This window comes from Caretta caretta, chromosome 1 (assembly GCF_965140235.1).
Source record: "Caretta caretta isolate rCarCar2 chromosome 1, rCarCar1.hap1, whole genome shotgun sequence".
Classification (NCBI taxonomy): Eukaryota; Metazoa; Chordata; order Testudines; family Cheloniidae; genus Caretta; species Caretta caretta.
The window spans coordinates 349,305,307-349,449,485 of record NC_134206.1 but is presented as its reverse complement, the minus strand read 5'-3'; the positions used below and the strand labels follow the sequence as shown (position 1 = coordinate 349,449,485).

The 144,179-nt window shown below is 46.2% G+C and overlaps 1 protein-coding gene across 2 annotated transcripts; it reads right to left on the bottom strand.

The window, feature by feature from the left end:
* Positions 1 to 64,683: 64,683 nt before the first annotated feature.
* On the bottom strand, positions 64,684 to 136,880 carry UBE2H (ubiquitin conjugating enzyme E2 H). Of its 2 annotated transcripts, XR_007354709.2 has the most exons (8): positions 136,735 to 136,880; positions 103,298 to 103,374; positions 102,366 to 102,440; positions 84,352 to 84,391; positions 82,425 to 82,477; positions 77,225 to 77,353; positions 67,543 to 68,884; positions 64,684 to 66,692 (listed from the first exon to the last, which is right to left on the bottom strand). XR_007354709.2 is itself a non-coding variant. In XM_048836772.2 (7 exons), the coding sequence occupies exons 1-7, from the start codon at positions 136,785 to 136,787 to the stop codon at positions 68,760 to 68,762; spliced, it is 552 nt and encodes a 183-aa protein (XP_048692729.1). In that variant the 5' UTR covers positions 136,788 to 136,880; the 3' UTR covers positions 64,684 to 68,759. The 2 variants fall into 2 exon arrangements, 1 of the variants encoding a protein (XP_048692729.1); XM_048836772.2 differs by having other exon boundaries at positions 64,684 to 68,884.
* Between the last annotated feature and the right edge of the window lie 7,299 nt (positions 136,881 to 144,179).

Sequence of the window (144,179 nt, the reverse complement as noted above, 5' to 3'; positions counted from 1 at the left end):
CATTTCCTAACTTATGATGGACTTTGCAACCTTAAGGGTTTATTGTGCACGTGATACAATTATTTACGTTGCAGTAGCGCCTAGGGGCTCCCTGGCAGGACTGGGCTCCACCACCATGCGAATAGCACAGTGGAAGACAGGATTATATTCAATCCACTTTTTGTAATTTTGTTTTACTATTGATCTCCACTAGCCTTGGCTACGGGAGTTGTGATTGGTCAGCTCAGTCCCATAGTATTGTTTCCATTTCCTAATTGGGCAAGAGTTGAAAGCAATTCCAACATTCTTGCTCCAGGGACATTTGCACTTCAACATTGGCCTTCAATGAACACTTGTGCCAGGAAGAGTTGCACAGACGTTCACGGAAAGCGAATGCAAAAGGGGAACGAGTTGGTGGGGGGAGGTCACCAGTTTGTGAAAAGATCTGAGCCTACGCTGGAGGAAAATTTCCTGTGTGAAAATCACCCGCCTCTAAGGGCATGTCTACATGGGAGTTTTCCCCCCCGTTATCACAGAATAGCTAAGCTGCTATAGCTATCATAATGCCCCTTGTGAACACTTATTTCGATAGTAGAGTAGCTATTTTGCGGGCTTAGCTTAAACCACTTCCAAAGCTGGATAAACTAATCTGGACACAGGGTTGCTGATTACACTGGAATAAGAGCGTCCACATGGGAAGCTTTGTTTCAATTCACTTCCTACTGGATACAGATATAATTTCTCCTTGTGGTTAAGCCCTAAGTGACTTTGATTTAGTGCTGGGCAAATTGGCAGCTATCCTTGAAATTTCGTTAGCCTCCCACATTGAGGATCTGTTACATTTCCCAGGGATAGTTTGGACAACAGTGCTTTCTGTTTTCCCTTCATTTTTGTCAAACAAAATTTCTCAGGGTGTTTTTTTTCCAAAACCTGCCATTTTTTTTGGTTGACAAAAATGGAGAGGATCAGGTGCTAGGTAATAAGAATTCCACCTTCTCCTTGGAAACCCACATTATAACACAGGGATTTCATTTCCCTAGCGCGAGAAGAAAATGAGAATTGTCTCAGCCACCAAGTGTCCTTGGGTAAAAGGTATGAATGAAATCCCCCCCCCCCGGGGGGGGGGGTGGCGGGGAAGACGGGGTAGGGGAGGGATGGTACTTTTTGGACCTCATTTGAATAAAATAATTTATAATAATCAGCCTCTCTCTGCTGTCTTTCCCCCTTCACAACACCTCTGTGAGCTAGGTCAGTATTATGCCCTCTTAATGACAGAGTAGGAAACTGAGGCATGGACACATGAAGTGACTGGCCCAAGGTCACACAGGGAATCTGTGTCACAGCCAGGAATAGACCCTGATCTCCCAACACCCAGCCCCATCCCTTAACCTCATGTTGACAGGATAAGCCCTGTGCAACATAAATAATCAGATCGCGAATTTAGGGTCTGTTATTGCCTTAGCAGTTAGGACTGAACTGCTCCTGGACTACATGGAGCAGAAGGTTGGGTACTTTGTGGTTAGGGAGGTGATTCCCCTTGGACTGGCAGCAAGGTCTCGGATTTGATGTGTGCTCCCCATGTCACATGGCATTGAGGCTCTGTACTGGTAAATATACAAGCACCTTTGTTTGGTAAAGGTTTTTTGGGGGGGTGATAGATTTACTAGAAAGTTTCAGGATAAACTCTGTTAGGGCCTGATTGGCTACTTCATTACCCCACTTCTACGCCAAAATCAAGAGTTACACTGGCATGAAACTGGTGTAACGGGGCAGCAGGTCAGGCCCTTAACCTTTATCCTGAGCACGTCTGATTCATGGAACAGGACTCCCTGAGGTATCACCGCTCTCATTCTTTGCCCCCCTTTCTGACTCTGCACAGTCAGTGGATGAGCGCACAGGAATGAGCGCTGCTGGACCAGCATGGAGGGAGAACTTCCAGAGCTGAGCACCCTCCAAGAGCGCCCTCTCTGAAACAAAGCGTCCTCTGAGAGCTACAGGGCATCCCAGCTGATCTCACCTGCTGTGTTACTCCATAGGGAGAGAGGCAGGCAGGGCTCTAGAGATGAATATCAGCACCTCAGATTGCACCCGCATGGGGCCTGGGAGCTGTACAGACTTCAGAGAAGGGCTGTCATGGGCTCTCCAGGCTAGAGCTAGTAAGTCAGGGGGCATGCACATTTTGCTCTAGCTGGCGTTCCTGACTGGCCACCTGCAATAGAGATTAGGGTATTGGAGAGAAGAGGCTGCAGCCTCCTGGCCGCGTGCAGATGCGGAAACCTGCTTCTAGCAGTACCGGCACCTCAGAATCCAGGAGCTAGCCTGGACTGACACACACATTGACAAATGGGCACACTCCCACACTAACAGAGCCTGATAATCCTCTACCCCATCTCCCTGAGGTCTCCCTGAACCCAGCAGCATCTCTTCTGACCCATCTGGCCAGAGCTTCACCAACTTGCTCAGCTCCGAGACCTTCCCTCAGCCGAGCACCGAGAGAGAAGACACAACTCGGTGCCATTTTCCCTTGGAGCTGGCTGGTGGAGAGGATTGCCAGCTTGTAGAAGGCGCTGCTGCCTGGACCACCTCCCTCTCTCCTCCTGTGGCATCTCCAGGCACCTCAAACAAGAGAGGCGAAAGATTGAGTGGCACCAGGGAGCTGTCTGTCAGAGGGACGTCTGCCAACTTGCACCTGGTCATGAATTATTTAGGCTGGAAGGAAACAACCTCTAGTCAACTGCCTTTTGCCCTGGCAGGAGTGACGCTGTGTGTGAAATCATTGGCTATCCTGTCTATCCTATTATCCTTAAGCCATCCCTGTCCATTGGTAACCTTGAGTGCCTTAGGAACATAGGAATCACCAGAGCGGGCCAGACCAGTGGTCCATCTAGCCCAGTATCCTGCCTCCAGCCATGACTGGTACCTGCTGCTTCAGAGGAAGGTGCAAGGAACCCTGCACTAGGAAGTTATGGGATAACCCTCCCACAGGATGGTTTCTTCTTAACCCTCAATAGTCCAGGGTTGGCATAAGCCCTGAAGCATGGAGCAGGAGTCTTCAGCAATGAGATTCCACCACCCCTCCATCACCTGTAGGCTATTTGGGTTAATTGCCCAACCAAGGAGTTCATTGCTGCCTTGGGACAGAGATAAGCCTTTGGCAGAGTGTTGCCCTGAGAAGAGAGAGAAGAGCCTTCAGGCCTATTCTCTTTTCTGCACCCATTGCCCAGAAGTTAGTGGGAGCCATTTGCACATATCAAAAACCACTGGACTGGGGCCAGTTTAGCCTATAATTTTATAGACAGTGGGGCTGGTAAGCAAGCCAACTACCCACCCTATTGTTATCAGCAAGTCCTAAGGCAAAGTCCTTGTGCTAGACACAACTTGCTCTACTTTGGTTCATTCTTATTGTCTTCTTACTCTCTGCCTTTGCAGGCCCATAAATTGACAGACATCTAAGTGTTCATGTGATACACCAGAGGACTCTTGTTCTGGGTGTATCCCTTTGACAGGCATCTTCCTATTTACAGACGGGAAAGGGTGAACCAGTGGCCTCGTCATGGAATGCTGCATTTTAACAAATCCATAAGACTTCAGTGGCCCCTGTGCTGCACAGCGTGGGTGCTTAGAAATTCACAGCAACAGCTCAGATCTTCCTGACCCAAAGGCGAAAGCCTTTATCTCATGTAGTTCTTAGCAGTGTAGGCCTATGACACACAGATACACACAGTTGAACAGTTCTAGTTCTATCCAGCAGAGGGCAGTAGTACACATACTCTAGCAGGTTTCAGAGTAGCAGCCCTGTTAGTCTGTGTCTGCAAAAAGAACAGGAGGACTTGCGGCACCTTAGAGACTAACCAATTTATTTGAGCATAAGCTTTCGTGAGCTACAGCTCACTTCATCGGATGCATTCAGTGGAAAATACAGTGGGGAGATTTTATATACACAGGGAACATGAAACAATGGGTGTTACCATACACACTAACGAGAGTGATCAGGTAAGGTGAGCTATTACCAGCAGGAGAGAAAAAAAACAAAACCTTTTGTAGTGATAATCAAGGTGGGCCATTTCCAGCGGTTGACAAGAACGTGTGAGGAACAGTAGAGGGTGGGGGGGGGGAATAAACATGGGGAAAATAGTTTCTTTGTGTAATGACCCATCCACTCCCAGTCTTTATTCAAGCCTAAGTTAATTGTGTCCAGTTTGCAAATCAAATCCAGTTCAGCAGTCTCTCAGAGTCTGTTTCTGAAGTTTTTTTTGTTGTAATATTGCAACTTTTAGGTCTGTAATCGAGTGACCAAAGAGATTGAAGTGTTCTCTGACTGGTTTTTGAATGCTACAATTCTTGACATCTGATTTGTGTCCATTTAGTCTTTTACGTAGAGACTGTCCGGTTTGGCCAATGTAAATGGCAGAGGGGCATTGCTGGCACTTGATGGCATGTATCACATTGGTGGATGTGCAGGTGAACGAGCCTCTGATAGCGTGGCTGATGTTATTAGGCCCTGTGATGGTGTCCCCTGAATAGATATGTGGGCACAGTTGGCAACGGGCTTTGTTGCAAGGATAGGCTCCTGGGTTAGTGGTTCTGTTGGGTGGTGTGTGGTTGCTGGTGAGTATTTGCTTCAGGTTGGGGGGCTGCCTGTAGGCAAGGACTGGCCTGTCTCCCAAGATCTGTGAGAGCGATGGGTCGTCCTTCAGACTGATGCACGGCCTGCATCCGATGAAGTGAGCCGTAGCTCACGAAAGCTTCTGCTCAAATAAATTTGCGAGTCTCTAAGGTGCCACACGTCCTCCTGTTCTTTACACTCTAGCCAGTACATTACAGTACCTCAGCACTGCCATCCGGCCGCTTGCGTTCTGGGAAAGACATCAGCCCGTTTCCGCCTGGCTCCCAGAACGGGGTCCCGCTCTGAACCACTGCCCCTAGCACGAGCGCTGCTGGGGGAGGAGGCAGAAGGACGCGCTGCGGCGAAATTAAAAAGAGGCCAAGAATGTCGGCGCATTTCCCCGCGGACAGGGACCCCTTCGCGGGAGACAGGCCGTCAGTTACAGGGACGATTCCGTGGGCTGGGATGCAGAGGACCCAGGACCCAGCTCCTCAGATTCCTGGCCCGCGGGTGCCTGGCCCGGGTTTTAAGCCCCCCCGCAGGGCGCTGTTGCTTCCGCCCCCTCCCATATTGGCACCGCACATAATTGCTCAAAGACCACGGACGCAAAAGCAAAAATGTGCTAGTGCCAAAGTGGGCGAAGCCGAGACGCCCCCCCCGCCCCCCCCCACGCCAGGCGGTCACGGGATCCCCTCCCCCCCCCAGCTCCCTCCGGAGCAGCCCCCGAGAGGAGAAATCTCAGGCCAAACTGACGGCTGGGGTGTCGCTCGTGGACTTCCCGCCCCCCCCCCCGTGAGCCCGCCCTTCCGCGCCCTGGCGGGTTTCCCCCGTGAAGCCCCCTTGGTCGCGGGGACTGGGGCTGGAGGGCGCCCCCCACAGACGGGCAAGGAGGGTTGTGGGTCTTGTGGATCTTTCTCTGCTCTGTTTATGGCCCTATGGTAATTCACTGATAGCGTGTTTTCACAGTGAATTCTACCAGTGCCATACACAGAACAGGAGTAACGCTCGGCCCAGCCAAATCTGCCCCTGGAAAAAACGGGGGAGGGGAAGAGAGAGAAAAAAAAAGAGAGGGCTTTAATTAGCCTATTTTTCCTTATTAAACCAGCAAGACAACGCGCAGTACACCACCACCACAAGGCAGACGCTCCTGGGGACGCGCAGCCCAAGCACCCTCCAGGCCCACGGAAGGCAGTGGCGGGCTCCCCCTTTGACTTTCCTGGGACCTATGTTTACAGGCACGCCAGTCACGCAGCCTTGTATGCTTTCGTGTCCCTCAGCCGGATCTTCTTTACCCCACTGCATCCCCTGCGGGGCAGAGACCTGTTGTTGGTTTAAGCCCAGTTCACCTCCCCTGCAGCACTCTAGACGCTGACTGCACTGCGGTCGTAAGAAGTCACAGTGAGAACACAAGCCAACCAGCACACACGTGGCTTAGCACGCCTTGACCTGACCATATGTCTCATTCCCAGAAGGCAAGTATCCATTATAGCAACTCCCCACTCCTCCCTCCCACCCCTCCATTTTCCATGGGCCTGCAGGCTTTTTGCCTGATGAAAACTTAAAAGTAGGCTTGGAAGGATTAGATTTTAATTAGTAAGTGGTGGCACTTGTCAGTTTCTTCCCCCCCCCCCCCAACCCAAACAGATTGTGGGGTGGGGGGGATGGAAATGGATCATTAATTGAAATGTACAAGAAAGCCATTACATTTTTTCAAAATATCACTTGAGGGTTAATGGGGAGGAGGGTAGGTTCCGGCCAACTGTTTAATATTTCATTTTTAAGCCTCCTGGAACAGTAAGGATTGTAATCCAGTATTAAGATTCTATTGATTAACCAAGTCTTCTAGAGTCATTACATTTTGACTAAATAACCAGCATCTGAGTTTATTTCCTGCCAGCACCAAAGCTTAAAATTAACAGAAGTGGAGGAAATGGATACTATCCATCAAAATTATTTTAAAGTCTCCCCAAAAACACTGCAAAAACTAAACCATGACCCTTGATAACAGTCTGATCTGGATCCAAAATCTGAGATTCAGGACACTTCACTGAGAAACATTACTTAAAAAACAAAATTAAATTTAGTTCTCCCAAACCCACTTAAATGACAGTCTTGAAAGGTCAGATTCTGCTGACAGTTACACTGGTGTAAATCTGGAGTCACTCCACTGAAGATTTATACCTCTATAACAGAGCAGAATTTGCCCCTAAATCTCCAGATGAAAATGCCATCAACTGAGACAGAAGTTGCATGATCTTAATCTCACATTAAGCAATGAACAAATATTGGACGACATAAAAAACAGCTCCAAGAATGAATTGAGCCGCCTATTAGAAAAAGGAAAAAGAAATTGTGTGGATTGTGCAGGATGTCTGGCAAGCACATGCAACACAGCCAGGTAACAGGCAGGTCAGTTCAGCATTGCATTGAGCAGCTGATTACCAGAAGTTTGAAAGCATCTTTGTTGCCATTTTCCATCCAGAATATCTGATCCTTTTACAAAGTTTCAATCAGCTCTCATGCTTCAGGGTCTGAGGTAGTGATCACATAAGGGTCAGGAAGGAATTCTCCACTTTTCATCCGATAGCTGAATTTTGGGGGAGCATAAGCAGCTCTTTTCTAGAATGGCCCAGTGCTACTAGCAAAATGCCTGATTAGATGCAATAATAGACTCCTCAGTCTAGCAGCTCCTAGAGTAAATCCAATTGTACCTCAGTGCTAGACAGCATGGGGCCAGCCACTCCTGCCAGACTGGCATTTTGACACAGAAAAACTGTGCCAAGCAGACATTAAAGTCCAGAGCTTTGCACACACCTTTTCCCTCCTCACAAAGCCTCCATTGTGTTCGGAGAAGGCTGAGACACCGGCAAGTCTGGGCTGGGCTGATTGGAGCAGAGACCTTTGCAAAACTCAAAATCAGAAGAGATGTCAAAGGAAGGGCACAGTACAGCAAATGAAGGAGAGCAAAGGAGGGGTGAATGTGAAACTGACCATTAGCTTCTGATGAGCCAAGAAATAGAACAGGAGCAAAGCAAAGATGTCAAAGTTCCTTTCCAACAGAAATTAATGGAGAGGCCGGGAAATATCAACCCATGTCACAGATGGGGGAAATGACTTGACCAAGGTCACACAGGGCATTGGTGGCGGAGCTGGTAATAGCCCTGAGAACCAAACTTCCATTTCTAGTAATCTAACTATTGCACCCTACTCCCTCTACTGTTAGCAAAGCAAGACCAGAAAGGGGAAGATTGAACTGGAGGAGATGGTGAGATCGGATTCCTCCGACAAATGGGCTAGGGTGCCAGAAAGAGGCAACTAATACAGTTGCCAGAAAGGTACGTTCAGTGGAAGACCCTCTACGCTTTAACCCTCTAATAAGCAAAGCTTTCTAATGAAGGAGAGGGTCTCATTCAAGATTAGTTTATAAGCACCTAGACGTATGGAGATTTCTGCTGCTTTCTCCCATTGACAGGGGATGGGATCAGCTTGTCTCCTGGTATTAATGGACACTGCCCTGCACTTACAGGGGCACAACAGGGCACTTTGTGAAGACAGCTAAGTCTGATCCCCACTTACAGATGGGTAAACTGAGGCAGTGAACGGGCCTGACCACATCACAGAGCAAATTAGTGGTGGAGTCAGGCCTGGTGTCCTAGTCGCTTGATTCCCAGTAGTGTGCTCTAATCCCTTGTCCACACCTTCCGCCCACGTATTCTCTTTGGTGCTTCTGGCTCAGAAGGGTTGAAAATGAAAACGTTTCTGGACAGGATGGGTAGTCGAATAAAACTTTCACCCAGCCTCAGTAGTTCTCAGCACCCATCAGAGAAAGCTACTGGATTTAGGCCCCGAGCCTGGGGTCCCTTTGCAGGCAAACCACCCATGGGCAGGATGGCTTGCAGCTTTGGCTAGGAGACCCTCTGCCAGTTTACACTTCACGTATCTATAACATCTCCCATATGAGAATCTCAAAGCATTTTACAAACAAAGCAATTCACACGACTATGTCAGAGGCGAATTATTGCCCCCAGTTTACAGCTGGGAAAACTTGAGGCACGAGAAGGTTAAATGACTGGTACATGGCTTGCTCGGTAAGTCTATGATAGATCCAGGAATAGAACCCAGGAGTCCTGATCTCCTTAGCCATTAGGCTAAGCATCCTTTCTAATAAGAATTAATAATAGAGTTTGATTCCAATTAGATTTTTATTTGCCAGCCTTACATAAATGACAGCCTCAGACTGGGGTTCTTTAAGTCTATTTAAATGGCCCAGGGAAATGAGAGTGGGTTTGATTAGCTCATAGAAATCCACTGTTTTTAAATTCCTTCCCCAAGGGACAGCGAACACGCCCCAAAGCACCTGGTATCCCGTTAAAGACAATGGGCTCCCCACTCTGGCTCTGTGGAATTTTGAGAAGAGCTACAAACTGGGGCGCGCACTATATCGTCAGATGCAAAACCAAAAGCCAGTGGCTTCTGGTGACCCTGCCGCAGTGCCTTGGGCAGCCTGTTTTGGACCACTCTGCTCTCTTCTGTCACTCACCCACACCTAACTCTGCAGCCCAGGAGAGCTGGCATCACCCCACTCCCTGCCCCTCCATGGAAACCAGGGACATGTGTCTGGAGAGCGTGGTCATCTACTAAACAGACAACTGGATAAAGCTTATTCCTTCTCCTCTGAGCCTCAATCCCCAGAACCCCTCTGGATACGCAGGGCTAAATGGATGGCGAAATAGGCTCAGGGGGGATCCTCCCCTTCCCAGACAAATGAACCTGCAGCCCTGATCTGATGGCCCATAATACCGAGGGCTGGATTTAGGGGCAGGTGACCGCATGGGGTGCCGGGCTTGGGGTGCTGTTTTTGTTGTTAGCATCGTATATGACAGGGATCAACCATGCATATAAATCGTGCACCAAAGTCGTAAAATAGGCTACAAATGCAACAAAAAAATAAGGTTTTCAAAAGTTGAACAAACCGAGGAGGGGGCCCACCAACGACACTCCTCGCCTGGGGCACCATTTGGTCTAGGGCCGGCCCTGGCTGGACCCGCCCAATGGCCCATATCCCATCTCTGATAACGGCAACACCAGAAGCTTCAGTGGAAGGAGCGGACACGGTGCAGTAATGCAACAACCTGCCCACAAGAGAAGTTTCTCACTAGCCCCCGGCACTCTGTCAGCGTATGCCGTGGCACACAAGGGTAGAGAGCTTTATAGATTGTATTCCACCGGCCCAGGTAACCACACTGTGCTCCTCAGCATAGCAGCTGAGAGGCCTTTTCAGCAGGATACTTATTGCCTGCTAGTAGGCTCGTTAACTTCAATTAAGGCACATGTTTAATCAGGGCACAAGTTTAAAGTCTTGTTGAATTAGGGCCTTAGGGCCAGATTTTTAAAGGCATCTAATTCCCAGTCCCACTGGGCACCTATCTGCATTTTTAGTGGCCCCATTACCTCAAGCCCCCAGTGTGTCACAAATTCTAATGTTCTATTATACGAAAGAGAATTGGTTTCTCTCCCTCCCTGACCCAGTCATTAGGCCTCACTGACAATGTTCTTGTTATTCACAGAAATGGTAAAGCCTGTTAACATCTTGGCAGCCATCATTTCTTGTGGCAGTGAGTTTCACATGCTAATTATGCTTTTTGTGAATATTTCCTTTGATCAGTTTTAAAAGTCAAGACATTTAAATTAACAGGTTGTCTCCATTTCCAGCTGGGAGAGGAGTTCCTGGCTGACCACCTCTGTTATTTTATACACCTCCCTCATGTCCCTCCTCTTTCCTCTACTTGCTAAATCAAATAACCCTCAGCTCTTTCATGGCTAATATTCATGCCACTCTTCTGCCTCTGCTATATTCTCCTTGAGATGGGGTGGCCAGAATTGAACAGTGTTGAAGGCAAAGATTACATTACATTTTTTTTAAGTTAATGGCAATTCCAGGAATGATCAGAGACATAAAGAGGCCTATGTAGTGTTAGATATTTAGTTAGATTCCCAGTCAGTTGTTCTTGACAGGACACAAATCAGCTGTTGCTCCCAAACCAGAGCTGAGCCAGACTCCTCCTCACTAATCAGCATCAAGTTGAACAGGGTATTTGCTTGATCACCTTTTCACATTTGCAGCTGGATTTCAACTCAAGGGATGGCCTTTTCCCAGCATTCCTATTTACCCTACGCACCCTACAAAATGCAGGTATTCGATACAGGCAAATCACACACACACAATCTACCCCCAAACCTTCGCTCACTATCAGAACTCAACCTCAAGTGAACCTTTTGATCCCAATTCCCCTTTCTACAGCCCTTGCCATTTGAGGACCTCAACACACTTTGCAGAGAATAACGAACGCAACCTCCCGCCGCCCTGGTGATTTAGGTATCATCCAATGGGAACAATAGATAGGGAAACAGAGGCAGGGAGGTGCAGGCCAATATTTTCCAAAGTGGCCACAGATCCAGCGATCCCCCTTGGATCAGATTTTCAGCTGTGCTGGCTACTTGGCAGCTTCCCCTGACTTCAGCACTTCCAGGGGGAAAAGAAAGGCAAACCAGCGGTGCCTCAAGCCAGTGAGCACATTTGAAACTCTGAGCCTGTTTGCTTGCTCCAGGAACCACAAGCAATCTGTGGTGGAGCTGGGAGTCGGAACTGCGTGTCTCCTCTCCCACCCTTGTGCTTTTACAACAAGCCCATCCTTCCTAGGAGACTCGGACATGGACACCGGGTTCCCCTCACACCTGTTTTCTTTGCATGACCAGACTCCCCTGAAATTTCCAGCCCAGGTATTGCCAGTTCAAAAGGCTTGAGAGCGCACAGGAGTTTTGGATACTTAGCAGAACCAAATCTAGTTAGGTTTCACCCACTGCTAGTCAATAGCCTAGCTCAGCAGCTGCTGCTAATGGCCTGGGGACACCAGACTACACAGCACTGGAAACATGAAAACAGGGAAAGGGATGGGATTACTGAGGCAGCTCCTAACGTGAGACGGAGCCTTTCACCTTCAGTTCCAATCCCACTCATCCCCTTAGCAATCACACAAGCACCTCGTTACCCTCTCCTAGCCATTCAGTGGCCTGCGTGAAATGAGCTGCCGGCCTCATTATCTGGTGGGACATCACAAAAAACATCGCCACTCGACAGAGAAGCTATGGACGGACTGAATGGGTGCTTTCATCCCTGGAGGTGGCAAGGCCTGGCGGTCAGTACTGAAGCATGTTGTGGATGGGGGCCACAACCTGGGCTTTGCTTGGTCTCTGGATAAGAGGATTTTGGTCTCCAGGGCTGGCAGCCTCGCTCCTTTCACCCCCACTGCAAGCACACTTGGACATTTTCCCCTTTACTCTCCACCAGGTTGTCTGCTCTGTGCAGCCATGGATACGCCCCTCAAAGCTAATCACTGAGCATGATGGTTTGGTGCCTTCCCAGAACTATGCATGCACCAGGCAGAAGTACATGCTTCCCCAGTGTCAGAGCTAGACCATAATACAGAGATCACAGCACTGGCCTGCTCTTACAGTGCAGGTTTCATCCCTGGATCTCAAAGCCCTCTAACAAAGGAAGCTCCGTGCTGTCGTCCCCGTTCTGCAGATGGGCAAACTGAATTACAGAACAGGGACAGACTTGTCCAGGGTCACGGGCAGAGACGGGAATAGAACCCAGCGCTCCTGACCCGATTCCACTGTGCCAGGCTGCTCCTTTACATCCCTCATCTTCAGTATACAACATGCAGTATATTCAGTGTTCAGCCATATTTCCAGCTGCCTGTTGTCTGGGGAGAAGGCTACTGCTTGGAGGCCATGGCTCGGGAATGAGTGCCCAGTACCATGAACCCTAATTGAATCATCACCTAACTAACCCCCAAATCATCAGAAATTAACCCAGATCTGTTATGACCCTGGTGACATTAGATACCCCGGTCATGGGCGCCCCGTAAGAGCTTGCACAGATGAGACATCTGGTAACAACAGCTTGTGCTTGGCTACTAGAAAGACCTGAATAATCTAGGTGTGGGGGGAGGGGGGGAAATGGGAAGATTTCTTATATCTAAGATTCCCTTTCCCTCCGCCTGCATTCTGTGGCAAAGCTCAGGCTCTGACCCCCCCCTTTACAAACCATTCCACGGCAACCCCAGAGATGTTCCCATCATAAATGTCACCCCTGACATGGGACAGCTGGGACCTTGTGGACTCTGGGGGATTTGAGCTTCAAAAGCCCTTGTGCAGACATGATGGAGACTGGCAAGACGTGCAATGGTGCAGCTCGCCCAGCTTTGACCCACTGGGGCAGCTCCACCGGCCCCTGGCCCAGACATGGCCCAAGGAACATGGGCACTAGGACCAAGCCGAACAGCTGCTCGGAACTGCCTCTCCTGGGAGAGCCTGGGGATTGGGAGCAGCTGTGTTGGGGGAGCAGCAAAACACCATAACCAGACCCTAGTGCCGGGCCCATTTCTTCACCCGTGGGCTTAGCGCAGAGGCCAAGTTTCCCCAGCAGAGCTGGGCAGTGGCAGGAGCCTGCTCAGAGAAGCGGCCAGTTCAGCAGGTCTGGGATGAGTGAAATCCTTGACCTGCCCTTGGAAGTGACAGCTTCCGATTAATCCCCGTGTTTAACCAGGTACTTTAGAGGGCAGTGGCCCCAGTGGGGCTGGCTGCCAAGTTCTCTCCTCCGCACTCGGGCTCCTGCCTCAGTGGGGGAATATTTGGAGAGAGACGACTTGCAGCTCGTGGGGGCGATGGAGCAAGCAGGCCGGGGCACTAGTTCTCCTCTCACTGGCACCTGCCGTGAAGCCAGAGTCGCCCACTTGGCTGCCCAGAGCAGCATCCGGCCCCACACCTGCCGCAGAGCGCCCTGGAGCACTGGCTCCACCATGACGCTGCAGTGCTGGGGAGCTGCTTCTCGGTGCGGTGGCCGGGGGCTCCTCGAAACAGGAGGAGTTTGTGGCCACAGCTGCCAGGGGCCATTTTCCATGCCGGCCGGGAAGCCCAGAGCCGCCTTTCCCCTCCAGCTCTGTCGTGGTCCTGTCGGGCTGTGCGGACAGCCCTGGGGTTGGGAGGCAGGCGGTTCACCCTCACTTTCCAAAGGGGCGAGTTCTCCAGATCAGAGAGGATCAGGGAGTAGAGAGGCCTGTGCATATGGCTCCTGGGTGGCTTCTGCCCTGGCCGGGCCTGTGACTCTGCAGACCTACTGGCCAGACTCATGCCTAGCAATCCACAGCAGCTCCCTGCAATGCAGAGGAGCTGGGGGGCTGCTCTTCTCTCTGGAGGCCGAGAGGGTGGGAACTCTCCATGCTGACTCCTGTGTGCACAGCCCAGTTCCGTGCTCTGAGCCGCTGCAGGCAACAGAGCGCTTCCCCCTGCCTGCGGCGAGCTTTGGACAAGGGCTGCTGCGCTCAGGGACCGGGGCTTGGCTTTCAGGTGAAAGCGAGGGTAATGCTGCCCTCCAGCAGCGCCCTCCTGTAGGAACACCACTGCCCTTCATCCGTCCTCCACGGATCACACAGCCCCACACAACCACTGACTGCCGGAGCCCCACAAGTATTTCCCGCCCGCCCCCTCCACCGTGGAGGGTGATCGGCGCCATTTTAAGGAGCAATAAGTGGAGGCGCAGGGGCTGTGGCTGGCCCAAGGTCACAGGAGGAGATGGAACCCAGGAGTCCCGGCTCGCAGGCTCTCTGCTCTGAGCACTAGAGCGACAAGCGAGGCCCTCTCATCTCTTCCTTAGGAAGCCGGAGCCGGAAGAGGCCCTGGCCCACCTTTTTAAAGGTATGTAGCATTGCAATGCCCGACTGATTTAGGTGCCTAAATCTCACTGAGGTCGTGACTCCTGAGTGCCTAAACCCCTTTTGAAAAGGAGATTTAGGCTCCTAAATCGATGCTAAGCGCAATACCCAGATGCCTAGAATAGCCAGGCTCTACAGAGACCCAGCACATTGATGAGGAAGGGGCTGCATGGCAGGGAAATGGTCAGAGCAGCAGCTGGTTTATAAACTACAGGGCCTAATCCCTGTGTTCCTTGCGCACCCAGGACTCCCACAGATGTCTCTCTGTTCTCCATTCAGCATCTCAGACCCCAGTTTTAAGATTCCAGAAAGGCTCCCTAATGAGGGCCCGTAAACCAGCCTGGAAAGTGGCATTGCCCCAGTGATGCAGTCTGCTGGGATTAACACCCCTTCCCAAGAGGAGGGAGGGAAATGGGCACAGCAATTGAATTCACCCTCCATCTCGTCTCATGACACACTAGCAATCCCCAAAAGCCCCAGAAACGCCAGGCCGTGTTCTAGGAACGATGTCATTCCCAGCACAAACTCTACATGCTTGTAAATATAAACCCTTGAGGTCCAGAATTTGTAGCATGGAAGAGAACGAAAAGGGGTTTTGTACCAGTCTCTCTGGCTATTGTGCCCATCACCATGGCTGGTCAGGGTGGGAGACTGTCCATCACTACAAGTCTTTAAAAGAAGTCTCTAACAGATATGGTCTAGCTCAGCCAAAAGTGAACGTACTCATTGCAGCAATCATGGGGTGAGGGTCTCTGGCCTGTGCCATGCAGGATGGAGGACAGTGGTCCCATCTGGCCTTAAAACCTATAAGTTAAAAAAAAAATGGGGGAGGGAGAGATTTTTCTCTGCCCTGCAGGGTGATAGATAGTGCCTAACTTGGGAAATATTTCCCCTTGGGGAGCAAATCCTATCCCTTCTGCTCCCAGCACGGTCACATTCATAGAATCATAGGAGAGCAGGGTTGGAAGGGACCTCAGGTCATCTAGCCCAACCCCCTGCTCAAAGCAGGGCCAATCCCCAATTTTTGCCCCCATCCCTAAATGGCCCCCTCAAGGATTGAACTCACAACCCTGGGTTTAGCAGGCCAATGCTCAAACCACTGAGCTATGCATCTTACCGTGCAAACCACCCCACTTGTAAAATCTCATGACTGCTCCCGGAAAATCACCTAGAAATCCAGAGAAAGAGAAGGGAAGAGAGGGTCCCTCCAGTCCTCTCCCTGAGCAGGTCGCTCCCACCAGCTGGGACCATATGGGCATCTACAGAAATCCTGCCATATTGTGAGAGATTGAACGGTCCCTGCCCCAGGACATGTTCCTTTGGGTCCCCCTCACTCTCAGCAGAGCAGGATTGGTTTAAAGCCCATGAACTGATACTCAGGTGGATCTTACATGCCCCACACTGAAGCACCCATCTCTTAGAGAAATCAATCTCTTTAAAAAAAAAAAAGAGAGAAAGTAGCCAGAGTCAGAAGGAGGAGGGAAGAAAACCTCTCCAGCCACCCCCCCCCACTTCACAAAGCTGCAGTCCTTTCCCCCTCACCACACCCCCTCACTCTCCTTTCTTCTATGGTTGTCCTCCGGGCACGAAGGGGATCAATTAATAAGATAGTAAAATATTAATCATCTCTAAGCAGTCTGAGCGGGCTAGCTCCCCGGCTGGGACTAGCGATTTCAAAGCACTTACATTGATTCCCAAGCAAAGAGCTAATGGGCTTCCTACAGAGAGACAAATGCCCGCTTGTCTGTCCCTGGCGTGTCAATATCCTGCTGGGGGGGCTGATCGCACCCACCCACCCCGCCTGCCTTGTAGCCAAGCTGCTGATCGTCACAAGTTCAACATATACCCCCACCGCCCAGTCCCACCATGGACGGGGTTGTTTTTAAGTCTTATTTACCATTTAACCCAAATTGGTTTCAATGGAAGTGGGGCAAAAAATCCCGTGCAATTGACAAGCCCCGTTTGTTTGTGGGAGATCCTATGTCTTGATGACCTGGGGGGAGGGGGGGGTTAAAAAAAATCACTGGGAAATTTAGAATTCGTTTGTGTTTAGCGTCATCCTCCGCCGTGGGCTAGTTAATCAGTCAGAACGAAGGTCCGATGGGGTTCAGGGTGGCCAGAGCTGCCGTGGGTCTGATGCCACAAGACAAGGAGACATTGCGCTCCATTAACGCTGGGTGTAAAATGCTGTTCGGGGCTTGTTTCAGCAGCCCTTAAATGGCCACGGTTCAACCCCAGGCAGCGCGCCGGATCCTCAGCAGCTTCAGTGCTTTCTTTCCTTAAGAAAGGCTTCCCTACTCGAAGTGCGGGTACAAGCCTCTTAAAGGGTGAAAAGAGCAGGAGGACTTGTGGCACCTTAGAGACTAACCCATTTATTTGAGCATAAGCTTTGGTGAGCTACAGTCCACTTCATCGGATGCATTCCATCACAATGCATCCGATGAAGTGAGCTCTAGCTCACGAAAGCTTATGCTCAAATAAATGAGTTAGTCTCTAAGGTGTCACAAGTCCTCCTGTTCTTTTTGCGGGTACAGACTAACACGGCTGCTACTATGACACCAGACCCATTTGCTTTCGATTTCCTTTAATTAACACCTATTCAAGATGCCGATTGGACCCGCTCTCTAAAGAAATATTTTCACCTGCCAGTTTCGCTATTCCTATTGCAGCGTATGTACAGGTCCCCTGTACGTCTACACAGATTTGTTTCTTTTCTGATTTACAGTTAATGCTCTTCAGGTCCAAAGGAAGACGCGAGGAGTAAGACGCTGAGTTTGGTGGGCTTGTACATACAGAAAGGATACTTGACAACTGGTGATCCCAGCACATCCTGGGCTCGGGCTCAGACACATACCAACTCCCCCCTATACAATTAATACAGAATAAAACAAGAAGAAGAAGAAAGGAGAATGGGTCGGATCTGTCTTATTCCCCCCCCCCCCGAAATCCCCATTGATATCCGTGGGGATGTCCCTCTGAGAACGGAGGGCAGGACAGGGTCCAAGAATAAATACATTAATAATAATTATTAACGCACCTGAAGAAGAATTAAATACACAGGGCACGCGATAGACAATATTTTCGATGACTAAATGCTGACCCCGAAAGGGATGTCTGTGTTTGCTCGCTGAGCCTATCCGAGTTAACAGGAGGATCGGGGAGTAGGTTGTATACCGCAACATTGTCCTAAAAAAAAAAACGTTAATTTTTTTTGGGGGAGGCTAGTATTTAAATGGGGGGGTCCTCAATGGTTGTCACTACTCATTTGGAAGGAATGGCTCGGAGAGGGAAATGTTCTCCCGTCTCATGCCATGAAACGTGCTAACAGCGACCCCGGCATTTGCTGCTCAGCAACAACCCTGCTCAGAAGCCAGAACTGCGGAGATTTATTTTTTAAAGTCGTTTCTCAGACCGGGGTTACAAAAAGCCACTTTAACCTCAAAGATGGGAGAGGGTAAAAGACCCAAAACGCTTCCAGCCAACGAGACATTTACTTTGAACAAATGCAGAATTCTTGCTGGACCGCTGAAATGTACCAGGCAGCTCGATCATGACACAAACCCAACACCCCCCCCCCCGAGCCCCCTTCCGAAATACAAGCTCTGCAGAGAATGCTCTGCCTGGCAGGCAAAGGGTTAACCCCCGCTCACCTGTCCCTGTGCTCAGTGACAGCGGATCTGTGATTACAGAACGCCCCCCCCCCCAGGCCGGCCAGAAAAGTGGGGGGGGGGGGGGTCCGAGGGAGATTTGGGCAAAGGGGAAAAACAAGCCCCGCCCGGCTGGAATGACAGCAAAGGTCGCTGCAGGCTCCCGCTCCCCTGCCCCGAGGGGAGGATCGAGTTCCCCACCTCGAGAGACGCAGCATCCTCGGCCAAGGGGGCTGAGCCCCGAAGAGAGCTGGGATCGATCCAGCCTCGCTCCACAAAGCACGTTCCACAAAGCAGCGGGGCTCAGTCCCAGGGAATGCAGGGTCTGGCTTTGATTTGATCCGGGGAGGGAGAAAGTGACCTGGCTTTGCAGGGGGGAGCTCACAGCCCGCGTCCGGGAAACCCCAAGCCAACTCTGGCCAGTCTAGTGGCCGGGAATTCCCCTGGCCACCCGTGCCAAGAAGATGCAGGTCAAGCCGGAGGGAATATTCTTTCCCTCGGTCTCCGAGGCACCTGGATTGTCCAGGAGTCTGGAAAGGCTGCCCCGACTGGCCAGGCTGCAGAGTGATCAGCTAGCTCTTCGTCTCCGAAAGCCGATCTTTGGGAGAGGCAGTTTGCATTACAAGCCGTTTATTTCCGTGTTTCCTTCTGTCTTCAGAAGCAAACCCCAAAACCCGGGGGCGGGGGAGATTGTAACGGAATTAGTTCTGGGGGTAGCCTGAGCCCCCATGGAAGCTCACCCTCCGGATTGGGAGAAAAGGAACAAACAATTGTAAAGCTTCCCTGAGCTGCAAGAAAGAGCTTAATAGGTCTCCGAGTGCCCCCGCTTAATAAAATATCAAATCATATGGATCCCGCCAATCCTTCGCTAGGTGATTTTGCAAGTTCAAAAGCCGGGCCTTGAGGGTCCCGATATACACCGGACCCAACGAAGGAAACATCCCCCCACCCCCATAGCAATCCGAATTTTAGACAAGGAAATATTTGCTCTCCGATTTGATTTTCTTAGCGTTGGCAACACAATCCCGGCATTCAGAGGAGTCTAGGGGGAAAAAAACAAACCCATTCTAAAGGTTTCTTGGAGCAAATTCAAGATGCCATCAAAAGATCAAGGTGAGCGTGAAAAGAATTTCACCTCAGAAGGGCAGGCAGGACTCATCCGCATCATTCATTATTTTTAATTCCCCCTCCCTCCCGTTGCTATAGGAAGCCAGACTCAGAAAGAAGCCTGACCCCGGAGTGAACGAATATTTGCTGTATCTGCCCAATCTGGTTCCTGAACCGGTTTATTTGGAAGAATCGGTCTCTCTGACTCACGCTCCTGTTTAAAACAACCCGAAAGCACGCCAGACAGTGTTGGTTTCACCTCCTTTCCCTTGTCTAAAGTGCCTGAAATGTTGGCGGCTCGCAAGGTCGACGAAAAACAACCAACAACACCCCGCAAAAAACAACACACCCCACGACCCTACGGCAAACCAAACTCCAGCCTGGCTGCTTTCACTGGTCAGTCACCCCACAGTCTTATTATTGCCGGGGTCTCGCTTTTTCTGCACTACCTAACTGCAATCCTGTTGCGCCCCAATACAGTAAATTAGTGGCGGCGGCGGGGGGGGGGGGGGGGGTTCAGCCAGCCCCCTTCTAACTCCAGATTTCCCCAGGCTACGCTGCCCTCGATATCAAAGTAGGGTTGATTGCGCCCTCTCCCTTGAGCTAGGACGCCGGCTCTTGCACCGGCGAGGATTTACCTGGACGGGATTTTAGGAGCATTTTTACAACCCCCCTCCCCCAACACACACAAACACCCCAGGTGTGCATGCGTTAACTGCATCCGACTTACCTTTGATCACAGCTCGGAGGGGGGGAGGAAGTCCCTACTCCCCTTTTTAAAATCTCTCTCTCTCATTTGTTTCAAATCAAAGGAGAAGAGGAGATTTAGCGAGGTGCTTCTACAAACGCAATGCCCTTAAGCCAGTAGCCCCGACCCACATCAAAGGGAGGCGGGGAGGACCGGGAAGCGAAGGGGAGCAGGAGACGGGAAAGAAAAACCTGCCCCCCAGAGCTGGGGCTCAGATCTGCCGGCTTGGGCCAGCTGGAGGAAGAGAGGCAGGTAGCCCGTGACACGCGAGCCCGGAGGCAGGGCGGACTTGGCCATCCATCCCCCCGCCTCGTCCTCTTCCCCCCGCCTCGTCCTCTTCCCCCTCCCCACCCAGAGAGTCTGGCCCCACTGAGCCGATCAGAGGCAGACAGGGGAGGGGGGGAGGGGAACAAAGACTGGGGCGTGGAGGGGGGGAAAGAGAAGAAAAGCCACCCTGGTTAAAGTAACTTCCTGGGTATCGGATGACAGGGTTCGCCTGGGGCTGCGCTTCCCGTCGGTACCTGCCGGGCGAGGGGGGGGAAGCGGAGGGGAAGGGGGTGGGGAGGGCTTTGCTAGCGGGCCGCTTCTGTGTCTTCCCGGCAACGATGGGGACAAAAGTAGCCGCCGCCGCCTCCTGGGTCCTGCTCCGCGGCCAAGCGCTGGATGCCGCCGACTGGGAAGCTCATTAGCGGGCAATTATCTTACCTCGGCGAGCGAGCCCAGAGTCCAATCGCCGGGCTCCCTCTGGCTCGCCGTTTGCAATTGGCTCAGGTGCCTTTTAAGGTGGAGCCGCCCGGGGGGAGGGGAAGCAGCAGCCGCAGCTAGGGGAGTGACCGACCGACGGACGGACCCACCGACGGACGGACGGACGGGCTCACCTTGAGCGCCCCGGCTGCAGGCGAGGGGTCCTGCCCGGGGCTGCTCCCCGCAGATCCGGGGCGGGGGGCCTCGCGCTAAGCCGCGGAGCCGCAGCCCAGCCCAGCCCTTCTTGTCTGGTCTGATTCCCAAAGCTCCTTTGAGGAGCCCCTGTGGCCGGTTTGCTCTGGCGTCCCCTCCCCTCTGACCCAGCGCGTCTTTCGGCCCAGCCTCGCTCGCTGCCGGTCCCTCTCCAAGTCCATTCCTCCAGCCAGGGGCCAGAGAAAAGGCAGACGCCCCTACAGACGCCGTGCCACGGATCAGCGGGATTCAAAGCCGGCACAAAGGCTGCATGCAACCCCCCCCCCCCCACACACACACACAGAGTTGCAACCATGTTTCAATTTTTGCAGTTCGACTCTAGGCAACATACAAGCAGCCCTCGGTTTGCTGCGGCCCCCGATGAAACGGACAGCCCTCCCCCTCCCCCGCGATCGCTCGGTTCGGACTCAAAGCGAAGTCACACCGGAAGCAAGCGAAGGCGGCTCGAACCGCCTGCCGAAGGGAGGTCCCTCCGCACTGGGCCAGAGCCCCGCTCGAGAAGCAGGCCGGGCTCCTCCAGGTGTTCCGCCGCGGCGCACAAAAGGCAGCTTGTCCGCCCCGGGCTGCTCTCGCTCCCGACTTCCAGCCCTGCGCGGGCGCGCCCACAAATTGCCCAACTTTCTCTCCAGCCAGAGGCATCCGAACTTGTCCCGTCGCCCCCCCCCCCCCCCCCGCCAGGTCCCAGCCCTCCCCTACGCTGTAGCCTTAGTAACGGAGACCCACCTCCTGTTGTGAACCCGGCACACACCCCGCCACCGTCGCGTCTTTTGTGTTGCGCTTGCTGGAGTTGTCTAATGGTTGAAAGTTGTATTTGGCAACCTGCGCCCCCCCCCCCACGGCCCAGCTGGTTTCCTTTGGGTGGGGGGGGGGGAGTGAGCGGGCAGAGATAAAGACGATCAATAATAAGAACAATAATTTCAGATCTAAAACCAGACAGCAGCGCTCTGCCTCTACCCAGAAGCCACGATTTACTTTGGGGGCAACGGGGGGGGGGGGGGGGGGGGAGTGGGGAGGGATGATCAGCAGCCCGCATTCCGCAGGATTTGAGAAGCCTTCGCACAAAAATCCAAGCGCCATAAACCCACTGGTTTGAACTGACCGAAACCCTTCTCACCTTTGCAGAACCAGGGTGTAGCTACCCTCATGTCTCTCCCTTGTGATGTTGACAGAGGGTGGGTTTCTCCCCCTCCGCCCCCCGTCCCAACCTAATGAATCCTTCCATCGTTCCTCCCACCAGCCCGAGTTTGGTTTTAAATCGCTCATATTTTGGGGTTTCTTCCCCCCCCCCATCCCGTCACCCTTTTTATTCCGCTCCACCGACGCTGGCCCCTTCCAGCGGCTGATTAACTTCTGCTCAATCCACTTCTGCCCAGCACGGGGTGTGTTTCCCTCTCTCCCTTTGCCTGGAAAGGCCTCGACACCCAGCCCGTAAAGAAATCTCCTTTCTAGGCGGTGGCGAAAGAAACAGGCCTTTGCGAGCAAAGAAAGCGATCAGACAGACACCTGCAACTGACCAGAGAATCCGCATAGCCAGCGGGGACCCGAAGCGCGTCCTGTCTCGGGCGAGGGTGTTCGGATCGGCAGATTTTCCTACTGGGGGGGGGGGGGGAAACGTGGTGGGAAATCGTTTCATAAAGAACTTCCCCCCCCCCCTTGCTGAAAATATACACAGTACTGCTAATAGCCTGGCAAGGCGTGGAGCTGGGAGTCTCTCACCCAAGGAAGAGGAAATGCCAGCTGTCATTCGGGGAGGAATGAGGCGTGCCTGCTTCTGGGTATTAATTATTACTTTTATTATTCGGGGGGGGGGGTCTCAGAGGCAACTGTCTCTTTAAAAAGAACAGGAGGACTTGTGGCACCTTAGAGACTAACCAATTTATTTGAGCATGAGCTTTCCTGAGCTACAGCTCACTTCATCGGATGCATAGTTTCCACAGTATGCATCCGATGAAGTGAGCTGTAGCTCAGGAAAGCTTATGCTCAAATAAATTGGTTAGTCTCTAAGGTGCCACAAGTCCTCCTGTTCTTTTTGCGGATACAGCCTAACACGGCTGTTCCTCTGAAACCTGTCTCTTTAAGAGGCGCTTCCTCGCCTCAGCCATTTAGGAGGATCAGGTGACTGTCCATCCAGATGGTGGGCAGGAGACAGTCCCGCGCTGGGGAGCTCTCGGCCCCCAGACCGGTCGCAGCTTTAGCCCGGCTCAGGTTGTCTCCCGAGGAGCCTGCGGATCCCACTTGAATGGGGTGTTTGTAACGATCCTTAAAAACCACCTCCCCGCCCCTCGCAGTTCAAAGCAGCGTCCCGAGAAGTGCCCAGACTCTGATGGAAAGAAAGGGGAAGGATCCAGGGGAGCGGAATGGCCCTGGGATACACAACCCCTTCGGCTTTGAACACAGCCCCCCGACTCCTAGCAGCAACCACAATTCACAACACAGCTGCTTCAGGCGTTTTCCCCCTTTTTCGGTGACTGGGGGGTGGGGGTGAGACACAAATCGCAGCACATGGAATAAAATCAGGGACACACACACACACACACCATTGTTATGGTTACAAATGTTATTAATGGGTTAGTTTAAAGACATTTGGATTTTTTCCCTCATCAAGACACGGCGGGGGAGAGGGCCGGGAAAAAACAACCCCCTTGAACTTCTTGTATTCGTTCATTGAAGGTGTAAAAAAATCACCTCTCACGGATTTGCACTTTCCCGCTTTGAAGTTAAATTAAAATAAGCACCCCATGTGTGATCAAGAACGTGAAAATCCAACTCTCCAAACCCCTTCTTTGGGAAATCAGTTAATAAAATAATAACAATAAGAATTCATTCTCTTATTATCTGGCTAGACCCCTAATGAGAACACACTAAGCTCTCCCCAGACCCCCCCTCTTGCCCGTCGCCAGAAAGCCAATTCCTTTGTGCCGGGGGAGGAATGGGGGTAACGCTTTGGACTAGAGTTTGCCCGGCCCCCGGAGCCGGATTCTGCGGTCTTTACTCCGGCGCAATCTCTTAGCTTCCCCGGGCCTGTCGCCGGTGAATTGACTGTCAGGATCCGGATTTCTGATGAAATCGGAGCGGAGGTTGAGCTGGAGCGGCGGTGGTTGGGGAAAGGGCGGGGGCGGGGAGCTTATATTACCTGGCAGGTCTAGAGGATGTACACGAATGTCTCCCCTCTTTGCAACCCCCTCCTCCCCAACACACAATGCATTCACCTTGTCAGAGGGGATGCTGCTTCCCACAGTCCCTCTGTCGCTCGGTCGGGTTGTTGATCATTCCGCCTGCTCCGGACAGACCCGGGGGTTTCCAGTCCAGCATCTCCGCCGCGCGGAAGCACCAGTGAGCCTCACCCAGCCAGCCCAGAGGATTAGCTGGAGGGGCGGAGGTTGGGGAAGGAGGAGGGGGGGATCTTATATTACCTGGCAGGTCTGGAGGATGCACACAAACGTGTCCCCTCGCTGTACCCCAAACCACCGTGCCTCTGTTTCCCAGCAGAAAACAAAGGTCCATACGCTACCTGGCAGACAAGCAGGGTCCGTCGCGGCAGGTGCCAACCGCTCCGAGTGAAATGCACCATCAGCTCCTTGCAGTGCAGTTACCAGAGACAGGAGGGGAGAGAGAGCCAGGGAGAGAGGGAGGAGGCGTGTGTCCTACCCAGCGCTCAGAGGAAGGTTACCTGGGTCTGATCCCTTAGGGTCCTTCCAGAGGTAATTTATACATGTACCAAACTACCCTCCCCCTCGCTCTCCTTTATGTCTATTTACCTGCTGTCGATAATTAGACACCCCTTGGAGGAAAATAAAGCCCAGCTTGTCACATCTGATCCCGGGGCTGGGCTGGGCGAGGAGGGATCCAGTTTCCACGTTTTAAAAGGAGGGTTTGAAAGGAGATCTGCCCGCGCCCCCTTTGTTCCTCGGGGGTCGTTTAAAAATTTAAGCCGGGGGGGGGGGCGATCGGAGACGGCCCCCCTCTGGCCCCTGGCTCTCCCGCTGCCAGCTGATGGGCTCGGGGCAAGGAGCTGAAACCTTAGCCGAGCCGGGAAAGGAGGCATGAATTCAAGCGCCGCATGAATATTTCAGCGGGGCCCATCGCCGCCCGCCCGGGTGCAGGTGACGGGCGTGTAGTCTGGCCGGAGGGGAGCAGCGCGCACAAGGGGACCGTCTCCAGGGCGTGGGGGGGAAGGGGGGGCTGGGGCCCTGGGCACAGCAGCTGGCTCGTCGCGGGGTGCGCGGGAGACTTACGGACCAGGCACCGCAGGGCCCCAAAGCCGGGCTGTAGTCCCCCAGACACGCCCTAGGTCAGAGAGCTGGCCCCTCGCCCCATTACAGAGAGAAGATTTCTATCTACCGCGCCGGAGAATGGTGACCGGCAGGGTCTCGGCCCATACCATGATATGGATCGAGTTCTCCGTGCGTGCAACCTGCAGAATTCTCTACGGATGGATAGATCTTGCTGTCCATAATTTATAGAAAGAGATCATTTGTACCTATATTGTAATCCAGATTGATAGCGTATCCATCTATCTATCTAGATTACAATATAGGTACAAATGATCTCTCTCTACAAATTATGGATAGCGAGATCTATCTATATGTTATCTAGAAAGATCATATCTATCTAAATTATAATCTATATAGATAGATCTCGCTGTCCTTAATTTATGGAGAGAGATCATTTGTATCTATATTGTTATCTAGATAGATAGTGTATATATATATATCTATAATTTATAGAGAGAGATCATTTATATCTGTATTATAATCAAGATAGATAGATAGATTAGATGATTTTCCATCCATCTATCTATCCTGATTATAGTGTAGATATAGATTATCTTTATATAAATTATAGAGCGATAGATAGATAGATTAGATGATATTCCATTCATCTATCGATCTATAATTGATACAGAGCTCTTCTATATCTGTATTATCATTTACTAGGTATTTGTATAGCCTCATTTAAACATAAAAAAGAAAAATTATACCGTGCATATCGTTATATATACATATCTATACATAATTATATATTTATATAACTATACGTAGATGGATATATAGAAAAATATATCTGGGTATCTACAGACACCTACACTATATTTAATTGAGATGTACACAAATTATATGCATGTATTATAAATGTCAAGTTTTTAGACTTACACTTATCAGGTATAGACAAGTATATTTGTGTAGACAAATATTGTATCTATACATTTCCTCGTACAAAAGTAACACAAAGATAGTATAGACACACACAATGCAAATCTATCTGCTCTTCCCTCCGGATTGCCTACTTGAATTGATAGGTCGCAAAAGATAAAACAAAAACGAAAACAAAATAAACTATTGATCAGCGAAAAATCCCATGTCACCATGGACTGGCCCCGAACACACTCCCAGAGACATCGCTGCTGTTTCCAGCCTAATTTGAGGTTGTAAATTCACCCGGGCAAGGACCTTGGTTTGTTTCTCAGTCCAGCCCCGTGCGCGCTTAGGGCTCAATATCACAACGCCATCACCGAGGAGGGCCCCCCCTGATCTAACGAGTAACCACTCTCCCGAGTCCCCCAAACGCGAGAGCCCGGGGCACTAACCACACGCCGTTTATGGCCGGCTCCCATCAATGTCTATCCCTTCCAACCCCATGGGTGCCGCCGATCCCTGCCCTGCTCAGCTGGGTGTGACTGCGCGAAAGGGAAACTCTCCGGCATCGCAGCGGCACCGGGCTTAGCCGCTACCCGCGGGCTCACGACTGGCGCAGAGCCGCTGAGCCCGGAGGCGGACCCGCCGCCTTTGGAGCCAGGCAGCGGAGAAAGCCCGAGGGCGATGCTGCTGGAAAGCGGCACAGACAGACAGACCCCCCTGCCGTGGCGAGAGCTCCCGGCTCCCGGAGATTTTAGAAATGTCCCGAGGGCGAGAGCTCGCGTTCCTGGAAAGTCGCTGCGGGCACAGAGAGCAGGGGAGCGACACAGGAGAAGGGCTATTTGTCCTGTCTCGGCACAGAGGAGAATCTATTTCCCCAGTCGGCCCCCGCTGTGTGGCCGCTCAGAGGCTTCCAGAGGCTCCGACGAGGAGGAAACCTTGCAAATCCTCGCTGGCTTTCCTTGGTGGAAGGAGGCGCGGGCGCCTTCCCATGCGGGTGATTTTTATAAAGGGAATAAAAACGTGCCAATAGATTTCTCCACAGGGCTTGTGTGCATTTGCCCCAGATGTGCCAGGAACCTTCTCCGCACAAACGATTTTAAGAGGCCGAGAAACCGTCGGTACAACACGTCGATCGGCGGAGAGACGGAGAGATCCCGCTGGTCGATGCAGATTATGCACACGCAGCTAGACATATTACATATGTGTCTGCATATAGCACATACATTAATATCTAGCGACATACAGATCGATATTGTGTGTCTGCAATATATAAAACACACACACGCATCGTATACACACACGCATCCAGGTTTATATGGGCACGTATGTACCTGTATACATCCACACTATATAGAGTTATATAGTGTACTTGGCTGCTGTATACATCCACAACCGTATATATCTACATAGAATGTGTCCGCATGGACTATTATTTGTCGTTGTGTAAATACACACACACACACATTTGTTAATCCAATCCCTTTGTTTTGTCTTTGGTTGAAATTGACCGGAGATCTCCTTCAAAGGAACCTGTTTTTACCTTGGGGTCAATACGTGGAGCGTCTAAAAACCCCCGTGGAAAACCTCCTCCCCATTTCCGTTGCTTCCGTATTTATTTTTTTAGCGGATGCAAAAAATAAATGAATACAGTTTGTGTTTAACATGGTATCCGAGTTAAACTGTTAAAATAAAACTGGGATGGGGAAACGGGCAGCAAACTCTCCCGTTCGGCGTGTACTTTATTTTGCATGATTTTGAAAGGCACTTTTAAAAACCGCATTTTTAAGAATTCCCCCCCCCCCCTCCCACACACACACGGCTTCTGTGTTGCTCGAGAGAATGGAAAGCCGCCTTTTCTGCAATGGACATTACAGACAAATAGAAAGACGTGTCTTTAAATTCCTAGAGGAAAAAAAAACTAGTTTAATTCCGTCCATGCAATTGAATGCTCCTTGTACGTGTGTGAACCAGATTTCTGGAGATGGGGTGTGTGTGTTTGTGTGTATCAGATTTCTGGGGCTGGTGTGTGTGTGTGTACCAGATTTCTGGAGATGGTGTGTGTGTGTGTGTTTGTGTGTATCAGATTTCTGGGGCTGGTGTGTGTGTGTGTACCAGATTTCTGGGGCTGCTGTTCAGAACACATGGCGGGGAAAGCCCCAACACTGCATAGCTTGAGGAGAACAGAGTACGTCTCTATGGAAATGTGTCCAGAAGGGAATCGGGCACGTAGGAGAAGCAAACCAGTCTGACCAGTCTGTGGCAAAGGGCTGCCAGCGATGGGATCAGATTGCTAAAAGCCTGCAGTTTAGGATTAGCGAGGAAAGCTGCAGATCATGGGGGAGGAAGAATTTCCTAATACGGTGTTGGAAGAGACATTCAAAAAACCAGCTCCCAGCCTTTGGAGTGTGTCCGTGTTACAGTTTATACATCGCAGTTAAAGAAGATAATCCAGGGGAGTAGGGAGAGAAGGGACACACGCGCGGGAAGGAGATCAGGTCTCTAGACAACAGCGCGCCAGATTCTGGCCAGCTACAGCAGTATAAATCCGGAGTGACGTCAGTGGAGTTGCTCCAGATTTACCCCAGTGTAAACGAGAGGCGGATCGGGGCTATTGCTCACAGGGCCCTGGAGAGACTTGTGTTCATTGCAAGCGATGGGTTCTCGGTCGTTTCTATAGAACACGTTCGGTTCAAGCAACTGAGCCGCTGCCCTTTGCAGGTCCATTAGCCACGTGTGAACTGACACCGGTTCCACCCCGGCCAGCGTTAGAACAAAGGACCGTGCAAAAGAAAACGCAGCGAAAATTCGTTGGGAAAAGGCGCAGAAGCATGAACTAAATTCCCCCTATGCGGGTATTAACGCCACGTGCTCCAAACGCGCACTGCCGGGCCCGGGAGGGAAATGACAAGGAATGTGCCCCCCCCCCTTTAAAATTAATTAATTAACTAACAATCAGTCTCGACTGTATTGAAAAATCAATTTTTGTATGAAATTCGTTTTTAAGGAGGAGCAAATGCTCCGGTGGATTATCCGACACCTCGATATCTGTATGGCTCCTGGACGCTTCTTATCTCTTCCTGCCGTGTGTAGTTGGTTATAATCCACAGGTTATTCTTCTTGCAACTGAGGCAGAGAAACATGCCCAAGGTCACACAGAGAGCCTGTGGCAGACCAGGAAAGGGAACCCAAGACTAATGCACGGTCTGCACGCTTTCCCCCCGCTGTATCTGCAATCTCCGTTCCATTATCCATAGCTCTGGCTGACTGTATGATCTATATTCGGGGGTGGGCGGGGGGGTTAAGTAGATTTCTGTGTCTGTATCGAGGGACAGGATTGTTTTCAACCCACAGGAGATGCTGCTGGTTCTTCTCTCTGTGTTTCCCCCGTAAGGTTCTGCAAGTCCCCGGTTGCATTTGTTGGAGGCTGAAATATACCAGACTTTGCCCCGACGCTGGGGGGTGCGGGTGGGGGTGAATAAAGCCGGCATTCCGCGGGGTAACATCGCATCTCTCCTTTCCCATGGCCACATTTTCTGTTGACCACCAGCTCATTCATTAAATACAACAAATACATTAATAAACAGCCCTGTCAGGAAAATATACATCCCACCCAATCTGGATCGAGGGTGACCGATTTAAGGATTTTTAAAAGCTAAATCTAGTCTGGTCCCAGCACGTCAGATTATTCTTTCCCCTAGAGTCATTGTGGAGCAATATTCGGGGTTTTCCCCCCGGTCTACTTAATTTGACAGTGGAAAAGCACAGATCAGAACGGCAAGTGACAGGGGGGCTGGGGATCGGAGTCCTTCCGAGCTACTGAGGGTCTAACAGAGCCCTGGGTTTTAGCGCTTTTGGGGCGAAGCAGAGATGATTTAAGAAGGAATGGTTCATATTTGTTCCCTGGGCAGGTTCTTTGCAGTTCTGGATGGAAGCTGGGTCTTTCCGGGGTAACCCCTTAGCTCTGTCCTGGTGACTTCAGCCATCGAAGGGCAAGGCTAGGAGGAGATTCTCCCAGACAAACACACTGGACCCTTCCTATAGCAGGGCCACTGAGCTCTGCTGAGGTGCAGGAGAAGTGATCTCATGGCATCACGGATACTGCTCCGAGCAAGCAGCTTGGAAGAATTGAATGACAGGTGTTCTGCCCGCAGAAGGGGCACTGAAGTCCTGCGTTTACTTTTGTTTGCATTCATATGGAAAGCGAGAGAAAGAACCAGACAGACTCAGGGCCTGATCCTAAACCTACTGCTGTCCATGGAAAGCCTCCCGTTGATTTCCCTGGGCTTTGACTCAGGTCCGCAAGGAAAGAGACAGAGAGGTAGAAGGCGATTAAAATAAAAGAAAGAAAGAAAGAAAGAAAGAAAGAAAGAAAGAAAGAAAGAAAGAAAGAAAGAAAGAAAGAAAGAAAGAAAGAAAGGGGGGGGGGGACCCAAACACAGGCAATGACCTTAGAGGGGAGGTGTTAATGTTAATTCACTTCAAGAATAATATCTTGAGGTTGGAATGAAAAATAAAGTGGTCTGACTCCTCCTTGCAGTAGAAGAGGGAGGGGAGGTCTCAGCCCTTAAAGATAAGAGGCAGAGGTGAAGCAGGATTAAATGAATGGTGGGAGGTATAAAAGTGGTGTATATATTTACCTAGATAGAGTAGATTAGCTATGAGTACATAAAACATGTGTGTGTGTACAAAACACAGAATTGCTTAAATGCCTAATTCTGTATTTGGCTGGACTATTAGTGTTATTATTAAAGAGTACCTTAATCATTACTATTTCAGCTTACTCCAGCTCTGAGTTTTGGGATTTGGTGTCTTTAGGGCAGAAGGTGTTAAAGGGGGATGAGTATGTATTTGCTTCTCTTTGTGGTAAAAAGACTAGCTGCAAATTGGGATGGCACACATGGATTCTCCGCCAGCACAGACCAGAGAGGAAAGGAGGGTTTTTAAAACAAATATTTTATTTTTGGTTTGAGTAATGTTCTTCCTGGTAGAAATAAAATGCATTAAGCAACCTTCACTACAGACATTACTACCAGCTCTGCCTAGAATAAAAATAGATTTTTGACATTACTGTGAATAAATAAGTCTTTCCCATAGCCCCTGGAGAGATGCTTTCTTCTGCCCAGAATATGGTAAGACTATCTCTACATAGAGTAACTTCTTAGTAGCTGTTTCCCAGCATTGTTATCTGGCATTTATACAGGGCGTTAGAGAACATAGAGAAGACATGGACCAGGCCCTGAATAGTTTACAGTCTAATTCAGTGATTCTCATCCTTTTCCACACCAGAACCCCGTTCCCATCTAGCAGCACCCCCATTTCATTTAGTACCATGGGTAGGGCGGGGGGAACTGCCAGGTTGAGAACCCATGGTTTAATTCATACACACACCTACGCTAGGCACCCTGGTGGGAGTAAGAGGCTATATCTCACAATCCTTACTCACAGGAGCATTCCTTCCTCCAGCAAGTAGCCCCATACTCATTTGATTAAAGGTGGCAGAGTTGGATCTTGGATCTTCATAGATAGGGCCAGAGGCAAAGCCCATGATGGTTAATAGAAAGCCCCCTGTTCACTGGGCTTTGGATCACACCCTGGATGAATGAGAGTGGGACTATGTAACTCAGGAGAGTAAAACCAATTCCCTTCAGAGCTAATAGTCAGGATGAGAAAATGATCCTAGTCTCCACTGCTCCTTTGGGGGCGTCTCTTCTGCTGAGCTCTGTCTCCGTTAGCACCCGGCTGAAGAATTTTTGGACTTGTGATTTTGTTGCATGCTTGAGGGAGCGGCCGACAGCCAGAGGAGAGCCACAGAACTAGAGCTGACTCTGTACACGGAGAGCTGGGTAGGGAGGCAGCTAAAAGGGCACCGTCAAGGTTAACGGAACAAGGGGGTTTTTTTTGGAAGTGACTAGCCATCGGAGAGGCAGCTCTTTTTGGGTGCCCACCCAAGATGTGTTCAAGGGCCCAAATTTCAGAAAGTGCTGAGCACCTGTCCTCTAAAATATCAGGCCCCTTTAAAGCATCTCAAGCTCACCCTCCCCACCCCACACCCAAATCAAGGCATCCAAATCACTACTCTTGTAAAAGGAATGTAGGCCAATATTTTTGAGACATGCTTCTTTACCTAGGTCATGTCAACCCCTCAGATTAACAACCCTTTACCATACAGTAACATGCAATTTACTTTTCACCATTGATGCTGTTTGTTGACTTCTCAGCTGCACTCTGCTTGGGACAATGAAAACAGTCCGGTCAGTGTCACTTGCTGGCTGTTTTGTTATTTATTTTAACAGCACCCAAGACCCCAGTGAGGACCAGCCCTTCATTGTGCTTTGTACAAATATAGAGTAAAAGAAAGTTTCAATTTATTTAAAAAAAAAATCCTCTTGTTTTCAGTGAGTAAACATCAGAGTATGAAATCACGTCTGTTCATAATTAATTGTATTATCTGTATTGCCATAGCATGTACAGGCTCCAATCAGGGATCAGGGCCCTGTTGTTTTGTACAAACACAGAGCCAAAGGCAGTCTCTGATATGCTTGCAAGCCAGTGTGGTTTCGAATCTCCTCTTTCTTCCTGCCCCCCTTTTTCTAAACAAAAAAACCTAGCTACATTTTGGACTAAAGCTACTTGTCAGTGCCCCTGTGAAATTCATGCACACCTTCAGTGTTTCTACTCATTACACTGCACTCATCAGCCCTGCTGTACGTATCAGACATGGTTTATCAGTCTGCTAAGGATCAAATAGAGGGTCCGATCCTGCAGCCCTTACGCAGGTCAGCAGTGCCTGCAGAATTGAGCCTATAAACTGTGTGTACATTCACAGGGTAAATTGTCACCTAATCCCAAATGAAAAAACGCTCCTTCTGGTTGAACGCAGTTGAAGCCCTGGCACCAACATGACTGCAGTTTCACTTTGCACTTCTTTCATCAGGGGATGGAACTGAAGAGTGACCAACTCAGCACAGATAAAGCAGAAATATCTTTTCACACAATGCCTGGTTAGCCTGTGGAACCCACCACCACAAGATGTCATTGAGGCCAAGAGCTTAGCAGGATTAAAAAAATGGATTGGGCATTGGTATGAATGACAAGAATATTCAGATATATAATGGTAAATATTAAAAAAAACCCATGAGTTTTGGAAGGGTTATAAATCCTCCTATTTCAGGGCTTAAATCAACCTCTAGTGATTAGGAAGCATTTACCCTGCAGCAGGTTATTGCATAACTGCCTATTGCAGGATTTATTGTACCTTCCGCTACAGCATCTGGTAACACGGTTGAAGACACAAGACGGGACTGGGTGGAGCAACCTCTCTGAGGCTCTCACTGGGCCTTGCAAATCTTTTTATAACCCTCTCTTCCCCCATTAGGAAGGGCAGCGAAATGCACCCATTTCACAAAGGGGAAAACTGAGGGTCAGATGCTGCCCACCTTCTTCAGCCAAATCCCCGTTGACTCCCACTGAGTTCTGCCTGAGTAACCAGGAGCCAATATTTCCCTAACATTAGAATGTGCACCTCTCTTAGCACCTGTACATCACGCAAGGGCGGCACTGGTATTTTGGAAGCAGGAGGTTAAGACAGAGGAGAATGGTTCACTACGGTTTGTAACAATCCCAGCATGCATGGGTAAAGCAGAGCAAGTGGCCACATAGTGTTGAAATAGTCACTTGGTTTTGTTTTGTTTCAAAAATTTGGCTCTGGTGCGACTGCTGCTGAAATATGGCATCCAGTTCCGGTGCCCACAATTCAAGAAGGCTGTTGATAAATTGGAGAGGGTTCAGAGAAGAACCACGAGAATGACTAACTGATTAGGAAACATGCCTTATAGCAATAGACCCAAGGACCTCCGTCTGTTTAACAAAGAGAAGATAAAGGGGTGACTTGATTAGTCTATAAGTATCTACATGGGGAAGGAATATTTAATAGCAACCTCTTCTGTCTAGCAGAGAAAGATCTAACACAATCCAATGGCTGGAAGTTGAAGCTAGACAAATTCAGACTGGAAATAAGGTATAAATTTTTAACAGTGAGTAATTAACCATTGGGAAAAATTTACCAGGGTCGTGGTGGATTCTCCATCACTGACCATTTTAAAATGAAAATGGGATGTTTTTCTAAAAGCTCTGCTCTAGGGATTATTGTGGCGCAGTTCTCCGGCCTGTGTTATACAGGGGGTCAGACTAGAAGATCGCAATGATCCCGTCTGGCCTCGGAATTGATTAATCTATGAAAAGGTAAAAGGGAAAACGGTCCCACCCACAGATTGCTGTTCCGAATGCCCAGCTACGTGGAGAAAATGCAGCACGAAAATACTTTACAACAAGCCAACCTTTTTACATGCCTTTTGGGTCTCCGTGGAATCCTCTGACCAATTCCTGCTTCACTGAAAGAGGTCCCCAGAGTGACATTCCAGATGCCAGACGTGTCACTAGGGGAATACTGCAAGCTGTTGATTTAGTTTTCAAAAAGGCCCAGTTCAGGACAACACTTGACAGTATTCAAGGTGTGGGCTAATTTAGACCTGATCATCTTGTATTTATAGTTGGGCTTACGTTTTCTAATGTGCATTACTTTGCACATGTCAGCACTGAATTTCATTTGCCATTTTGTTGCCCAGTCACCCAGTTTAGTGAGGTCCCTTTGTAACTCTTTGTGGCCAGCTTTGGACTTAACGATCTTGAGTAATTTTGCAAGTCTGCAAACTTTGCCACCTCACTGTTTACCCCTTTTTCTAGATCGTTTATGAATGTGTTGAACAGTGCTGGTCCCAGTACAGATCCTTGGGGGACCCTGCTATTTACCTCTCTCCACTGTGAAAACTGACCATCTATTCTTACCCTTTGCTTCCTAGCTTTTAACCAGTGACTGATCCATGAGAGGACCTTCCCACTTATCCTATGACTGCTTACTTTGCATCAGAGCTTTTGTCAAAGGCTTTCTGAACATTCTCACCGTTGAGTTTCACTGACACAGAGGTTCATGCATTGAGTATGAGTGAAAACCGAATGTCAGAGTCACACGTGTGGGTATTCACGCTGGCATACTTTGTGTTCTTGTACAACAGAAACAATACTCTGTGATCACTAGTGCAGTCGAGGATGAGTGCCGGAAAAGGGAGATTACCCACTTTTCATTTGGGGGATACGGCATTTACTCACGCCGATTCTCCCATGATAAGCAAATCCTGGCTTCACAACCACCACTGCTGATGTGGGCATTATCTACCAGCTGGCCATGCTCAGCAACAGATCAGCAGTGGCAATTACGGCTTGTAAAAAGCTGCAACAAGCCATCCAGTGCTACTGCATGTGTGGATTGACTGAGTACCTTTGACAGGTTTCAGAGTAGCAGCCGTGTTAGTCTGTATCAGCAAAAAGAAAAGGAGGACTTGTGGCACCTTAGAGACTAACCAATTTATTTGAGCATGAGCTTTCGTGAGCTACAGCTCACTTCATCGAATGCATCCAGTGGCAAATACCTTTGCTGACCACTGAAAGCATCTGACATTAATTATTTTTAAACAACTTTTCATAACTGACTAGCCCCAAACCAATTTGTAATCAGGGTCTCTGCACCTTAGCACTGCCTGGCCTGGAACATCCAGAAGGTTAATTTACCCCTTCTTTTTTATAAAAAAAACCCTGTGTGGTTACCTGTGATTTCTCTGACCATTCACAACTCACCAGCACAACCCAACCTGCCAATACCCTCAGGGAGCGGCTGATAATTAATGCACAGAATTACAAAACAATGTGCTGAATAATTTCAAGTAATTAATTATGCTGAGGAAATGGCTGGATACAGGTGGGGGCCGGGAGTTCTCCATTTTCTCTTTTGCTTTGCAGTTCACCTCTAGCAGAGGCCCGGAATGACCTGTAATCATGCAGCTGGAAGTGGGGATCACAGTTTCAGAACCCTTGGTTATAGCAGGGTTTTGAAGAGTCTTTTGAAGAACCCCTCCTCCAGCCCTAACTACATAGAACCTAACTGGCTGACAAAGCCACCAAAACGCCGAGAATCCAAAATCAAACCCCACAACTTTAGGGTCCAGTTAATTCAGTAAACAGCCATGCAGCCAGAGGCTGCAGAGTCCAGGGATGAGAGTCCCTTTCCAAATCCATTGCAAGCCAGCTGTATAGGCGACTTGTACTGTTTGCAGCCTGCATGGGAGAGCTTTCAGGAGAGCTATTTATAGGGCTGCAAACAGGCTTGTCAGCAGGGGCTAATCTCTAGAGAATCAGGGCTACATTTTTAAAAAGGGTTCTCACCCTGACCTGGTCATCTCGGTGTGCACAATTGACTGCAAATACAAGGGATCTAGTCTATAAGCGTATAGCTGTCTGATTTGTCCGGGCAAAGGAGCATTTACAGCTCTCTGTGTCTCTAACTGTGACTGGAACTGACTCAAAGCACAGAGCTGAGAGTGCCAAGTTAAAAACTGCAAACCCACCCCCCTCTTTCTCACACAGAATCGGGCCCAGAACTTGCAGTGAGCAGGAGAAAATTATTGTGTGTATTACCATGACACTTTTCAAGACTCCAGCCAAGGGCCGACCTAGCTGCCGGAATACGGGGTCAGGCAGGATTGTACTCGGGGCACCTAGGCCGAGCTGCCACAGCTATTTTTAGGCGCTAGGTCAAGCAGCTACTCAGGGAGGGACTCACGCACCCTTCTCAGCTCAAACGTAGATGTATCGGGAGTGCTTTGCCCCTGGTGACCCAGGAAGTGTGTGGCAGAGCCAGGAGCTGAGGGCAGGTGCCCTGAGTCCTACTGCAAGGCTGTAAGCACAGAACCATCCTTCCTCCATGACTGGTGGTTGAGAAGGGAACCCAGTTCTGACAAAAAAAAAATCGTGTTTTTTAAGGAAAAAATCATAGAATCATAGAATATCAGGGTTGGAAGGGACCCCTGAAGGTCATCTAGTCCAACCCCCTGCTCAAAGCAGGACCAATTCCCAGTTAAATCATCCCAGCCAGGGCTTTGTCAAGCCTGACCTTAAAAACCTCTAAGGAAGGAGATTCTACCACCTCCCTAGGTAACGCATTCCATTTTCACCCTCTTAGTGAAAAAGTTTTTCCTAATATCCAATCTAACCCCCCCCCCCACTGCAACTTGAGACCATTACTCCTCGTTCTGTCATCTGCTACCATTGAGAACAGTCTAGAGCCATCCTCTTTGGAACCCCCTTTCAGGTAGTTGAAAGCAGCTATCAAATCCCCCCTCATTCTTCTCTTCTGCAGGCTAAACAATCCCAGCTCCCTCAGCCTCTCCTCATAAGTCATATGTTCTAGACCCCTAATCATTTTTGTTGCCCTTCGCTGGACTCTCTCCAATTTATCCACATCCTTCTTGTAGTGTGGGGCCCAAAACTGAACACACTACTCCAGATGAGGCCTCACCAATGTCGAATAGAGGGGAACGATCACGTCCCTCGATCTGCTCGCTATGCCCCTACTTATACATCCCAAAATGCCATTGGCCTTCTTGGCAACAAGGGCACACTGCTGACTCATATCCAGCTTCTCGTCCACTGTCACCCCTAGGTCCTTTTCCGCAGAACTGCTGCCTAGCCATTCGGTCCCTAGTCTGTAGCGGTGCATTGGATTCTTCCATCCTAAGTGCAGGACCCTGCACTTATCCTTATTGAACCTCATCAGATTTCTTTTGGCCCAATCCTCCAATTTGTCTAGGTCCTTCTGTATCCTATCCCTCCCCTCCAGCGTATCTACCACTCCTCCCAGTTTAGTATCATCCGCAAATTTGCTGAGAGTGCAATCCACACCATCCTCCAGATCATTTATGAAGATATTGAACAAAACCGGCCCCAGGACCGACCCTTGGGGCACTCCACTTGATACCGGCTGCCAACTAGACATGGAGCCATTGATCACTACCCGTTGAGCCCGACAATCTAGCCAGCTTTCTACCCACCTTATAGTGCATTCATCCAGCCCATACTTCCTTAACTTGCTGACAAATATGCTGAAAATGTTCTTACCTGCATTGCACCCGAGGCCCTGTCTGCACTACAGGGGTGCCCCGTTGCCTTTTCTGCCAGCGTGACTGCAGTGGACTCCCCAGAGCTTCGCCTTATCTGGAGCAAAGGACCAATGGTGCTGTCAACAGTTGTGCACTGTTGCACATGCTTTTGTGCGTGTGGCCACGAGGTGTGTTAGACACGTCACGGCATGAAAGGCCCCTGGGATAAATGGAATCATAAGCCATTCGGAACAGCGGCTGGGCTCGTTGTTATATGTTTGTACAGCACCTGCCACAATGAGGTCTTACCATAATCCAAATAATAAGAATGTGTCCCTAGCCTCTGTTTGCCAGAAGCTGGGAATGGGCGTGAGGGGATCGCTTGCTGATTCCCTGTTCTGTTCATTCCCTCTGGGGCACCTGGCACTGGCCACTGTCGGAAGACAGGACACTGGGCTTGATGGACCATTCGTCTGACCCAGTATGGCCGCTTTGATGTCTTATGTTCTCAGGGCCGGCTTTAGGGAGTGCGGGGCCCGACTGGAACACCCGCTTGTACTCACCCGGTGGCGCTCCGGGTCTTGGGCGGCAGGTCCGTCACTCGCTCCGGGTCTTCGGCGGCACTGAAGGACCTGCTGCCAAGGTGCTGCCAAAGACCCGGAGTGCCGCCAGGTGAGTAAAACTTAAAAAGCTGCCAGTGCGGGGCCCTCTTAGGCGCTGGGCCCGATTCAGGGGAATCGGGGGAATCGGCCTAAAGCCAGCCCTGTATGTTCTTAATGACCTAGACAAGCCTAAAGTTGATGGCAAAACTCCCATTACTTTCCCAGAGAGCAGGGTAAAGCCCTGCAGGAGAAGAACATGTAAAGTTGATTTAATAGCTTTCAGCCAGTACCTTCCTTGTGTGCTTAAAGTTGTGTCTGCAGGATCGGGGCCGTGCATGTTCCCACTGAGTTCAATGGAACGTCTCTCATGCATAAAGTGACTCACGTGAGCGAGCGTTTGGGGGCTCAGAGATTAATCCTTACGAGCCTGATTCTGATCTCTTTTAGCGAGATGCAATCCGGAGTAACTGCACTGGCGTAACTAGTGGTGTAAACACAATCTGGATCTGGCCCTGCCAAGAACTGGAGGAAATAGCTGGGTCTCCCAAATAACATCCCTGTATTACCGGGAAGGAAGCAGGACTTCTCCAATATATTTTGTCCATTTTTTGCCAGTGATTCTTTTCGCTGGGCAATAATATCACTTTGCAGCAGCAGTGGCCATCTGACTAGGTTTGCTACGGCGTGGGCCCAGCAGCTGGCAGATGCTGCTATGGAGAAGATGAGTTAAAAAAAACCAGGCCCGGTCTCCTTCTGCGAGAGGATTAAGCTGCAGCTCCAGTCTGGATGCTGGGCCCCGATGGGATGAGGAGGGGGATGGTGTAATATTGATGCAAAAGGCTTAGGAAGCTCTGCTGAAGCTCTGCATTAGCCAGGGAGCTCAGGCTCGCGCTGGCCCATTTCATCTCAGCTGCCCTCTCCACTGCTGAGAGAAAGCTCCCTGTTGAGATTGTTACCGGACTTTACCTCCCCACGTAGCTTCTCTATCGATCGGCTTCATTTCTGAACGCTCCAGCCCTGCCCCTGGCTTACCCTGAGCTTCCATTAGCAGGGATTATATGAAGTCACCTATATATATATGTATACACACATACACATATATATATAGGGCCAAGGTGCACTAGGATTCTGATTTGAGATCCAGACAGCATGCAAGGGTCAGAGATGTAACACATGGCCCTGCTGTTCATCCCACCATCCCACACCCCACCCGTCCCAAGGATTGGGCACTGCCCAATGCCACCACAGCAGGAGCATGGCAAAATGGCTGCTTTCAGGATTGCCCAGGGACAAAATGGCTGCTTCTCTGCCCACCTCAGTGGCATATTAGGATGTTCACTTCCTGATTCCCTGAATTGACTGAACATATGGGTAAGGTTGCCACCTGGGTAGGGTTTCTCAGGATTGTCCCTTTCTTTGGGGTAGCTGTCCTGGGGAAACGGTTTGGCTGTCCTGGTTTTTTGTGCCTCTGAAGTGGCAACCCTATGTATGGGGCACAGAGGGTTCTGTGTGGGGCCTTCTCCCTATAAGAGGCGTCACAGCTGTGCCCTCCTTCCTGTACCCCTTGGTAGCGAGGGCTTGTAACTAATGCACTGAGATGAGATGCACAATGACTGTTCCGCTATCCTGGGCGGGTTCAACCGGACTCTCACCCCATAGCAGAGAATAGGATTTTTCAATAATCCCTTTAAAAGGCGACAAACAAACCCAGTTTGCTGATTTCAACACCATTCTCCTGTCCTGTATTGTCAGGTGGAACTTAATGGGTAGTGTGTTGGTTTTAGGAGAGCGCGTGGGAGAAAGTAAGGAAGCTGCAGGCTGGAGAGAGAAATAAAAATCAAAGGGAAAACATTAGGCTGGAAAAGCCACAAGGGAACAAGAAGAGTGAAAACCAAACAGGCTGCAGGAGAAGAGCAGAGAAGAGAAAATCCAGCGGAAAAATATAAGGTGGAAAATGGGGCAGGGAGTGGGTACGAAAAATCAAACGCGGAGAGAATTAAAAAATAGGCAAGAAATTCAGCAGCAAAACAAACACTCGTTGCAGACTGAATGGAATAAAGGGGACCCTCTTGACTTACACTGGGGGTCACTCCAGACGCACCAGAGCAGAGTTTGAATCGTGAGCTTCAGCATCACGGCGCAGGGCTCTACGACTTGAGCTACTGGAGTAATTGCGTTCCCTGATAGCAGTAGTAGGTTGTTATCCTGTAGCAGACTAACCACACAAGGGGAACGTGAGGCTTACTGTGCCAGCATGTTGTTACACCTGCTGAGCTTCTGAAGAATGGTTCTTCTCATGCTAATATTGGTATTAGTAATAACGTACAGCACAGGCTTCCCTTAGCTAAACAACGCAGGGAAGGTTGAATGCAAAAGTGAATCAGCTTTGAGGCGGGATGGGGGGGCGGGACGACCCCAAACAGGTTTAAGTTACAGGAAAGTGGGTTTGTGAACCCAGAAGAAAGAGGTTGCCAACCGTCCAAAGTCCATGAGATTCGCTCAGCCTATTCCACAACACAGCTGGCTCCAAACAGAGATAAAACAATCAGCACATATGTGAGGCGATGCTCAACGGAAACCTAAGAATTCCCATCAGAAGATCAGGCGACTGTGCATTAGACTGACAGCCTAGCAGGCTCCTGCGGTGGGCGGCTCTCTGCTGTTACTGCTGGGCATGGATTTCAAAGGCCACAGTGCTTGAAAAGCATTTTATGGTGCCTCAGCGAGACGGGGCCCAGCGAATGCTCTGTAGCTGGGCTTTTAGCCTTTGGATTTTACTTCCCAGCTCTGAAACTAGCTGCTTCGCCTGCCAAATTAGATGGGATTACACAAGACTGGCTAGGGGATCGACTGGGTGCAATCAGCACTCAGCTCCAGGCTGACTGGGTGTGGGGGAGACAGAGCCAGTTCATCTTCACTTCCTGTCCTAAACTGTTCTAGCCAGGGGTGGGATTCTCTTTGTGCATCAGAGGGCTGTGAATATTTTGCTCCTCTCCTTAATGAAACACCAGCCATGTAACCCTTAAACTACTGAAACATGGTGATGATCTGATACTTATGTTGCTTCTGTTATCCCAAAGCTGCAGCATTCAGATCCCACAGTGATGGGCAGGGATTCCCGGGCATGGGATAGGAAAATTGATAGCTCCCTGTGGAGGACAAGTAGAGAGAAACTGAACTACACACTGTCCTCAGGGTCACTTCCCATGTCACTGGAATGTAGCCGCTCCTGACGTGCCACGTGGCAGCTGCTTATTGGCACAGAGCAGCTCAATACCTTAATTTAGGACAGGAAGTGGATATGGCTACCAATTGGAGCGGCCGGATGGGTTTGGGGGAGACAGAATGTAAATCACCCAGACTGGAATTTTTCCAGGACACCAGATCAAACTGCCCTATGCTTGCAAGACAAGTCACTGGATCTTTAATGACCACAGGTGGTCCAGACCAGCGCTTTAAGAAGTCTCAGAATGAGGCCACTTCCTGAAGCACAGCGCCCCCTAGCTCAGGCTGCGGGACTGGCCCAGTATTGAATCAGAGGGAAGAGTCTCATATCAAGTGCTGATTTTTTTTTTTTAAATGAACTATGGTTTGGGTTTTTTTTGTCACAATTGAAATTTCGGTGGGAAACGTCCCAGTTTTCAGCAACCAAAACCAGAAAAATTTCAGCCCAAAAACCGCAACATTTTGGGGTTTTGAACGATGTCTTCTACAGAACCAAAACCGTTTTTGTTTCACCAGCATTTTTCATGGGAAACAAAACCCATTTCCCAGCTGGCTCTAATCCTAGCTGCCTGCGGCCTGCCTGCTAGGCTCCCTGGAGCACATGGGTGATGGGCTTGCTGAACTGTGTTTCTTAGGAAAGGGGCTATGGCACGGACAGCGGGGAGGGACGCGTGATGCACTGTGGTCTTCATTCAACAGGAAGGGCCGTCGCCTTTGGCCAATATTTCTAACTACGGATGCCATGTGGATCAGCTGAGTCTGGCAGGCCCAGAGATGGCGAACCACCTTGCTCAAGGGGGGTGGGCGCCTTTGGTCCAGGGAGATGTGATGAATTTAGATTCACTGTTTTCTCTTTCCTGCCAGCATCTGCTCTGTCTGGCTAGGGTTTTGATGATCCTCATCCAGGTCTCTGTGAGCTGTGTTGTGCTACAGGGGGCATGGGAGGGGAGGGGAAAGGGTATGTTGGGGGCGGTAGGTCAGTGGTCATGGACTGCAGGCAGCTGTAGGGTTCCACAAGGTCATAAGCAGCTTGGTCCCTTGGCTGGGTTCTATCCTCTCTGAGAAGGGAGAGCCGTGAGGGGTCCACTAGCACGGTTGGGCCATATTCCCTACAGCAAGGCAGTAGTTGTTTGACCAGAGTGGAGAGCGATTCCCAGGCCCCCAACACCAAGATCAAACATAGGGTGTGGCCGGCCTTGTAGGCAAGCTCTTCTGGTTGAATCCCATGGTAGGAGGGGTAGACGTGAGGTCTGGGAACAGTGTGCCTGAGTTACCAATGTGAGCACTGAAGTCTCTCAGTAACAATGAACCATGGAGACCCACCATCAACTGGAAGCAGCTCTTGGCCTTGCACAGAGAGTCACCACACTGATAGGGTGGCTTGTCAATGGGAAGAACCTTCCCCCTCCCCCCAATCAAAAGGTCCGGCGGAGCTTCTCCCCGCTGCAGGCCCCAGGGGAAGGGATCAATATCCTTTCCCATACACCCTTTATTCTCATCCCTTTGTCTGTAGGAAAAGACCCCAGCTCCAGCATACACTAGGAAATCTACAGGGAGGGCTAGGTACCTAGACACCCGATCCAAAGCCTATTGAAATCAGAGGAAACACTTCAAAGGGCTTTGGATCGGGCCTTTATGTACTTAGCTCGCTAGCAGGATTCCTCGCCCTGGACACTGTTGTGAGTGGCAGTGTGCCTGGCCTTTGGCAGTAACACTTTTCGCAAGGGTAAAAGCATTTGCTGAAGGCTTACTTCCTTAGTGTTTGCCCAGAGCTTTGAGATCCCCAGCCCGCAGGCTCTCTAGGACCAAGGTAGTGTTATTACCAGTGAAGGGAGATCTGGACTGGGAGTGACTCCGAAGCGTACAGGAAGCAGATGGGGGGCTCGCCCACGGGGGGCCTCTTGTGAGAACTGGGCCTACCCATTTGCCCTCATTGCGAGTTTGACTGTGAAAAGTGAGTGTAAGTTCACAGGGTGTCCCAATAACCTGTACCAACAAACGCTGATGGGAAAAGGTAGGAAAGCGAGCCAGACTGAGACACCTAAGGGACACTTGCTATTCCACCCTATCCCCGTGCACTTGGCTAATACTCTAGTAACAGTGGAACGGAGTGGGCTGCCATTCCATGAGTAACAACTCATCCTCGCTGCATTTCAAAAGCCAGACCGTTTGAGCTCTTTATTTCACAAACACAGAGACAAGCAGCCAAGGGTGATGCCCGGACGTTGCCCACAGCTGTGCCAATCCCATGCAGCTGTAACCATCCCTTGGTCCCCGCAGCCTAAGACCAATACCAAAAAGTCACAGGGAGATTTTTCTGCTCTGCCACTCCCCCCGCAAGGTGACTTCATTCCTTCTCTGTGTCTGAGCCCTCATAAATATTTCAGTATCATGTATCCCTCGCTGTAACACAGCCGGCACGAGAGATGGCCTCCGATAATGACAAACAGAGGCGGTCATGCTAGACAAGTCCCCTAATTAATAATCCCAACAACAGCAGCATCAGCAGGGCTCAAAATCCCATAATCGTCTCCTCATGCATAGGTGCTAGAACTATATACACTATATTCCATTATATACAGGGTTTGCAGCTCAGTTCATTGGCTCTCAGCACCCCCACTTTACAAATTGTTCCCGCGCCCCTGCTCTCAGGCTCAGGACCTTACTCCTACCCTGGCGGGAAGAGGGTGGGAGCTGGGGGTGGGCAGGCATCAAAGCGTCCTACGTCTGTAGCCTTCAGGAAAGAACATTGTTACAACCCCCCCCAAGGAAGACCGCTCTGCTGGGCTACAGTCTGGGAACTGGCTCTGCAGTGCTGAAGGTGTTAATTACTGGAAGACAGAGGACTAGCGGGAATACTGGAGACCAGGGTAAGGATTGGCAGTCTCCATACCTCGACAGAGGGGTGGATGCTGTAAGCCAGGGGCTAGGACGATGGCTGGGAGACTTGCCCTGCTGGACTGTGGGTTCAAATCAAGCAGTGGACAGCAGCAAGGGGAAGCCTTTCCCATCCACGCAGATGCACTGTCTCCTTGTCTTAGTTTCTCCATCCTTGTTCCACGCACAATTCCAGCTTCTGCCCTCGCCACTGCTCTTGTTAAGGTGAGGCTTCTCTGTTCCATCCTGCACCATTTCCCCCATTCTCTCTAATATTGCCCACCCTTGGCTCTCACAGCACGGCCCTCTCCTAGTTCACCTCCTGCCCCTAGCCGTGCTTTCAGCATCTCTTTCGCTGGGTCCTCCTCCCCTCTCTCACTTTCCCACGGGGCTCTTGTCCTTGGCACCCTCCCTTTCTCGCTCCAAACTCTCTCTCCGGAGATCTAATCAGTTCAATCAGTAGGCCCACCTCTTGAATACTGCGTGCAGATGTGGTCGCCCCATCTCAAAAAAGATATACGGGAATAGGAAAAGATTCAGAAAAGGGCAACAAAAATTATTAGGGGCATCGAACAGCTTCCGTATCAGGAGAGATTAATAAGACTGGGACTTCTCAGTTTGGAAGAGAAGACTAAGGGGGGATATGATAGAGGTCTATAAAATCATGACTGCTGTGGAGAAAGTAAATAAGGAAGTGTTACTTACTCCTTCTCATAACACAAGAACTAGGGATCACCTAATGAAATTAATAGGCAACAGGTTTAAAATAAACAAAAGGAAGTATTTCTTCACACAATGCACAGTCAACCTGTGGAACTCCTTGCCAGAGGATGTTGTGAAGACCAACACTATAAAAGGGTTCAAAAAAGAACTAGATAAATTCATGGAGGATAGGTCCATCAATGGCTATTAGCCAGGATGGGCAGGGATGGTGTCTCTAGCCTCTGTTTGTCAGAAGCTGGGAATGGGCGACAGGGGATAGATCAGTTGATGATTACCTGTTCTGTTCATTCCCTCTGGGGCACCAGGCACTGGCCACTGTCGGAAGACAGGATACTGGGCTAGATGGACCTTTGGTCTGACCCAGTATGGCCGTTCTTACGTTCAATGCCATCTTCACATCAATGATTCCCTGCTCCAGTCTCCCATCCCAGTGTATTTCTCTGATGTCTCACTACTGGGTCCTCCTCCTCCACCATATCAAGTGCAAGCTTCTTCTTCTCGTTAATCTGCCCCTCCTCATCCCTTGGCCTTCATTTCTTAGCACATTGCCATTCTCCTCTTTGCCAACACAGCCAGTCTGGGCGCCCCATTTGACTGCTTCTCCCACCGCCATGCCGCATGGTAAGATAATGAACAAATGTGTTTTAAAAAAAGATCAGTATCTGGGGGCAGATGATTGTGAACTGAAAAACCAGGCTAAATTCAATGAAAAAGTTGCTGGCTATGAACATGCAACCAATGATTCTCCCCCATCTATACGTGACCTACACAGGATACAAGTTAGCAATGATTCCTGTCTTGATTCATGGACTCACAGTCCCTCTTAAAGAGGAGACATTTAATGAACAACTAAATATTACAGACACAAATTAACAGCCTTCCACACTGCTCCCATTCCAGCTTGCTCTAGCTTGTTTACCAGGAACAACACCCTGCTGGAACTCTATACAGCATAGAGACATCTAGTGGCTGAGTGATAGAACTGCAAGTAAACATCTCTGCTAAAACTGGTTGGAAATTTTTTGTTTAAACTTTTTTTTTTTTTGGTCAAAAATGCCAATTTGTCAAAATCTGAACTGTTCCAGGGGAATGGGTCAGTTTCAACAAATTTCCCAACTCAAAAAAGTGTTGCTTTTTTTCCCCAAAAATGATCACACGTGCCATCTGACATTCACAAAATGAAAGGTTTTGGTTTTTCATTTTTAAACAATTTTTTGTTTTGAAATTTAACTTAATTTGCACTAAAAAAAGGTCAAAATCAGAACAAGATATTTTAAAATCTACCTGAACCAAAAAAACCCAACAAAAAACGTTTGGCTTGCCAGTTTGCAGAAACGTTCAAGATTGAGGTTCCATCCTGTTTCAAGACAGGAACATTTTTCAGAACCTTGACAATTGTAGCAGGATGAGAAACCCATTTCCTGTCCAGCACTACTCACTGCAGCTCTCCGCTACGGGACTCAGATCTTTAGCTCAAACCCAAGGGGCTCCTGATTTAGTCTCGGAGATTCCCAGATTCAATCCCCAGTGACAACTAACATCATGGTCATTACAAGTGGTTTGCCCGGCTGTAGCCAAATCTGATCAGCTTGTCCTCAAGGGAAGGAAACCCCCCATGAGTTGACTCGTTTTGGCTACAAGAGAAACATGATTTTGGTAATTAAATATTCATGGTAAATAGGCCTAATGGCCTGTGATGGGATGTTAGATGGGGTGGGATCTGAGTTACCCAGGAAAGAATTTTCTGTAGTATCTGGCAGGTGAATCTTGCTCATATGCTCAGGGTTTAGCTGATCACCATATTTGGGGTCAGGAAGGAAGTTTTTCGCCTTCCTCTGTAGCATGGGGCACGGGTCACTTGTTGGAGGATTCTCTGCTCCTTGAAGTCTTTAAACCATGATTTGAGGACTTCAATAGCTCAGACATAGGGGAGAAGTTTTTCACAGGAGTGGGTGGGTGAAATTCTGTGGCCTGCATTGTGCAGGAGGTCAGACTAGATGATCATAATGGTCCCTTCTTACCTTAGTATCTATGAATCTATGAAACAGTTGCCAGCATCATATTTTCTTGCTGGGAAAGCAAATTGCAGATGCAGGTTGTGGTGAGAAAGGTCAGCTTTGAAGACTGGCTCCAGGCTTCCTCCTCCTGGAGCTGGCTACTGAGGCACACCAGGGACAGCTAACTTGCCGAGCAAGTCTATCTACCCTGCTTCCACCACTGAGGGGATGGGTGGGAATAGCCGCTTTCTGTGGGAGTGGGAGATAGACTTCTATTGCCCCCAGCACCAGAGAGAGCAGAGAACCAGAGAAGCCCATTTGGGGAAGGTGTGTGAAGCAGCCATTAGCTGATCTGAAGAGAAGTGGAAGCACATTGCAACTCCGGGAGAGGCCCATATGCTGCAGGATGGAATGGGAAAAGCGCAGAGGTGAAAGTAAACCGGTATGGTCTGGTACGGCCTACCAGCAAGAGCTGGTACACAGCTGACCTTACCAACATGGGGCAGCTTCCCCAGGCCCCGGGCCCTTTAAATTGCAGCCAGAGACCCACTGCCAGAGCCCCAGAGCCCCAGCGGTGATTTAAAGGGTCCAGGACTCCTGGCCGCAGCTACCACAGCAGAGCCCCTGGCCCTTTAAATCACTATTTAAAGGGCCTGGGGGTTTAAAGGGCCTGCCTCTTCTGGTTGAGGCCCCTCCCCTTCCAGTCGAGGCCCCACCCCCCTGCGTACTGCTAAGTCCTTTAGGTTACTTTCAGCCCTGGAAAAGCTGGGGGAGGGCTCTCAGTCTGCACCTGGGTGCTGTAAAATGGTTACTCCTACAAGCATCCACCGGCACACTGGGAGCTTCACACAACCACGCAGAGACACAGGCCCTGCCCCAAAAGGAATATAGACAGGAGACAAGTGATGGCCATAAAGTAACAAAACAGGTGGGGAAGAGGCAGGTGGGACAAGGGCTGCAAGAACAATTTATTTCCCAACCTGCTCTGCAATCCCATCCCAGACTCACCCCTCTCCTGGAGTCTGGATTTATCAACTAAGAAATCAACGACGAGATAAGTGACAAGAAAGTTGAGCTCTAACCTTCTCCCCTGACTTGGCTTTTCCTGCAGTTCCTCCTGGCACATTGTTTCAGCCCACACTCTAGATACTCTCCTGCTAGAAAGCCACACCTACCTCCCTTATGTCCAGGTGGGACAGAGTCACTCATGCCAGTGACTCAGCAGAACCTACTCAATCCTTTCCCAGCGGACTGACCACCTGCGAACGGGACAGGGTGCTTCAAGCTAGCCCGTGACATACAATTGCTAGGTAAGGGACAGGCACAGCTCCAGGGCTCTGCAAGATACTTGAATTAACTCCCTTCTCATCGAGGGGAAGGCAGGAAGGCGTCTTAGGGAAGGGGAATTTCAGGCGATGGAGGCAGCTCGGTGCACAGATGGCAGGAGGGTGTCTAAAGCACAGCGTGGAGCGTGGAATACGCCAGGAGTGGGAGAAAGAACTTCAAGAACAAGGGAGGATGGGGAAGAGGGAGGCCATGAAGCAGACAGGGTCAGAGGCATGGGTATGGGAGGAGCGAGGTTGGCCTGTGAAGGCCAGGCCAAAGAGCGTGAACAATGGGGAACCGGCGGGGGGCACTTGAGGAGAGGGAATGATGTGGTCACAACGGGCCTGTAAGGTGATTTTGGTGGTAGATTGCCAGATGCATGGGCAGGAGGAGGTTGTCGCAGCAGCACGAATGACCTTGACTTGAGAGGGAATGTGAGCTGCAGCCGCGCGCCGGACCGTGGATGCTGTCTGGGAGAGCGCCCAGCTCTGGGTACCACGTCCTGCCCAGTTCATGCTGCGTCTCACACAGGCCATGAGCTGAAGCCACTGCTTCACGAGGCACACATTGTGGCAATGTCGCCGAGTGGTTACAGCTGGGCACTGGACGTAGACGTTCCCGCTTGGGCTGGAGATCAAGCTCTGAGAGCCAGGCCCTGCCCACTGCTGGGCTTCAGAGCCCAAGCGGTAGGGTGACCAGATGTCCTGATTTTATAGGGACAGTCCTGATCTTTAGAGGCGCCTATTACCCCCCACCCCCTGTCCCAGTTGTTCACACTTGCTGTCTGGTCACCCTCCCATGTGGGAACGTTGACACAGGCATTTTTAGCCCCGCAGCAGAAGCCCGGGTCAGCTGACCGGGCTCTAAGGCTTGTGGCTGTGTAGACATAACCTCAGGGGCTTTGAACTCCTTGGGCAAGAGGGAGGGTCGGTGGCAGTGCGAAAGGTGAGTATTTAACAAATGGGATCACAGTGCCGCAGAGACCCTGGCCTGCATTCACGGAGCTGCCACGGGGCAGAGAGAGGCAGCCCTTTATGCCCAAGCAATGCTGCTCCGTGCCATTGCTCTGGCTCGCCGGAAAGCAGCCTGGCCCCAGGTCTCAACACGCAGGCTGAGTTCCTTTCTCCATCAGCTCATCATGCATTAGTAATGGCCACCAATCTGCCTGGAGCTGACGGCCCTTTTTCCAGCTCCGGTGGGGGAGCTGCAGGAAGTAACCAGAGCCTGCAGCGCTGGGCTGAGTAGAGCAGGCTCAGGTATCATCCGTGTTCTCGATTTCCCGTGCACAGGAAGGGTCAGCGAGCCAGGCACACCTACAGCCACGCCACCCAGGGCTGGCCTGAGGCGGCCTCGATCCACCAGCAGGGCCTTCTCCTAAAGCCTCGTGCAGCGTCTCCAGCCAGGGGTCAAAGGCATCGAGCTGAACCACCCTGCTGGGACGCAGGCTGTGTGGGGAGCTCTCAGCTCTGGCTCAAGTCTCAGGACATCGGGCAGCACCAGAGGAAGGCTGAATGGAGGAGTCCTCAGCAAGCAGCAGCTCCTGATGCTGCTGGTTGGGTTACATCATAATCATAGACTATCAGGGCTGGAAGGGACCTCAGGAGGTCATCTAGTCCAACCCCCAGGTCCCTAAACGGCCCCCTCAAGGATTGAACTCACAACCCTGGGTTTAGCAGGCCAATGCTCAAACCACTGAGCTATCCCTTTCCCCTGTAATGCTGGGGATTTATGATTTGTATTATGGAAGTCCCAGTTGAGACCAGGGCCACACAGAGAGACAGCCCTGCCCTGAAGAGCTGAGAGTCTAACAGACAAGACAGGTGAAGGATGGAGGGGAGCCAGAGGCACAGAGCAGGGAGACAACATGCCCATGCTCGCAGAGCAGGGAAAAGCAGTAGAAGCCAGGCCAGCTATAACCCGGGGAGAAGCCAGGATCTCCCAGTCCAAAAACCCCAGCCTTCTCTTGCTTGCCCCAAGGCGAGCGGCTCTGGGTTTGTTAGCTGCAGGGGCAGGAGCTTAATCGAGGGCTTTCAAAATAAAACCAGTGGCCTCTTAAAGGCAGTGGCTCCGTACAGCCAGACGCCTCCACACAGCTGCTGGTTGGGTCCCAATGGGCTCTTTGCTCCCCGGTGCCGGGGTTTTCCCCGGAGTGGGAACATTCCCCCAGCAACAGGTGCCTGGGCCTGACCCAGTCGGGCAGACCTCACTTCACCGCGTTAAGCAGCTGGGTGTCAGATCTGGACAAAGGACCTGCCGTAAGCCTGCTGTGTGTGTCCTTTTCAGCCAGGCCTGACGCAAGCCGGGGAGGAGCCGCCCCTGGAGACGCAGCCTGCTCTGCCAGAATGACCCTCTGCTGGGGAGGGCGCTGGGCAGTGGGCGCAGCAAAGACGGAGGCTGCAGCTATGGGGGATTACACTCGTGTTGCTCACGGGGAACCATGCTTCTCTCCCACTAGTCTCCTCCACACCCACACACGCCACCCCCTGGCACAAACACAACACTGGACCTTGCAGGGACCTCAGCCTGGCCCCGAGCTCAGGGCAGCTATGAAATAAACCTGGGGGAACAGGAAATGCTGCAGCCCCAGCGTGGGGGTCAGGCTTTGGCCAGCACAGCATGGAGCGCGAGGCCAGACAGGACCAGATCATCTCATCTGATCTCCTAGGAATAAACAGAGCCTTGCACAGCATCTTTGTAAAGGCCTTTCCAGGTGGGGTGTGTGGGATGGGGCAGGTGATCGGAGACACGCCGTGCAGCCGTTCTCCAGCGCGTTACTGGGTCAGGTCTGGCCTGGCTGGCTGCGGGGAAAGCTATACCCTGCGGCTGGCTGCGTGGGGGCCCTTATCTGAAATGAGCTGGGTCAGGGGAGCTGCGGCCCGTTTGCAGCGAACAGGGGCCAGTCACGTTCCGTGGCCAGAGGCCGACCCAGAGGCCAAGGACTGAACAGGCCATTGAGAGCGAGCCCCGGCTGCTCACTGGAGCAGATACCTCCGGGTTGGGGCTGGGGGTGCAATAGCCACAGGCTGGGATGAGGGACCCTTCCGCTGCCCTGGCCTCAGGGCTTATATGCCAACGGCAGCTCCGGGGCTGCCTTCCACCTACAGCAGAGAGAAGTGGGGCTTTTAGATGAGGGTCCAGGCCGATTTCAGCATCACGCAGGAGAGATGCCCTGGGGAGGGGAGGGCCCCCCACTGGGGCCAGGGCGACCCAGGCCAGCTAGGCCCTCAGTCACGATCACCAAGGGGCATCTGCAGCTGCCTGGTGTCAAAGCTGGGCGGGGGGCTGGGAAATGAGCCCCTTGGTACAGCGGAGCGAGCCGGGAGGTGCTGCAGCACGTTCCTTCGGGGGGTGGGGGGTCACATGACCCGGTATCTTGGCTCAGGCCTGTCAAGCCTAGATGACATCATCCCGGCTGGAGCCCGGTGCCTGGCCCGCGCCCCCAGCACCGCAGAGCCGCAGAGCCTGAATTATTTAGTACGAGCTGGAGTTACTGCTTCGACCTCATCCGCGGCGCTGCAGCAGCTCCTCCCCCCGCATGGCCCCCCCCTTCCCTGGGCCCTGCTTCGCCAAGTCCCAGGGGCTGAAGTTGCTCGGGAACCCCTGCGCCTGAGCTTCCTCCGGCCCCGTCCCTCAGCTCCGCTGCGTGGCATCAGCAGGGCCCGGACTGCACTGCGGACCCAGCCAGCTGCATCTTCCTGCCCCGGCCCAGCAATGGGGGGACGTCACCCCGTGGATAAGCTCCAGGAGTCAGGCACGCTCACTCCGGGTCCAGCCTGCGGTTTTGGGGGTGCCATGGTCGCCTTTGGCGTTTGATCCCATGCCCTCTGGAGCAACCCCCCACGTCTCAACGGCTTGAGCTCCAAAGCCAGGCTCTGCAACAGCTTCCCACGATCTGCGGGTCAGGGAGAGACAGGCAGACAGTTACAACTGCATTTCTCTGCCCTTTGATCCCAGCTGGCTTTAACCCCACTGCAGTGCCAGGCGTGACACACCGCTGCGGGTCTCTCGCAGGCTGGCAGGTCCTTTGCAACCGACAGATAAGGTCATGGGGACAGCAGTGGAAGGGTAACTTCCCCCCGCCTCCCTGCCGCTACAGGGGAGCCAGAGATGAAGGCAACTCATTGCCAACTTCCCTCCAGGCCTGGGAAGTTCCATCCTGGCCCTCTGGGTTGTGGTCATCTTAGTGGGAGCAGGAGAAAGGGCTGCCCCACCTCTGCCTGTCTGTGCCTCTGGGGCCAAACAGAGGGGAGGGGGGCCGGACCGCACCCTAGAGACCCTGACTGAGTGCTACTTTAGGATGCCCAGAGAGCAGCCACGGCCAAGTGTGATTTCATGTTTGGTCTGGAGGTTACCTTGCGGCGGCGGAGGGTCCATGGTTATCAGGGCTTTTGCTAGCCCTAGGCTAGATCACAGCCCCAAGCACTCCATGGAGTTGCACCTAAAAGTCCCAGGGACCCTTCAGCTAACAGAGAACCTGATGCATGGGCCAGCGTGCCACCAATCCCTGCCCTCCCTAGCTTGCTGTGCTAGCTTCCCCCTGGGGCTAGGATCCACCCCGAGACCCCGCTGCTAGGCTCCAGAGCGCTCTGGAAACAGGGACTTTGTTCTCTTCAGCCCAGACAGCGTGCACAGGGGAGGAGAGAAAGGTGTGCCCTCCTCCCCCGGGCTAGGCTTCCCCTCAAAGGAAGGGGTGCCATTCCCACGGCACTACTGGAAAGTGGCAGGTCTGGAGGAACAGCACTGAGCCCAGTAGGATTTAAGACCACACAATACCATGCCAAGCAGAGAGCAGACAAGCTGGATTGGTGCAGGAGGTCAGATTCTGCCCGGACTTCCTCCTTCCTATGCGCCTGCTGTCTAGCTAGTACAGGACTTAAAGATAAGGGACATTAGAAGGCACCCGAGCACATGCAGGAGCTACTTCCAGAGGGTTTTCCCCAAAAGGAGGAAGGACAGTCACATGCTTAAAGCAAGAGCGAGGTCGCAAAGACTCCCTCCATATGGCCCTGCTGCCCTGAGTGAGTCACTGCACTGATCTACACCTCCATTTCCACCCTATCTAAACCTGGGATCCCGGCGCTCACCTAGCTCCCGGTGAGGATCATCACATGGGAAGTGCTTCGAGAAACTCCGCTGGGAGGAGCTCCCGGGAAATGAGGCCCCATGCCTTGTTTGACCGATGTCGGGGGTTAGCGTAACCACGGGCGTCTAGTCTCTCTCGCTCCTGAGTTTTGCAGCCCTCTGGGCCGATCCCAACTCAGTCACTTTTGCTAGAAGTACGAAGAACCAGAGCTCACCCCCCCCCGCCCCCCGACATTCCTACAGAGGCTGGTCATCACCTTACACACACCCTGCAGCTGCAGACTGAGACCAGGGTGCAAGCTTCACGCAGACGGGCTGAGGCCGAAGACTGGAGGATTTTAGTGCCAGCACTAATGGTTTTAAACAAAACAAAAAAAACCCCCTCCTTTTGTAAAGCAACATGGCCTTAATATACGCAATAGCGTTTCTAAGGGGCCCAGGGGGGGAGGGGAACTTCAGGCAACAGCTGCTGGAGCCCAATCTTCAGGCCTTCATCAGCCCCTCCCAGGGAGCAGCTCCCCACTTCTCCTTTGGGGGGGGGGAATCGAGGGAGGAGAGAGCTATTGCAGACTAAGCAAGCACTGGGGAAGCTTTTTAATATATACACTGCCCAGGGTAGGACCTGCCCTCATTTCCCCAGCGGGGCAGTCCTCCGAGAAGCTACCAGACACCCAGCATGGCTGCCACCCTGCCTTTAACAGACTCAGGAACTGGGAGGCAGGTGCAATCCCACTCTGTATTAAAAGGTTGCACGCCCTTCCCCAGCACTCATTGCAAGAGCTTGCACAGCACTGGGGTATGTAAAAGTCACAGCTAATGATATCCTAGGGGGATGGCTCAGCGCTGTTGGACAGGAAGCTGCTGCCCCAGTGTGCCAGCTGGCAGCATGCAAAGATCCTCTCTCTGCTATGAGCCAGGGTTGGCGACACTGTTCTGCTCGGTCTGCAAGGTGGTGTGATAGACTGGCTCAGTGCAGGTAATTATCACCCCCTGCAGAAGGTGGCACTTGCTACAGTTAGCGTCCGTTACGGCAATGAAGGCGAGCTCCTGTTGTGCAAGGAAGCAGAGGACGCTGTCCTCGCTGCACAGCCGTGAAGGCCCTGGAGATCAGCTGGTCGCAGGTGGAGGAAAGTTTATGGAAATAGTGCAATCCGGGCCCCTGGCTGCAGCGTTCTGAGCACGTTGCCCAGCCCAAGAGCATCCACCACCGGCCCACACAAGCCTGCACCATGCGCATTCCTTCCTGATTTAGGCCCCAAGAGCTAAGAACTGATCCTACCATCACTAATCAGTGCAGCTAGCTGTTGCCAACTGTAACCATCAATGGGGAAACCATCACCGTGCCGGGTGTGTTTCTAGGGGGGGTCCTGTGGGGAGCAGTTTTAACATTTTCATCAATGACCTGGAAGATGACAATCATTACTGAACATTTGCAGCTGATACCAAGACTGGGGGCAGAGGTGATGCAGGGGGCAGGTATTTGGGTCCTGTGTGCGCGCCCCCCCCCCCCCCAGCTCGCAGGGCAGCTGAGCAGGCAGAGGCAGGAGGAAGAGTTAGGAGCTGCAGGGAGGGGCCGCTGCTTTCTAGGAGAGGGTATGTAACTTGAGCTGTTCCAGGGTTGTGCCCCCTCCCCCTATCAGCAGGCACAGGTCCTCTCTGACCAGGGGAGTAGTACTGAAGAGGACAGGTCTCTGAGACAGAGTTAGCTGCATCACTTGGTAAGCTAGGCACAAGCAAACAATATGCAGCCCCATGTTAAGTGTATATCTTTAGGAACAAAGAACGCAGGCTATGCTTACAGGATTGGGGGGGGAGGGGCTCGATCCTGGGAAGCAGTGACTCTGAAAAGACCCGTGGATGACGGTGGATAATCAGGTGAACATGAGCTCCCTGTGAAAGCGTGTGGCCGAAAGGGCTAACGGGATCCTTGGATGCATCAACAGGGGGAATCTTGAGTAGGAGGGGGGAGGTGATTTTACCTCTGTGTTTGGCACTTGTGCAATCACTGCTGGGAGCCTGTGTCCAGCTCTGATGTCCACACTTCAAGAAGGATGTTAATCAATTGGAGAGGGTTCAGAGAAGAGCCACAAGAACGATTAAAAGATGAGAAAACAGGCCTGATAGTAAGACGCAGAGGAGCTCGATGTGCTTAGCTTAGCAATGAGACGGTTAAAAGGGGATGAGATCCTGGGCTCTTCTATGAAGCAGACAAAGGTATTAACAAGACCCAATGAAGCTAAACAAATTCAGACAGGAAACAAAAAGGTGCACATTTTTAACAGGGAGTAATTAGCCATGGCAACAACTGCCCCAGGGCTGTGGCGGATCCTCCCCCACTGGCAACTTGTAAATCAAAGATTGGATGTTTTTCTAAGAGAAACTCTCTAGCTCTAGTGCAAACAGGAAGTAACTCAAGGCAGTCCTATGGCCTGTGGCATACAGGAGGTCAGACTTGATCGCAGTGGCCCCCTTCCGGCCTTAATCTATGATCTGCATCTGCTTAGGGTCTCCCATCGCTATTCAGCTCAGAGGTGAAGTTACATGAAAGGGGAGCAAGCTGCACATCTCCCACTAATGGTTTAGAAGGGGTGCCCCCACCCCTTGGGGGAGGATAGATCCAGTTGTACAGGGATAGATCAGAGGTAGATCACAGGTTGGCTCTGAGTGTATGGGCCACTAAATAGAGCATTTGTTAACAATAAGGGCTGTTCCTTTGGCCTCTGAGACGCAGGAAATGCAGGGCTGGCCCTAGAGTAAATGGCGCCCATTCCCCCATTTGTTAAACTTTTGGGCACCTTATGTTGTATTGCATTTGTAGCCCATTTCACGACTTTGATGCACGAGTGATTTATCCCTGGCATACAAGAGGATGCATTTGCATGCTAGGATTTGTAAATCTGCAAGCCTGGCGCCTCTCCCTTCCCCAAACCCGGCACCCCTGCAGTTGCCTACCCCTATATCCAACCCTGAGGAAATGTATTGCTCCCTCACCATGTCCTCTCCAAAGCATTGGTTGGGAAGATAGGCTGGCAACTACCAGCTTTAACAGGTGAGCAGTTAATTACCCCGAAGCACTAAGGTCAGCCCATGAAGCTGAGCTATGGACATCAGCTAAAAGTAAATCACAAGAATTGAGACCAATCAGAGTGAGTGGGTGTGTGTACGTGTACGTATATATATGCGCATCGGTCAGGCACAGAATGTTGGAAGAGGATCAACAGCCTCTGGACGTCTATTTTCAACTCTGCCATTGACCTGCTGTGCGACTTTGGATAAGTCACTTTGTTTCCCCATCCATCATGTCTTATTTAGATTGTAAGCACATTGGGGCAGGGACACACTCACTCTGTCGGTACAGCACCTCGGTCACATACTAACAAATATGTACGCTTTAATAATTTATGGAGCTATAACCAGGTAAGAACTTTCATACAAGCATAAAGAGCACGTCCCTTCAGTTGTAATTATGTGGGCCTAATCACCTCCAAGCGCTTGACAATTATTTAAAAGCACAGCCAAAGACCAGAAATTACCCAGCAGCAGGTTCCACCCCACAGAACAGTAACTAAATGGACCTTTAATTAAACAAAAGGAAAAGATGACCCATTAATCTCCCTCACCCCAAAACCTACCTTAAGATGAGCTTTGCCACATACCCTCCATGTCAGTTAGTTTCAGAGCAAGGAGCGGTCAGGGGTAGACCAGTGCCTTGTTAGAGTCAGATGAATTTTCATGCAGTAGTTTGGGGCATGATGTTTTCAAAAAGTGGAATTGTAGAGAAACAATAAAAGGTAAAGTTTCTATAGGGATAACACGGATTCAGGGCAAGAAGCCTTTTGTCCGTTTCTCAAGATGCTGTTCTGGAATCTGAAGACAGCTGCTGCAGTTTGGAGCCAAGATAACCACACAACTGAGACACAACTACCCCACCCAGTGAATATTTGACTCTAGAACTACTTTAGTTCTTTCATAACACCCCTCTTCCGCCCCCTTAAGGTACGGGAGGATTTGGGGGCGGGATGGGTGAGGGTTTCACAGTAAAGCAGCTCAGGTTCATGCAATTAAACCAGCTGGAAAATTCACCATGCAAGGCCAGGTGAGAACAAGCTGTGTTCAGAAAAAACAACGAGAGTCCGGTGGCACCTTAAAGACTAACAGATTTATTTGGGCATAAGCTTTCATGGGTAAAAACCCCACTTCTTCAGAAAGTGAAGCACAAGGGCCACCTACTGGACTAACAAAGAATGGCTGGCACTTCTATCAGGTGCCAAGGGACACGAGTGTCTCCGCGAAGATGGTTAAGTGTCCCTGTGCAAGTAGCACAGGATCGTGGCCAGCCATGCTGCACAGTTCTGCTGGGTGACCTGGGCAAGTCACTTCTCTTTGCACCAGTTTCCCCTTGCGTAAAATGGGGATAGACCACCGACTTCCTTTACAAAGCGCTTTGACGGATACCAATGAAAAGTGCTATATAAAGAGCTAAATATTGGTATGGTAGGTCTTGTTCTAGGGGAGACAGCTGGAAAGTAGAGGTTCTTAAAGCCTCAGGTTAACTCCTGGCATTGGTCAGCAGTACTCACGAAGGTATCAGGACTAATATAGACAGAGGCGTTGATCAGTTCAGGGCACCAGCGTGCTAGGCTCTGTACAAAGACAGACAGCCCCTTCCCCAAAAGCCCTTACAATTTGTAAGGTCACTCTCTCACCCAGACCTATAGCATCACAGGAAGCAGGGACAGAGTATTGTCTTTCCAGAGATTGTTCTTCACGCTGTTGGTGTCTCCACCCCAGTGATGGGCACATAAAAATCTGTGCAGCCCAGTTTGAGACAGACCCATTATCCGTTTTCCTCAAGTGGAGAGATGCATCAGCTTCCCTGGCCGGGGGAGAAAGACATCAGATAAACTCAGCCCCCAGCCTTCCTCTCCTGTGATCTATTGTGAACGCGTAAAATGGCAACAAACTCCAAGCTCGCCCTTTCCGTACCTTCCCATATGCGGTGGACCCAGTGCTAGTTGGAGGTTTTACGAATTTCTGCCATTCCAGCTGTGTCCCATAAAATGACCCAGCATAGCTGGCAACAGCCCTGCAGACACTGCACAAATGCACTTGGTCTCAGTGAAAGTAGTTAGTCATTGTTGGGCCTTAAACCCTTGACATCTGGTGGAAACATGGCCTATGTCTTGTTTGGCCAGTAGATGGCCCTTGTGCTACACTCGCACAGAGACTGGAGGGGACGTGCTGAGGCTTTTGCTGTCAGAGGTCTGCCTCCAAACAAACCTGCAAGCTCCTGGCCTGGAGGGTGCTGTCCCCCTCGCTAATCACAAGCAACACGGGATGTTTCCCCAGATACTAGGCCAGGTCCAAACTATCGATATTGAGGATCTTCAAGTGCACAAGACATTGCAGGCATGCATCCGATGAAGTGAGCTGTAGCTCACGAAAGCTTATGCTCAAATAAATTGGTTAGTCTCTAAGGTGCCACAAGTACTCCTTTTCTTTTTGCAGGTTAGGGCAGTCACCCAACCCTCAGCCCACTTCCCACATTTCAAACAGCTCTTTGCCCACATGGGACTACGGCACCATGAGATGTTACCAGCATGGGGGGTACGTTCTTAATACCCCAGCTTCCAAGGTATTGGAACTGCAGGTCAAAAAAGGCCCAGAACTGGCTGGAGCCAGAGCCACTGTACTAAACGGCAGACTGGTGGGGGAATGATGATGGTGGAAGGAAGAGCAAGGAGGATTGAGTAGCCGTCCATAGCATGATGTGGTCTTGTGCTCCAATACGTTTGAGCTAGGAGTGAGTGAGAGCGTGAACACACTGCAGTCATCTGATCTAGAATAGATTGGACAGGTCCTGTCAGATCTGCAGAGAACTTCCGCTAGAGGAAGTCTGCGAGTGCTGGAGCTGGTGTTTGCAGACACAGAAGGGATGGCCTTACCAATCCTTTCAATTAACAGGGTTATGAACAGATCTTCCAGGAGAGCTAGCTGCTTTGACCTCTTCTGCCCATGGAGACATGTGCAGGATGCTAGGAATTGCTCAAAGTCCTTGACTGATGTCACTAGGTGAACTCCTTTCATCTCTTTCCTAGCATGGCCAATTTAGCTGCTGGAGAGAGGAGGGGGGTGGGTCAGTCACCAGGGGCCATCAATAGCAACTGTTTAGAGGTTGTTAGTACCAAGACTGTAGGGCTCTCTGAAAGCAGCCACCTGACTGGCGCCGAATGTACCATGTCAAAAGCTATGGGATAGGGTTAGCATCATGTCTGAGCTGCACCCTGGGACTGGGAACTTGAAGCAGTCTATGGACCAGGAAAGTTGGCCACCTTGAGCACTATGGTAAAGGGAGGCGGTGGCACAGAGGTGGAAGCTACTCACTAAGTCACATACCCCGCATTCAGGCTGCCAAGAAGAGTGACATCGATTGCCATGTTCGAGCGTATCCAGAAGGTAGGCAGGTGTCAAGGGTGTGCTAAGACCCAGGGAGTGGCAAGCGATGCCCAAATGACACAGGCCTCTAGCCTATCTCCAAATGCAGCTCAAGGGGTGAAGCAGAGTCAAGCATCAATGGAGGCATGTCCAGTTCTGCCATTGCCTCAACTCCACCATACAGGAGCTGGTTAAATGCTTTCAAGACACTAGAGCAGCACTCAGGGAGCTCAGCAAGTCATGCCTAGCAACTGATGCAAAACACTGACTCCCAGCTGGGACATTTTGCTGTTACCTTCAACTACATGCAAAGAAGCTAAAACACCTTTCAGGGGATTTCACAAGAAACCACCCTGTTCTCCCCAAAGCCTCAAGCAGACCACAGCCACGAGTCCCTCTGACCAGTCTCAAGCTTGCATTTGGGACACTTTGGAAAACTCACTGGCTGGTTCCCTGATCTTCTGCAAAGAAGGAAACTCCTGAAGGACAGAAACACCCACAAAAGGGACCACCACCACAGATCTGAAAACCCCAATGCCAGCCATGGAGACATTGAAACTCTGTGGGCCTCAAACCCAGTGTTCTATTTTTTAAAGGCACAAAGAGAACAGATGAGGCACTTGCAGAAGGCAAACCTTGCTCTAGGAGAGAATGCAGATAGCTCTGTCAAGTGGTAACAGTCAAGAGGAACCAGTGGACAAGCAAACCACCATTCATACAATTCAGGGATAGCAAGCATCTATTAGTTGAAGTAATCCATCCACCTGGCCAGCGTAGGAGCGTTCACCACAGTACGTGCATTATCCAGTCTTCAGAAAAAGACGTGAGCCATGGGAGGCCAACAGGTCTCATCGCTAGGAAACGCTTCCTGATATTCAGACCATATTTCCTTTATTCCTAGTTGTAACCCCCTTTGCATCATCCCACATTCCTCTCAAATCACTGGTGTTCACTCACCCAGTAATTATAGATGCTTATAATCAAATGAACCCAGGGTGCATTTATAGAGGGAGTACCACTGCAACCCCAGGGCATATGGGTGAGGATGGTGGCTTTATAATCCTAGTTTGGAGTCCACAGGATTCTTGTCAGCAGAGGTATTGCAGGCCTGCACTGCCAGGACAGAGTGAAGATTGGAGGTGCATCCCCACTCCAGGCAGATTTCACACTACCCGGGATCTGAAATCTGAGCTCTATGTATATCTTTCATTACAAAAACTAATCACTCCAGCCCCATAAAATTTGTTGGGTTTCTTAACTTTTTTTTTTTTTTTTTTAAGTGTATCTGGCACTTCCTGCAACTGAGATTCCCAGAATGAAGTGCAGTAATTCCAGCTACATCCCCTTCAGATATATGTAGATCTTCTTGCTGCTTCCTGCTTCTGCATCTAAATGTAATGATGTAAGGTTTTTGCAATGCAACACACTTCCCTTCCCACATTGGAGAGGCAGGAGGAGAACTGCATGGCAAATTTGATTCTCATTTTGTCTCCCTGACACCATTCCTAACTTCTCCAGGAAATCATTTTAGGTCTTTAAACTCACTGGCCTAGCCACTTCACCCACAGGTGGCACTCTATTTGATCAGTTATAACGAGTTTACAATGAGCTCTACCTTCCTTTGGCATCATCCAAGCGATGGTACACTCAATGCAATTTAATTCATTTCGATTCAGGAATTCCACAAGTCACGTGACGGAAATGTGAATTCAGGACTTGGAAGTGGTTACTAATCTCACCCTACTCCATTCAAACCCTCATACTGCAGTAGTGTCCAGAGGTCTCAATCAGAAACCAGTTTAGTTCCAGCTCAGAACGAGAGCTCAGTTTTTCTACAGACATTACCAAAAATTCCACTTTTGGGTCATGAACAAGCAAATTTAATGTCAAAAAAATTCAACACCTTTATGATCAACCAGAGACAATTAAATTACAATGAAATGACCAACTCAATGAGAACTATAGGCCCAAGACACTAATTGTTGCAGCAGCTGTGATAGACATCCAAAGTATTATCTGTGATAGCTTGCCTTGCTGTAAAATAAGCATCTTCCCTCTAAAACAAGCCAGACCCGAGAGGTTTGGAAAAGGGAAAACTTAATTCATGAATAAAAGTGCTAGTTCACCATAACAATTACACTGCAGCTAGGACGATAAATAAAATAGCCATCAACGTTTTATCTCTTTATACTGTATTGTGTCCCGTGATTTCAGAAATACAAACAAAAGCCTTTAAAAAGTATGTCATAATAGCAGTTATTTTTCTTCTCATTTTCAAGCTACATCTTGTGTCTCTTACCCATTTACCAGCTGAAGAAACCGCAATGAATTAACTTTCAAATTATTTTTAGTAAATATTTGTCATCACATTTGTGTTATCAGATCATGCAAGAAATATATGGTGGTAGGGGGGAGAAAAGGACTGAACAGGATAATAGAAGAGTACACTGCATTGTAGACGAGATACGGATTTTAATTTTTTCTTGGTACATATATCTATAGTGTAATCCTGAGAGGTGCACCACAGTTTAAGAAATGGACTCAGCCATTGGTGGTTTGGGAGACCACATGTGCCTATCACATTAACATTGGTCCTTCCTCCCCCATTACAAACACTTGATGTATCTTGTTTTGACTAAGCTCTTTAGTGGAGGGACTGTCCTAGCATGTCTGTATAACCCCTAGTACAATGGGGCCCTGCTCTTGGTCAGACAACTTGGCCCAACAATAATACAAATATGGAGTGCAACAAGGCAGCTACTAAACCATGCATTTCAACTGTGATGGCTGCTTAGAATAGGGCAGAAATAGCTTTTCCCATTTAAAAAAGGGGGGGGGGGGGGAATTCAGGTAGACCTGTAAGTGGAATAAACCCAGCACACACATACCATATCAAAACACTAGAAAAATGAAGACAACCACAACTATTGGAAAATGTAAATGATTTTCTTCAGAATTCAACCACAGGCATATTCCTCTGGAGAGCTAAAAGCAGTTCCATTGGCTTTTTTAGAATAAGCAAGTCCCCTGGTAGATGTAAATCAAGATTAGCAAATTTAGCTAATGAAACCAGAAGAAGCAGATCTGCAAGGGAAAGGCTATCGAAAAATCTTTGCAAATATTGTGTCTAGAGCATTGTACAGTGCCATATGCACTAGATATATGTCCCTGCCCCAACGAGCTTACAGTCTAGTTCAGACACGACACAACAAAGGGTAACAGACGAGATGAAGGGGGTCCATTAACAGATTGTGATGAACAGGCATGAGCCCAAGCCAGGTGGAAATGTTTAATACACATTTGACATAGGGCTCTCCTTCCCTGTACAAAGTCCAGATTACATTGGCACATCCAACATAACTACTGTGAGGCATGTTTAATAGGGCACTGGCTTCATAAAAACTCAAACTCCAAGGACAAGTATGTATTTTGAAGCTAAAAACTGTGTTTCACCTGCTGACCAAGCAATTGTAATCCCTTACTTGTTACTCAGTACTTGTTACTGAATGGCTGTGCTAGCTTCTGAATTCAGACCATTTCCCTTGATGTTTAATACATTTCAGATTCAGTTTTCAAGAAACATGTACAGATCTCTTAATTGCTTCTTACATTTAGAGGAACTTATTGAAAGAGCATTGGTTATGTCCTTTAGGAGTACAATAAGAATGACTGACACAGTGTGTACAATACTTTTATACCCACCCTTCAAATCCACTTTCCCCAAACCCTCCTGCATAGATGATCCCACTGTTGAGGTCTCAGCCTTCCAACTTTGGCACCGTTGTCTCCACATGGTCCTTGGCCAATTTAAATTGCAAACAACTTGGAACCACCCCCTTATTCCCTGCAATTCACCTTTTATAAAGTACTTGGCATGATTTATGTAAATATAATGCACTAGGTATTTTCCTAGCAGAGCTCACTTAACATCCATTCCAATAAGATGAAGAAGCCTGCTCATTTGCTTGCTCACATTACCAACACATTTAGGGCATAATCTGAATTTACAGCATAATTTGAATTTACAGCAGTTTTGGTTGAAACACGCTTTACTAAAACCTGCCATAGCACTTTGTGGAACATGTGGCAAACAGTGCCATCTAGTGTTGGCCAGAGGCAAGTTTCACAAACCATATCTGCAAATGGGCCTACAACCAAAGAAACCAATTTATACTGCTCTAATTCGGTTCTTTTACTGCACCTGGTATAGTACAGCTATGTTCAACAAACTGATTTATAATAACCTAGTTACATCAGACACTGCAGTCAGACACTCTGCATGTGCAATGGGATACATTTCCACCAAAGCATCTCCTACAGAAAAAACCTGGACTGGTTTTGACGGCAAAATAACGGGCAGTCTGGTTAACAGCTGCTGTTGAACCTCAAGGGCTGGAGGTTTATCAGACAGGAGGCACTGGAGATGCTGCCTATGAGAGTGAGACCTTACTGATCAAGTACCAGTCGAGTGTCAAGGTATATACATCTTTTATTTAAAAAAGTTTACAGTTCTTTAATTATACACAACTATTTGAGAGGTTATATTCTTAGAGAAGAGGCATTTGTCATGGTGACAGGCATGCCCACTACATCATCACAATGCAAGAAAAAAGGGAAAAAAGAAAATAAAAGAAAAAAGCTTAGACTCAAATGAAGGGAAAACACCCTTTATCTCTTCAAGTATCACACAACAGGTATCAAATACAGTCAGTAAAATAATGGCCATTTCTCATGCTGCACACGCTCCTGCTAAAGTGCCGGCGGAATTCAGATGAGCAGAAAGAAGCAAAACAAACCAACAGCCCTGCACTCTCCTCAATGCTCCCCGCATGGTGTGATATAAATCTGACACTAAAGGTCCGGGGGGGTCCTTGCATACCTGAGAGCTGCCACTTACAGAGTGCCCTGTGACTAGTCTTGCTAGGAGCAAACAAAGCCAGGGCAACCCAGCTGCAGCACAGGTGACAGCATTCTTCATCCCTTACGAGGGAGAAAGGGACTCCCTCTCCCTGGTTTGTGTGCACTGAAGGCAGATAATGTGTGTGTGTGTGTGGGGGGATCAAACATGGATATGGGAGATTACAGAAGTGACTATGTAGTTAGTATTCCCATAAACCTAGTTGGCCAATTTGAACTTCAGAGGTAACAAACAGCATTTAACTTCCATTTTTTCCTCTCAGACCAAGGGTTTACACATTACCAGTTAATTTACAAAGCATTATTCCACTCAGTTCACATCAAGATGCCACTACCTTAAGATCAGCTATCACCAGGACTCCCCTCCTTAATTATTTTTTAAGTCTAAAATTGTCATGATGGAAAGTCAAATGAACCAAGAAAATACACTTGGAAACCTCAAGGAGAGTCGAAAATACGTCTGATGAAATTCAAGATTAACCTAGTTGGCAATGTATGTAGCTTCTTGAGACGCTTCTGCAGATCTGGGGCAGCTTTGATATTTCTCAATTTGTGTAAGACACACAAAGCTCAAGAATAAGGTAACAAGCTATCAGATGTGAAGCCGAAGAGCCTACTTCCATAACAACCATAATAGGTTACTAACAAGCTTTCATATTCAGGAATTCATTGAGAGCACGAATCTACATACAGTGGATCAAACGTAGTCATGTTGGAGTAGGCTTGTTAATTTCCACCTGGCTGATGCTTTGAGATTCAGTCATCTGAACAGGGAAGAGAATGGCAGTGGTTCTTTCAGAAAAAGAACATTAGCATTTCAAAAGAAACTGGAACTGAAAAAAAACCCAACACTGGGCATCCTGCTTCAAAACGATTCCACTTTTCTCTTCCAGACTAGGGGTGTGTAGTTTATTTACAGACTGTTCTTGTTTGAGATGGGGAGGGAGGTGAAAGATGGGAGAAGGAGTAGAATGAGGCAATAAGCAGCTGTTCCAGTCTAGAAAGAAGGAAAATCCATTTGAAGTTATTCCCTACAAGAGTTTTACACTAGGCCATATTCCTTTGAACTGCAGGTATTTTGACAATTTACTGTAGGCTTCCTTTCCTGCTCCTGCTGCTACAGGGGAGAATGATCAAACATGAAACGTACCAAGAAGATGATCTTTTCAACATGCTGCAGGCAAGGCTATAGATTTCATGTGTAAAACGCCATTAATATCCAAGGAAACATCTTGCTGGAGAAGTTCGAGATCTAGACCCACAAATACCTTGCTTCGGCTGCCTGTATGCACAAAGTAACGTGCAGAGGAATCAGAGCAACCTGGACAACTAATAGAAGCCAAGCTGCATCTTCACACCTAGAAATCACTGCGGAAAAACGTGTGCTTACTTTTCCAGGAGTCTACCTTAGACTTGCAGCTCTAATTGGAATTCTTTTGGAAGCTTACGACAGGAAACCTTTTTATTAGAAAACTGGCTTCTTCAAATGAAAGAGATGCATGAAAGTGTTCCCTGTGTTAAACCTGGTCATTGAATAGACTGGGGGAAGAGTAATACAGTTACCTGGAAAAAAAATTAGAGGTAATTAGAACACTATTTTTTATACAATATTGAAAAAATACAAATTTTTATTGTTTTGTTGTTTTTAAACTGATATCACCACCCAGCACTTAAGACTACCCCTAATTAGCACCTACAGTTAAAGGTTATAGCACAACCAAACTCCTAGTTCAGCAGGTAAGCAAGTTAAACAGTGCCAACACAGTTCTGCCCCCCCTCCCCAAAGTAATGAGAAAACAGCGTGCTAGATAAGAGTTAAAGTACACCATTACATGTTAAATAGTTAATACTACCCTTCCAACAAGCCACAAATGCTAGATAGAGAACTTCAGCACAGTAACTAACCACAGTCCTACATTACTGCTTTTAGAGAAAAACCTTTTGCTTCATGCCCGTAATTAACATAAAATAAGTAAACCCTTTGTATGTTATTTTTATTAAGGAAAATAATCATGCTAAAGCAAAATTGTACTTTATAGTTAAAAAAAGGAAACTGATTGTGCTTTATGGATTAAAAAAGGATTGTATCTTTCAACCCCATCAACTCAAACCCAGGTGGCATTCCTAAAAGAAAAACATTTGTGGGACAATGAAAAAAAGAGTTTACTCAATCCAGTCTGTCATTCAAAATTCTCTGTTCAAGAGTGGGTTGAATTCCACATACTGTCCTGCAGGTTCCACCAAAAAAATATTAAAGTATCTGTCTATCCAAACCCTTCAGAAAACCCTAAGAATACAGCAAGTAACATTCAGATTTAAAATCCATCTTAGTTAGGATTTCAAATGCACAATTATCCAAATTCAAGTATCACTGGCAACCCAGGTAGGCGTTTACTGTATTAGGTTCTCTTACCATTAAATACAAAATAAAAAAAACTTAGTATGTTGAAATACACCAGAAGAAATCAAATTTTTCATTCAGAAGAACTCTTGAAAATATTATTTGCTTGTTTTCCAAATTTATGGTTTTTATTTTTATTAATCTCAAATATTTCTAGAGCATTTTTCTTTGTTAAACTTTAGTTTGGTCTGTTGTACACACACGCAGATGGCTACCAAGCTGCTGCAGAAGGGAAAACAGAAAAACAAAAATGGGAGAAAGAACGTGCCAACGGATTCATGGACTATGGCCAATGGGCCAATCTTCATGGGTCTGAAGCTCTCAGCAAGGCTAGTCCATCTGGTCAGAAAACCCTCTTTTAGGAGATGGAGAGAGAGTTTGCAAGGTGTTTGATCATACTTCAAGCAAGAAAGAAAGCTTGAAGCTATTACAGGGTAGCAGTTTCAAAACCATGACAAAGTTTGCCTTTGTACGTGCTCCAGGTAAATTAAAGCACTGTTCATATAGCATTGTGTTTTTTCCCCTGAAAAAAGGGAACAGAGCATAATCCAGACCAAGAAAATGAGTAAAGTCCAGATGAAGGCTTTCCAAAGTCCCAAAAGCAAACAGATGAGTGGTTGTAGGTCCCTATAGTTCAGAGGGTGGGCAGAAGTCCAATATAAAAGTGTACTTAAAATCCAAGTCATTTTTTTTAAGCTTCGATGCTCTGAATAACTCCGTGCACTTTTTAAATGCAACTCCACATAAACTAGGATAGCGAGTTTGACCTGAAGGAGAACTTTTTATTTCACTGTCTGATCTAAAAATGTTCTCACATTATCCCCTAGACTTTTTACTTTGAGAAAGCGCTGTTCCATCTTATCATCCAAGGTGGTAGCTGTGGAACCACTGATAAAAAGGAAATCTTTAAGTCCCTACCTATCAGAGCAGCTGTTTGAGCTGACAGTTCAGTAGCACACAAGTTGACTTGGCCAAATGGAATTATGAATGCATGCATTCGGGCTGCATATTGCTACCAAAATGGAATGTGGGAATATGCTATATACCTTGGGTTTGAGAAATGACCAAGAAATCAAGATCTAAAGGGTGATATATATATATCAATGCTATTATTCATAAAAACCTTGTTTAGTAATAAAAAAAATTGCTTTGTTTAAATATGAATATTATAGTCTGCTTCTCATGGTTAGGAAATAATAGTCTCTCTGAAAAGCAGGTTGCTTCTTCTACTACAATTCCATATCCTGCGCCTCATCTTCCGAGAAGTCAGACATGGAGCTCTCTGATGAGCTGTCCCCGGTACCTTCTTCCTGTTCTTTTAGTGCTTCTTCTGTTGCATATTTCTGAATGTATTCTGTATGTGAGGAGAGAAAAGGGTATAATCAGCATATGTTCGATGCCCATAGCCATTTATAAAAATGGGTTTGTACTGAACATGGCTGAATAGGAAATTAACAACAGCCTGAGGGATAGTGCCATATATGGACAAGAAAACAATAATTATATAAATTAACATATGTTTCAGAGTAACAGCCGTGTTAGTCTGTATTCGCAAAAAGAAAAGAAGGACTTGTGGCACCTTAGAGACTAACCAATTTATCTGAGCATGAGCTTTCGTGAGCTACAGCTCACTTCATCGGATGCATACTGTGGAAACTGCAGAAGACATTATATACACAGAGACCATGAAACAATACCTCCTCCCACCCCACTCTCCTGCTGGTAATAGCTTATCTAAAGTGATCACTCTCCTTACAATGTGTATGATAATCAAGTTGGGCCATTTCCAGCACAAATCCAGGTTCTCACCCTCCGCCCCCCCCCACACAAACTCACTCTCCTGCTGGTAATAGCCCATCCAAAGTGACCACTCTCTTTACAATGTGTATGATAATCAAATGGCCCACCTTGATTTATCATACACATTGTAAGGAGAGTGATCACTTTAGATAAGCTATTACCAGCAGGAGAGTGGGGTGGGAGGAGGTATTGTTTCATGGTCTCTGTGTATATAATGTCTTCTGCAGTTTCCACAGTATGCATCCGATGAAGTGAGCTGTAGCTCACGAAAGCTTATGCTCAGATAAATTGGTTAGTCTCCAAGGTGCCACAAGTACTCCTTTTCTTTTTATAAATTAACATAGGGATTGCCATATTGGTTTAGACCAAAGGTCAATCTCATCTGACAACAGCCAGTATTAGAGGCATCAAAGGGAGGACAATGCAGGAAGTCCTGAGGCATACATGTTGATAACACACACTGTTAGGACACTGAACACTAGACTTGGAGTTAGAAACAGCCAGTGCCCTTTCTACTTCTGCACATACACCAGTTTAAAAGCCTCATGTTCAGAACCCAATTGCTATAAAAATGGAAACTCATCCCATATTAAGGTGATCAAAGGAGAAAATCCAACCTAGAGGTCAGCCAAAAAACTTCAACAACCCACATTGTCATGAAACCCAAGCTAAGAGCAGGCCCACAATGCTGTTAGGGGCACAACGGGTTAGGCTGTGAAAATTCAGTCATTGCAGAAGTGATCCCAGGTCTCCTGGAAAGGACGAAAAATCTGGTACATTCTACAAGGGCTATCCTTGGTCATCAGGCAGGAAGGCTGAGAGCTACTGTACTGGTCTGTCCTACTGACCTATAATACAAGCAGGTATTCTCCCACAAAAGCATATGCCCCAATATGTCTGTTAGTCTATAAGGTGCCACAGGACTCTTTGCGACCTATAATACAGTATCTTGAATACTTCGTTTTCATTTTATGAATCAGCAATTGCTGTTAGTACCACAGCGTGGCAATGCCATTGTGAATGGGAGGCAATACAGTGCGCACAATACCAAGGGGAAAGGAGAATTGGAGACCCTGTCAAGATACAACCCACATTATGGAAAAGTCTGAGAACACTGCTTTATGGAATTAGAGACTGAGGATACTGGCATAACTTCCAGAGAAGGAAAGAGATGAGAGAAGATGAAGGTTGGAGAAAAGGCTAGAATAAAGGAATAAAGATTTACTGCTTTTAATACAAATATTTGTGTTCCCAAAAATAAAACAACAAACCCACCTCTCTATCCCGCAAGAGACAAGCCTTGCACTATGCTTTAGTATCAGACAAGGGCAGTGATAGGAGCAAAGAAAAAATTCCAGAGGGCTCTCCCCAGGAATTCCCAGCCATTTAATTCTAGGAGCTCTAAACATAAGCACCCCAGCCAATGTCAGCTACTACAGTGGTTCCTAGAAAGAGATGAGGTTTCAAAGCCAAGACCCAAACCATGCAGGGCTCTAGTTATCTAGATCAACAGCTAGCATTACAACCAAAAGCAATTATGGAGCCAGCACAGGTCACAAAACTGGTTTAATAGGATTCTTGAAGGCAAATGCATTTTGTGCAAACTGTGGCCTGTGCAATTTTCTAGTGTAGCCCCATGCAGAATATACAGTAGTAATCCAGTTTAGGAGCTGGATTATTGAGACTATGTCCAGATATGATGGTCACAATCACCTTACTACAGGTACCTATGGAGGAGGCTCTTGGCTGACACTACCTGACATTCCAAGAGCAGCCATGTCCCGAATTTGCAAACTTCTTGAAAAAGGGTGTACATGCAGGGACGAAAGTAAAATCAGATAATTCCTCCAACCCAGTATCTTTGGGTAGATCTTCACTGCAAAGAAAAAACCTGTGGCACTGAGCCTCAGAGCTTGGGTCAATTGACGTGGGGCTCAGGCAGCATGGCTAAAAATAGCAGCATAGATGCTCCTTCTTGGGCTGGAGCCTGGGCTCTGAAGCCAGGCAAGGGGGTAGGATCCTGAAACCCAGGCTTCCACCTGAACATGACTGCCTACACGGCTATTTTTAGCACGGCAACCTGACCCCACAAGCCTGAGTCAATTGACACACGCTCAGACCTGGTGTTGTGGGTTTTTCTTTGCAGTATTAACATACTGTATGTCTTGTCTGGATTGAACTTCAGAGAGCTTGCTCTCAAATTCTGTTCTCAACTAGGTACTGGGAAAACATGGCACACCATCTAGGTGAACAGTTACGTAAACTGAGCTCAGTCTGGTCCATCCCTCTAGTTTGGGAGTAAGGTACGGTGAACTTTTCTTATGCTGTACCAGCTCTGTGGTTAGATTTCAGTTGCTAATCTGGCAGTTTTCACAGGATGGACATGAGCAGAAGGCAAGATGGTTTTTTTTTGAGCAGCATCCATTCCTTTACACTTAATGATGTCTAACTCCCACAATAGGAGATGTTAATGAATTCCAATTTGTATCAGGAAATTCCAATCTAAAGGACTTGAAAGTGTTGCTCTTTTCCTTAACTCAGTTTCATGGGGCAGAAGGGAGGGAGGATCAGTCTTGCACAATGTATTTTCCCTTCCACCAGCCCAAATCATGGCTAATTGGCAATCCTTTGTTTCATGTCATGCCAAGAGACAGATGTGCTTATGAAACTGTGGGATGTCACTTGTAATGCGAGATGCCAAACACACAAGACCATAGAAACTTGCATTTAAAAAGCTAGTTTTGTTTCTTAAGTAACATTGATAAGCTACTTGCATCTTTCAGTTCAGTAGAAGAGACTGTTAAGCTGGATGTTAAATCTTTGGCAACATCTTTCTTCCCACTGCCTCCAAATTTCTGCAGATGCTTATTTCTAGCATGATGTACAGATACCCACAGTACATCAGACTCTTCAAACAGTTAATTGTCTATACAGGCACCAGCTGGCTAAGTTGCAAGAAGCCAAGATTTCTGGAATTGAGGCTATGGAATTAGGCCACTAGACGCTTTAATACCTGATACAAGAATAGACTCTGAAGTGCTGTTGAACTACAGGGACACTCTGCATTTAAAATACTTGAGCCAAATGGCTAAAAGGGGCTTTCAAATGCCTATGGAGGCACATGCTGATGTCTAATGACAAGCAGCTTCTCTCTAATGGTTTAATTTGCATTGTTCACCTGTGAGGTTGCTGAAGTTTGTGTCATGAGGACTTGCATGAACTGCTCAATAACCATCGTTCCGTAAACACTAGGAAGCGTAGAACATGTGCAGTGACACTGCATGCAGTGAGAAGACATTCGGACTGTCAGGCTCCCTACCCTTTTGGAAACTGTATCATGAATACAATAATATGATCAAGGGAAATGCCCTGGTCCTGTGCAACAGGATCTTGTATACTAACAAGAACGATCTGCTCAGAGGCAGCATTTAACTTCTTGGGTGCCAGTTTTGGTGAGCGTCTTGCTTATCAATTGAACATCCAATAAAAAAAATTGTGGTATTGGCCCAGATAAACCTTTCAGCACACCCCAGCAACAGGATCCCACCCTTCCTCTTCTCCAAAAATTTCAGATCACAAGACTGTCTGAGGTGTTGTGTGTGAACACCTCTTCCCATTCGTAACCACACAGCATCCCTGAGTTCACCACCACTACTGCTTATGTGGGGGAATAATATTAGGAAAGCAATTAGATACAGCCACTAGCTGTCACCCTGACATTTAGCAGGTAAAAACAAGGACAGGAGCCATGTGACCACCCGCCACTTCACGGACCCTCAGACAGTGCTCCACCGGCCCAAGGCGCAAAGCTTATAAAACAGAGAGGCAACTTTAGTTCAAAGAGATATTTACCATTGCCTAGCCATCAGCAGGATGGCCATTCATTTTAACCTCTGGAAATTCGACTTCCAGGGAACTTTCATGTCTAAACAATTAACCCTCTTTTTGGGTTAAACTCATGTTACACTGGAGGATCTAGTCATTTTTCAATCCATTAAGGAAAGATGACACTGAAGTGTACATTCTGCTGGCCCTGTAGATACCATGGGAAGTAAATTTTCAAGTGTCTAGCGTAAAGGTTTGAAATCAAGATTTCATACCAAGACAGACCCAACATTGCTTCAAATATTTTAGCCCCAAAGGAATGCAGAACAGCTATATCTATACCCCATTCACAGCTCTGTTAGTATTTAACCATTTACTACAAATATGCACCAATATCAAGTGCCAGCCCCAATTCTCTTTTTAAAGGCACAAATGGGAGTTAGGCACTCAAATCCCATTGCCTTCAAAAGAAGTTGAATGATTAACTGGCTCTTTGTGCCTTTGGAAAAAAACATCTCCTCCCCCCCACCCCCAATTTCCTCTATTCTAGGATGGAAAGACTAAAATGGTTCTCTTACCTCTACGGCCATAAACAAGTTTATATATCTGAAGAGTGAAAAGCTGTACTTGTGTTAAACAAAAAATTTTCCAGCTGTATACACAATAGTTGCACCAATGGACAACTACAGGTTTCATTATGAATCTTTATTTAAGGGTTTTGCACTTCATAAGGATTATGGCAGGCTGAGAACCTTGCACCAGGTGTCAGTCCTAGGAACAATCCCCAAAACACACATCAAGCAGATATTTTATGCTTTCATAACTAAAAAAACGAGGAGATAAAGGGAAGAGGCGATAAATTATGTATTCACAGTACTTAATTTTCCAGAGCAAAGAAGTTGCTAGAATCTATTGCATCAGGTGTTTGTCTAACCTGTTCTTAAAAACCTCCATTGATGGAGATTCCACAACCTTCCTAGGTAATTTGTCCCCAGTGCTCAACTACCCTTATGATGAGGAAGTTTTTCCAAATGTCCAACCTAAATCTCCCTTGTTGCAACTTAAATCTATTTTTTCTTGTCCTGTCCTCAGTGATTAAACTTAAACAATTTATCACCCTCCTTTTTATAACCTTTTACTTACTTGAAGACTGTTATGTCCCCCTTCAGTCGTCTTCTCTTCTCCAGACGAAACAAACCCTTTTTCCCCCCAATCTTTCCTTGTAGGTCATGTTTTCTAGACCTTTAATCGTTTTTGTTGCTCTTCTCTGGACTTTCTCCAATTTGTGCACATCTTTCCCAAAGTGAGGTGCCCAGAACTGGACACAATAGTCCCACTGAGGCCTTATCAGTGCTGAGTAGAGTAGAGGAATTACTTCTCATGTTTTGCTTACAACTCTCCCAGAATGACGTTTCCTTTTCTGTGATAGTATTCTCTTGTTGACACGTATTTAGTTTGTTATCCACTATTACCCAGAGATCCTTTTCTACAGTACTCCTTCCTAGGCAGTCATTTCCCATTTTGTATTTGTGCAACTGATTATTTCTTCCTAAGTGGAGTACTTTGCATTTGTCCTTATTGAATTCATCCTATTTATTTTAGACGATATCTCCAGTTTGTCAAGACCATTTTGAATTCTAATCCTGTCCTCTAAAGAGCTTGCAACCCCTCCCACCTTGGTATTGCCCGCAAACTGTATAAGTATGTCATTATCCAAATCATTTATGAAGACATTGAATAGAACCGGACCCAGGACAGATCCCTGCAGGACCCCACACAATATGCCCTTCCAGCTTGATTGTGAGCCACTGATAACTACTCTTCGAGTATGGGTTTTCCAACCAGTTGTGGTTTTCCAACCAGGTGAGGGCAAATTACAAACCACGGGCCAGATGCGGCCCGTCCAGAGGTTTCAGTCTGGTCTGCGGGATTGCCAGCGCCATAGCGCAGTGGGGCTAAGGCAAGCTCCTTGCCTTCCCTGGCTCCGCACTGCTCCTGGAAGCGGCTGGCACCACATCCCTGTGGCCCCTGGTGGAGGGGAGCACAGAGGGCTCCGTGCGTTGCCCTTGCCTACAGGCACTGCCCCCCGCAGTTCCCATTGGCTGGGAAGAGGAAACCGCGGCCAATGGGAACTTTGGGGGTGGTACCCCCAGGTGAGGGCAGTGCACAGTGGAACTGCCTGCACTACCCCCACCCCCAGGAGCCACTGCCACATTCTGGCCACTTCCGGGAGTGGCGCAGGGCCAGGGCCGGCAGAGAGCCTGCCTTAGCCCCGCTGAGCACCACTATCACCCCAGAGCCACTCGAGATAAGGGGCGCCAGGCTGGAACTCACACCCTGAACCCCTCCTGCACCCCAGACCCCAACCCTCTGCCCTGAGCCCCCTAACCCCGTCTTGAGCCCCCTGCCTCACCCCTCCTGCACCCCAATCCCCTGAGCCCCTTCCTGCATACCACACCACACTCCCTCCTGCATCCCAACCCCCTGCCCCAGCCCTGCATACAATTTCCCCACCGAGACATGGCCCTCAGGCCAAAAAGTTTGCCCACCCCTGATCTAGGCTATATTTCTCTAGTTTCCTCCTGAGAAGGTCATGTGGGACAGTATCAAAAGCCCTACTAAAACTGAGATACATCACATCTATTGTTTCTACCCTGTCCATAAGGCTTGTTACCATCTCAAAGAAGGAGATTAGGTTTGATAGGATTTGTTCTTGACATTTATCACCTTATTTTTTTCTAGATGCTTCCAAATTGATTGTTTGATTTACTCCATTATCTTTCCAGGTATTCAAGTCAAGTTGACTGGTCTATAATTCCCTGGGTTGTCCGTATTTCACTTTTTATAGATAGGTACTCTATTTGCCCTTTTCCGGTGCTCTGCGATCACTCCTGTCCTCCACGAGTTCTCAGAGATAATCACTAATGGCTCAGATCTCTTCAGACAGTTCCTTAAGTATTCTAGAATGTATTTCATTGGGCCCTGCCAATTTGAGGACATCTATCTTGTCTAAGTAATTCTTAACTTGTTCTTTTCTTATTTTAACCTCAGAACCTACCCCAGTTACACTGATGTTCACTATGTTAGTCATCCAATCATTGCTAACTTTTTTGGTGAAAACTGAAAAAAAAGTCATTTATTTCAGCCATTGCTGCATTTTCTCTCCTTTCCTCCTCGTTGAGTAATAGACCTTCCCTGTCTGTGTGCTTCATGGTTTATGCGAATCTCTAACTATTAGAGACCCAGATGAGACCTATATGGGGTCAGATTATCCAACATCTTTCTACTGAAGAGTTCCTATACCGCCTCTGGAGGTATCTGGCACTGATCCAGCATGGCAATTCCTACATTTTTTAAGGGAAGCCTGACAGTCACATTTATGCACATGCACCCGCGCAAACACAACAAAATGGGGTGAGCTAATGGCATGACCGGTGCACAACATTTTTTGTTTACTTTTAAATAAAATACCCCTGGGAAAAAACTGCCAGAAAAATTTCTGTGCTACTTTAGCTACAAAAATATTCTTAACTCCTCCAAACTTCTGAAGTTTGCTTTTAAAGTTGGGGACCTTCGGAAACAGCCTTTAAATTAGTTCCCTTCTGTCTCTAACTTCTAATAGTTTGCCAAGACATTCCCCACATCCAGGCTAAACAGAACTGTTCCCAACACTGTATTCATAGAATCATAGAATATCAGAGTTGGAAGGGACCTCAGGAGATCTTGTCCAACCCCCTGCTCAAAGCAGGACCAATCCCCAATTTTTGCCCCAGATCCCTAAATGGCCCCCTCAAGGATTGAACTCACAACCCTAGGTTTAGCAGGCCAATGCTCAAACCACTGAGCTATCCCTCCCCCCCTACACACCAGCTTTAAATTTAAAAGGATAGTGGTTCATCCACTCTTCCCAGAAGACTATCCCCACTCTAAAATTAAATCGATTTATTTTAGAGCCATAGTGGTCATCAGACGAAAAGGTATTTAAGATGTATAGTGAACAAGTTTCTTCCGAACAGCAATAGATCAAAGTGATACCATTAATTTTTCAACATTCCATTGACTCTCTTACCTTTAATTTTCTGTTTGTATTCTTCCGGTCGGTGGAGATACATGGCTGCAGCGTCGCCATTTAGAGGATCTATGGGGTTAGGATAGGCCAGCAACTGGGGCAGGAACGACTCAAATATATTGGTAAGATCTGCAATACAAATTAACACAAAAATCACATTGCACATCTACATCTCAAACCCACAGATAACCAGTTAAACATCAGTGAAACTGTATTGCTGTAGTCAGACATTAAGATGGTGTAAAGCTTATGGAAGCTTAAATTCATATTGGTTTTCCTGTCCTAGACTGCAAATATAGTTGAGAATTTGTGTGATAATGAAGCTTCCGACACTTTGGGCACAAAATATTTTACACTTCTATAGCATCTTTCATCTGAAGATCTCAAAGCACTTTACAAACACAAATAAACTTCTTCAGCATCCCTATGGAGATTCGTGAAACACGGTTACTTAAAGAAAGGGAGGCAGAGGGTAAATGATATACCCAAGCTCATACAGCAAAGATAGCAGGAATTAGACCCAGACCATTCTTTTATTCTTTAAACTTTGGACACTTTTCCCTCCCAACTGCCTCACAGTAAATTCCGCATGCTTCCTCTCTCATTACTGTCTTTAAATAAATTGGTTCCTAGACTTAAAATTGACATCTCAGCATAATACAGTTTCCACAGAGCTTCGACAGTTATGATAATAAAAAGAGCAGCCAACAAGTTCATTCTCCCATTTCAAAACAATTAACAGGATGCGAAGAGATCCACATTAATGCCTTACTGCCAGTTGGCATTTACCACTAATAATCCATAGCAGGGAAACATGTTTCTGGTGCTGATGAGTAATTGTGAACACATGAAACCATCCTCCACACCCCACCTCCAAAAGAGACATACGCACCCTACTTCAAAGATGAGGGTGTGAAGCAACAGACTGTGCCATTCCTTCTTGGATGTTTCAGGCAGGCTCCAGAAGGGCTGTATACGCCCACACAGATGGAAGAGTAAGCCCCCAGTGTGTGGTTAGGAGGGTGATTTTGCAATGTTTAACTTCAGCTGTCAAAGACTAGCAGGTGCATGTAGATTTTTTATTTTTATTTTTTTAAATAAAAAGCAGGTTCACCCTTTCCAATACTCAGTCTTTTTATTTTATGAGCATCCCCTTTTCATCTGGATAGTATGTAGGCTCCCCTCATCCTTCATCCCCTTTCTGGTGGGGAAGAAAACCTAATGGAGTAGCTACAGCACAAAAAAGAACAAAAATGTCTCTTGCTGCTGCTAATCAAAAGAGGGCTTTTTGGGGCGGGGGGGGAGGGGAAGAGGGCAGGAAGAGACCTCACCCACAGTTTCTCAGCCGAGATTAAAAACTTATCCTGCACCTGGATCTTACCCCTATTGGTTTACATTGTAGGTCTACACTGCAATTAAGAACTTGTGGCTGGCCTGTGCCAGCTGACTCAGGCTTGTGGGGCTCAGGCTAAGGGGTTGTTTAGTTGTTGTGGAGACTTTCAAGCTCAGGCTGGAGCCCAGGCTCTAGGACCCAGTGAGATGGCAGGGTCCCAGAGCTTGGGCAGCTGGAGCCTGAGCATCTACACCGCAATTCAACAGCCCGTTCGCCTGAGCCCCATGAGCCTGAGTCATCTGGCACAGGCCAGCTGTGCGTGTCTAACTGCAGCGTAGACATAACCTAGGAGAGCTAGCACCATGTGAACTGCTAGCTCTCTGCAGACCACCTGCAAGTGCTCCTACAAAACGCACAGTGGGAACCTCTGGCCTGGACACGGCACTGGGGAAGAGACTAAATTATTGTCAAATCTTCCTTCCTGCGTTAACACATCCTGCATATGTAGAAACTCCAGGGTATTGACTAGCTGAGTCACTTCAGTGTGAACGTGGCATAGCAGGGACGGAAATTAGGGTTTGCCTACACACAGGAGTTGCACAGTTTTAAGCCAGTGCAACATCACACCTTTAGTTAAACCAGTGCAACTTTGTGCATAGACCAGCCCTTAGTTATCTGCAGCTAAGTTATACAAGAGACCATCTCTAAAATGCCAGTTTTTTTTTTTAAACTTAATTTTCTATTAAACAGAAAAGCCACTGCTATTTTCAAGGGCAGGTAGATAGAGAAAGGAAGGCTACAAGAAACACTCTTAAGAAGGACACAAATGTCTCTGGGCCAAGTTTCCCAAGGCTGGTGCATTGAGATGCTAGTTGTCACCGTCAGGTACTTGTGGGCTGAAGTGCAACAGCTTCTTGAAGTGTAGTCCTACTCTCAAAAGGGATCACAAAAATAGCATGGCACAAGCAAAGGCAAAAATGTTTTCCGATGGTATTGTAACTAGTTTCTTCCGTCTACTCTAGCACTTAAGCCATTATTAGCAACAGGTTTGTTTCTTAGGCCTTGTCTACACTACCGGGGCAAGTCGACCTAAGTTACACTACTCCAGTTATGTGATAACGTAGCTGGAGTCGACATAGCTTAGGTGGACTTACTGCAGTGCCTTCACCGTGCTGCGCTGACGGGAGATGCTCGCCCATCGACTTACCTTACTCTTCTCATTCTGGTGGAGTACTGGAGTCGACCAGAGAGCGCTCTGCGGTCGATTTAGCAGGTCTTCACTAGATCCGCTAAATGCTCCCGCTGCATTGATCACAGCAGCGTGGATCCCCGGTAAGTGTAGACATGGCTTCATGACTTATTTTATAACCCAGCTGCCAGTTTTAATTCCTTCCACTGGGAAAACTAGAAATATTTAATGCTTCCCAGTTTAAGATTAAATGGAAAGGGGAATTTAGTTAGCGACAGAGCAAGAAAGCCTAAATGAAAGAGCTCAAAATAGCATCTTTCCTCTTTAAATGCCTGCCTTCTCCAGTTCTCTCTCTTCCAAGTCCCAACTAAACCAATGCTTCATTTTTAGCACTGCTTGGATGTGCACAGTATGCCTAAAATGAAGGCACTGTTGTGCTAAGAAGGGTTTGGTGCTTTACTACTTAAAAGGAATCTACTAAATTATGGTCTTAAATCTAGTGGATTTATTGGTAGCAACCATAAGAATTTTCCATCTAATTTCTGTTGGGTCAGCTAGTCCAGACCTTCTCTACCAATACAGGATTGGTTTGTTTTAAAGGTCAAATGCATAACAGAATAGTATATAGGAAGATTTTTTTTCCAGATTGCTTTCACCCTCCAAAATTAGATCCTCCTGTATTTCTGCTTCAGAGGAAAATTTCTTGTGTTCCTTGAATACAAGGCTGTGTGTCTAAATGTCAAGGTGACTGATGACTTATAACTGGAGGGGGAAAAAAGGTAGGTCTAATGCAGACTATGACACCAGCAACAAAATCAAAGAACAAAAAGGAGTTACCTCGTCACTGTTCCAAAGCATCCTCCAGAAAAAATAAGGAAGTTTGGAGTAAGATGAATGGAGTTAAAGTGCATTGTTTGACAATTGGTTGGTTAGTGTAGAATGACACCTATGTAGCACCCATGTGAAGGAACATACCAATAGTACATCCTGATTTTGTCTATAACGTATACTAGTTATAGATTTTTGAAACCTCTGAGATCACCTTTACACATCATAGAAGAGCAGTAAGTACTGCAGTTGTTTTCCCTCCCTTTACAGTCCACAAAAGTGCCAAAAATACAGAAGCATTCTTAGGAAACCAATTACAGAAAGTGTTCATATGACATTTTGTTAATAAATACTGTAGAAACCCTGCTGCAATAGTCCACAGTAGCATCTCTTAAAACAGGAAGTTATTTTTTGCACAGCTTACAAACTAGTATCCAGATTGCTAGTGTACAACATCAGAATAGCGCAAGCAGTGAAGCAATTCTAATTTGTCAGTCAGACACATCATCTGCAGCTGGCTTTAAGACTGTTGAACAAAAGTGCACATTGCTCATTTAGTACTCTAGCTACTTCACCCTCAGAAAACCCAGCAGTGGGATAAGTCCACTGCTGAGAATGAACATTCCTGGTACGATCAGTGCAGAAGTAAAAGAAAGCTCTCCTCACCTTATAAACTACACCACTCGTCTTTCCTGCATTCCTCAGCAAAAAAATACATATAATAGAAAACCTGGCCCCTAGCTGCAGTTGCAACATAATAGCATGAGTTTTTAATTGTGCAGTCCCAACACAAGTACTTTGGCATTTTTAATACAGGTATGTAGCAGGTCCAGTACTTGGATCCACTGTTTCCATTGCATAATTTGTAAGAAAATTAAAGCAGTTTGGTCTTTAAAGTAGTAATTTGTCACTTTGGCAATAGGTTCAGAACATTGACAGTCACGAAACCAGGGAAACTAGAAATAGGTGAGACAACTTTTCAAGGTGAAAAGTCAAAGGTAAAGCATTTATATTGTGTGCATACTGCTTAACACCATACGTCAAAGTGTGAATGTAGTATCCATAAACTATACCCTGAGAAGTTCAGTGCAGCCCAGCATACAAGAGAATGAGCTATTAAATATCTGTTCTGTTTAACGGTTTCAGACTTGCATAAGAATTTTTTTTCTGAGTCCTTGTCACTATAAATTGATCTTGTTAGACCTCTAAAGCTAAACAGAATCAAGTCTGGCCAGTAACTGGATGGGACACCTCCCAGGAAAACAAGTTCTGCAGGAAGCGGTGTAGACAAATTAGTAGATGGTATGACTTCTCCTAAGTGGTTTTGAAATAATGCCTCAATTTGATGGTGAAGGGGAATAAGTGTTTCTGATGGAACCTTCTTAAAAATCAGTCAAGGTCCCAACCAGAGTCAAAGAATGCCTTCACCCTTCCTATCTGAAATTCAGTTTGGATTACTGCAGTCTGGTTACTTAAAAATTTCTCCCATATTTTCATCTGGATACTGGAGCATTCTTCACTTCCTATCCTGAAGTGTTGCTGTGTTACTGTTGAGCAGTTGCCACATTCCACCTCAGAGATGGCTGCACTTTAATGGTGGGTTGCGTGATTCCAGTACAATGTTTACAGAATACTTCAGCATCTTTGGGATGAAAGGAGCTGTGGAAGTAATATTTTCATATCAAGCTTCTGTTGCTAAATTGAACTTGGTTCAGTGAAAAAACCACTACAATTTGGCTCACACTTTCCAAGACAGACCTTCGAGCACTCACCTCCAACAAGTTGTATTAAGGTATTAAAACCAAATAAATGATGAAATGTGTCACCACACAGTGGATTGCCAAACTCACCATAGAGAGCTGTCCAAGTTTGATTAATTACATCTAGACATACAGTTCCTGACCTGAAACAGATGGAGAGAATGGAATTAAAACATGTACAAGTTAGCAAAATACTTGTAGGATATAGTAGTTTTAACCCCTCACACTCCTCACTACCAAGCAGGGACCAAATATTACACTTTGGATTAGAGCAAAATATAGGACAGCCATAGTGACTAGGAGAGCTTCCATACTATGTACAGAAACTCAATTTTTCTAAGCAAGGGATGAAGAGAAAGGGCACAGTAACTTGGAGCCAGAATTTACATAGGGGGAATCTCGCTTGTGAGACTAAGACTGGAAAGAAAGGAGGGGCTTCATTTAACACACTGTTTCTCAAGAGGGGGTCTGCGAGCCCTTTCAGGGGAGCTGTGGGGCCCCACGGCTAAAACCCAGAGCCTGTGCTCCAGCCCCTCCCGCGGGGCTGAAGCCGGGAGCAGCAGGGCTGAATTCTGGAGCCCCGAGCCCCAGTGCTCCCCACAGGGCAGAAGCCCTGAGCACATGGGCAGAGTTGGGGGCGAGGGGAGAAATGGGGATGTTCCCCCGCCGGCCTCCAAAACCACAGTGCACAGCAGGGCAGTCCTGAGGCAGCTCCAGACTCCCGCTCCACCTCCTCCCGCCCCCTGGCCAGATCGGAGGCGGGAAGCCAGAGCCGGGCAGTGTGGTCCACTGCTGCTCTGGCTGGTGCCATGGAGCAGGCAGCTGCGGCATTCATCTCCTGCTGCTGCTGGGGGTTGAAGCTGCTCCTCAGCTCCCAGACCCGCTTTGCTCACGCAGCCGGTAAGAGCAGCCTGGGTGCAGGGGAGGACCCGGCTCCATGGCTGGCAGAGCCCTTGGAACAGGGCCCACAGGGGAGACCTCCTAGTGCACAGCCCCTAGCTATCCCCTTCCCTGCACCCTGAGCTACCCCTCTCCGCACAGAGCCACTAGTTACCCTGCTCCCTGCACTACCCCTCTTCCTGCACCCCGAGCTACCCCTCTGCCCGCACATGGCCCCTAGTGACCTCTCTCTCTGCACTCTGAGCTCTTTTCAAACTTTTTGAGTTGAGCCCCCACACCTTTGAGTTATAATTTTAAGTTGTCTCCCCCCAACCCAAACAGGCTGGGTGGCCTGCTGAGGTGAGTCGGGGGTGAAGGTGGCGCTCCCTCCCTGGACCCCACCGTGCAGAGCTGGCTCGAGCCCTGCTGTTTTTTGGGGGGGGGGGGGGAGGGAGGGGCAGGCACCAGAAGTCAAGCTACACCTATGCCCAAGCCTCCCCCTCCCCCAGCACAAAGCCCTGAGGTCCCCCTCCCCCCGCTGGGCCCGGGAGTTTTTATTGCATTTTTTTTGGGGGGGGGGGGGGTCTCAAAGAAAAAGGGCGAGAACCTCTGATTTAAAAGACATCTCAACAAACTGACTATACGGAAGTGACCAGATTTTTATGGTTTCCTTTAAGAAGGGTCTTCTAGGATGTATTTTACATAATTTATGAACTAATGCTAACCGACAGAGGAGCTGGTGGGTCTAGCTAGAGTTATTGTCTTGAGAAGTATCTTTGAAAAGGGGAACTAGCAACCCTGGACCGTCTATGCCACAACATGTGCCTCATTTGTTTATAAAAGCACTCAATGTTGCCGGTGCATAGATCACACAAGGAAGACTTCTGCAGTATGTTTCCTACCCAATACTTCATACAACCTGAACTCTACTGGAAAAGTTACCTGTGGGGTAGTTTTATGAAACTGTCCCCTCAGATCAAATTCTTACCCTGGACTGTTAGTGTTAGATTAGATGACAGCTTTATCCGGCCCTATTAGCACACTATGAAAAAGCTACTTTGGCTTTCTTATGAAAGCATAACAACTAGAATTAAATAGTACCCCAATCAGAAATACCACATACTACGGATTTACTTACGCTTCGTCAATATTGGGATGGAAAATTTTATTCATGAATCCTGTAAAGAGAGAGAGTGGTTAATAGCAGAAAGTAGCCACAAAAAATGAGCACACTTGGTAAGCAGTTTACAGAAAAGAAGTGAGCCCTCATGTGAATGATTTCAATGGAAACCTTGGCTTAGCTATATATACCTACGTCACCTTTCAAATATACAAGTCATATTTGACCCTAGGGTCCTCAGCTGTTCACTTCAAGCACACCAAAGCCCCTGTTTACAGACAAGTATATTGCAAGGTTTTGCATCCAGTATTATTGTGAAAAATCTTGCCCATCAGAACCATTAAGCTCATGGGGTTTTTTTTTTGTTTAAGAAAATGCTTTACAAAGCTGCAGGGTTTTTGGAACAAACAAAAAGATTAAGCTTAACATTTGCTCTAGGATTAAACTTTCTTTCTAAAATGGTCTTTCCAACAAAGGTCTTCTATAAACTTTCAGTCTCAATATTAAGCAGCCTTCGTAAGGCATTGAGAGGCATCTGGTACTGCAGAAACATACAGCTAACACTTGTCAACATTCTGTAGCAATAGTAAGAGAACAATTGATACCTCAGGTCTTTAGAAAACACAGCCACAGAAGTATTTCAGTTTCAAGACTCAGGCAGTCTAAGAAGAGTGGTCTGAACTAAAAATAGTTGCTATTTTGATAATGCTTTTTGTTCTGGCTTCTAGTTTACAGAAATGAAAAATTCTATGGTTTGACAGCGACAAGAATGTCACAATAAACTAACTTGCTTTGCACTTTAACATTACATCTGCTAACCAGCACCCAGGGGCACATTTTTCAGCAGTTACCTAACTAAGGTTAAATTAACCTCATTATTATTTGCATTACTGTAGCACTTACGATCTCTAGTCATGGACTTGGACCCCATTGTCCAAGTCCAAAAAGCCTGTCCCTCCCCCAAAGAGCTTACAATGTAAGTAAAAGAGAAAAGAGATGATATAGACAGGGAAGGAAAATGAGAACATTGGTCAGCATGTTAGGCATTGGTCTCTGCACACCAGCAACCTAGCTGTTGTCAAGTTTTTGTAGGTGGTATGGAAAAGGAGTGGTGTAAGTAGAGTTTTGACAGTGAATAAGGAGTTACTTTTGTGGATGTTCACAGGGAGCTCCTCCCAAGCACAGAGGGCAGCACAGGAGAAAACACAAAGGTGCTTGTTCGAAAATTTAGCAAGTGGGCAACGGATGTGACATCATGTGTTGATTTTAGTCAGGAATCAACATCTCGATAGTGAATGAGATAGATAGGGTGGGGCTAAGACATGATAGGGTTGCCAGGTGTCCGGTTTTCAACCAGAACATCCAGTAGACAAGGGACCCTGGTGGCTCCGGTCAGGCAGTTAAAAGTCGAGTTGGCCTCCCGCAACGGGGCAGACATAGTGCCTGCCTGGCTCCACCCGGCTCCCAGGAAGCTGGCAGCATCTCCCTCTGGCTCCATGCACTGCCCCCAGCTCTAGCGCCGGGACCGCAGCTCCCACTCGCTGGGAACTGCGGCCAATGGGAGCTATGGGGGTGGCACCTGTAGGCAGGGGCAGCATGCAGAGCTGCCTGGCTGTGCCAAGGAGCCAGAGGTAGATGCTGTCAGCTTCCAGGAGCTGCCCGAAGTGAGCGCTGCCCGGAGCCCACACCCCCCACCTCCTCCCACACTCACACTCCTTCCTGAAGCCCGCACCCCAACCCTCTGCCCCAGCCCCGAGCCCCCTCCTTCACCCCAAACCTCTCATCCTCAGACCCACACCAGAGCCTGCAGCCCCAACCAGAGCCCTCCCCCCGGCCCAGCCCGGAGTGCCCTCCTGCACCCAAACCCCTCACTTCCGGCCCCAGCCAGACGCCTCATCCCTTCTCGCACCCCAATCCCCTGCCCCAGCCCAGTGAAAATGAGTGAGCAAAGGTGGGGGAGAGCAAGCGACAGAGGGAGAGGGGATGAAGTGAGTGGGCGTGGGGCCTTGGGAAAGGGGTGGAGCAAGGGTGTTTGGTTTTCTGCAAATAGGAAGTTGGCAACCCTAACATGAAGGGCCTTGAAAGTGAAGACATAGCTTATGTTTGATGTGAGAGAAGGAGCAGCCAGTGGAGGGATGTGAAAAGAGGGATGACATGGTCAAAGTGACAGGCTAGGAAAATGATCTTTGCAGCAGCATTCTGAATGGATACATGCAGGAATAGACTGCATTTGTCAAGGTCAGAGAGAATGTTGCAGTAATCCAGCTGTGAGATGAGAGGCTGGACCTCATCTCAGAGTAAAGTGTAGATGACACCTCAGATTCCCCACTCCCTGCAACAGAAGAGTACTTTTTCTTATAAACCTAATACTCAGCATAGTATTCTTATTTATGATATAATATGTGCTGCATTAGGTGATGTATATTGTACACATAGAGGAACACAATCTGTCCCCAAAAGCTCAGTTTAAGTGTTTCATATACTCTTCCCAGTGGTAGCAGATGCAGAGTTAGGCTTCCATTTACAGACTACATTTTGTAGTTTCTGCGATAAATGCCTAGCTTCTGTGGTGAAGGCACTTTAACAGATGCATAACAAAGATTGCTGAGGGGATACAAGGTGATGCTCAAAGATTATTTCCCTTCCAACTAAATGGATATTTGTACATGCATCTACTAACTTGCCACTGAATAATTTCAGCTCTTTATAAATCCCGATCAGGGCTGCTGTCACTTTCATATCGTTTCCACCAAAAGCTTTTCAAGATCTTAACATGGCTGTTTTCCAAGTTTAAAATATAGCCTTCTTCACTTATGTTGTGCAGCAACATAGCCCTGGAGGCCAGCATAGCTGAGGGAACACTGCTTGATAGGTAAGTGATCTGAACTTTCTGCAATAAGCATTGATTTGTCTCTTCTAGTTAATTTTTTAGTGACATGTATAAAAAATAGGAAGAAGCTTTACCAAATAACTTTGTTAAATCTTGGGCAAAGGTTTTATTTTGACACTTTAAGGTTACATGTCCCATAAGGACACAGTAGGTAACCAATAACATTTTTGTTGTTTCAGTCAAGACTTATCAGTTTTACATTCCTAATATTGCTCTACAGTCAACATCGTATTTGAGTCCAGCAAACTTGTGCCACTACAACCTTATGTTTGGCTATTCTACGTGGAAAACCGAAGAAATATTTTGCTACCATCTCCAGCCAAAAGAGGAAGTGATCTCCATTTGTGAGTGACAGAATGGATCCCAACTGGAGTTGGCATATGGAATTAACTGTTTCTTCCCACGTATTATAGCACAAGTATAATGTAATATTTACTTGAACTGCTCAAAACTCACGTACATGCAATAAAAGCCTAAAATGATGCTGAAATCATCCCAGACTGTTCCAGAGACATAAATATTACCTAAGCACATGAAAGTTCTCTGCAAACAGATATCCCTGTTCATCTAAAACATTCTTTGATTCTACATATTTTAATGCCTCCACTTTAAGTAACTAGCGTCAGATACAAAAACTATTAAAAGCCTTTCCATATTTCACTTTGAGAAACTGAAGCAAGCCTGGAATGGATGTTCTTCCATCTTCAAATATTCATGTAGCAGTGGCATCTAGAGGACCAAACCATCTCATTGTGCTAGGCACTAGACATATAGTGACAGTCCTTGCCTTAAGGAGCTTAAAATCTAAAAAAAGTCTAGACTGAAGAGGTGGAGGGAACACACAAGGGTGGGCAGAAAGTATAAGGTAACAAAAACAGGATACTGAAGCACAGACTAGCTGTGCTACTAGAATGACATTTCTTAATTCTGCTGTCTGTAACTCTCCTTCAGATTCAGAATTTGGCTCCCCTCTAATTCAGGTTAGGCTGTAGTATTCCATCCATCCCAAAAGGCACCCACATCTATATCTCCTTCACACTTTAGCCCTTAACTCCTCTTCTGACTAGTCAATTCCTGGCTCCACTATTGCAGTCTTCAAATTTATATTCCCACTCCTTAACAGGAGAGCTCCCACCCCCAAGAGTCTATCTGAAATCTCTACCAAACTCATCCTGCTCATTATAAGCCCAGATGGCCAGGCTAACTCCAAAATTGTACAGGTGAAGAGGCAAGTTTGTCTATCTAAGCACCACCCACACTTGACATCTTGATCACTCTACTCCCAGGACTTAAATAATTTCTTCATTGCTTCTTAACTGGAAAATTGCCACTCCCTCCCTTATAGGATATCCTAAGGCTCAAGTTCTCCAAATTTAGAGTGCCTCTTCTGTAAGAGGGAACACAAAACGCCCATTCTCTTTGCCCACATTCCTAATTAGCTTCCTAATCCATTTTGAGATCTCATTCCAAGTCTTCAAGATTCTCCACAGGACTTGTCCTCCATCTCAGACATCTTTTCCTCTAGCCAAGCTGATCTGCATTCTAGCATACTTCCATCCCGTGCCCTCTTCATTTTGTCCTTGATTACCCTTACCTTGATTACCTTCAAATCTCACTTGTCCCACACATTACTTGAAATTGTGCAGTCACTTAGTCCTGCACTATTACAGGTAGAGATGTGTTACCGTATGAGTTAGTATAATGAATGTCTTAGTCTAGATTTCCAAATAAAGACTAGGCATGGTTGAAATGATATACACATATACATGATCCTTCAGCGAAGTGGAAGCTATAGGTCTTAAATATAAAGCTCTTTTCCAGTTGGCTAAGAACTTTAGCATGTTCGCCATAACCGTAACTTTAAATAATACAATACAGCTTTGATCAATATGTCAGACAAGGTTCTGAATAAGGGGATAATCAAGAGAATTTTCAATGTAATCCTGGTTTTGGATAATGTGGGTCACGTCTTCCAGTCAAGATGTGCATTACCAATACAGGACAGAGGCAGAGGTAAAGCTAGTCTCCGCAAGTGTAGCTATACCACAAGATTATGGCATCTTTGCTAGAACACCGTACTGGACAGCTTTAGAAGCCTTAATTGTGTGGGTAAAAGTGAATGTAAAAGTTTAACCAGTGGTCTCGTGTAAGCTCTGTGCAGAAGACATCTACTGAAGCAACAAATGTTTGCTTGAAACTAAGTAGACTTCTGATGCGATAATAATCAGAGCCTCCCTTATACACATGCACAGATGCTACGTGATTTGTATTCCACAATTCCCATTTAAGGTAAACCAGCATCATCTGTACAAAATCTGTACTGGTCACAAGAGTCCCTTTCCTGCTAATTAGTAAAATAAGGCTGCTCATTAAGAAGCTACTCAGGAAATAAGATGCCCTCCCTTGATATCAAGCACATGTATGTACTGAGTGCCCAACATGCTCCTTGCAAAAGTCTTCTTGATGCTTCCCTGAAAGCCATGAAATAGCCATTTCTTTGGCTGACAGAGCCCAACCACACACAAATTTATTCTTGCACAGACCTCCTTTATATACATAACTTAGAGGCTGCCAGTCTTTTCTTGGCTTCGCCAAACAAAATAAGTTAACAGATCTCTAAAATTTCAAGAACTGGACAGATTTCAGTGGGCTCCTGGCACCTTAATGAAATTTCCTCTGAGATTTTGGCTCTCTGGTCAGAATGACAGTGAAGCAGTATCCTGATGTCTGAAATTTAGAAATAAGAGTCTAAACCTGTGAACTATTCTCAGAGTCACCTTATACTTCTGAACCTACAAAAGTCTGTCCTTCACTGAAGGAGCCATAAGCGAACTTATGTCTTACAGACTAATCGGCTACAGTAAGACGCTATCTTGACAGTCAAAATAAACTGAAGTTCACAAGGGACATTTTCTACAGAAACCAACTGACCTTTCTGGTATGAGAAGCTACAGACTTCTGTATCTGAGGACAGACTCCCAAATTCTGTCATCCACTTCAGATGGTTTCTATGGACAGATTTGTGCATTCAGGGCACTGGCTTCTCATTTTGTCAAAACCCTCATTAAAAAACACGCATGATGGTCACATACCATAGACCTCTGACACCTTGCAAAGATGGCCCTCTGAATGGACTATTCACAGCAATGTGCCACAATGAATCATAGGACTGGAAGGGACCAGGAGAAGTCATCTAGTCCAGTGCTCTGCACTCATGGCAGGAGACCATGCCTGACAGGGTGTTTGTCTTATCTGCTCTTAAAAATCTCCAGTGATGGAGATTCCACAACCTCCCTAGGCAATTTATTCCAATGCTTAACCACCCTGACAGTTAGGAAGTTTTTCCTAATGTCCAACCTAAACCTCCCTTGCTGCAATTTAAGCCCATTGCTTCTTGTCCGATCCTCAGAGGTTAAGAGAAACCATTTTCCTCCCTCTTCCTTGTAACATTTTATGTACTTGAAAATGGTTATTATGTCCCCTTCTCGGTCTTCTCTTTTCCAGACTAAAGAAACCCAATTTTTTTTTTCAATCTTCCCTCATAGGTCATTTTCTAGACCTTTAATCATTTTTGTTGCTCTTCTCTGGACTCTCTCCAATTTTTCCACATCCTCCCTGAAATGTGGCACCCAGAACTAGGTCTCAACTGGAGCATTGTGTCCAATAACTGCAGAGTAGAGCGGAAGAATTACTTCTCGTGTCTTGCTTAGAAACTCCTGCTAATACATCCCAGAATGATGTTTGCTTTTTTTGCAACAGTGTTACTCTGACTCATTTAGCTTGTGGTCCATTATGACCCCCCAGATCCCTTCCCGCAATACTCCTTCCTAGGTAATCATTTCCCATTTTGTATGTGTGCAACTGATTGTTCCTTCCTAAATAAGAGTACTTTGCATTAGTTCTTATTGAATTTCACCCTATTTACTTCAGACCATTTCTCCAGTTTGTCTAGATCATTTTGAATTTTAATCCAATTCTCCAAAGTATTTGCAGCCCCTCTCATCTTGGTATTGTCTGCCGACTTCGTAAGTTTCCTCTCTATGCCATTATCTAAATCATTGATAAAGATATTGAACAGAACTGGAACCAGAACTGATCCCTGTGGGACCCCCACTTGTCATATCCTTCCAGCATGACTGTGAACCACTCATAACTACTCTCTGTGAACGGTTTTCTAACCAGTTTTGCACCCACCTTATAGTAGGTGCTTGTATCTAGCTTGTATTTCCCTAGTTTATGAGAGGGTCATGCGAGACAGCATCAAAGGCTTTACTAAAGTCAAGATATACCACGTCTACCACTTCCCCCCTATCCACAAGGCTTGTTACCCTGTCAAAGAAACTTATCAGGTTGGTTTGACACGATTTGTTCTTGACAAATCCATGCTCACTGTTACTTACCACCTTATTATCTTCTAGATGTTTGCAAATTGATTGCTTAATTATTTGCTCCATTATCTTTCTGGGTACTGAAAGTAAGCTGACTGATCTGTAATTCCCTGGGTTGTCCTTATTTCCCTTTTTATAGATTGGAAAGGGGCTAATATAGTGCCAGTCTCCTGGAATCTCTCCCGTCTTCCATGACTTTTCAAAGATAACTGCTAATGGCCCTGATATCTCCTCAGTCAGCTCCTTGAGTATTCTAGGATGCATTTCATCAGGCTCTGGTGACTTGAAGACATCTAATTTGTCTAAGTACTTTTTAACTTGTTCTTTCCCTATTTTAGGGTCTTCTGATCCTACCTCATCTTCATTGGTATTCACTATGTTAGATGTCCAATCACTACCAACCTTCTTGGTGAAAACTGAAGCAAAGAAGTCATTAAGCACTTCTGCTATTTCCATATTTTCTGTTATGTTCCCCCCCCCCCTCCTCCCCTCATTGAGTAATGGGCCTATGCTGTCCTTGGTCTCTTCTTTAAGACTTCTTTAAGCTGACATCAAGGACGGCTTCTGGAGATAGTGGTTAGCCAAGTAAGATGTGGCTATGAATAGCCCAAAGATAGGATTTAAAGTGCTTGCTCACAATCACAAACTACCTTCTCTGGGATATACTTTTCCTTAGAGGCAGATTACCAAGATGACTAGTTGCTATCTCGAAAGGCAACTGTCCTGGTCCTACCTGATGAATTGGAACCAAAAGGTCTTTCTGTTGAAGGCTTATTTCATATTTTAATTGCTCTCTAGGTCATTCAAACTTCAGTGTATACCTACACTGGAAAGAAACACTGTGGTGCCAAGTCTCAAAGCCGAAGTCAACCGAAGTCAACTGTGGGGCTAAAAATAGCAGTTTAGACGTTCCTACTTGGGCTGGAGCTGCTCCTCTCTTCAGGTCTCAGAGCCCGGGCCTCAGCCCAAGTGGGAACGTCTACACTGCTATTTTTAGCCCCACAGCATAAGCCTCGCAAGCGAGAGTCAATTGACCCCGGCTCTGAGACTCTGTACCCTGGGTTCTTCTTTCCAGCATAGACATACCTTTGGAGTTTAATCCCACGGACGGTTTGAGACAGACTGTCCTGCCTGAATCAGGGCCTCATGTCCACTTCTTCAGGCGGAATGACTGCTTTGGTACTAGAAATATGGTAGTTCAGGAGGAAGAATCAACAGGAACATGGACTGGAAGCTGTCTCACTATCCCTTCCACCACGGCAACTGCACAAACTACCTGCAGTGCGGGCCTGTAGCAGCTGGGACATTCTTGCACCAATTGCTACTTCCCCTCCATATCAGGAATTGGCTGCATTCCGCCAGACATTGCCTCAAAGGGCAGCCCATCGCTTATCTGTGTTCAAAGTACAGCCAACTAGCCAGTAGGTTGTGAGAGAGGTCCCATGAAGACTTTTTTCTGATGCATAATACAGTCTTCTAACAAGAGCAGTGACTGGTAGCCCTGCTGAGGCAAACAAGACAAGAAAAGGGCAAAAACATAGCAAGTTTCAACTTTCAGAATTGTCTCTTCCCTCTTGACAAACAAACAACCTTATGGGACTAAACTGCACCAGGAATAAAGCAATGCCACCTTTAAAAGGAGTTCAGGCCATTTCAGAAGTGTAGCCAGTTTATATCCACCACTTGTTTTTGGTTTCAACCTTACACCCCCAGTCCTTCCTGGTCCCCATGTGGGTATTCATCTCATAACTCAAGGCCAGTTGGACTTTTTAACCTCGTTCCTGCATGACCCATTATGGCAGCAGATTCATATCTCTTATGTAACGTGCCTCTGTTACTGCCACACGGACAGTCAAATACCATAACAAGCTTTGGTATGAGCTCGCCATTCCTGACCCATTATCTCAGCACGGTAGTTAACATGCAAACCGTCACAAGGAAGCTGTGATTTTAGCATCCTGTTAGAGTGAGTGTCGTAATTGTTCAGTCAGACCACAGCACGACTCTGTGGTTGTGCTCTTGCCTCTGAACCAAGATGTAGTGGGTTCAGATACCATACAGTGGTTAAGCTTCTGGTGTGCTGGGACTACTGCCTATCACGCTGACCAACACTATCATTGTTTCCTTGTATTCCCCCATCTGTCGTCTCTATCTGTCATCTTGTCTTATACTTAGGAGTGTAAGCTCCTGGGAATAGGGACCATCTTTCTGTGCTGTGTTTGTACAGCGCCTAGCACAACGGGGTTGCGGACGCTATCACAACACAAATATGATGGAGTTAGGTTCATATGAAATACAGACACAAAGAATGGGAGGGAAGTATACCAGTGTTTATAGGTGCCATCCTCCAGAAGAGCTCTTAAAAACAGTGTAGTGTGATCTAGAGGGGACCAAGCACAGGGCTAGAAGCCAAGACCTCAATTCTAATCCCTGCTCAGCACAGACTCTCTCTGTGGACTCAGGCAAGTCCTTTTATCTATGTCAGTTTCCCTGGCTGTAAAGTGAGGATAACTACCCACCTCACAGTGGATGGAGGATTACTGCCTTGTGCACAGCTCTGCATTAGGTAGCCTCTTCCCCTTGCCAATAAAAGTTACGGATAAAGGTTCTTTGAAGGAGTCTCAGGTTAAGAGATTATTCAGCATATTAACTGGTAACATCAGACAAATAGTGCTGTATGCACTGCACCACCTTAACGCAGAGGCATTCATTACACAACGGTAGAGGTCCTGGAATCTGGTACTCCAGCTCTGGACGACAGAACCTATTTTAGTACAGGATTTGGCTGTTTGTTTACCTCCAAGCATTTTAAGCTAAGTGTGAAATGTGCTTTATAACACCAAATCACTAACAAAACAGCTTGGGACAGTTTACATTGCAAACATCACAAGTAATGTAAACTGTCCCACAGCTATTTTTATTACAGTACTTTTCACATCTGTAGCATTTTTAATACAGTATCTTCGATGCTTCTGCAACATTATACCTACAAGCTCTGATGTATAAATAGATGGGGAAACTCAGCCAGAGAGGTTAAATGACTTGTCTTTAGTCACATCGAAACAGTGGCAGACCTGGGATCTCAGGACTCCTAGTCTTGGGTTAATCATTAGATAATCCCTTTCCTGACTAGGAGGACACTATTAACCCGTTTAACTAAAATCAAGGTTAAAGAGCAAATTCTAGAAAATCTAGCAAAACCGCCACAGTGGGAATTGTTCCAACAGTCAATTCACCTTTTTGCTTAGGTAAACTGTCACATGACACAGGCTTCAGTGACTGGGACAAGAGACATTGTGAATCTGTGCCAAAGTCACGCTGACAGCAGCTTCTACATTTTGTCAGCCTGCTTCCACCATTCCCTGACTGTGGCAGAGAAGCTGTATCGAGTGCTCAGTATGTGTCAAGGGAACAGAATGGAGGAGTGGATACATATTGCCTTCTGGAGTTTCATCCTTCCCTCTATACAGAGCATAGCTTATTTGGAGGAATGGGCATTTTCAAGTTTCTTATAGGTTATAAGAAGAACTGATATATATGTGCAAGAGCAAATTCATAATGATCAGCAGTGATAAGTGACTTATGAAATTTTAAGTACCAAATTGTAAGGCAATCCAGCTAGGAGATGGAAGTAAAAATAGAACTTGCAATAAAAAATAAAAATTTAGCACAGCCTAGGAGATATCTGGTGATCTTGTATAGTGTTGCCAAGAACTATTAAGTAGCTACCATGTTTCACACCAGAAGTGCCTACACTGATCCCCTATATATAGCAGGTAGTTTACTTTGGGATGAAAGGTGCTATATAAATGCAAGATACTGTGGCTAAATTAGACTAGCCACAGAACTGGAGGAGAAACAAGGACTTGATATATGAATATATGGAAGTTATTTTGAGATATAATTGTGATATTTTGGAATATTGTGTGCACTTATAGCCAAAACACTGCAGAGAAAAGATAGTAGTAAGGAAGCAAACACACAGAAGCTTTTAGATGCCAAAGCAGGAGTTCAGGCTCCTAGGTTTCCATTTCTTCTACAAGCAATTGGCAACATCACTTAACATCTGAGTAGGGCAGGAAATACTTGTCTTGGGTTTAGGTGTTTGTGGCATCAAGGACAGAGACCCATTAAATTCTAATCTCAGCCTTTGGAATTTTATGAACAGATAATTACTTTTATTTTTACATTTACACCAAGTATTCTCATGATTTGGAATATTGAAACAGTACATTTAAAAAAACATTTCTCAATTCTCCTTTTAAAAACAGGAAGAAGCTAAAAAGCATGTTCTCCTTAAGATATCAAATCCTAAAGGAAAAAATGAAAGGCCAACAGAGTATTTGAAACAGTAAACAACTCAAAACAGATCACCCACTGGAGAAAGAGAAGGAACCAACTTCTAAGTCTGGCCGAGCTTGGTTTTTTAATAAATGTGAAGGGGATGGAACAACGAAAACAATTGCCGAGGGCACAATTAAAAGCAGCTTAAACCAATTTCAAAAGCCAACTATACAAATTTTGGCAAAATCAGCTACTTCTTAAAAAATATAGTAAGTTTTAGAGTTGTCTGAATTGGGTGGATTCAGTTTAACACTCAAGAGCCAGGATTTTAGTGGCAGTGTGTAAATTTGCTCTGTTTTTCCCCACACTTGAAGCCACAAGTTCAGAGTCACAGCCGGACACAAGGATGTTGGGCTTATATGCACGCATTCTAAAAGGAAATGCCAGTTTCTGATAAAAATGCACTTGCTTTGAAAGAAAAGTCAGATCTTGCATCAAGACTATTTTGGGTCTGGTAGCTTCAGTGAGTTATATGACAGGCACAAAGATAACATGAATATGCATAGTCAGAAGTAGGTGGCAGGTACCCACAGTCCAAGATAATGAAAACTGCAAATGCATTAGTGATGACAACTCCCATTTCTATTGCTCCTTTCATGCAGGAAGAGCCCAGGATGCTTTATAAGCTATATATGGGAAGCACTTGGGAGAGTGCCACCTCTGGGGTGAGGAATTATTTAACACAGCACAACAATATTACAAAGCTGAGTAGAAAAGGAAGTAATTCCTTACACACATTCAGTTATAAGGAAAAATGACCAAAACTGGAAAGCAGGCACCACACCAGGGCTAATATTTCTCCTCCAAGATGTGCCATATAATCTTCAAAGACAAGCAGACAGGATTTCAGTTTTAAATCTATTCTGAAAGAGATTCTCCAGCAGCACAAAGTCACTAATACTTGCCTGGAGCACTGGTTTAATATTAAACCAAGAAGAGCAACATATGAATTATCTATACCACTTCTTGAAGCACCTGGATTTTCCACTGAGGTTCACCTTCTGGGTACTAACCTGGCCCAACCCCTGTTTAAACAAACTGAACAAAGTTATTTTAGTTACACTTCTCTAAGGAGAATACGTTGAAGCTCCCAATAGCGTGGTGGGTCAAATTCTTGTGTACCTTACTCTGTGCCATGTTGGAATAAAAGTTGGTTTCTAAAAGGTTGGAAACTGACAATTGGGAGTCCACTTTAAGCACAAGAAAGACTAAACACTTCATCAAGAGCACCTTGGAACACTCAATACACTTTCCCAAGCCACTATGCTACTTTGTTGGAAAAAAGTGTTACATTCCAGTTCACATTAACGGTTTCTAAAACTTGAATGAACTATACACCCAAGTTCTTCCAGAGCGCTTGAGAGAAACAGGGAAAGCTGCAAAAAGAGCACTCGTTTTAAAGTTTCAACATAAAAGATATAATTTATTAAGGAGAAAAGGGAACTGGTTCTATTTTATATGATCCACTGATTTACACAGACAATTTACACTACCTTCTGCATGCAACTGGCGTAGTGTAATCCATATCCTTAGTGCTCTAGTGAGTGCAGTGACATAGACAGTCATGTTATCTGTTTATAGGAATCTCCATCACACTGAAATTATCTTGCCTTTTCTCCTTTTGTTAAAAATCAGTAAACTAGTTAGACCAAACCAGAGAAGAATCTCGCCAGTTAAACCATATTCATTCATTTCCCCGAATTCTAGTGATCCCAGGCTTGGGGTAGAGCAAATAGTGTCTTCAACCTCTTGCCTCATGGGAACTGAAGAGACTGCCATTGGCTGAACAGCACACAACCCGGTCATAGATTACTGCTGTGTTTCCTCTGACTCTCTTACTCACAAGCCTCCTTCCAATCTGGCACAGCTTCTCGTTGAAGATGACTGGACACAGCTCCCCCAAAGCTTCCATCACTCCTGCATCAGTTAGATTGGTTACTAGAGAATGACTTGAAGTACTTTCTCCCTCTCTCCACAAGAACATTATATTGAAATCTTGTTGTCCTTGGAGAGAAGGGCCAAAAGTTTACTCAGCTCTGGCCTATAAGCCAGACTGAGGTGCAGGAATAAAAGGTGGCAGAAATGTAACCCAAAGAAAACACAAACCTCCTCCCTGTTGCAGCTGCCTTATTGCCTCCTCTGGATACTAGTGTCTTCTGTACTCTCCCCCTGACCGTGACCACCCAACTCCATTCCCAGCTGAAGCTCCCTCCTCCTGGAAGTTCCTGTGCTGAGCAGCTGATAGGAATTCAGCTCACTGTGCCAGGTCTGAGACTAAACCAGGGATCTCAAACTCAAATTACCAGGAGAGCAGCATGAAGACTAATACATTGGCCCGAGGGCCACATCACTGACACTGCCCCTCAGGCTGTCCTGGCCCCGCCCCCACTCCACCCGTTCTATGAGGCCCTGCCCCTGCCCTGCCTCTTCTTACCCCTTCCCACCCCCATTCCAAACCCATCTCCAAAGTCCCCACCCCGACTCCGCCCCCTCCCTGCCCCTATTCCAACCCCTGCACCGCCCCTTCTTCGCCTCCTCCCCCGAGCACCCGGTTCCCCGCTCCTCCCCCCTCCCTCTTGGAAACAGCTAAGTGCTGCCAAACAACTGTTTGGCAGCGGGAAGCGCCTGGAGGTAGGTAGAGGAGGGGGGACACGGCGAGCTGGGGGGATGGTGGGGGAGGGGAGCCTGGCAGCCACAGGAAATAACTGGGCGGGGAAATAACTGTGGGGGAGAGGAAGGAGACACAGGGAGCCTGGCAGGCCACAGCAAATAGCTCCGCGAGCCGTATGCGGCCCACATGTATGAGACCCCTGGACTAAACCAAACAGAGCTATCTCAGCATTCCTCAATTACCTAGGGAGGCTGTTGAATCTCCAACACTGGAGGTATTTAAGAGCTTATTAGACTCCTATCGGGATGGTCTAGATAATACTTAGTCCTGCCTCAGTGCAGGGGACTTGACTAGTTGACCTGTCAAGGTCCCTTTCAGCCCTACAATTCTATGATTTATTCAGCTCAATGCCACTCCACCCAGCTGGTAACCTGGGCTGCTAGCAGCCTTCTCTCAAGAAGAGGAGAGGATGGACCCTAGAGCAGCAGACACTTCAAAGGGGGAGGAGGAGCTTTCGCAGCCACAAGTGGGTATTTGTGAGGCATAGTATGAGCGCAAGAGGGTATCTGGTGAGGTAAGAATGGGGTATTGAGAAACTCATCAAGACAATGAACAATGAACTTACAATCAAACATGTTCGATTTGGAAGCAAAAAGATGTTCTCTCTAATGGTCAGCTCTGCTAACTCAGTCTACTTCAGTCTCTGATGCCAGGTTGTTTTCTACCTTTCATAGCACAACCAGTACTAAAGGCTGTCCAGGAGAAATGTTGTCCTCAACGCCACCAGTGCAATGTCACTATCCTCAGTGTAATTGACTGGAACCTAGCAAACAACTGATGTACAAGGAACAGAATCTGGCTTACTTTTAGACGTGTACGTTCTACAGGGCATATGAGAGCAAAACTTATTTTTGCAGCTAAATCAGCAGCGTGACTCCAATACACGCAAGGAGCAGATCCATTGAGTGAGAGTTTTCAGAGTAGAATTACACTTTGGAATTAAACTTTTTATCAATGTGTTAAATTAAGTAAGATAGGCAGAGATTGTGCACTTACTGCAATTTGCTAGGGCAGCCTCTCACTCACATCTAAGATTGCTGGCATGGCAATGCCCTATACTTATAGTCTGCAAACTGATACGGTCTGGGCACAAAGCTAGGCACAGAGCTGGTCGAAAAAATGGGGCAGCACAGGATTGGGCTCAGCCTCATCCCCCTCCTCCTGGCCAGCAGGATTGGGCCCAGCAGGAGGCCAGGATGCTCAGCACATCCCCATCCCAGGGTCGAGTGACCCTGGCTTGAGCAGGCTCCCCAGCACTAGAACTGCAGTGGCAGGCAGGCAGGGCAACTGAGCTACCTGCAATTAGGCTGACCAGATAGCAAGTGTGAAAAATCAGGACAGGGTGGGGGTAACAGGCACCCATATAAGCAAAAGCCTCAAATACTGGGACTGTCCCTATAAAAATCGGGACATCTGGTCATCCTACCTGCAATTGAGGTGAGACCAGTGGGCATGGGGAAGGTGGTGCATGGGGGGACAAACTAGGTGCGGGGACTGGTGGCAGGCCCTGGATGGAGGGCTAGATACTGGGACACAATCCCTGGATGTGGGGGTTGAGTGCTATGGGCAGTCCTTGGGGGAGGGGGCTGGGAGATGCTGGGGTGCAGTCCCTGGATGGGGAACTAGATGCTGGAGGGGGCTATCCCTGGGAGAGCCATTCTGTACTGGACAGGGCACCTGTCTCTGCAGGGAAGCCATGTATACCAGCCCAGTGTTGGGGAGGGTGGGGGTCTGGATGCTGAGGGAACAGTCCCAGGGGAGTTGGGTGACGGGGGGGCATTCCCTGTCTGGGGGGTACCCAGCCCTGGCCAGGGCTCCCCGCAGGCTCCACAGCTGCACTCTCTGAGCACTCAGCTCAACCACAGCGCTGAAGTGAGGATGGCAAACATCATGCCATGCCACTCTTACAGTAAGTTAATTTGAAGAGTTAATGTTTTGACTTATTTTGCTAATTTAAAAAGCTCTTGATAGACATTTGCCAGTGTTGAAATGAAAGGTATTGTATTGATTTGAATCATATTGCTGTCATATAATAGTAAACCTTATTTTTTGAAGATGTACAGGTAGCATATATACGAGTGAATGCAGCCCATATAACACAGAGCTACATATGTGGCCCACAATGGTAAATAGGTTGAGAACCACTGATCTAGAGACTGATCAATCTGCCGCAGCCTTGGCTAGGAGCCATGTGGCTTTTAGCTCGTGCAGTAGAGATTCATACACTAAGCTTCAGAGATCCCAGGTTCGATCCCACCTGCTGACAACCAGGGTCTGTCAGTGTTACAGGCAGACACTGAGAGGAAGGCCAACAGTGGTAGCATAAGATCATGTGGTTACTCAGATTAGACGTGCATATGAGAATTTTTATATAAAAGTAAGATAAAGACACAAGACGGGGAATGATAACACTGTCTATACACAACGGGCATAGTTAAAATGAAGGACCAGAAAGATTAGTTTGCACGCAAGAGGCAAAGATTCTAAATAAAACAGTCTCCATGTAAGAGTATTAAGTAATCAGCAAATACCCACTGTCTTCATATCAGGATGTTGGGATTGGAAGGGACCCATCTACTCCAACCCACTTTGTCAAGTTTCCATATCAATTTTCCTCAAGCTGTTCTCAGTTCTTTAGACGGAAGACTCCTCAAAATACTTCAGTGGATTGAACTACAAGTCTGCCCTTTCAACGGGCAACTACCATGTCACTCCATGAGTTAGCAGCACCTATTTCATAATCCAAGAAAGGGATGTTGAAACCTAATCATGTCGCTGTATTTGATTCAGTTTTTCAAACAATATAAGCTATTTTTTATTCATCATATTCAAACTACTGGAGAAGTTTAAAAATACTGAAATTAGATCACTGCTATTCAAGACTGAAAGACATAATGGACATGCCCTAAAATAAAAACTTTGCCTTACCAAGATATTGATTTGTTCAACATGAACAAGGATAATTACTACTTCAGCCAAATGGGCACGACCCAATTTTATAGCGTTGCTGCTATTCTGATCATAGCAGCAACAGAGACCTACATTGTTTCATGTACTACAAGAACACTGTTATTAGTAAATCCAAGGTGATTAGTAAAACCAGGCTTCAGCTTCTGCATTTCAGGCCTCCAAATCATGCTCCTGGAAAGAAGGTCACCGACAGCCTACTTCTGAATCTGAGGTCAATCCAAGAATGCACATTATAGCATAAAAGAGCACACAGACCATAGGGCACATTAATGAATAATGCTATCTACATACCTATGAGTGCACCCCACTGCATTCACTGTAAGCATCTGAGCTTCTCAAACATTAATTAATTTATCTTTACAATCCTGTGGGATAGGAAAGTATCCCCATTTTTACAGATGGATGGTAACTGAGATGGTAACTTGCCCAATGTCACAGGAAAGTCTGTAGCTCAGCCAGGGACTGAATCCAGACTTCCTGAATCCCAGTCCAGTAATTTAAGTACAAGACCGTACTTTAATGTATACTTTAATGAATCCCAGTCCAGTAATTTAAGTACAAGACTATACTTTAATGTTAATATTATGCTTTAACATTAAGGTTATCAGAAACCTGCAGAAGGTCTCTGACTTCAGTAAAGTCGCTAAAAATCAGTGAAAAATTACAGCAATTGCTAGTATCTCTTAATTTGTGAAAATGCTATAAAATAGTAGTTCTCTCTACTACATGAGCAACAAGATAGATTTAGGTTGCAAGTGATGACTATTACCTATAGATGGGGATTTGAAAGGGTATTTATCAGGAAGGTCCACTCTAACTTTCCACACTCCACCTTCATATGGTGCTGCAATCAGAGAAAAATGCAGGTGTTAGACATACTGCAGAACTCTGCCTAGAAGAAAAGCACAATGGTATTAAGTAAAAAAAGACCTGGAAAAATAATTACCATTTAGAATAAGCCCTCGTGTCAAACCTCCTTTCTTTGACACAGAGCACAGATAGAAAGCCCTATAGTAATGGCCATTCCCCTAAGATGTGAAGGGCACTGGTCTATACTGGGGCTCTGATTTTACTGATACTACATTAGTTTTTAGCACAAAGGCCCCAGAGTCTTATTCAGACCACAAAAGTTCGAATAATCTACTTACCCTGAGAGGCATTACTAATTTAAGACACATTAGAGATCCAGCAAGAGAGCGAATTCTTTTGGGGAAAAAAATATCTATCTTGGCCTTCAATCTTGTTTACAAGCACTTTATAAAATTCAACTGACAGGCCAGATTTTCCAAGGTGCCAAGCCCCACGAGTGGTTCCACTCAAGACCTTTGAAATTTAAGCTCTATTTTAAGATAATGCTGTGGCTTTGCACATCACTCAAAACTACCAACCTGTCATTCAGTTATGAGAGACTATGATGTTCACCCAATATTAAGGTTTGAAATTCTGCTCTCATCCCCATCTTCCCCTATTGTCAGCTGGGAGAAATCGGACAGGTTGTGGTCAAGATGCAACCTAAGTGCAATGGCATCCCTTGACCCCTTGCTCCAACTTGCAGTTTCCAGATTTTCTGGGTGCTCCCAGTTACTACATATGGACAACTGATATAGTACTTGGCCATTTGCTTCTGTTTTTCCTAAAACCATCATGAAATGTTTTAACTATAAAAAAGGCATCATAATGAGGCACAGGACATATACTTACTTCCTTGTGGTCCATAAAACTTCACTACAAATTCATTGAGTCCTCCTAGGATTGTGACTTCATGTTTGCTCTCAATACTGATGTATTAAGTAAAGGAAAATGTTAAGTCTAGATGACAACATGGTAACTCAAACAGTCATGATCCTTACTGGAAACCTGGCACACTGAACAGTCTAAAACTTAATATTCAGAATATCTTTACCAGTGGTTCTCAACTCATGGCCCAATCAGCACACAGCTGCGACCCAGGTGACATCCTCAGGGCCATGCAGGTAGTATGGGATGCAGCCCACAATGGTAAGTAGGTTGAGAACCACTGATCTTTACAGACATGAAATTTAATATCCTTGAAATATATTTGAATAATCCAATTATTAATGGACATTAGTTCCACAAGTGTTAAAGGGAGTTCCCTGCCTCCACCCCTCACCCCATGTTAAGTAGAACAAAGCAGCCTTCCTTTAACTTTTCTCTAACGTTGTGGTGGGAACAGTGTTCAGAACTTGAAAACTCCAGGAAGCTCTCTCTGAGTTGGGGAGGAGAGGGACGGACCATTGCTATCTGTTTCCTCAAGAATCTATACTTTCATTAAAAACTGAACTCTTTGTTGGCACCACCTTAGTGACTGGTATGCAGCTGAGCAGGGGAATTAAAATTTAGAAACAATGGTAGCTGAAACCTTGATTGCACTTGCCCACACTGAAGACACTGAACCATAGGAGCACCATCCTTGATGGGGTGAGGGTCTGTTTTAAAGACAACCCTCTTCCCCTCAAATGCATTGGGGCAACATCCACTAAACAGGAAGAGTGCAACTTTTCTTGCCAATCACATTTTAGTTTCTAAGTTGGCATTAACTGTTTATACTTTTAAGCAGAATTTTTCCCATGTCTCTTCCATGACAATGGCAAGTCCTGGTGTGTTCAATTCTATTTGGCTGCCTTTAATTCTGTCAGATGGCCTCCCACTGAAAGAATGCAAATTATGGCAATCTAATGTTAATTTGATTTGCAATGCCAAAAAAACCTAGAGGTCTCTAGAGAGATGGTAGAGGGGCCAATTATGATGTGCTGGTACAACACTAAAAGAGAACTATTTTTAAACATTAAGTTACATTAACTTACAAAAAATCAAAGCAACCAGAGCTTTGTGGAGAAGGGAATACAGCACTGAAAGGCAAAAAGCTTTGGATTCAGTAACAAGTTAAAACAATTAACAGTGATGTTTCAGTCTCCTAGTTTGCTGAAGTATTCCAATATAAAGCAGTGTTAATGGATTATGAATATGACCCAACAGCAATTGCTTTTAACACTAATTTTAATACATGAGTTATGAGGGAGGCATCAGGAGAATTAACAGTAAGGGAACCCAACTTCTACTCCCATATGAACTTCAGTTAGTTACTTACGTACCTTAAGTATATCCCCTATTTTACAAATGGGGAACCACCATTGCAAAGCTCTTTGAAAGCCTCTGATGAGAGGAGCTAAGCACTATAAGGGTCAAAACATTCCTTCAGACTAAAAGGAATGCATGACAGAGAATTTCAATTTTCATAAGTGAGATGCTTCAGGCTGTCCTCCTAGAGCTCCCAGCACCACCAATACACAGGAAACGTCTACTCAACAGTATGCTAAAACATAAATATTTATGCTGGCACCTTTTCATCTTCAAGGCACTGTGCAAAAAATCCTCCATACATCCCGGTGACATAAGTAAACCCATTTTATTGATTGGTTCAAATCAAGTTAGAAAACTTACCAACAGCTACTGAGTGACAAAGAGAACTAGAACCAGGGACTTTCCAAGCTCCCAGCTCACTGCTCTATCCACCAGACCACACGCTGTGAAGTCTATTTACTTCGGAACAGCATCACCCTCAGCATCAAAAATATTCTATTAAGAGTTGATCTTGTAACCGGAAGTGTTAAGTCAAAATCTTTAAAGGACTGTTAGGACAGGAGGGAAACATTGTTTTCAGATGGCACCTGAAAAGTCAGAGTGGCAAACAACATAGGCCGAGTCCTGTAATGGCTCCTGTGATAAAGTCGCAGGAAGATTATCACTTTGGATAGCTAATATTGCTGTCTCACCATCTCAGAAAGGCTGGCATGGAAAGTTCTGATAGCAAACTAACAAGAATTGATATTAAGGGACAACTGTCGATCTTACTACACTGTCAAAGTGGAGCCATAACTCAAAATCCCCTCAACTGTAGCATCACTAAGAAGAAATCTATTCAGATACAGAACAAAACATAAATCATGTTGAGAAGGACCAGAAGGTACTGTACCAGACAGGACTGTGTCCCTAAGGGGTGATCAATCGTTCCAGAGAAAATTCAACTATAGCTAAAACACCAGATCTGATGAGTGAAGAATTCAGACTGACCTAATTATTTGCTTTCAGACATCTTTCCATGGCCTTAAAACCAAATCTTAAATGAGAAGACAGTTCCAAAGGCTCCAACAAGTGAATGGTTGCCTCAGATTCAAGAACATCCTGCCACTTTTGGGACCTGTAGGATCCCAAGGAGTCCATCTGTGCCAAGGCACAATCAGAATCAACCTGCTGGGGAGTAGTTCCTGCTGCCGGATCCTCGGCATGCCTGCCTATGTTGCCTCATTTTCAGAGCCACTGAAGGAATGTTTTGAGCCTCTCAAAGACTGAACAGTTCAACCTGCAGAAATAGGATCCTATGACTTTGGATCCATCTCAAGACAAATCTAAATATGTCCTCATATCTGTCAGTGAAGGATCTAAGACATTAATTCAAGGATTTCTTAAGAGTCTTGTGATGCCATATACTTTGAATCAAACCTGTGACATCTCTTTCAGCAGAGCGCCCAGGAGTACTCAAGGCTTACTCTGTAAACAGACCTTGAGTCCAACTACATTTTCATCAGACACTGGGTATAAAATCTGCACAGAAAGCAATCCTGTTGAGTGCGAATTTTTCAAGCACATAAGAACATAAAAATAGCCATACTGTGTCAGACCACTGGTCTCGATAGCCCAGTATCCTGTCTTCTCTCACAGTGGCCAATCCCAGGTGCTTCAGAGGGAACAATCAGAACAGACAATTACTGAGTGATCCAACCCCTGTTGTCCACTCCCAGCTTCTGACAGTCAGAGGCTATGGATACCCAGAGCATGGGGTTGCGTCCCTGATCATCTTGGCTAATAGCCATTGACGGACCTATTCTCCATGAACGTGTCTCATTCTTTTTTGAGCCCCATTATAGTTCTGACCTTTACAACATCCCCTGGCAATGAGTTCCACAGGTTGCTGTGCACTGTGTGAAGAAGTACTTCCTTTTGTTTGTTTTAAACCTGCTGCTTATTAATTTCATTGGGTGACCCCTGGTGGTTGTGTTATGTGGAGGATAAATAACACTTTCTTATTCATATTCTCCACACCATTGACCATGGAGGACTCTTGTCTGAAAGTGGACAGTTTATGGGGCAAACCCACCAACTCTTAGACCTAATTTCCTGCTCCATGTCCATTTGTACAGACAAGTTAGCCTCTCACAGTTTGTATGGTAACTTCCAACTTATCTGTATGCATGTGTATATACATGTTCCATTCTATGCATCCGATAAGTGGGCTGTAGCCCACGAAAGCTTATGCTCTAATAAATTTGTTAGTCTCTAAGGTGCCACAAGTACTCCTGTTCTTTTTGCGGATACAGACTAAACACAGCTGCTACTCTGAAAAAAGAACCAACACTGATTTAGTCTCTATATAGCTAAAACTTGCCAAATCCTAAGAATAGTCAGACCCACGGAGAGGGCTCAGAGCACCAGAAAGAGAAATAAGAAATGATTAGAGGCTTTTTACATTCTTTGTTCCAGAATATTGACTAAGGGTTATACTACTTTGAAGTGTTTTCGTGGCCTGCATAGCAGGGCACACAACTCCTACAATGGGGATCTGCAAAGGAAGCATCATGAGTCTCCTATTTCACTAAGTACCTAACTTGTAACACATCAGATATCCTACAAGGCTTAAAAATGAACACTGTTCAAGAGACCTGGGTTTATTTTGTTTCCACTAGCCGCAGAGATCTTTTTGCCCTTGCTGGTTTCAGGGTCTTTATCTAAAGATAAGAATTTTACTTTGTCATATTCAGTTAGTAAAAAGTCAGCAGGCTTATCTACACTTACATTTTATAGCACTCTAACTAACTAGCTCAGGGGTGTGAAAAATCACCCCCCTAAGCACAGCTAGTCTGAGCGCTTTAAAGTGCTAGTGTAGACAAGCTCCAAGAGCTGGGAGCCACGCACTCGGAGCTAATCCCCTTGTGGAGGTGGATTACCAGGAGTGCTGGGAGAGCTCTCCCCCAGTGCTCGCTTGTGACCACATTCGCAGCGCTGCTGCAGGAGCGTTCCCGCGACAGCACTTTGAAGTTTCCAGTGTAGCCATGCCCAGCAGAAAGTACCAAAAGCCTAGATGCAGTTCAGGTTTGTTTGTAATGGATAAGAGGCTCAAAAGTTTTAGTTCAAGACTGAGAAAAGTGAAGAGGAGACTAAGTCCTGAAGATAATTATCCTTGTCTGAGATACTTGAGAATTTTAACAATTTGAAGTGTTGAAAAAGTTTAATTGACAATCTGGAAAATAAACCTCATTTAGAAACATCAGCTATGAAGAGTTTGCTAAAGAGGGAAACAGGGAGGGGATTTTTGTTGCAACTGGTTACAAACTCCTGTACAGTGAGCCAGAGCACGACATAAGTGCCAGGGCCAACTGAGGGTTTTTTTTGTTTTTGGTTTTTTTAATTATACAGAGAGAGAGAGAGGTGTGTGATAGCATTACAATAACACAGACTTCGAATCAAGATCAAGGTTCTATTGTTCAGGGTGCTGTACAGTCAAAGACAGTTCCTGGCCTGAAGAGACAATACATTCGGAATGCTGAAACATCTCAAACTGGCAAAAGTCTGAATTCAGTTTTGGAGTTCCAGTCTCTCCCTGGCAGTCCACCTCATTACTGTTGGAACTTTAAGGATCACCCCCGCCCCGCCATTCCTTACATATATTTTCAAGAACCTTTGTGCAACTGCTGTTGTCCCAGTGGAAGACAGCTGGACGGATGACAGGTGTTTACATTTGGGAGGACTACAATGAACATACCACTCAGCTTACTTTTTAAAGAGATCAGTAGGACCCCTCAGCTATTTAAGGCATAAGTCTCCATATTTAACAATGGAGGATACTTTCAGATGAGATTAGTGTTTATATGGTACTTTTCATTTGCAAAAAGCATTACAAGTGATAAGCACTGTGAAAGGCTAGCCACCTCAAGAAAGGCCAGCCACACTGGCTGTTTCTGGTGCAGGAACCAGTGCTCAGCAAAACAGGAATTCACACCTCTTTTGATGCCATTAGGAGTATGCACACAAAATTTTGCCACATGATTACTGTTCTCACTTCAAAAAGAGTGAATTTTTTTTAAAGTGACCAACAAAGAAAAACCAATGAGTTTTGCTCTGAGGGATACATGCTGAAAGGTTTTGTCTAAAAAAGTTTGTTTTTAAACCCTAAATATCAAGAATATGAAGTCTTACCCACTCTTACTAAAATATTTCCCTTTAATCAATCATATTTCACTTCCTTTATGCTTGTGATGTTACAATCCTACTAGTGTTCAAGGAAAAACCACCCCAAAACAAAAAACAAACAAACAAAAACCAGGATAGTCAGAATTTGAGCTTCTAACTTTAAAGTTTTTTTCCCTTATGCTTTTTACCATTTCACATAGCAGCAAGGGACAACACATTTTGTTTCCTTTGTAAGTCATCTTTAAATTTCCATTCTAGACAAATTCCCCAAGATCTAGGGTAAAAAATTAAGATTGACAGGTTTTTCCCTGCATCTAATGACTCCCAGCCTCCAGTTTTCAGCATTTTGTTTCTTGAAACCAAATCAAAGAACTTTGATACTACAAATATGCCAAACATTTGCCAAGTACTCTGAGCCCTAACTAGCACAACTCCTGACCTATCCACTTAGTCATCTGCTCTGTACCAACCCATAGAGGTGGTGGAAGGATCTACCAGAACATTGCTAAGGTGATAGTTCACTCTAAAAAGATTCACACACCACTTATATTCATAGATTCCAAGACCACAAGGGACCACTGTGATCATCTAGTCCAATGGCTCTCAAACTTTTGTACTGGTGACCCCTTTCACATAGCAAGCTTCTGAGTGCGACCCCCTTTACAAATTAAGAACACTTTTTTATATATTTAACACCATTATAAATGCTGAAAGCAAAGTGGGGTTTGAGGTGGAGGTTGACAGCTCACGACCCCCCATGTGACCCCCTGAGGGGTCCTAACCTCCAGTTTGAGAACCCCTGATCTAGTCTGACCTTCTGTATAACACAGGCCATAGAACTTCCCCAAAATTCCTGTTTGAACAAGGACAGATTTTTTAAAAAGCATAACAATTGCCAGTGAGGACACAACTCATATCTACTATAACAAGGTATCAGCCATGAAAGAATAAGTTCCACTATTTATATAAAGAATTGTGTTTCAGTTTCAAGGTAGAATCTTTTCCATATGTACACTTCCTTCCATATGGTATCTGTTTCATGGAAGGTTAAAGTTTCGGGGTGGGGGGTGTTAGAGACAACTGAACAGAACTGGGCAGGTCCATTAAATAATATATGAACAGAGCAACAGAGATCTAGCAAACATTCCTATATTCTATTGCCAAGCCAGGAAAGGGGGATCACCGAGATCAGGAGTGAAGGGTGAAGTTTAATCATAAATTGTCCCTCTTTCCATTGGACAAGGTCCCTGCATTGAAAACTTCTATGCCAGACTTCAGCCTGATTAGTTTGGAAATCAGGCAAGGATTGTTTTATTGAGACTACAGCTCATTCTGAACTACAGAATAATCCTTCCATATGCCCCTTTTGAATGGCAACCTTAAAATGGGAAATATCATCCCAAGAGCGAAGCACAGAGCAACCAGAAGCCCTGTCACAGGGTTACCAACCAAATAGAGAAGTATGATTACACTATGGAAGTGAACAGGTATCAAACATGACCCTGTTGGTGTGGCCAGGGTCTTCAAAAGGAAGAGATCTCCAACCTTTTTACGCCCAAGATAACTTTTTGAATTTAAGGGCAACCCAGGATCTACCCCGCCTTTTCCCTGAGGCCCCACCCCTTCCCTGAGACCAGGCCTTGCTCACTCCATTCCCCCCCTCTCTCCGTTGCTCGCTCTCCCGCACCCTCACTCACTTTCACTGGGCTGGCGGAGAGTGTTGGGGTGCAGGAGGGGATTCAGGGTGCAGGCTCTGGGAAGAGGCTCAGGGCTGGGGTGCAAGAGGAGACTCAGCGCTGGGGTGCAACCTCCTGCCAGGCAACACTTACCTCCGGTGGCTCCAGGTTCGTGGTGTAGCGTGGCTGCCGCTAAGGCAGGCTCCCTGCCTGCCCTGACCCCACGCCGCTCCCGGAAGGGGCCAACGTGCCCTTGTGGCCCCTGCAGGGGGAGTGGCAGAGGGCACGTGGCTCCACACGCTGCCCCTCTCTGCAAGCGCTGCCCCAGCAGCTCCCATTGGCCTCAGCTCCATGTCCCCGGCCAATGGGAGCTGCGGGGGTGGTGGCTGCAGGCAGAAGCAGCATGCGGAGGGAGACTCCTGCCCCCAGGGGCCACTTCTGAGAGCAGCGTGGGGCCGGGGCAGGCTGCCCCACTGGGCCACCGGAGATTGCTATCGACTGGGAGATCCTCTAGGATCGACCAGTTGGTGACCACTGAGTTACAGCTTTACAACTAGAAATTGGAGGGCAAAGCCAAACAGTAACACCTAGCTTTCACAGCTAACATTCTGTATGGCATCTAATAACTAACATTTAGATGGAATCTAAATCATCAGCACTAGATGTTTTTAATAGCAAAGACTTTTATAGTCTTTCAGGACCTCCCCAAAACCCTCCCGCACCAAGAGAGAGGGGAAAGAAGGTCACACCACATAAAACCAGCACAAGCAAGTTTCCCATGACCCCCTGCTGGTACCGATACACCTCTTAACTAAGCACTATTCCCAAAAGTGTGCCATATCCAAGGTAACACTGGCACACAACAAAGAGCAACTAGAATTGCAGCTCCATTAGAAACAGGAAGAGTTGAAATAAATGTGTCAGTATTTGCCAGAGGGAAGACATTTTTCAGCTCCCAGAAAGCAAACAGAAGTTTAATTAGTTCATCCTGAGTCCCAACTAGCTTCCCTGCCATGGTTAGAACTGGTAGAGCAGCTGGGATGTCACAGGGTAGCCAAGCGGGGGAACGTGGTTATGGTCTCACTTCGTAGCCAGATCCCAGCTTGCTTGTAACCATAGTAGAAACAGGGCCTAGATCAGTGGCCACCAACCTGTATATTGCAATCAGCTGGTCGATCCTGGAGCCTCTGCCAGTCGATCACGATCTCCAGCTGCTAAAAGTTCAGCGGTGCAGCGGGGCTAAGGCAGGCTCCCTTCCTGCCCTGGCCCCACGCCACTTCCAGAAACGGCCAGCACGCCCACACGGCCCCTGGGGAGAGGTCTCTGCACACTGCTCCTGCCTGCAAGCACTGCCCCCGCAGCTCCCCTAGACCGGGAACAGGGAACTGCAGCCAATGGGAGCTGTGGGGGCAGTGCTTGCAGGCAGGAGCAGCACGCGGAGCTACGTGCCCCACGCCTCCACAGGGGCTGCAGGGGTGTATTGGCCACTTCCGGGAGCGGCATGGGACCAGGACAGGCAGGGAGCCTACCTTAGCCCTGCTGCGCCGCTGACTGGGAGCTACCTGAGGTAAGTGCCATCCGGCAGGAGCCTGCACCTCAACTCCCATCCCTGAGCCCCCTCCCAGAGCCAGCACCCCATACCTCCGCCTGCACCCAGGACCCCCTCCCCTAGCCCCCCTCCCCCAGCCAGCACCCCATACCCCCAGCCAGCACCCCATACCCCCTCCCCCAGCCAGCACCCCAACACTTTTCCCCAGACCAGAGCCCCCTTCTGCACCCAAACTCCCTCCCAGAGCCTGCACCCCCTCCTGCACCGCAACCTCCTGCCCCAACCCTGTAACAGTGAGTGAGGGTGGGGGAAGAGTGAGCGATGGAGGGAGGGGGGCATAGAGTGAGCGGGGCAGGGCTTCAGAGAAGAGATGGGGCAGATCCTGGGTTGCATTTAAATTCAAAAAGTGATCTTGTGCAGAAAATGTTGGAGACCACTGGCCTAGATGGTTATGCAAAAGCATCCTTTCAAGTGGGCAAAAAGGGATTTGGGACAGTGGAGTCATCTGCAGTTATTGAAAAGAGATCATTTTGGAAGGAAGTATAGGATGTTTTTGTATTATTGAGCTGACATTGGGGAATCCAGGAGAAGTTATCATCAGTAAAAGTTTGCTCTCTCATATCAATAGGCAAAAACATTTGAACTATTATGGGACATACCAGAGCTACAGTTTTGATATGCTGTTCATACAGGCCATCTTAGTCCTTTCACCTTGGTCAGATTGGACTGCCAGACCAACCCATAGCAGCCACAAGAACCACAAAGTCACACCATACAATGTACTTGAGTTTGTTACATATAATGTTGAAAGTTAATTTGATGGAAACACAATTTACACCTAGAAGAAACCAAAGGCGGATCTGAAATTATTACAGACTAGCCCACCAGTAAACCGAGTTTAAAGGGCCATATAAACTGTCTCCAAACTGGATCATTAAACTCAATTTGCAGTGTTAAAGCATTTAACAAGTTAAACACAACATCTTTACCAAAGTCACTTTACACATTTCAATCTTTCCAATAACGTGATAGTCAACTTAAAATTCACATTTGTAAAACAGTAGGTCAAACTTTTTAGATAAGTAACTGAACTGAAACTAACTGAAAGATTACGGAAAAATGGTCTTCCAATTTTATTTTTGCCATTGCCTCTGTTCATGGGCCCCTTCCCACACCCACAGCAACCCAGAAGACAGACATTAGAGAAGGAGAGATGAAAGTGTGATTGTAAAACTGCAAAATGTAGCCAGACAACCCAGGAAAAGATGTGGTACCTGAGACTATTTTTTAAATTGTTATAGGTCATTGCCAATTTGAAATCTAGTCAAAGTTCGCAAAAAAGGTCACCAGTTCAGTTTTTTTGGTCAGACAGGTGTGTGGGTTTTTTTTGTTTTAGAACAAAAGCATCTCTCTAAGGAACAGCCTGGAAACAAGTTTTAGACTGCCTAAGACACATATATTTCTAAAATGTGGCCTCTTTCTGCCGGGAAGTTTTTCAAATTCTATGACAGTCGATTAATGTGTTCTCTGCCCTATGTAACCTACACACCCATTTAAGAATTGTGATCAAGCCTAACAACCTCAACTATGACAACAGCTGAACAAGAGCTGAGATTAATACATTTTAGCTTACATTTGTTCTTGGATTGTCAACTCTTTGGGGGCAAGGATATTCTGTGTCCACAACTAATCTATCGCGCTACATAAACAACTAACAGTTGAGCTATGACCAGAAGTCAGGGAATAATGCGGATTTCCCCCAGTGGAAAACCCCATCCCAAAAAAGTCATTTTGACTAGTATTTCTCCATAGAAAGTTTTAGGATTTCAACAAAGTCAAAAATTTTGGCTGAAAACTGAAAGTGTGTCAGCCAAGTTGAAAAAATACTTTGTTTCAAGCAGAGTCAGTTTGTTGAACCAAATAAAAACCTTGAATTTCAGGGCAGCGTGGCATTAAACTGTATTCACCTATGTTGCCTCACGGGAGTTGCAATTCAGATGCCTCATGCTCCCATTCTTCCCTATGAACCAGGCTCCCTGGCTACACTGTCTCCCAAGACGCATCACAACCTGCCCTCTTCACGACTTGTTGCGGTGCATCATGAGAGAGACAATGAAGCTCTGCTTCAGAAATGCCTCACTGTTCTATGTAAGACGTAACTTACGGTTTTGTATTACTGCTCAAAGTATCTGGGTACTTTCCATATAAAACAGAGACCTTGCTATTGTCAAGCAGACTTTTTGAAGTCTCTGGCCCATCTCGGTGTGAGGATAGGATATGGTCTGCATGCGTTTGTGCTGCAACAAAATGCTTCGCTACTTGATTCAGAATTCCTGGACATGCTAGCCAAAGCCCAGACCCTGGTTTATCAGCATCACTCGGAAGCAACTTTATAACAAAAATCTTTAAGAACCTATTCGATTTTTCTATAGCATGATAAGAGATGGACGACAACAAATTGCATTACAAAGAATTAAGTCAGCGATTAAAAAAGTTCCATTGACCTTAAGTAACCTGTTGAAAAGTCAGTGCTTGGTTTAAATTAGCTTTTCCCATTGTGGCCATTAATGCCAAATTCGAAGTAATGCATTACGTACTACAAGAAATACGGATGTTAGCTTCAGGGTGGATCATATTCCAGGCACCTGCTAATTTCAGTTCCTTTCAAGCCACTTTGGTTGAACTACATTCTTTCAAAGCAAATTTGTTTCTGCTTTTCCTTGAATTTCAAAGACCATACTCAGATAAGTTTTTGTCTAAAGTTGAGCAAAACTGCACCCCAGTTTAACTGGTTCACTGACTGGTAATAAAGAAAATTATAACAAATACTGGTTTGGGGATGTCTGTCTCCCTTCTCCCCACTGCCAACACCCATAGCTTATACAGATGACTAAGTAATTTGATATAGCAACTACACAGTAACTAAGCATTTTTGAACTTTATGTTCAGGATTTAAGAAAAGACTACATCCCTCCCCTAATAGTTACAGTGTCGTGCAAAAAGATTTTTAGATATTAATTTAGAACCTTTTTTGCTTCTTTATGGTGTATAAAGAAGTCCTGAAAGGCTTAAGAAATTTTCCTGCTTGCTCTTTAGCTTAAAAATGCCAGAAATGAAAAGTATGGTCTTTCCCTTGGTACTGTTGAAGGACATCTTGGGATGTCAGATGTTTATTGGAAACTCACAAATCTCACCTGGAGTTTTCCAGTCTTTAACAAAGATGTCCTTTCTTCAAAACATTCATTTGGCATCAAAGCTAAACAGGTGTCCCACAAAACTTCAAATAATGTCCCCAACACATTTAATTGCTCATCTTACAGCCTCTTATGTCACAATGTTGTAAGCTCTCTCCAGTCACCAGAGAATTCCTCAGTAGACATTTCTAATACAGAAACAGAACAAGAAAAAACAGATTTGGGGATAAACAGGTATCAGGCCTTTTTTATACATCAGAGATGCAAGAGGGCACAAGCCCAATTTTTCTTCTTTTTCGTCACCTTTAACCCAAAACCCGATAAGAGTTCTGAAGAACTACCGTATATACTCGTTCATAAGCAGAGTACTTTTTGGTAAAAAATGATGCATCAAAGAGCGGGGGCTGGCTTATAAACCGGTCTACACCAAAATTTGATTTTAAACTCTGTGAAATCATTGAATTGAACATCTAATACACTGTCACTTTGTTTACCTGGAGCGACTGCAGGCATGGAGCCTCTCAGCTCACAGTGGCCACGGTTTGCCGTTCCCAGCCAATGGGAGCTGCAGGAAGGGCTACTGCAGATGCTCCAGGTAAACAAAACGTCCCGACCCGCCAGCGGCTTACCCTGACGGGCCAGGAGCCGAAGTTTGCCAACCTCTGAAATATCGGGTTGGCTTACGAAAGGGTCATACATCATTTTTACTTAGCCATCTTGGGGGGGTCGACATATAAACAAACCAGCTTATGATGGAGTATATATGGTATATGATTTTATAATCCCACTGTATTTTGCCTTAAAAAAAGTATACATAAATTTGCTTGGTACCCTTTGCAGACAGGCATTCAGTTTTTAAAACCAAGCAAATGCAGACACTTATTACAAAGTGCTCTTGTCTGTTATCATTCTACACAGTAACTACACCCACCACTGCAACATATTCAATACCTTTCCAATAGACATTCTTAAATAGCTTTCGAGATGGGAAGTCTCAGCTGCTGCTAGCTGCAGACAGACAAGATTCACAAGATGAGAGCTTTTGCCCTTGCCTCATTTTCTCAATCAACTCAACCATCAGTATTTAAGGGTTTAATTTATAAGGATGCTTCTCTCATTCAGATTTCTGGTTTGTTACACCAACATCTGGTTTGAAAACTTAGGCCAAAAGTCAGAATGGCTTCTGTTTTACATATACTCCTGAGCAAACACTAATAGATGCAAGCTTTCAGGGTCACACACATGGTAGTGACACATTTCCTATCCATTGAGCTAAATATGTGCCCAAGAAAGCTAATAGTCAAACCACCTGCAAGAAAAGAGTTCACTTGTTTATTCTCCCATGAGATTTTAGTAACTCAGTCTGGTGCTCTGACTATTTTTTCCATTAGCTATTCATCTTTTATCCAATCCATGTTGACAGATTTAGTAGCAAAGAGTTAAATATCAGGATACCTACTAAAGGCAAGTATTTAAAAAACACCTAACCAGCCTTTTGGAAAAATAAAACAAATCCACAGGGATTGAACACTACAAGGCTTTTCCTAAAAAAGTTTTCATTATGACAAAAGGTCCACTGCGGTGTTTAAGAGGTAGTGATTTTAAACAAATGCTGACTCAGTCTCAAAGTCTAGAAGTGGGATTCCTTCAGTAACAATGGTCCCTACATTAGCTCACTACTGCAACAGAAGGACAACCTTCAGAGATTAAAATAATGTTGCCAAAGAAGAAAGCTAAAAAGTATTTTGGACTTTGTTTTTACAAGTTAATATGCCAGTGCAGAAATTTCACAAATCATTAACAGTGCCTAGTCAAATCTAAACAACGCTCACAGCATTGTCCAATGCTTTTCAGCGTGTAGTGTGTCCTAGCACCAGAATGAAAGCAGTATTGAGAGTATTCAACCTCTAATTCATACAATGGCATTTTACTTGCAGAGTAGATCATCACAAGCCAATAATTAAACAGCTGCATCCAGAACAAAGTTAGCAAGATGTTCGGTGTATGGCACAAACACTGCAGCTTTCCCTTTAGCCTTGACACTAAGCCTGCACAAATGATACTAAGTTTGAGACCTGACTATGTATCTCACAGCAAGGCAGAGGCTCCGTTTAAAAACTAAACTTGGCAATGCTGGAGGGAGCAAGCTGCCACGTGGGCAGTGGATGAGGAAAGCAATAGATATGTAGTATATCACATCATTCAATATGATCCTCAACCATTAGTGAAGCAGTACAGAGTGTTCTGAAAGGGAATCCCATAACCTCATTTGGTTGTTTGCTGCTGTTCCATCTGAAAGACATCACACTGGGCCTTGTGAATGAACTGGGGGGGGGAGAAATTGATGACGGTCTCGAGACTGCCATGGAGAAAGTTTCAGGAGTTCACTGTAGCTGGACAAGTTATTGGAATAATAATGATACCTTCCAACTAAGGATCCTAAAGTGCTTTACAAATATTGATTAATTAAGCTTCAACTTTATTAAGCAGGAAGTATCACTGTCCACATTTCAAAGGTGGGGAAACTGGGACAAAAGATTTAAGTGACTTGCCCAAAGTCACATAAATCTGTGCAGAAGCAGGACAGAAGTCAGGCCCTCTTGACTCCCAATCCTATGCTTCAGCTATCAGACCTTGTTCCTGGTATATCAGATCAGGATTTACTTTTCCTCCTTCTCCTCTCTTCCACTCCCTTGCGAGATGCATATAATTGTCTGAAGATAGAGTTCTAGGCATTTTTATAAATTAACAATTTAAATGTATGTCCACACATTCCCAATAGCCAGAGAGAAAGAAACCTTCACCCTAAGGTTTCCCGAAGGGCAACAATACTCTACATTTCTGTTCTACACATCAAAAGAACAGCCTCAGTTTAATAACTTCTCTTTGTAACTAAATTTTGCATACATCAAGGTAATTTAATCTGCACTATCAACTGTAATGACAATGTAAAGGAATTTCATTGCTTGGACCCCCAGCTACTCTGTTTGAGCTTTGTACTCCATTAACTCTTTTGGAGGATGAGAGAAAGAAATACGGCTTAATTACAATTAGTTGACAAACAACAGAAAGAGTATTCCTTGACATTTTTTCTTTGCATCAATACTAGACCAGGGACAAATCACACAATTGTAATAGCTCTGAAATCTAATTAGAGTGAACTTAAATCTTCGACAGAAGGGGTTCTCAAACTGTGGGTCAGGACCCCAAAATGGGTCATAACGCCAAGGCTGGTGTTAGACTTGCTGGGGCCTAGGGCAGAGGCCAAAGCCCAAGCCCCACCACCCGGGGCTGAAGCCCAAGGGGAAGGAGGGCTAAAGCTACATGCCCCCTGCCAGGGCATAAGCCCTTGGGCTTCAGTCTTGGCCCCCACTGCCACCCAGGGCTGGGGGGGGTTCTGGCTTCGGTCCCCCCTCCTTGAGTTATGTAGTAATTTTTGTTGTCAGAAGAAGGATCACAGTACAATGAAGTTTGAGAACCCTGTTCTACAGCACAGTTGCCTTCATTTTAAGTACAGAAACTTAACCATTGTGCTGCTGCAAATAAACAGAATCCCTCCAATATTCAACTAAGTTTAAACAGGAAGTAGCTATTAAGCCACTGCACCTCCCATTCTAAGTTGTTTCAATTTCCTAATCATAAAATAGTTAAGGAATAGAGTTGATCAAACATTCCATGCCACTTGATCCAGAAGCACATTTGCATTTACTGAAATTTTTCATTAAACTTCCCTACCTACACATCTCTCCCTTAAAGCCATCAGGATGGCAATTAGGTGAGGAAAAAGAAAGAAAGAATTAGAAAGCAGGGAGCAAGAAATGCTTTTCTCCCTTAAAATTATTTCACATATTAATGAGAAAATAATGGTTTTCCCCAATTTCCCTGAAGTGAAAAAGAAATGTTTCCACAAATAACCAGCAGACTTCAACACTAACATAGAGGGCCACCTCTAGAGTGCAAAGAGTTCCCTTTTTGGCCTCTGCAGAGATTGCCAACAAGTATCCTGTGATTTAGAAACTGGACAGACCAACTCATTTCATAAGACACCAGGCTCCTTTCAGTCACTACTAACCTGGGCTGGATTCAAGCCAGTAATTAGAGGTGGAAAAGGTCATATTCTATTACTAATTCACTGAACCATTCAGCCCCCACCCATTTTGTACAAAATGTTATTTTAGTTCTTTTACAAACTGTCTAGGGTATATTAATATGCAACATACTTGTGGAAATCAAGAAGAACTTGCAAACTCATACATCTTAGGGAGTCCAATGCATATGCAAACTGCTGTCTTACATATGCAAATATTAGACCAGCCCTGGCAAATAAATTAGAAATGTGGGACTGCGGGCCTGAGGGACTGGGATATGGAGCATCACACTTGTAGCTTGTCTATTTGACTTTAGCCCATATCGATAGTGAGCTCTCTACTAACTGATAATTCTGTGGATTACATGGAAGAAATTGATGGATCTCATTCAGTTTTTAGTGGCAAGAGTCTACATTCCATATTTACCACACCAGTTGGTGAACCTGTCAATAGTCTCAGAAGGCAGCAAGAACTGAAGAGAACATGGAGACTGGTTACCAGCGCATGCCTAGATAGCACCCCTCTGAGTCAGCAAAGCAAACTTCTTTATCCACAGGCTAGGTATAGGATGGAAATTATGATACAGATGACTTTATTCTCCATGGCACCTTACGTGAACACCAGATTAAGTGTGTGTATAGGTGGGAAGCTGGCTAAAAGCTACAAAACCATAATGGCCAAAATATGCAGGCCTGTTACTGTACTGCCTGGGTCAGACTATGTTCTGGCACCACACTACCTGGTTACCTTCCTCCTTGGAGGAGATCATCTCTATAAGAAGTTCCAAGCAGCAAGAAGAAAAACCTTTAATATGCCGGCATCAAAGCCCTGGACTGGTGACCATTTTACGTGCAACTGCCTGGCCACAACAGACTCCCAACAATTACTACCATGGCTGCAGGTGCTTGGTATAACAGCAGTTTGAAACAGAATACATTATCTACTGGTGACTATGCTGAGGCTTCTACAGATCACAAACTTTATGCTGAACTGTAGAGGATGCAAGATTGTCCATTTTGTAAGTGTCTTCTTTGCAGAACTAATGAACTGCACCTCTGCTAGTAACAGCTGAGAAGTCAATGTCTTGGGAAGCCTGTAGAGTTACATAGGAGAATTTGGAACCACAACTGCTGTTAAGACACTTAGAATGTGTTTGTTTTGACAAAATGTTTTTGAATACAAGAACAAAAGCCTGAGAACCCTGACTATTCCCTAAATATACTGGGAAGAATCCTTGCACATATAGGAAATTTAGACTTATGAAAGGAAATTTCAACCTTCCGGTGAAGGCTTAGGTCTTGTTTAAGCAGCTTATGGAGAGTTACTGCCTGTATCTTTAACTGTTGGGGAGTAACAATGTAGAGAGGCAAATAAGGACAGCTTAAAGGTCTGACCCAACCAGACTGTCCTCAAATGACCATTACTCAAGTGAGTAACCCCAACTGACAGGAAAAGGTGACAGGAGCAAGGCCTCAATTGAGTTTCTAAAAAGACACCACTCCGCCCACCTCCCCCCACATTCGAGATTTTCGAGAGGAACACTGATAAATTTTGTATTCAATTATGTTACTTGTGAAGTCATCTGAAGAGCCCAGTCTCAAATTGTCTGGTCTTCCATGGCATCTCCACAATGTAGCCTAAAGAAGCGTGGTGGCTGCTGTCTATTTAGTGCCATGAGTGAATATTAATAAGATCCAATATGTCTTGCTTAACTGTGAATTTTCCTCTTTGATTTCCTCCAAAGTGTTAGGGTAAACTGACAAAAATACTCTTTCCCGCCCATGCAGATCAACTGACATTTGAAGAACTAACAATGCAGTTTAAGGGGCAGATTTTCAGGCAATATAAATCAGTGTAGCTCCAATGAAGTGAAAGGAACTGTGCTGATTTTCAACAGCTGAGGATTTGGCTTCAAGTCTTCATCTGTTTTCTACGAAACCTTATCTGGACAAATCTGAGAAAGTATCCCAGATGTTAAATACAAATTGACTCATTTATGGGTTATTGTTATAATCTATAACGGTCTGTTTTCAATCTTGACATGAGTTAGGCCATCAATACTTGTCTCCTCAAAACTTTTACACTCTAAAAAGTAGCATGAGCTAAATGAGAAAGATGGTCAAACTAGATTACTTAATTGTTCCTTCTAGCCTTGAAATCTAGTAGACTGAACATAAAATGCTTAAATTTAGTTAAAGTATCTTCTTATTTCCTCGAAAGGAGATGTGTGCATTTATTTGATGAAGATTTTTAAATGGGGACAGATGGTTCCTCTTTTTTGAATGCGAGGACCACTAACATTGATATCCTCTCCTATAACTAATCATTGCAATTTTACATCTTGTCAATAAAAACAAAAATTCTCAATGTCCCTGTTGAGAAAAAATTAAATATCAACAAATTAGTAATGTAAATAGGGCTTCTAGTTTAAGTGACTACTTTAAGAAATACACCCTCACATTTCAGTCTCACATTTAACCACAACCCTAGTTTGTGGTCATTTTTCCAGCTATTACCAGTGCTGCTGCTCTCAATTTATGCCCAGAGCACTGCACTTACTCTATGTATAGCAGGGCTTAAATATTTACCGTTAAGTCTCTCGCTGCTTACCCCACCAAACACAGCAATGTTTAAACTCATAATCAGAAGATTTAGGTATGAAGATATCAATATTGCCAACTCCAGGCAATACAGAATCACAAGTCAGGCCCTCCAAAGTTATTTTTAAATGAAAGCTGAGATTCTCACAGACTCACATGACTCCAAGAGCTGCGGCTTTAAGAAAAAAACCCACGAAATATTGTGGCAACCATAATAAAATCATAATGGCTGGCAAAACTAAGCCATAAACATGAATTTAACATTATATATAAAGTCAGATTTAATAGAAATCTAGTACTTGTGGCACCCTAGAGACTAAAATTTATTTGAGCATAAGCTTTCGTGAGCTACAGCTCACTTCACTGGAATGCATCCGATGAAGTGAGCTGTAGCTCACGAAAGCTTATGCTCAAATACATTGGTTAGTCTCTAAGGTACCACAACTACTCCCTTTTCTTTTTGCAAATACAGACTAACACGGCTGCTACTCTGAAACCTGTCAATAAGAAATCTGACATCCCTTTAGTGATTAAAAAATTGAACTCAATTCTGTTCAACAAAAAATTAGTAATAAGAAATTTAAGCATCTGATTCTTATTTTGAGCCATGTGCCTGCTTTGTGAATGAAGCAACCCAAGAATGGTACCACTGTCAAAAGTTTAGTTTTAAATGAATTATTCTTCGTAAAAAGACAGCACTTCTACAGAGAAACACTTACTAGACTACCAGTTTGGTTTCCAGAAGACACTACCTTATATTATTTTGGCCACTGCTTTGAAACTTCTATCTTGAGCAGTGATGAAAGACCAACTTTACTTGTTTGATACAGTCACAACTACAACAGAGACCGAGCTAATACTCCTCCCTCCTCAGATACCTTTTCTTTCAAGGAGCACAAGGAAAGTACTTAGACACTGGTGCTAAGTTACAAGGATCTGATCTCCCCTGTCCTAACTTTTCAACTGAAGAGACCACCAAATCTGAATGCCACGTTCTTCATTTTGGATACAAGTTCATCTCACCGCTGTCACACGTGGGCTTTCTGTAACTAACTGTGATAGTTATTGAAATCAGAAGGACTAACTTAAGTTGTCTATGTCGTCAGGTATGTTAAATTTATTAATGCCACACCATTTCTAGTTTCCTTTTGTTTTCACAGCATCCCTTAATTCAGAGGTGAAACATTGGCATGTTGAAAACGATAGCCTAAAAGACAAGTGTGATACGTTTTAAACAGAGTTCAGGACTAAGTCAATACAACTCTATGCTGAGTCACATCAGTGTGGATTTGACATTTTCCGAGGTGCAGAGAAATTAATTTTTTGGAGTTTTTATTCTTCCTTTATCTAATTTACAATACTGGCTGTCAAGGTTCCTCCCCCACTCTGAACTCTAGGGTACAGATGTGGGGACCTGCATGAAAAAACCTCCTAAGCTTATCTTTACCAGCTTAGGTCAAAACTTCCCCAAGGTACAAAATATTCCCCCCGTTGTCCTTGGACTGGCTGCTACCACCACCAAACTAATACTGGTTACTGGGGAAGAGCTGTTTGGACGCGTCCTTCCCCCCAAAATACTTCCCAAAACCTTGCACCCCACTTCCTGGACAAGGTTTGGTAAAAAGCCTCACCAATTTGCCTAGGTGACTACAGACCCAGACCCTTGGATCTTAAGAACAATGAACAATCCTCCCAACACTTGCACCCCCCCTTTTCCTGGGAAATGTTGGATAAAAAGCCTCACCAATTTGCATAGGTGACCACAGACCCAAACCCTTGGATCTGAGATCAATGAAAAAGCATTCAGTTTTTTACAAGAAGACTTTTAATAAAAATAGAAGTAAATAGAAATAAAGAAATCCCCCCTGTAAAATCAGGATGGTAGATATCTTACAGGGTAATTAGATTCAAAAACATAGAGAACCCCTCTAGGCAAAACCTTAAGTTACAAAAAAGATACACAGACAGAAATAGTTATTCTATTCAGCACAATGCTTTTCTCAGCCATTTAAAGAAATCATAATCTAACACATACCTAGCTAGATTACTTACTAAAAGTTCTAAGACTCCATTCCTGGTCTATCCCCGGCCAAGACGACTACAGACAGACACAGACCCTTTGTTTCTCTCCCTCCTCCCAGCTTTTGAAAGTATCTTGTCTCCTCATTGGTCATTTTGGTCAGGTGCCAGCGAGGTTACCTTTAGCTTCTTAACCCTTTACAGGTGAGAGGAGCTTTCCCCTGGCCAGGAGGGATTTCAAAGGGGTTTACCCTTCCCTTTATATTTATGACACTGGCATTTGATTTAAGGGATTATGAAGGATGAATATGCCACTCAGACCTTAGTAAGAGCTCACCTGCAGTACATTGTCCTTCCTTTTCAAATGTGCAACTACTGTAAGCCAAACACAAAATAACTTTATGCAAATTGACTAAGAATAGTAGCAAAATCCATGCAAGACTATTCTAGGTACCACTGATATGGATGTATCACTCTCCCAGGGCAGTAGCACAGCGTGGAAGCTGCCAAGTTATTGTAAGATTTAATACTTGCATTACTGCTATATGTAACCAATACCCAGCAGCACATGTTGGTTTTTGGTAGGGCCAGCTTTAAAGATTTAGGGAATGTCAGCAACATTATTTCTCTTCTCTGCCCTTGTGTCTCAAACTTAACCGGTTTCATTTGACCTTAGTCCCCCCACACTTAATTTAAAAAGGGGGAGGGGAACATTTGGGCCACCACCAGCCTCCTCGGATACAGAAGCACAAGTTGTCCCAGGCATAGTTGCCAATACTTGTGATTCCATACAAACATCCCAGAAGTGTTTTCCAAACAAGCGGGAAGCACCTAGGACATTCTGGGCAGTTTTAAATTAGCCTTGCAACAGTTAATTAATGCTGGTTACTCAAGATTCAGTGGGTGCCTCAAACTTACCAACCTCAGCCTTCCGCCCAACAGCCCAGGGACCACAAGCAGCCAGGGTCTGTACAGCCCTACCCCTTGGTGCTGTTTCCCTGCATTTCTTCCTACTTATCTAGCTTCCCCCTCTTTCTGGATTTGCCAGCCCAAGCTCCCTCCTCCAGGGAGTGACTGTAGACAACTTCCTTGCAGTCTTTTGCTGCCCACAGCTCCTGGGCTTTATACAGGCCCCTCCTGTTTGTGCCCAGCTGGGCCCATTTCTAATTAGTGGCCAGCTCCCCATCTCCTTCATGTGCAGCTTGGGCAGTTAGTTGGCCTGCCTAGCCACTTTAACTCCGCCAGGCCTTGTGTGGGATGGGCACCCCATCACACCCCCTCCCTACCATCCCTATTTCTGTCGTCTTGTTCTCTTTGAAAACCTAGAATCCCATTTGCTTGTGGTTGTCTCTGTTCTCCATCATTCGCTTCCTTGCTCACTCATGTTTTTCTTCCCCTTTGCTCTTCTGTCCCATTCTTACACTTCCCACCTTTCCCCCTCCCCTGTCACACTATCAGTGGTCCTTGCTATGCCCCATCTTGAGATCCTCCCGATCTTGCCTGCTTTCTCCTTCCCTGCTCCCAAAGGGGTGCTATTACTATCCATCTAGGTTCTTACACTGTGCCCGTCACAATGGTATCCAAGCACTGTGGCTTCGAAGGATGGAGAGATAGGTCCACACTTCTGCCACGTAAGATGCTATTAGCTGAACCAGCTCCTACATGGAACTGCCCCTACCCCATTGAGGGAGGCCAGAGTGGGAGGCTCAAAGGAGCCACCTCAGTTGCAGCAGCCTGTTAGGAGGGAGCTAGAGTGGTCTTAGTGCTGTCACAAGAAACCCAAGCAGCCAAGAACTGGCAAGCTCCCCATCAAAACCAGGAACCAACAGCTATGAGCTCCAAAGCTAGCTAGCTCTAGGTGGCTGTAAATAATGAATGAAATTTATAAAAGATATCAGCAATCTGCTTATGTTATGCTCTCTACAGCAAAGAGGACTAGAGACTATTTAAAAGAGTAGCCAACACCAACAGGGTCCCACTATTGCAGACCCCAAAGGCTTGTCTCCATTTTTGAATCCAGACAACAAAATAGCACATTTTAAACAAAAAAACACCCTATTTTTTAAAGAAACCTTTCAATTTAAGTTGTTCACACAGTAGAAGTCAAAGTTACTCAAGCCATTTGCGGCTCAGCATCACTGAGCAAGGAAACCCCATTAGCAAGGAACATACTTGAACAGAAGCGAGATAATAGATTCAGAAGAGTGTAGACAGAGCCTTGAAACCCTTGCAAAAGCCGGCCTTGTAGCTTTTAGACTAATAACTAAACTAGAGCCTCATAGTTTCAGTCTTTATTCACTGCACAGTTTAAAATAGAACTTCTCAGCTCTGCAGAGAGCCTTGTTTAAGATCAGAAATGTTCTAAAGCTCAGTCAAGTCTCTGCAGACAATACACTGCAGTTGATCTAGGCTCATTATCCATAGTTATTCCACTGCAAACCAGTGGATTTGCTGACAACATTCTCCCATGTTTCCAGGCTTTTCCCTTAACTGTTTTAGGGCATATGATTCTGCCACTGTGAGGACAGATGAAGCAACACCTAGTCTGCTAAGACGCCAAAGTGGTTATGTTAATATTTTATAAATCATTTCAATTTTGCCTGTATTAATCCACTGCATAGAAGGTAAATCAAGAACATCCAGAATTAATATTTCAGATACTTTGCAACTTTTAGCTGCTCTTTTATACAGAAAAGTCTAGAATTCTCTTCTAGTATCCTATTCTGGACTGGAGCAGCCAAGAACCATCATAGGAGCTGCCATACTGGATCAGATCGGCTCCAGTGGATGAAATATCCTGTCCTCAAACACTGGGGAGTACCAGCTGTTTCAGAGGAAAGTGCAAGAAACCTGTCAGTAGGCAGGCATGAGAAAATATGCCCCTGGAAAGCTTTCCTCCTACCCGCCATTAGAAGTCAGCTCATGCCCTGAATAGGGATGGTTCTCCCTTCCAGAACGCTTAAGGTATATCCCACAGCTAGTGTTCCCTCTAATTTTTCCCACTCATGTGCAGATTGAATTTTGTTATGTGCACCAATATGGCGGTGGTGTGTGACACATGACCTCCATACTGGTGCACATAAAATCCATGTGGTGGGGTGGGGCTGAGGGATTTGGAATGTGGGAGGGGGCTGAAGCGTTTGGGTGCAATGGGCTCAGTGAGGCTACAATGGAGAGAGAGGACTCCCCCCAGCTCTCTGTCCCTGCAGCAGCACCTGGGCGGGGGGGGAGGGGGGAGGAGAGGCACCTCTCCCCCAGCCACAACAGGTCCGGGCCTGGGTCAGGACCGGGGCAAGGGGTGCCTGTCCCCCAGCCACAGGCGGGGAAGGTCTGGGGCTGAGCCAGAGGGAGGGGCGCCTGTCCCCCAGCAGGTCCAGGGCTGGGGAGGGCGCTGTGGCAGGTTCAGTGCTTGGGGAGAGGCATCTCTCCCCGCCACAGCACTTAATAGGCAGCCGCCCTTAGCGGGAATTTAGCCCACAGCCTGTGGTAATGAGACTACCAGCCTGGGTTGACAGAAGTGAGCTAGCAGGGCACATGCTAGTGCTCTAAAAATAGCTCTGTAGACAGCGCTCTGAACTTGCAGTTCAGGCTGGAGCTCAGTCTCTGAAGCCTAGGGAGCAGGGTGCGCTTCAGAGCCTGAGCAGCAACTTCAAAGTGCTGTCTACACAGCGTGTGCCCTGCTAGCCCAAATCTGCCAACCCGGTATAGGAGGCTTGCTGACCTGGGTTGTGTAGACATACCCTCTGGGTTTTTTCCACCTTTTCTTTAACAACTCTGGATATTCTTGTTACTCATATAAACGCCCAATCCTATTTTAAACCTTGCTAAATTCTTAGCCTCAATGGTATCCTGTGGCAGCAAATTCTACAGGTGTGGTGTGAAAAAGTTGTGGTTTTTTCAGTTTTAAATTTAACGTATTTCCATTTGACTGTTCCCTTATTGTATTATGAGAAGGGATGAATAGCAGTGTCCCATCTGCTCCCCAACACCACTCATTATTATGTATACGTTCTCTCTAATATAACCAGCCCATCAGAGCTCCACAAATAATTGACTAGAAACAACCAGGTGTTATACCAACGTTATCTTGCATTCAAGAAAGCAGCAATGGTTTGCAAACGTGTAACTTACATTCCAGGTCTCACCCTCAACACGTATCATGAATGTTCAAGGCCACATATAAAACACTGGAATTTAGGAATAATGTTAAATAACTTTTGCAATGAATTGTCATTAGCAAGGAAAGTGCTTAAACAAAATAGAGCTCACGGATCTAGCACCAACATAGACAGGGCCTTGAAATACTTGCAGAGGCTGGCTTGGTAGCTTCTAGACTAATAACTAAACTAGAGCCTCACACCTCAGACTTTCCCAGAGGATGGAAAACCTCTAAAAAGCAGTTACTATCAATGAATTTTACTTAATTTTACTAACAAGGTCTTAGCCAAAATTTGATACCAAAATTTAATTGCTGACATCACAGAAAGAGCCCAAATTTGCAGACTCAAATTTTCATAGGTATTACAGAACGTTTTAGAATGACCAATATAGTAACTAAATTTGTATTAATACTATAATGGAAGTTATTCTTACACCCATACTCTTCCTCTTATTCTAAAGGATCTCACTGCACTTTAATTAGAGAGAGCACATGCCACTGAAATGCAGCCACTTCTGGAATGGTAGAGCAGCACTCATCATTACAGAATAAAGAATATAATTTAAACAGTTACACTAGAAGTCCCTTCAAAGTGACTAAATAGAAAGTGAAGTCAGAGATGTTACTTTCTGTATTTCGCTACATACCTTTCACGTTGTGTGTAAAACGTGCCCTGTAATCTATAGTTATAGTAGATCTGTCAGTCAACATGGCAATTATAATGATACTGCTGACAAAGATGCTTCCATTCAACAACGGGTGAGACACGGCATCCCAAACCAAAAACAGCAGTGTGCGAAGAGCATGATTAACCTGGCCTCTTTTTGGAGACTAAGTCAACTCGTTATTCCAGGCATTCATATTGCTATGGAAAATAAGGCAAGTGATTTAAGGTCATTAGAATGTCAAGATCACCATGAGAAATAGTGCCAGGAATGCAGCATCAGTTAAAACCACACTAGTTTTGAAGCTGGCATCAGTCTCAGCTGCAAATACGAATGAGAACACAGGGCCTGAAGGCCATGCAATCACAGATCTCTCCTTCCAGATACTGCATGCAATCCCCTCTTCAGTTCCAGGTACCTCATTACCAGAAAAATATTGCTAAATTGGAGGGAGAAAGAAGCTGAAGAATATAACACTTAGGTATATAAATAAAAGTGATCAGAAAGCTACAGAGATTGATTTGTGGGGAATCTCTATGGACAGTTAGGCTTAGTGATGAATAACCTGGGGGCGGGGAAAATTATATTCTAGTAGTATTTGAAGTGTGTCAGCATCAAGGACAGAGGAATTTTGGGTGCTATAAGAGGGTAGAACAAGGAGAAACTGGATTAAATTAAAGAACTGAAAATGTCAGTCAAAAATAGAGACACTTTCTGACAGCAAGATCTATTAAACTATAGAATAGTCATCCAAGTGATGTTAAGGAAGAGCCATCACTTGGGACATTTTCTAGTGTTTTCTGCAATTAAATTTCAAGTATTCTGTAGGTATCAATAGGTTGCTGGCATACAGACACACTGGATGACCTATTAGAACTAGAGACACTAAGATTGTAAGATTCTTTTGTCATGCCTCCACTATTTGGTGGGGAGAAGCAAACAGCAATCCTCTGTGTATGTGGGCTATTCCAGAAATATATGGACAGAGGCCACTGAAAAATGTGATGAAAGCAGGGGAGTTGACCACACACAATAAGAGAAGGCAAATAATGAATTGCTAAATACCTGCATATACACCCACATATATAGCTGCATTTGACATTCAAAAACGTGTTATTCAGCAGTTACCTTTCATCTTTCTTGCCAAGAGCATGGGCAGGACTCCAGGAAAGGAAAAAATGACTGAGTACTCGGAAATGTCTCTTACCATCTTCAAACTTACACCTTAATGATGGTTATATTGGCATAATTCAGGATAGTTGTTTGGCTCGTAGGAAGTTCCATACTGTCCCCTGCCCCTTTAATTGTGGGCACTTTTCTACTTTTAATAGTAATCTGTTGTCTATATGGCAGTCAATTACATTGTTTTAAAAGTGCACAAAACAGCAACAGGTGCTAAGAATGACAAGTTATGTAGCAACAGTGAATGATCATTCTATACACTGCAGTGCTCAGGTGTTCCCTTCCTGCTTTGCTTCTCACCTCTTAACTGTCTGCAGTTGCCTACTCCTGCTCCTTTAAATTGCTTTAAAAAACCCGAAAATTGTAATGCTTGAGGATGTTATCCTACAGCTTTTACAAAGCTGAAGTTGTATGCTGATGTACACCTACTATAATGAACTGACTTTTGCCCTCTATTGGATGGAAATGAATCACAAGGCCTCATACTGTGTTGTCGAGCAGAAACCCAGGTTACTACTAACCGATTTAGACTAAGTTTGGCAAGGTAATGTACCAACAGCACTCTATAGCAAGAGCATTAACTACACCACTCCAACACCATTCTGCTGGGCACTTCAATAGCAACAGTGCAGGAACACAGAAGAGTCAAGGCGTGAGTTTTACGAGTACGCCCTTCCAGAAGATTTTTAGGGAGCACAGCTTTTTTTTTTATGCTACTGTAGCACCGATAACAGGAAACAGTGTTTTGCAGTCCATTCTTTTACTTAGGACATTACATCTAAGGTTTCAGAGGCAAATGGAAACATAACCCAAAGAACCCAGAGAGGAAACAGCAAATATTCAACAGGGGGCATCTTATGGCTACTCTTACATGTTGAAATTTTACTAGTGTGTGAATGATTCACAGCCATGACAGATGTAGAAGGTTATTTGCTTTCTGCCAAGAAATTGTTTTTAACACATTTTGGGGTTCTCACCATAGCAAGAGCTTCCCTTTTAAGGGTTAGTAACTATACTACAAAATCATCCGCAACTGACTTTGAATCTTTACCAATTTACATCAGAATGCCCTCACATTACACAAAAGCATTATAACTGGTGCTACAAGTAGGCCTTTCTAAACACGGCAATATGAGGAATAAGAATAAAGACACAATTTTACAAAGCAAGCCACTTAGCTTTTCTAAAAAGCATACACGCATATTTTACTTGGTAGTAACAGTAACAGCTTCCAAGATTTGCTTAATCAGTAAAAAGAAAAAAGGAGGACTTGTGGCACCTTAGAGACTAACAAATTTATCTGAGCATAAGCTTTCATGCATGCATCCGATGAAGTGAGCTGCAGCTCACGAAAGCTTATGCTCAAATAAATTGGTTAGTCTCTAAGGTGCCACAAGAACTTCTTTTCTTTTTACTGATACAGACTAACACGGCTGCTACTCTGAAACCTTTAATCAGTAAGTGTTTAGTAAAGCATACTTTACTCAATTCTCAGCAATCTAATTCCAGTTTAGTTTTACGAAGAATTGCTTCTGAGAACCATAAATGTAATCTCCAAAAAGACTGCAATGGCATATAGTTCACTAAAATCATTGCTCTGAAACCAAGTAGTATGGTACACACAAGTTGTTAACTCAAATGCCGAAAAATCCAAAGTCTTTGTTTTAAACTGGGTCAGATTAAAATGTCTGCTCTAGCTTTACAATCTAATGTTTTAACCAAATTCATGGTTATTGACATAAAACTATATTATTAAGCAGGTGCAGCACCCTTTCAGGTTTGCATTGCAAGTCTAACTTCACTGAACTCCGCAATCAGACTGACAAGGCAACAATGGTACTTACAGAGAGAGTGGGCGGGGGGGAATTCATCAGCTAGTAGAGGTAAATTCAGCTCTGAAGCGAACAAGATGATACTCTTGAAGGTTGCCATTGAGGCTGTGAGAATTTTAACTGAAAGTTGCTTTTATGTTTTAGCAAAATGATACATGGGGTTAAGTTCTTAAAATGGCAGGTAGGAGAACATACACTCAGACAGTGAATATGAGGCATACTGGTCACTGTTCAACTGAGGTTAGTAACAATATCTTGTTTGCTATCACAGCCTAAGCTACTAATGCCAAAAAAACCCCACATACTCCCAAGCATTCTAAGCATTTTGTTTCCAAGTCTTCATCTGTTTGAAAAAGTATCCTGACTTCTCCCACCCCTTCAGAGTCAATTAAAATGGAGACCAAAAGGTATAAAAACTTTCCCATGACATTTTCAGGATTTACATTGTACCTTGTGGAAGTTTTAGCTTAAAATGAAATTTATCCTGAACCTAAGATGTTTTCTGTCCTCTGATTCAGCTAATCTAACACAACTGATATAACCCAATACTACTGTCTTTTGCAATTACAAATCATCCATCAATACACAAGTAAATGGAGAAACATCTTAGCATTTTTCATTTTTAGCCTCAGATAATTTGGAATAGTTTTAAAATGACCTAATTCTAACAAAGTCATCCCTCTGTCAACTGGTGTAATATATCTGTTCTTCAAAAAGTTTCAGCACTTTAAAATTTTTGCTGCAACAGCAGCCATTTGTGTCCCAATGGCTGAAAAAAAATGGAGATTCAACAAACTAAATGTGGCTGTATTTATAATTCCTTTCATGCACAGTGTGCGACATTCTTTTCTAACTTCAGCTCGGATACTTAAAAGTTTAGACAGTGTAATCAAGTCATAAGACTCTCTATATAAAAGGGAAATAAAGTAAAATTGAGTTCAGAGTCTGCAAATAAACTGCATTCATAAGCACACTGCTATTCTGGTGCAGAATAAACTCCCAACCTCAATACTATTGTAAATCCTACCAGAATCACCTCCAAGAGATGTAATTGCAGGGCTCCAAGAATCACACACATTAACATTTCAGGGATACCCAATACCCATTGAACTCATTTGCCTATAAGAAATTTTCCACACACACCAAAAAAACCCATTCCTCCAAAGATTGCCCTGAGCTTGTTTTCAAAGGCTTTCACTGGGCCTCCTCCTCTTTCCCCAGCCCCCACTCTCCAGCATATAAACACACTCTTGTCACACACTCTATCAGCTGTTCGTGTTGCTCCGCCCAGGCCTCAGTTTCCGGGTAGTAACAGAGCAACCAATCGGCTGAGTTGCAAGCTCTTCCTGAGGCCTTTTGCCTGCAAACACTTTTCCAAAACAAGCAGCTCGTCATTTCACAGGGGGCACTGGCTCATCCAGGGCGAGAGGGGATTGCAACTGCCATGCAACAGGGAAGGGAGCAAGTCCCACAAGCCTCAAGGACATACTGAGCTGCACGAGCTCCCCCCCACACACACCTTACCAGGGGAAGTATGGGGATGGAAAGGAGAAGGAAACTTACGCACATGCCTAGGCTGATCATAATATTTTTATTTATTTTTACAGTCACCAGTATCAGATCGCAGGTAATCTGAGTAATTCCCTATATTCTGGATATAAAACTTCCTTGAAAGTCATTCCACAGTGGGGCACAGGAAGCATCTGATCTTTTGTGCACGGCACTGCATGTAATAGAACAACTCCACTGGGCCTGGTATTTAGGCAGTGAGGAAAATCAAGAGAGGGGTGTGGGGAAGGAGACAATCAATCCAACAGAGTCAAAATGCAATGCAAATCCCTGCTTCTAGGCTCTTTCCAGTATTTAGAGAAGGGATCAGAAGAGAAACAATGAATGACTCAGTGTCAGAACATAATCATCCAGTTGATTATTAAACATCAGTTAAAAAACACACTCCCCCTTGCAATTTAGAGAGAGAGAGAGCACGAGCAACCAACCTCTCCCGTTCCCTGGTCACAAAGAAACATCTACAAAAGGACATGGACGTGTTGGGATTGAAAATAGGAATAATAAAGAAGGACTCCACTCCTCTCCTAAACCTGTCAGAGCAGTAAAAAGCAGCAGACTTGTAACTTGCTCTCTAGCCCCTTCCTAGACAAGGTAACTCTTGGCAGGCTGTAAATCTATGCCATGATTATATACTAGAGACATTAAAGAGAAGCTGAAATGGGAGATTGTAATGAAAATGGCAGCAAACAAAAAAAATTCAAGCCACATTCAAGTACATTCCTTCAGTCCAGTTCTCTCTCATTTATTCACCACTAGAAAACAGCTTCAATCCCCAACCCGCCCGCACCCCTCAAACACACACTTACTTCAGATAATGTGTAGATCGGTTTACAGATAGGAGGACTACACAGAAAAATGAAGTGGCTCAGTTGTTTAGGATGAATTCAGAGTGTAGGCCCAGAGATATGAAGGAAAGCCAGACAAACAAAAAGACTGGGGAAGGAGGAAGGTAGAGAAGAGAGTCATCTGACATACAAAACTTCCTAACTTTGCTGTCCACAAGAAACAAACCGATCTACCCGTCTCAAATACCAAGAACACGGGGGTAACAATAATAAGAGCTACAGTTTTAAAAAGCCTCTGGATTCTTTTGTCACAGGAAAAGAGAGCAGGAGATCGGAAACTAATTTGGATTGGGAGGAATGTCAACCTATTTACTTCTCTTCATTTACCACCAAGCCATAAATATACCAAAAAACTGCTTTGTCTCCTAAAATGCTTTAGTCATTCTAGATGTCAGCTACCAAGCAGAAAAAAAAAGTAGGGGAGAAAATGCATCAGGTCATAATAGGCCTCATCCCCACTCCAGCACAGTCCTCTTCAAAAATTATACACAATGAGGATTATTTCCACTAAACAGCTGGAGTTCTCAACCCTCCCCCTGGTGAAATTAACTATCAATTAAAATTTGCATTTGGGAGGGTATGACATGTTGTAATTCTAAACTCCAGAATAAAAATAGCTCAGATTCTACCATGAAGGGTAGTCATTTCCTATTTGCTAAAAACAACATTAAAAATAAACAGAAGCTTTGTATAAAAACATGCACACAAAACATTAACAAATTTTCTTTGGGTAAATTGTCCTCATGCTATAAACATTAGTGCTGTTGATTTCACCCCTTCTTTTAAAGCACAAAATCCAAATAAGTTTGTTTATCTCTGCCTCTAGCAACTAAATCAGGTCTGTTTATCAACCCCCAACCTTCCTACCACAATCAAAAAACAGATCCCGCACTCCTAAATTCTCCTGGGGGAGTAAATATTCCTGAAAGCATTTCAGTTGGTTAGGTCAGTTCTCCCCACCACCACCACGTAAACAAAACTATTAATAAAATAATTCTATAATCGAATTCCCAATGATATTTCAAAAGCCACCCACACTCCAGACAGCAAAAGAGAGGGATACACCATCCTATGAGGGGTGAGAATAAAAATACTGAGAAAAATAAAAATAGATCCATTAGGAAAGAAAAAAACCTACCCTAAACTGGAGTGTTACATAAACAAAACCTTTAGCAAGAAGGGAAGGGGGGGAGGAGGGGAAGAGAGAGAGACTTTTCAATTGCACTGAAACCCCTTCTTCCCACTCCGTGGCACCTTATTTCTGGTTTGTGGCAAACTAGGCTCCCCCGCCCCCCCGAAAAATTAAAATAAAATAAAATCGCCACAAATCCCTAGGCTGGCACCAGAAGCTTTGGGAACTGCAGGCTGAAACCATGGAGTAAATAATAATAAACATCACAAAAGGTTGGAAAAAAAGGTTTTTTCTAGGCTGTGGCTATTAGACAAGACCTCCCCATTCTCTCAGCCCCACTCCTCACAACCCTAAGCTGTTGAACTACATTCCAGGGAAGGGGGCTGGGAGAAAGAGGGGAGCCACGGGTGAAGGTGCCATCTGGAAAGGGGGGGAAATATTCCTTTGAAATACTCCTTCCAAGGCCGACCACCAGCTGTCATAATATCTGATGGGGAGTTGGGGGGGGGGGGGGAGGGGTCTCTCCCTTACCCTGGGGGAAGTCATAATCCCAGGGGGAGGAAAAGGAGTTGCCCTAGGCTGGACTGAAGGATCCTGCCCCACTGCCCCTCTCCTTAAAGGTACTAATTTCCCCCCAGGATAGGTGGTTGGGGTACCCTCTATCCCCCAGGCTGAGTCTCTTCAGGCCTTAGGCTGAGGGATCTGCTGTTTGGGGGGAAGCTCAGGCTGGGAGAGAGAGAGATCTGGAGTCCCCAGGACTGGGGGAGAGGGGTCTGTGTTTGTAGCAGGCCTCTCCTCAGCAGAGAGCGAATGGCTGGCGTTGGGGAGGTGTTTGCAAGGGGGTCCCCCAGGAGCGGGGCTGGTCTAGGGAAGTTTCACCCTCTCCCTCCACAGAGGGAGCTGGTTTCACAGGGGTGCTCTCTCCCCTTCACCATGGGAGGTCAGAGGGACTGACCCCAGCAATTGTACACCATGGTGGGGGGGGGGGGGAGAGGAGGGTCTCTCCCCCCCGGTATTTTCCTCACAGGGGTTTCTCTCCTCCACCCAGGCGGATGGGGACTCTCTCTTTCTCCTCCCCCCACTGACCAAGGGGGGAGGCCTTTCTCCCCCTCCTCCCTGTGAGGTCTCCCCCCACACACAGGGGGATGGGGGATCTCTCCCCCCCCCCATGAGATGGGGGAGGGTCTCTCTCTCTTTCTCCCTCCTCACACTCATGAAATGGGGGAGGGTTTCTTTCTCCCCCCCCCCCCCCACGCACAGGGTAACACGGGGGGGGGGGGAAGTCACCCCCCCCCACAGAGGGACATGGGGGTCTCTCCCCCTCCCCTCCACAGGGGCTGCCCCCCCGCGCGGGAAGGATACAGCTTGACCACGTCGGTGTCCATCCGCCTCTTGCCCGGGCTGGGGGAGGACATGGTGCCCCCGGCTGCCCGGCTCCTCCTCGCGGGCTGTCAGAGCCCCGGCTCCTCCGGGCTGCGGGGGGTGGGGGGGAGACCCGGCAGGGGCGGCTCCCCGCGGGGGGGGGGGGGGGCGCCGGGCACCGACCCGCTGGCGAGCCCCCGGCGGCGGCTGCTGCGGCGGCGGCTGGCGGGGCCTGGCCGCTCCTGCCTCCCCCAGCTCCGACTCGCTCTCCCCTCAGCCCCGAGCCCAGCTCCGCTCGCCTCTGCCGGAGAGCCTCTCTCTGGGCCCCTGACGTCACACACAGTGACCTCACCGCCCAGGCCCGCCCCGATTGGCGGGGCGGCGCGTGACGCAAGCGCGTAGAGCGCGCCGCCCCCGCTGACTGCTGGGAGCTGTAGTCTCCGCCTCCCCCGGGAGAAGGATGTGCTTGAGCAAGGCGCTGTAGGCGTAAGAAGTGTGTGGCCCAGCCTGGGGGAGCAGCGAGTTAGACGCACTTTAAGTACGTTAAAGCTGCGGGTTCGATGCCTCCTCTATAATAGAGCCTGAATACTTTTCTTGCAGGTGTTAAAGCCCCTGTTTCCCCCCCGCCTAAAATTGTAAGGTGAGACCCAGGTTTTCCCAAAGCAACCTGGTACCTAGGTGCATATACATTCTGACACCTTTCAGAGTAGCAGCCGTATTAGTCTGTATCCGCAGAAAGAACAGGAGGACTTGTGGCACCTTAGAAACTAACCAATTTATTAGAGTGTGAGCTAAGTGAGCTGTAGTTCACAAAAGCTTATGCTTTAATAAATTTGTTATTTCTGACACCTGCAGAGGAGTTTTCTCGAAGTTTGTCTCTTTCACCTACTGACAAGTGGCTCCCATAAAAGATGTTATCTTGTGTCTGCACAATGACAGCCTGCTGCTGGCCCAGATTTCATGTGTGCAATCATGGTTTCCACCCTTGTTTGTGTTCTGCTTACCTGATAGCGCTAGGGTTTGGTGAAAGACAAGCCATGGCCCCCTGGATTCCATTCGGAGGGTGGGATAGTCTGGCAGTTAGATTCCCGGCTTCTATGCCCAGTGTCATGACTGACTCCGCTGCTGGGCAAGTCACTTAGCCACTCTATGCCCCATCTGCAAAGTGAGGCTACTGCAGGGAGATCCCATTTTTGTAAACTTCAATTTTCCAGGTTTCAGAGTAACAGCCGTGTTAGTCTGTATTCGCAAAAAGAAAAGGAGTACTTGTGGCACCTTAGAGACTAACCAATTTATTTGAGCATGAGCTTTCGTGAGCTACAGCTCACTTCATCAGATGCATACCGTGGAAACTGCAGCAGACTTTATATATACACAGAGAATATGAAACAATACCTCCTCCCACCCCACTGTCCTGCTGGTAATAGCTTATCTAAAGTGATCATCAGGTGGGCCATTTCCAGCACAAATCCAGGTTTTCTCACCCTCCACCCCCCACACAAATTCACTCTCCTGCTGGTGCTAGCCCATCCAAAGTGACAACTCTTTACATAATCAAGTCGGGCTATTTCCTGCATAAATCCAGGTTTTCTCACATCCCCCCCACCCCCATACACACACAAACTCACTCTCCTGCTGGTAATAGCTCATCTAAACTGACCACTCTCCAAGTTTAAATCCAAGTTAAACCAGAACATCTGGGGGGGGGGGGGTAGGAAAAAACAAGAGGAAATAGGCTACCTTGCATAATGACTTAGCCACTCCCAGTCTCTATTTAAGCCTAAATTAATAGTATCCAATTTGCAAATGAATTCCAATTCAGCAGTTTCTCGCTGGAGTCTGGATTTGAAGTTTTTTTGTTTTAAGATAGCGACCTTCATGTCTGTGATTGCGTGACCAGAGAGATTGAAGTGTTCTCCGACTGGTTTATGAATGTTATAATTCTTGACATCTGATTTGTGTCCATTTATTCTTTTACATAGAGACTGTCCAGTTTGACCAATGTACATGGCAGAGGGGCATTGCTGGCACATGATGGCATAGATCACATTGGTGGATGTGCAGGTGAACGAGCCTCTGATAGTGTGGCTGATGTGATTAGGCCCTGTGATGGTGTCCCCTGAATAGATATGTGGGCACAGTTGGCAACGGGCTTTGTTGCAAGGATAAGTTCCTGGGTTAGTGGTTCTGTTGTGTGGTATGTGGTTGTTGGTGAGTATTTGCTTCAGGTTGCGGGGCTGTCTGTAGGCAAGGACTGGCCTGTCTCCCAAGACTTGTGAGAGTGTTGGGTCATCCTTTAGGATAGGTTGTAGATCCTTAATAATGCGTTGGAGGGGTTTTAGTTGGGGGCTGAAGGTGACGGCTAGTGGCGTTCTGTTATTTTCTTTGTTAGGCCTGTCCTGTAGTAGGTAACTTCTGGGAACTCTTCTGGCTCTATCAATCTGTCTCTTTACTTCTGCGGGTGGGTATTGTAGTTGTAAGAAAGCTTGACAGAGATCTTGTAGGTGTTTGTCTCTGTCTGAGGGGTTGGAGCAAATGCGGTTGTATCGCAGAGCTTGGCTGTAGACGATGGATCGTGTGGTGGGTCAGGGTGAAAGCTGGAGGCATGCAGGTAGGAATAGCGGTCAGTAGGTTTCCGGTATAGGGTGGTGTTTATTCGTTTACGTCCCTCACCCTGATGCCGTCCATATTTTTGGAACCCCTGGTTTGTGAACATTTAGTGTGTCTCTAAGTCTTCTGTGAAAATCAACTTTTACCCACACCCTCCTCACACAGGTTTTGTGAGGCATAATAAATATAGCAATATCTTGTTGCAAGCGGGGTATTATTGGACTGTCAATACACACTGTATTCACACCACACAAGAAATTCACGATTGACTCCATACATATCCTGACATGGGGAAGAGTCTCGCAGCCCCAATAGCTGGGTTTCAGCATTTGTTAACGTGTGACTTGTTCCATGGAGGTTTATCACATTTTCCACCAGCTCAGTTTCTGGTTTCTGCTTTTCCGACTGTCAATAATTTACAGAGAAGTAATGCAGGGTCCATGTGCAAGGGACACCGATCGGAGCGAGAGGCTGGAATGAGTGATATCTCTCATAATCCGGTACAACTGAGCAGCATATGGGAACGAACAGCTGTTCGACCTTGTGTGACCTTAGAGTGTTGCGATCTGGGAAATGTATTCTTATGCCTGTCCAACCCTTTATATACAGGCTGTTAGCGGAGCAGGAACAGGGACACAGAGCAGAGTCGAATGTTACCAATGAATGAGCTTCTCCAATTGACTCTACTGCAAAATTAATAACATTCTGATTAATATGCCAAAGTGGAAAGAAAGGCTGTGTAGTTAAGACATGGGGGCTGGAACACCTAAGTTCTACTCCCACCTCTGTGATGGACTTTGGGCCGATCATTTAACTGTGCCTCAGTTTACCCACCTGAAAAATACAGCTAATAATACTTACCTGCCTCTTGGAACAGGGGATTGTGTGACTAAGTTAATGAAAGTTTGTAAAGCATGTGGAGATTGTTGGATAAAAGTTACTACAGAAATCTAAACACTGTGTGAAGACTGCAGAGCGTGTGTAGGCACCTTCTACTGAATGGAATTGGTCCTATACACTCAGAGGCCCTAGATCGCTAAGTGAGATTCTCCTCAAGCTCAAGTGGCGGGGGTTGGTACTTTTAGAGCAGGTGGATCAGAGCTCTGTTCCAGTCATCGCTGTGAAGCTTTGAGGGCTGATCTACACTGATCTTACATGGGCATAGCTACATCTCTCAGGGATGTGAAAAATCCACACCCTCAAGGGACATAGTTAAGAGGACCAAACCCCCTGACCTAACCTTCCATCGACCCAGGTACCACCTGGATTAATAACAGCGACGGGAGAACCCCTCCATCGCTGTAGTAAGTGATTACACTGACATGCTACAGCACTGCAGCGGTTGCTTTTTAAGTGTGGACATAGCATGAGTGTCTGTAGTGTGCAGCAAGGCCAATCACAGGGGGGCCAGGAGAGCCATTTGGCCTGGGCCTCAAGCTCAAAGTGGGCCTCAAATTTAGACACTTGTTAATTTTTTGGCATTTGTTAAGTTTCGCAACTTGTTTTTTTGTGCATCCCTATTGGACCAAAATGTGACACACACCCTCAGCTTAGAGCTGCAGATTTAAGCAAATAAGAGATTTGATTTGGTAAAAAACATAATTTTTTTTGTTAACTGATATAGATTTTGTCATGTTAAAGAGTTAAAAATGTTCATAAATATTAATAAAAATATATCGGTTCTGATGGTGCAAGATTAGACCATGATGAACGTGTCCTCTCAGATCAGCGGATTCTATAAACAAACCACTACTAGTGGCTGGTGCTGGATCAAGTGCGTGTTGAAAGAGAGAGAATTGTTACACTTTAGTGTCTTTATAGTTTTACGTCTAGTTGACTAAGGAATTATGTGTGAGAATTCCTCATTTTTATCTTATATGGTAGCTAAGAGAGGTGACTGGTTGGTTGATTGAGCCCTAGCTTGGTAGCTTGGCCATCATCATAGGCTTTCGTAGGCTGTAGGCCCAGATTCAAGGGAAAAATTGTGAGGACAATCTTGTACAGTGAGTTTCGTGAGAACACAAGTTTGAAATTTTTGGACATTATCCCTCCGACTATATCCATGTCTGTGTTTACTATATATATGTCATCCCTTTGTATTCAGCTCAGCCTGTTATATTATACCTTGCGTACTTGAGTTTTGATTCAGTGATAAGGATAATAACCTGTCTGACTGTTTAATTTTGTGTTCTTAATTAGTATTCCTTTGCTTTAAGTCTTTTCAGCATTTGTGTACATGTTTACAGTAGAAGATTTCAAGTGTAGATAAGCTACTTATTTACAGCAGACTATTTCAAGTGTGGATAGGCTACATATTGACCAGATAGATCACTCTGAAGAGGAGATTAGAAAGTGGTGCAAGCAAGAGACGGCAAAAACAATTGAGTGAAGCAGCAGCTAAGAGCTCAAAGCCAATAACTTCATTTCTCAAACCACTGGAAAACACACCTTACCCAACAAACAACGCTACAGATAATGAAAACTCCACAACTGCAACGTGTGATATTTCAATGCCAATACCTGAACATGAGGACACTAGTCAAGAAGGAGATGTGCCAACAGTAACAGTTGCAGCAGAAGATCCTATGTATGACCAAGAAACTCAACAGCAACAGGAAGATGTAGATCTGGCGTAGCAAGAGCAATTCATGACTACTACAGATTTGACTGTGGCTGACATTGGAATTATTGACAAGAGCAATGCTGCCTAAATGCAATCTTTTCTTCAAACTAGTTGTTTTGAAATTCCAAGTAACATTCCATGAGATGCTGATAATCATGCTTTCCCTACTCGTTTGCTGACAAAGACTCTTCCAAATGGTGAGACCTACACAAGAGATTGGTGATGCTGGACTACGGAAAAACAATCTCTGTACTTTGCACCCTGCTTTTTGAACAAAAGTGCTGCAAATGCATCAGTTCTCTCTGATCAATCAGGATGGAGCATCAACAGAGGTTGGAGGGAGTTGAAAGACGGAATACCATCCCATGAGAGTTCAACGTCACACAGAGAAAACTATATTGCATGGAAATCAGCCAGTAGGGCAGCATCAGCTGAAAGGTCAGTTGAGAATTTACTCTTGACTGAACTCTCTACAGAAACTAATAACTGGAAAAAACGTCTTAAGCGCATCCTGAATGTCATCCTTTTTCTTTCTGAGCGGGGATTGGCTTTCTTTGGTTCCAGTCAATGTATTGGTGATCATGCAAATGGCAACTTTCTAGGCATAGTTGAACTCCTCAGCAAATATGACCCACTTTTATCAGAGCATGTTAAATGTGTTTGAGAATCGCAAGAGAGTCAAAAGCGCATGCAAGTCCATTATCTCTCCACGTGCATACAAAACGAGTTTATTGAGCTATGTGGGTCATTCATACAAACAATTCTTGATAAGAGTCGAAATGCCAAGTATTTTTCAATCATTGTTGACACCACTCCAGATTGTTCTCACAAAGAACAGACTACTGTGGTTATTTGATATGTTAAGATTGTAGGAAGCTCAAAATTTTCAATTGAAGAAAGGTTTATTTTGTTTGATAATTTCACAAGAAAAACTGGAAAAGAAATTGCTGCTCGAGTACTAGCAATTCTAGAAGGTTTTAAGTTAGATTTTCAAGTCTGCATTAGTCAAGCCTATGACAATGGATCTAATATGGCCGGGAAGTACATAGGTGTACAAGCAGTTCTGCTTGAGCATAATTCAGACTGTATTTTCTCCAGCTGTGGAAAGCACACACTAAACCTTGTAGGTGTTGACTGTGCTGAATCATGCAAGGAGGCAATTACTTACTTTGGAACTGTTCAGCAAATGTACAGTCTCTTCAGTAGCAGTCCACAAAGGTGGGAAATTCTGAAGCAATATCTTCCTGTTTCACTGCATGGGATGTCCAGACCTAGATGGTCTGCGTGGATTGATGGTGTTCAGCCAGTTGCGTGGCATTTGAATTCTGTGAGAAAGGCTTTACATGAGCTTGAATCTCTCAATCTCACTGCACAGGCTCGAACAGAACTTCAGTCTATTCAGAAGCACATGTCCAAATTTGAATGCATTGTGATGTCATCTTTGTGGATGAAGCTACTTACAATGATCCACCAAACTAATCTGGTAATGGAAGCATGCAATGCTACACTTGATGTTGAGAGGGATAACATTGAAAGTCCTATCAATGACATTCAACAGATTCGTGAACAACGGGATGCAATCCTGACTGAGTCCAAATTAGTAACACAGAATACTGGCATTTCATCTGAGTTACCTACTGAATCCGATGCCAAGCAGCACTATAGGGACAATGTCTTCCTTGTCATCATTGACTCTATTCAATCAGGTCTTACACGTCAATTTGAGTCACTGCGACTAATTTGTACACTTTTGGGGTTTCTTTGGCAGTTCAACAGACAGAGTATTGAAGATCTACTTTCTGCAGCTGAACAATTTCAGCAACAGTACAACGAAGAAATCTCAAAAGATCTCAGTGATGAGGTCATCTTCCTCAAACAAATATATTCCACAAACTTTAAATTGGATTGCAAGCCAAAGGAATTGCTTCAGGAAATACTCAAACTTGGACTCCCTGGGGTGTTTCCTAATATCACAATTGCATTGTGTATTTTTGTCAGTTTGCCTGCATCAGTGGCTTCAGGTGATCACACCTTCAATGCGTTGAAGCAGGTAAAGAACTATCACCGTTCAACTCTGGGACAAGAGTGTTTGAAAGGGTTCGCCATGTTTAATATCAACTGTGACATTGCACAAAAGCTAGATTTTCCCTCAATAATTAGTGCATTTGCACAGAAAAAGGCTAGAAAAGCATTTGTTAAATAAAAAAATATT

Excerpts from the sequence above, each read along its gene's own strand:
- UBE2H (XM_048836772.2), bottom strand. The coding sequence starts at position 136,787 with ATGTCCTCCCCCAGCCCGGGCAAGAGGCGGATGGACACCGACGTGGTC. Across the intron at positions 103,375-136,734 it reads GACACCGACGTGGTCAAGCT|TATTGAGAGCAAACATGAAG; the intron begins GTATCCTTCCCG and ends TTAATACATCAG. Across the intron at positions 102,441-103,297 it reads GTTTTATGGACCACAAGGAA|CACCATATGAAGGTGGAGTG; the intron begins GTAAGTATATGT and ends CTCTGATTGCAG.